The sequence below is a fragment of the Thamnophis sirtalis genome, unplaced genomic scaffold (genome assembly GCF_051295495.1).
Source record: "Thamnophis sirtalis isolate CommonGarterSnake01/CBP01778 unplaced genomic scaffold, rThaSir2_p1.2 scaffold_4, whole genome shotgun sequence".
In the NCBI taxonomy this organism is placed as follows: Eukaryota; Metazoa; Chordata; class Lepidosauria; order Squamata; family Natricidae; genus Thamnophis; species Thamnophis sirtalis.
In genome coordinates this window covers 107,761,838-107,896,878 of record NW_028261384.1, presented here as the reverse complement: position 1 = coordinate 107,896,878, position 135,041 = coordinate 107,761,838, and the positions used below count along the sequence as shown (strand labels likewise).

General features: G+C 36.1%; 16 protein-coding genes and 1 pseudogene across 16 annotated transcripts; 2 read left to right on the top strand and 15 right to left on the bottom strand.

Annotated features, from left to right (window-relative positions):
• Positions 1-4,350: 4,350 nt before the first annotated feature.
• Positions 4,351-7,842, top strand: LOC148046057 (olfactory receptor 2AP1-like). Its single transcript, XM_087714466.1, has 2 exons — positions 4,351-5,275; positions 7,778-7,842. The coding sequence occupies exons 1-2, from the start codon at positions 4,360-4,362 to the stop codon at positions 7,840-7,842; spliced, it is 981 nt and encodes a 326-aa protein (XP_087570592.1). The 5' UTR covers positions 4,351-4,359.
• A 4,583-nt stretch (positions 7,843-12,425) lies between these two features.
• On the top strand, positions 12,426-13,364 carry LOC106539569 (olfactory receptor 10A7-like). The gene has a single exon (XM_087714465.1). It carries the CDS (start codon positions 12,429-12,431, stop codon positions 13,362-13,364), a length of 936 nt encoding a protein of 311 aa, XP_087570591.1. The 5' UTR covers positions 12,426-12,428.
• Positions 13,365-26,843: 13,479 nt separating this feature from the next.
• LOC148046056 (uncharacterized) lies at positions 26,844-29,090 on the bottom strand. Its single transcript, XM_087714464.1, has 4 exons — positions 28,951-29,090; positions 28,672-28,812; positions 28,268-28,405; positions 26,844-27,057 (listed from the first exon to the last, which is right to left on the bottom strand). Exons 1-4 carry the CDS (start codon positions 29,088-29,090, stop codon positions 26,844-26,846), a joined length of 633 nt encoding a protein of 210 aa, XP_087570590.1.
• Positions 29,091-35,989: 6,899 nt separating this feature from the next.
• Positions 35,990-36,948, bottom strand: LOC148046055 (olfactory receptor 6B1-like; annotated as a pseudogene).
• Positions 36,949-39,875: 2,927 nt separating this feature from the next.
• Positions 39,876-40,832, bottom strand: LOC148046054 (olfactory receptor 1f45-like). Its single transcript, XM_087714463.1, has one exon. The coding sequence runs from the start codon at positions 40,830-40,832 to the stop codon at positions 39,876-39,878; it is 957 nt and encodes a 318-aa protein (XP_087570589.1).
• Positions 40,833-45,860: 5,028 nt separating this feature from the next.
• LOC106539570 (olfactory receptor 11A1-like) lies at positions 45,861-46,817 on the bottom strand. Its single transcript, XM_014054380.2, has one exon. The coding sequence runs from the start codon at positions 46,815-46,817 to the stop codon at positions 45,861-45,863; it is 957 nt and encodes a 318-aa protein (XP_013909855.2).
• Positions 46,818-51,401: 4,584 nt separating this feature from the next.
• LOC106539571 (olfactory receptor 1E16-like) lies at positions 51,402-52,337 on the bottom strand. The gene has a single exon (XM_014054381.2). The coding sequence runs from the start codon at positions 52,242-52,244 to the stop codon at positions 51,402-51,404; it is 843 nt and encodes a 280-aa protein (XP_013909856.2). The 5' UTR covers positions 52,245-52,337.
• Positions 52,338-62,677: 10,340 nt separating this feature from the next.
• Positions 62,678-63,637, bottom strand: LOC106539572 (olfactory receptor 1C1-like). Its single transcript, XM_014054382.2, has one exon. The coding sequence runs from the start codon at positions 63,635-63,637 to the stop codon at positions 62,678-62,680; it is 960 nt and encodes a 319-aa protein (XP_013909857.2).
• Positions 63,638-68,414: 4,777 nt separating this feature from the next.
• On the bottom strand, positions 68,415-69,995 carry LOC106539573 (olfactory receptor 2G3-like). The gene is made up of 2 exons (XM_014054383.2): positions 69,878-69,995; positions 68,415-69,391 (listed from the first exon to the last, which is right to left on the bottom strand). Exons 1-2 carry the CDS (start codon positions 69,993-69,995, stop codon positions 68,415-68,417), a joined length of 1,095 nt encoding a protein of 364 aa, XP_013909858.2.
• A 1,747-nt stretch (positions 69,996-71,742) lies between these two features.
• Positions 71,743-72,702, bottom strand: LOC106539574 (olfactory receptor 11L1-like). The gene has a single exon (XM_014054384.2). It carries the CDS (start codon positions 72,601-72,603, stop codon positions 71,743-71,745), a length of 861 nt encoding a protein of 286 aa, XP_013909859.2. The 5' UTR covers positions 72,604-72,702.
• An 8,878-nt stretch (positions 72,703-81,580) lies between these two features.
• Positions 81,581-82,549, bottom strand: LOC106539575 (olfactory receptor 5J3-like). The gene has a single exon (XM_014054385.2). It carries the CDS (start codon positions 82,547-82,549, stop codon positions 81,581-81,583), a length of 969 nt encoding a protein of 322 aa, XP_013909860.2.
• A 2,935-nt stretch (positions 82,550-85,484) lies between these two features.
• LOC106539576 (olfactory receptor 2AP1-like) lies at positions 85,485-86,507 on the bottom strand. The gene has a single exon (XM_014054386.2). The coding sequence runs from the start codon at positions 86,505-86,507 to the stop codon at positions 85,485-85,487; it is 1,023 nt and encodes a 340-aa protein (XP_013909861.2).
• A 5,158-nt stretch (positions 86,508-91,665) lies between these two features.
• LOC106539578 (olfactory receptor 10A3-like) lies at positions 91,666-92,643 on the bottom strand. Its single transcript, XM_014054387.2, has one exon. It carries the CDS (start codon positions 92,641-92,643, stop codon positions 91,666-91,668), a length of 978 nt encoding a protein of 325 aa, XP_013909862.2.
• A 6,255-nt stretch (positions 92,644-98,898) lies between these two features.
• Positions 98,899-99,858, bottom strand: LOC106539579 (olfactory receptor 11A1-like). The gene has a single exon (XM_087714462.1). It carries the CDS (start codon positions 99,856-99,858, stop codon positions 98,899-98,901), a length of 960 nt encoding a protein of 319 aa, XP_087570588.1.
• Positions 99,859-107,343: 7,485 nt separating this feature from the next.
• LOC148046053 (olfactory receptor 9I1-like) lies at positions 107,344-108,297 on the bottom strand. The gene has a single exon (XM_087714461.1). The coding sequence runs from the start codon at positions 108,295-108,297 to the stop codon at positions 107,344-107,346; it is 954 nt and encodes a 317-aa protein (XP_087570587.1).
• A 13,096-nt stretch (positions 108,298-121,393) lies between these two features.
• LOC106539580 (olfactory receptor 5G3-like) lies at positions 121,394-122,371 on the bottom strand. The gene has a single exon (XM_014054389.2). It carries the CDS (start codon positions 122,369-122,371, stop codon positions 121,394-121,396), a length of 978 nt encoding a protein of 325 aa, XP_013909864.2.
• A 9,310-nt stretch (positions 122,372-131,681) lies between these two features.
• LOC106539581 (olfactory receptor 10C1-like) lies at positions 131,682-132,626 on the bottom strand. Its single transcript, XM_087714460.1, has one exon. It carries the CDS (start codon positions 132,624-132,626, stop codon positions 131,682-131,684), a length of 945 nt encoding a protein of 314 aa, XP_087570586.1.
• Between the last annotated feature and the right edge of the window lie 2,415 nt (positions 132,627-135,041).

Genomic DNA, 135,041 nt, shown 5'->3' with positions numbered 1-135,041 from the left:
CTAAATGTCTAAGTTTCATGTATTTTGCTTACTTTTAAGATATTTTTTTCTACAACAAAGCAAGTTCTGCTGACAAGCCACAGTGTTTTTGATTTTGGTGTACTTGTTTATTCAGAGTAGACTGATTTATATATATGCACTGAAATGCATATGTATACTGCTTGTGTGGTGCTTAAGGTTTCACTCTAGAAACCTGGAGGCTGTGGTCCTGCCTAAGGGATGAGATAAGTGACTTTCGCTAGTCACTCTTTCTCACCCCAAACCATCAAATAGGGTCGTTGTTGCAGAGAAAATAGGAGGAAGCAACAGTATTAGGTATGTTCACCTCCTTGACTTATTTATGAGACAATTTTCTATGTTGAAATAAGTTCCATTCACACAAAGTAGATATCTAGTGCATTTGACTAGGGACTGTTGTTTGTCATTGCTCCTAATTTCACAAATACTATATTTTGTTTTTAGGCTTAATAATGACTGTACAAGAGTGGTTATAATTCTTTCTTTCTTTCAGAAGAGCAATTCTATGAAGTTTTCATGAGTGGCATATGGCGTTTCTCCAACTAAGACATTATGACATATTCAAGAGAACTCTATTTAGTATAATTTAATATAAGGTGAAAAAATGGTTTAGTCAAAGATTAGTCATACAAGCTAAGGCAGATATGTGAAGTTTCTACCTATCCAGTATTCATTTTGTCATTTTTTTAAAAAAAGTTCTACATCTTGATTAGCAATATAAATTTAACATAAGGAGATGGCTGAGACATCTATTGATACGTTCTTTTATTATTCTGTAGGGGAAAAAATGAACAAAACAATAACAATTGAGAAGTATCTGGAAACTTAGAATTCACTGTTGCTTGTCAAGTTTATAATTTTTTCTACAATTAAATTGAATATTGTTTTCTATATATTTGCTTGGGAAAGTTTTACTCAGTCTGCTTTATTGCTAGTATTCATTTTAGGAAAAAACAACAAGCTGAGATCATTATTAATAATATCTTTTAAAAAGTCAAGCAATTGACATCTGCAATCATAATATAATTAAAAAGATTATAGCTTTTCTGCTTTCTTCCTATTCACCTTCATTTCTCTCCTTGGCTGGCTCTAGCATGAAAAAGTCATATTTCGTCGTAATTATTTTACTTGTCAGCAATATAGGAAAGCAAACAAAAATGAATTGGGAAGCATATTATAGTGCAGCAATTATGACATGGGGGAAGGATTGGGTGACGTTGAGTAGAAGGCACTTATTGGCTATAGAGGGACATGACCTCCCATAGGAATGGCATGCCTCCCTCTGGCAAGAAAGAGATACCCCCCTCCATAGGTATTACATGGAACATTATATTTGGAAGATTTTGATGTGGGTGTGGGAAAAGATGAGGAAAAAGTACTATCTTAGAGTTCCGTGCTGGTTGGCTGGTTGGAGCCTTAACACATCCCAGTGTATTTAATTGGACAAGAAACATAATATATAAAGACATTATGATAGAAGATGGCAATATGAAAACAAAGATGGAATTAGAGCAGCAGGGCAGGAATCTGGAATGGTGGGAATATTTACAGATCAGAAATAGGTTTAAAAAGTGATAAGGAATGGTTTGGGATCTACCCAAACCTTCAGGAGTTGGATGAGATTTTGTTTGGCAGAGATAAGAAAATGTTGTCGAAGATCTATCAATTTTTGATCTGTCAAGGTGTTAAAGAAGAGATGGATAAAAGCCTTCTAATGGCATGGGAGATAAATTTTGGCTACGAGATTGAAATGGGTAAATGGTGGGATCTATGGAGTAAGACTATTAAACTCACGATATCTACAGCGTTTAAAGAAAATATATACAAGATGGTTAGCCAACGAGGTTAGCCAAAATGTTTCATGGATTATCCCCACTGTGCTGAAAATGTGAAAGAAGGGATGGCACATTCTACCATATTTGGTGGTCCTGTATTGAGGTCATGAAATACTGGAGAAGGATTCAAAACTGGCTAAGAGAGGTTACCCGGGGCGAAAACTGAGACTTTTTTGTACTAAGCATAAAACCAGAAAACATGAGTAAATCTATATGGCCTTTGAGCCTACATATAATTGTGGCTGCAAGAATAACCTATGGACAATTTTGGAAATCTACTACCATACCATCGGAAGATGCCATAATTAAAAAGATTTCTGACTGCAGAAATGGACAGAATGACGGGTTGGCTATGGGACAAAGGAGAAATGGAACATTATCTTAGCTGGAACCTATGGTATATGTGGGCGACAAAGAGAGCAGCAGGGGCTTAAAACTGGGAAAGTTTAATAGCAACTGTTAACAATGGGAACTAAAAGTGAATGTGGGTATTGTAATAGATCCCTGAATTTTGTAACAAGAAGATGCTGGTTAGAGACTAAACAATGAGGAAGAAAAAATATTGGGCTGTGAACGACTGTCACCGGGGGGGGGAGGGAGGGGAGGGTTTGTATGTTTAAAGCTGTATTTGTATGTCTTATTTAAAAAAATGTATAACCAATAAAGATTATTTTTTTAAAAAATGAATTGGTTAATATAGATTCAAATCATTTTCAATATATAAGGGTAAAGACATCATATATATTTTGGAGTAGATCTAAATCTTGCGGATTGTTTCTTGCTAAGGGATTGCATGATCAAAGAAGACTCCTCAATACTTTTACAGCATGGGGAAGATCAAGACAAAATTCCATGGACAAAAATTAAAGCTGTCTTGCTAGGACCATCATTGTTTATGGGGTAAGTATTTATGCATATATCATTCAGATTTTCATTTTATGTTTAGCACTCAGAAAGGAATATTGTATGTTTATTTTATTTCGATGAAATTTCCATTTTAGCAAAAAAATTATTATCATTAGTTTAGTATATTATGGGGACTAATTACAGCAAAATGAGCTAGAGATTACATAAATCTGTTGGATTCTTTTTGGATGAATAATAGCTATGAAAATGAGAATCAATGTTACTGAAAATCAGTTACAAGTTTAGGGGAAAAGGTACTAGGTTTTAGAAAAATTTTCATATCTTTATAAGGCTGGATCAAGAATTTGGTTAAAAAAAATATCAGAAATATTTTGTATATTGGATATTTAAAAATATCCAAAGTGAAAATAACTCTGTTGGGTGAATTTATCCATATTCTTGGTGAAGATTTTTTTTAAAAAATAATAATACAGCAGTTGTGAGAAATATAAGAAATCGTCCAAAGATCAGTGATGTCAGAGTCATTTTAAAATGAATTAAGATTTAAATTACTGAAATACCCTATTTCAGAAAATACATACTCATGGAATCAAAACGATAGTTTAGGTAATAATGTTATGAAATCTATATTATGTGGATATTAAATGTCATATCTAAATCAAACATTCTTATGCAAAACATAAGGCATTCGTTATGTGTACGTTACTAGTCAGAAGTCCACTGCTTCCCACTCAGACATATAATTTAATTGTTTGTCCTAATTCTTGTTAAGAAATGTCTGCTAATGCAATACATAAATCTTTTAAAAATGATAAATAACAGATTATGATTCTGTCATTTAAGAGGAAGAGGAGCTATAAATAGGGGAAAAAAACTTTAGCTGTGTTGGACTAGACAACCTTAAATTTGTATTCTTATTTTCACCTAAGAAATGTTACAGTTGAAGAAAAATATATTGATTATATTCAATTTCCTGAAATCTGAAAATTCAAGGTAACTAGAATTATAGCATTAATTTTCCATGACATTTCTTTTAAAAAAATCAGCATCACTGCCTGGATTTCTTCTTTCAAATATTAATCCTAAGAATTTCACATTAGCAACCTGTTCTTTTGTCTAAGAAGATACAAGACATGGTAGAGTTATTATTTTTAAGGGGTAAGCACATTTTAGTTCTCTCCATTCACCCGCACACAAAGAAACCTAAAATTTAATGTTAGTTTTGAAAATTGCCTAGTCTTGAAACTTGTATCCCAGACAATGAGAACACTGGTAGCAGTTAAGTGGTATGACATGATCTCTGATAAGGACATAAGTAGCTAGGTAGTTAATTTAAGTTTTCACTAAATTCTCTGCACTTTCAAAAGCTGTTGGAATAACTTTCACCTTGAGGTTCATTTACTCTAGCTTTTTTTTTTTTTTACCATGGCCAGAGTCAAATGTCAGTGTTGTTCTGTCTTCTGCTAACAGAACAATATTCTTCTTCATGGATCTTGCCAACACTTGAGGGAGATCACCTCTGAATCAGCATTTGCCTTAATCATCAGAGAGAAGAAAAGAAATGGAGAAAAATGGCTACTAACGATAGCTTCTTCAGATAGCTTTTCTGAATCACCTTGATGATATTTCATAAGAAAGAATGGAAATAAATTGGTCAAATGTTACAACATTCATTCTTTTGGGATTCAATCTTCCCCAAATGGGAATACTCCTCTTTACACTATTTTTCCTTATATACAGTTTATCTATTGTGGGAAACCTACTTATTGTTCTACTTGTTGTAGCTGACCAACATCTTCATACCCCCATGTACTTCTTCCTTGTGAATTTGTCTTGTTTGGAGGTTTGTTACATTTCAACTATTTTGCCCAGAATGCTGGCTAGTTTTGTAACTGGGGATAAATCTATATCTGTCAATGGATGTATGACACAATACTACTTCTTTGGTTTTTTAGCATCCACTGAATGTTATCTCCTGGCAATGATGTCTTATGATCGATATTTAGCAATCTGCAAACCTCTGCATTATGGATCTGTCATGAACAGTAAACTCTGCTTCCAGTTAGCCCTCATATCTTGGATGAGTGGTTTGTTGACCAACACTATTATAATAGGTTTTCTTCTACAGTTAACATTTTGTGGTCCCAGTGAAATTGATCATTTCTTTTGTGATGTGTCTCCAATAGAAAATCTTTCCTGTAGCAGTACGCACTTAGTGAAGCTTGTTACATTTATTACAGGATCCATGGGTATAGGGACACCATTTCTCCTAACAATGACCTCCTACATCTGTATACTTTATACTGTGTTGCAAATGAAATCTAAAACAGCACAACAAAAAGCCTTCTCTACCTGTTCTTCTCATCTCACTGTAGTTTCATTTTTCTTCCTTTCACTATTGCTTGTCTATGTTGTCCCTGAAACAGAAAAACTGAAAGAGCTACATAAGATATTTTCTCTGTTCTACACTGTCATGCCTCCAATGCTCAATCCCATCATCTACAGTTTGAGAAACAGAGAAGTGAAAGAAGCCTTCTTTAAAACTATTAGAAAATATAGCAGTAGTTTTTATAGTATTATACTTTTTTAATTAAAGTAGAATTAAAGATGGGGTGTATTAACAGCTTTGGTGCTACAGAGACTAAAATGGCCAAAGTATCCTCATTTCATGTATGTATTCTTTACCTTAATTTACCTTAGATATTATTTTATTATTTAAAATAAAGTTCAGCTTCTGGCATCACTTTGTTTCAAAACCGTTCCTGGCCCTTCATAATCCTAATATAAATGCAATGATTAGTTTCAAAAACCTACATTTTACCCATCCCTACAAAAGTGCCTTTATATGGTTCATTATGGGAGGGTTAAAAGTATTTGGCCACATATTATTGCAGTAATTGTTTATATTATTATTATTACTACTATTGTAATATTATTTATTATTTTCTGTATTATTTTCTATTGTATGTTCCTTTTATAATGTTTAAATTTGGCTTTTGATGGATATGACACAAAACACTTGTAAATAAAGAAAGAAAGTAATAGGAAACATTTTAATGTCTGGTAAATTGGTTGACTTTATCTGATCCTTGCCACCCAGGCAGCCATTTTATGAACTGCCATATTCTCCCATTGCAATAATTTCATGAGGCACTTAAAATATTCTCAGAGAATTACTAATATGCTTGCTAGTTCACGTCTCTGTATATTTCTACTGTTCTATTTTCACATCTAAAAAAGCATGCAGTGTTTTGGATAAAGAAGTCCATTTAGAGCCGAGGTGGCGCAGTGGTTAGAGTGCAGTACTGCAGCCACTTCAGCTGATTGTTAGCTGCAGTTCGGCGGTTCAAATCTCACCAGCTCAGGGTTGACTCAGCCTTCCATCCTTCCAAGGTGGGTAAAATGAGGACCCAGACTGTGGGGGCGATATGCTAATTCTGTAAACCGCTTAGAGAGGGCTGAAAGCCCTATGAAGCAGTATATAAGTCTAACTGCTATTGCTATTGCTATTTTAAATGTAACTTTATTGAGTAATGAATTTGAGATGTTAACCGATGTGAATTTAATGAATAAATAATTATAATTTTAGCTTTATATATTCATTAATTTACAGTCCACACTAAATCACTAAATCACAAAATTACACACGTGTGTGTGTAAATTAACGAGTCACCAGGTATACCAAATAGTTTCTTTAAGTTAAGCCTATAGATTTTTTAAAATGCAATTGCGGTTTACAGAGTCAGCATATTGCCCCAACAATCTGGGTCCTCATTTTACCCACCTCGGAAGGATGGAAGGCTGAGTCAACCTTGAGCCGGTGAGATTTGAACCACTGAACTGCAGCTAACAGTCAGCTGAAGTAGCTGCAGTACTGCACTCTAACCACTGCGCCATCTCGGCTCTAGTACACACACATACACAGACACACACACACACACACACAAACACACACACACATATTTTGGGGAAAAAAACCTTATACAATTAATGTCATTGGATTGAGATTGAGATTTATATGCCGCCCTTCTTCCAAGGACTCAGGGCGGCGTACAACAATTAAAAGAAACACATAATATAAAAGTTAAAAAAAATTAAATGGAATATCCCAAACCCAATTAAAATTGACAATACATTTTTTTTAAAAAAAAAATTCAAATTAAAATTAACAATGATCAATACTTTATTTTGTTTTGTTCAGGGCAGTCTGGCTTGCTGGAAAAGCCAACTTTTTAGGGCGCATCAGAAGGACCGAAGGTCAGGGTTTATACAAAGCTCTGGGGGCAGCTCATTCCAGAGGGAAGGTGCTCCCACAGAGAAGGCTCTCCCCCTGGGGGTCACTAGCTGACACTGTCTGGCCGACGGCATTCTGAGGAGGCCAACTCTGTGGGATCGCACTGGACGATGGGAGGCTACCAGTGGCAGTAGGTTGTCTCACAGGTACCCTGGGCCTAAGCCATGGAGCGCTTTAAAGGTCATAATTAGTACCTTGAATCACACCCAAAAGACAACTGACAACCAGTGCAGGCCACCTAAAAGGGGTGTAACATGGGAGCACCTAGGTGCCCCCATGATAACCCGCACAGATGCATTCTGGACCAGTTGAAGCTTCCTGGTGCTCTTAAAGGGCAGCCCATGTAAAGAGTGCTACAGTAGTCCAGGTGAGAAAGGACGAGGGCATGCATGACTGTGCACAGAGCATCCCGATCCAGGAAGGGGTGTAACTGATGTACCAGGCAAACCTGGTAAAAGGCCCCCTGGTCACAGCCTTCAGGTGTTCTTCTAAACTAAGCTGCATATCCAGGCGGATGCCCAGATTGCGAGCCCTTTCTGAGGGGGCTAAAATTTCTCCCCCTATCATCAAAGATGGAACAAAATGCAGAAATCGGGATGACGGAAACCACAGCCACTCTGTCTTGGAGAGATTGAGCTTGAGCCTGTTCCTCCCCATCCAGATCCGCACAGCCTCCAGGCATCGGGACATCACGTTGAGGGCATCGTTTGGGTGGTCTGGGGTAGAGATGAAAAGTTGGGTATCATCAGCATATTGATGATACTGTACCCCAAAACCACAGATGATCTCACCCAGTGGTTTCATATATATGTTGAACAGGAGGGGTGAGAGAACCAACCCCTGGGGTACCCCACAAGTGACGCGCCTCTGGGTCGTTCCTTGCCCTCCAGTCAATACAAACTGTGACTGATCTGACAGGTAGGAGGAGAACCACCGTAAAATGGTGCCCCCCACTCCAACCCCCCCCCCGAGTCATTGCAATAGGATACCAAGGCTTTTTAAGGAGGGGCCTCACAACTGCCTCCTTCAAGGCGGTGGGAAAGAAACCCTCTCTCAATGAAGCATTGGTAATCGCCTGGAGCCAGCCTCGTGTCACCTCCCAGGCAGCGGTGACTAACCAAGAGGGACACGGGTCCAGCACACAAGTGGCAGCACTGAGTCTCCTATAATCCTGTCCATGCTCTCAGGGGTCACAGGATCAAACTCATCCCAGATAGTCTCCACAAGATTCATCCCCGTCGACTCGCCTGAATCTACCCAGTTAGAGTCTAAGCCTGTCTGGATCTGAGGGATTCTATCCTGGAGATACTGAACAAATTCTTCAGCCCCGTGACCCGTCAAAACCGCGCTCGACTAAGCCACGCCCGATTAAACCACGTCGCTGACATCATCAACAGGGTGACAACAGCCAGTGCGGAGAAAGAAGGGCGCTTTAAATAGCGCTTTGAAAGCAAGCCGATTCAACTTAAGGTAAAGGTTAGGTTTAGGGTTAGGTTTAGGGTTAGGTTAAGGGTTAGGGTTAGGTTTAGGGCTAGGTTAAGGTTAGGTTTAGGGTTAGGTTAAGGGTTAGGATTAGGGTTAGGGTTAGGTTAAGGGTTAGGTTTAGGGTTAGGTTTAGGATTAGGTTTAGTGGGGTTAGGTTTAGGTTTAGGGGTTAATTTTAGGTTTAGCGTTTACAGCGTGCTTCTGTCTCCGCGCTGTTGTTGCCCTGTTGATGACGTCAGCTACGCAGTTTCGTCAAGCACGGTTTAGTCAAACACGGTTTTGTGGTGGAACCCTTCAGCCCTACCCTGCAAGGGGTATTTCCCAGCTCCTTGGTTAAGTAAGAAGCAGGTCACCCTAAACAGGGTGGCTGGGCAGTTATCTGGGGACACAATAAGAGTGGAAAAATGTTGCCATTTTGCCGCTTTTATTGCCACTAAGTAGGATTTAATATGAATTCTTACTAGTGTTCGATCAGATTTGGACCGGCTGGCCCTCCAACCACTCTCTATGCGTCTTTTCTGGCGTTTCATCTCCCGGAGCTCCTCAGTAAACCAGGATTGATTGACACCAGGTCAGAGGCCGCAAAGGCACAACATGATCCAAAGCCCCAGTGACCGCCCTATCCCAGGCTTCCACTAGGGCTTCGGTCGAGTTGTGAGCAAGGGATTCAGGAAAAGTCCCAAGCTCCATCAGGAACCTTTCAGGGTCCATCAGGCACCTGGGGCGGAACCATCTAGTCAGTTCCATCTCCCTGCGGTGAGGGGTAGCAGTATGGAAGTCAAGCCTGATGAGGAAATGATCCAACCATGACATGGTATTCTAAAAATCTTAGCATTTATTGAAAGCATTATTGAAAGCATTTATGGAATACATTTAAGCAGTTTCTTCTACAATATGACTAACCTTGGAGGAAAAGAATAAATTCAACTCTTCAACCCCACTGAAAGATCCAGAAGTATTTTCAAACATGCCAAACAACCTCCTGTGGGAATTTTCCCAACTAAATGCCTCAATTTACTCTACATAAATGGAGTCTGTCAGACCCATGAGGCAGTGCATTAGCTCTGATTGCCATGAGAGTACAATACATTCTTTAGAATGATGTATGAAATGGATTCAACTTTATGTCGAGCAAATGCATACTTGATCTTCATATGGGAGTTTGGAATATCGATAAACTGTCACCTTTGACAGAAATACATTATAAGAGGGAGAAGACTTTTCACTGTAGGGCATATAGAATTTTATAATTGAAGAGTATCCAAGGGGAGAGAGAAATTCATCTGTAAGGGAGATCAGAAAGTTTGGTTGTGCCTACCTAAATGTCTAAATTTCATATATTTTGCTTACATTTTACCAAGACCTTCTTTTCTACAACCGAAGCAAATAGGGTTTCTGCTGACACTCACCACTGTCTTTGATTTTGATGTACCAGTTTATTCAGAATAGACTGATTTATATTTATCATATGGTGTGAGATTTACCAGTGATATTCCCCCAGCAATTTACCTAGAATCTTGCCTAGACATGGAATGCTGGATAGCTTTCATCTGATGATGGCATGTTAGAAGTTTCAAATATTTCCTTGAGAAAGTTTTCATCAATCTGCTTTATTGCTAGTATTCATTTTTGAAAAAAAAAAACAAGCTGAAATCATTATTAATGATATCTTTTGTTAAAAGTCCAACAACTGATAATCTGCAGTCATAATATAATCTCAAATGTTTCAGCTTTTCTGCTTTCTTCCTATCCATCCCCATTTCTCTCCTAGTAATTATTTTCCTTGTTACCAAAAAAAGGAAAGCAAACACAGATGAAATAGATTCAAACAATTTTGAATATATAAGGGTAAAGACATCATATATATTTTGGAGTACATATAACCTTGCAGGTTGTTTCTTGCTAAGGGACTGCATGATAAAAGAAGACTCCTCAATACTTTTACAGCATGGGGAAGATTGAGAAAAGAAACAGGTATTCCATGAACAAAAATTAAAGCTGTCTTGCTTAGGACAATTGTTGTTTTTGAGGTAAGTATTTATGCATATATCATCAGATTTTCATTTTATGTTTGGTATACAAAAAGGAATTTTGTATATTTATTTTGATGAATTTTTATTTCATCAAAATTGTTGTTACTATTAAATTAGTATATTATGGGGTAACTAGTTACTGATAAATGAGATAGATATTACATAAATCTGTTGGATTCTTTTTGGATGAATCATAGCGCTGAAAGTGAGAGAATCAATTTTACTGAAAATCATTTGCAAATTTTAGGAAGAAGGTTTTGGAAAAAATTTCAAATCTCTATAACACTGGAACAAGAATTTGGTTGAAAATACTTTAGAAATAGGTGTTCAAATGAAAATAACACTGTTTATCCATATTCTTGGTGAGTTTTTTTTTAAAAAAACCAAAATATTGCAGTTGTATGAGATATAAGAAATAGTCCAAAGATCAGTAACGCCAGAGAGTCATTTTAAAATGAATTAAGATTTAAATTACCAAAATACCCTTTTTCATAAAATACATACTCATGGAATCAAAAAGATAGTTTAGATAATAATTTTATGTAATTTATATTATATGAGTATTAAATATCATATCTAAATCAAATATTCATTTGCAAAACAGAAAGCATTTATTATGTGTGTGTTACTAGTCAGAGGTCCATTGCTTTCCACTCAGACATATAATTTCATTGTTTGTCCTAATAGTTGTTAAGAAATGTCTGCTTTTTCAATTGTGAAGTAAGTATTGGGAAATATTACAAATGATTTATTGTGATTCAAACAACCATATTATTTTCATCCCATTCCATGAAAACATTCCATATGCTTTATCTCTAAAATTATATCTTAGAGATTTGCAATTAGCATTTCCTGAAAGCAGAGATATAGGTACAATTCAAATATAATCCTTATTCATGCCTGACTGCATCTCGGTATTATTCTGCTTGACTCATATCCTCTCTAATATTTCAAACAACAAGAAATCCCACTATAATTGCATTCATTTTGCTAATACATGGAACTTATATTAAACTTTGTATTAAAAAAGCAATGTTATTTTTAAATACAATTTTATTTTTAGATGTGCCCAAGTATAGTTTGAAAGTATGATAGAGTAGATAAGGGATGTGGTGGGTCAGTGACTAAAATGTTGAACTTATAGATCAGAAAGGTTGGCAGTTTGGCAGTTTGAATCCCTTGTGCTGTGTAACGGAGTACGCTTCCATTACTTGTCCCAGCTTCTGCCAACCTAGAAGTTTAAAAGGATGTAAAAATGCATAGAAAAATAGGGACCACCTTTGATGGGAAGGTAACAGTGTTCCATGTGCCTTTGGCATTTAGTCATGCAGGCCACATGACCATGAAGACATCTTTGGACAGCACTGGCTCTTCAGCTTTGAAATGGAGATGAGCACTACTCCCTAGAGTTGGGAACAACTAGTACATACATATGTGCAAAGGGAACCTTTATCTTTAGATAGAGTAGATACAACTACCCCAAATATGTGTACATTTCTGGATTTGAATTTTCTGAGGCTACATCTGACATTTAAAAAATGGTAGCTCCAAAGCTTTATTGCTGCTCATTTTGCCATGAATGTTGAATTCCACTAAAATTTATACTTTCCCACAGATGTACATTCCAAGAAAGCACTGAATATTATTGGATGATTGTTCGTTACCCTCAACATCACAAAATTAATATATAACATTTTCTATTTTGGTATGGTTAGTATGTTAAGAAATGCAACATTTTTTGTTGTCTAGGTATGTGAACCAGCAATTCTGTCAATGTATGTCAACTTTGCTTTAATCATCAAAGAGAGAGAGAAAGAGAGAGAGAAAGGGAAATGAAATTATTAAAGTTCTTCAGATGACTTTTCAGAATCACCTTATAGACATTGATTAGAAAAAATGGAAATAAATCAGTCAAATGTTACAACATTCATTCTATTGGGATTCAATCTTCCCCAAATGGGAATACCCCTCTTTACACTGTTTTTCATTATATACAGTTTGGCTGTTGTGGGAAACCTACTTATTGTTCTACTTGTTGTAGTTGACCAACATCTTCATACCCCCATGTATTTCTTCCTTGTGAATTTGTCTTGTTTAGAGACATGTTACATTTCAACCATCTTGCCCAGAATGCTGGCTAGTTTTGTAACTGGGGATAAATCTATATCTGTCAATGGCTGTATGACACAATACTACTTCTTTGGTTTTTTAGCATCCACTGAATGTTATCTTCTGGCAATGATGTCTTATGATCGATATTTAGCAATCTGCAAACCTCTGCATTATGGATCTGTCATGAACGGTAAACTCTGTTTCCAGTTAGCCCTCATATCTTGGATGAGTGGTTTGTTGACCAATACTATTGTAACTGCTTTTCTTGTAGGGTTAACTTTTTGTGGACCTAGTGAAATTGACCATTTCTTTTGTGATGTGTATCCAGTGGCAAATCTTTCCTGTAGCAATACACACTTAGTAAAGCTTGCTACATTTGTTACAGGATCCATGGGTATAGGAACTACATTTCTCCTAACAATGACCTCCTACATCTATATACTCTATACTGTGTTGCAAATGAAATCTAAAACAGCACAACAGAAGACCTTCTCTACCTGTTCTTCTCATCTCATGGTAGTTTCATTTTTCTTTGTTTCACTATTCCTTGTTTATGCTGTACCTGAAACAGAAAGACTGAAGGAGCTACACAAAATATTTTCTCTGTTTTACACTGTCCTGACTCCAATACTCAATCCCATCATCTACAGTTTGAGAAACAGAGAAGTGAAGGAAGCCCTCTTTAAAACTGTTAGAAAATACAACATAAGAGATTTATAGTATAACATCTCAATAATCATTGGTAAACTATATTGAAGATGGGATTTTCTAGCAGTTTTGTTGCTATAAAGAATTAATCTGCCTAAGAGATCCTCATTTAATGTATATCTCACCCTTTATCTTATTGTATTTTAAAATTTATTTTAGTATTTAAATAATAGTTTAGGTGCTGGCATCCACTTAATTTCAAAACAGTGTCTGGCCCTACCATACCAAGTTCATAACTAGTTTGTTCATTCCAGTACATCTTCATAAAATGTCTTATTAAGTTGCAATTAGGGAGGAAAAAAAATCATATGGGCACTTTTATTAGTGCTAGCATATTATTACACTTTATATTACTATGATTATTATTGTGATAGATTCATTAATGCATTATTTTATATTGTATACCATATTTGTATGTATTTTGATTTTTTTTTATGGAAAAGACATAAAACACTTGAAAATAAATAAAGAAAATGGCAGAGAACATTTTGGTTTTTGGTAAGTTTCTTAGTTGTACCTGATCCTGACCACTCTAGCAGGAAGTGGTGTTTTGGGTCAAGAAACCCATTTTAACTATAATGTAATAATTATCACAACATAAACCCTTTTAAGGAAATTGGCTAAGAAAAAGTGACCAGCCCAAGATCACCAACTGACTTTCATAGGTAAAGCAGGAACAGAACTCATGGTCTTCCACTTTTTTGCCTCAGATATAGTTGTATATCTAAAAGAATTTGGCTCTGTCTACTTAAAATTCCAAATGCCATACTTTGCTAAGTTGTAAGATTTTTTTCTAAGCTGAGTAGGACTGATATTGACAGTCCACACTGTTTCTGATTCTGATATACTCATTTTTTCTGAGGAGTATATCATGTGGATGATGAACGAATGGATGGAATGTGCAATTAAATTAACCAATGAAGTTTCCCAAATAATTTGTTTTGCCCAGAATATTAACTGACATAATCTTCTCCAGGTCTCAAATGAGATGAAGCATAGTTATAAGCTGGTGATTCCATGGCAGAGATCTTAAGAAACTTTCAAAGTGTAGTCAGTGGTGGGATTCAAATAATTTAACAACCAGATCACCAGGGTCAGGTTACCTGTTGTGAGAGGCATGGGCCATTTCTATTCTCCAACTCTGCCACATATGTGGGATGGGCCTCCCATGATGGCCAAGGTGGCTAGCTGCAGTTCGGCGGTTCAAATCTCACCGGCTCAAGGTTAACTCAGCCTTCCATCCTTCCGAGGTGGGTAAAATGAGGACCCAGACTGTGGGGGCAATATGCTGACTCTGTAAACAGCTTAGAGAGGGCTGAAAGCCCTATGAAGCGATAGTCTAACTGCTATTGCTATTCTGACCCTGGGTGAACCAGTTATTAAATTACCCACATATTCACCATCAAAGTGGATCCTGGGCACTGTGTTGTGCTACAATGGAGAAATGAGAAGTGGAGCAGTCAGCATGAGGGAAGGAAGAGGGAAAGTGGCCTCCACCTTCCCTCATGCTGGCTGCTCCATTTCCCAATTCTCCATTGCAGTGCAGCACCCAGGATCCACTTTGATAGCCGGGGGTGGTGGTGTAATTTAACAACTGGTTCGCTTGAACTGGTGCGAATCAGTTGAATCACACCACTTCTAAAGTATGCCTTGAAATAATTTATGGAAAAACAAAAGTTTTGGTCTTTTCCAAAAGACACCCTGATAATCTCTAAAGCAGACAGCTAATGACAGAGCAGGTGAAATTATTTAAATTGATAGTTATTGGCTTTTAATCTTCTACACGCTGAGGTAATCAAATAGTGTTAGCTTTGAAAGCTCAAAAAGTATCTAGCAAATTAATAAATTAGCTAGTGGGTGAAGAAACAACTTTGTCTCTGTAGCAATTAAATTATTCCAGACCAAAGCCCTTTGCATGATGCTGCAGGTATATCACATGTGCACTTCTTAATCATAAATAAATACAAATAAAATTCTTAAAATTAATAGCATATGTTCCTAACTTGATTTATGTAGTTTTTGCACTTATAAAATTACAAAATGGCCAAGAGGAATACATGAATGTCCTGTCTTTCATTGGGCATTCCACTTTCCAGTGGCCTGCAACTTCCTTGGTTTCCCAAAATTTAGTTAGATTTTGTATATAATACCACAATATAAGAGAGCTCTGTAATCTTATTCTCCTAATTTGTCCTTAAAGAAGAATCTAACCATTATGTCCCTATGATGGTAATCCCTATCTGAATAAATCAGAAGCTCAAAATGATATCTTAATCAAAATATGATAATACCAGTAATCAGGGACATGCAGTCACTAGAGGCAAGGGAGGCGTGGCCTCACCAGTCATGAGGAAAAGAAAAAGAATTTTAAAGATTTTTTTAAAAATAATTAAAAAATAATTAAAGTAGTTGCTGCCAGATTCACAGTGACTTGGAACAGTGCTTTGTGTTAGGAGGAGGCCAGAGAACTAGAGGCCTCCTGTGCATAAGCAATTTTTTGCCTTTTAAGAGATAACCAAGGGTTAACAAGCAAAAAATTCCTTATGCAAATGAGGCATGTATTCTCTCGCCTCCTGTAAAGGGCATTTTTAGAGGCTTTTTAGAGTTCTCTGGGAGCAACTAGCTCAGTCTGACAGAGCTCTGGCCTTTCATGAGGGGAGGGCAGGGCAGGGCAGGGAGAAGCAGAGTTGAAATCCTCTCTGAAAGATCTGGAAAAGGTCTGTGTGTGGGGAGGGGGGAGGAATTCAAAAAGTTTGATTGCATACAAAACCACGTTGCCTTTTCAAACACACACACACACATACACACAGCTGGATAAAATATATAAGCCCAGCTTCACTGATTACAAGTTTGAAAAGGCAACATGATTCACCTGCAATCAAAGGCTCTGATTGGAAGGCAGAAGGGGAATGGGGGGGGGGTATGGCAGAGGAGCTGCTTTCAAGCCTTTGGAAAATATATCCAATCCAACTTCTGTGTTTGTGTTTGTTTGAGAGTGAGTGAGTGAGAGAGGGATCCAAGTTCTCTGTGTGCATGTGTCTGTTTGAGAGAGGGGGGAGTGAGGGAGAGAGGGAGGAAGGGGGGGAGGGAGAAGAAAAAGAATGGGAAAACTTATTTTGCAAGGGGGAAAAATGCTGTCGCTTTAAATCGGAATTGAGCATGCCTGGCTGTGGAATTCTGGGAGTTGAAGTCCACAAGTCTAAAACGATTGCTGCCTCACCAGCCATAAAGCTCACTGCATGTCACTGCATCACCACCATTAGTATGAGGGTTTGATCCCTATTCATATACAGTATAGCTAGTTCTTGACTTATAACCATTTGTTTAATGACCATTCAAAGTTACAACAGCACAGGGAAAAGTGATTTATAATCAATACACTGACAACCTTGCATGATTCCCATGGTCGTGTGATCAAAATTTGGGTGCTTGGCAATAGGCATGTATTTTTAGTGGTTGGAGTTCGCCAGGTCATATGATCTCCATTTGCAACTTATTCTTCCAGCTTCTAACAAGCAAAGTCAATGGGGGAAGCAATATTCACTTGTTAACAACATTGTTATCAATTACGAACCATGGCAAAAAAAAATCATAAAATTGGGTTTGAATCACCTAACAACTGCCTTTCTGAACAGTAGAAATTCTAGTCTGAATTATGGTAATAAATTGAGGGCTACTTGTAATTTGCCATGTCAGGGTTGCGGGTATAATTTTCTCCTTGCTTAGGATATTCTTTTCTGTTTGGTTGTTTGGTATTAATCCTTGTTTATAAGGGTGTAGACTACTGGAGAGGATTCATTCTAGTCTTTTTGTTTCCTTCTTAGCCTATTTTACGGTCTCTTTTAGCAGTCAAAATCATCACAATCAGTGTTTCATGACACAGACTTAATGTTTTATTTAGCTGTGGATAGGTGCTAGGGGTGAACCTCACATGGCTCACAAGAACTGGGCATCTTTGAATATGAAGGGGGACAAGGGGTGCCCTCATGCCACCAATATAAGGATATCATAGTTCTAATAGCAAAGGTGAATGGCAAACCTTTACCCTAAATTCCCAGTGGTTCCTCATATATGTGGTGGTCCCATCTGCTTCTTGGCTGAGAGTCCTACCCAGAAATGGTTTTAGTGGTTTTGAATTTGATGGGGGATCTGAATTCAGCCTATTTCAGAAATTCAAAATCAATTAATCAGTGGAACGCCTTGTCTCCAGAAGTCATGGCTGCACCATCACTGGTGGTTTTTAAGAAGAGCTTGGACAGCCAGTTATGGTGTCAGGTCTTCTTCTTGAGCAGGGTGGGTTGGAGTAGAAGTCATCCAATGTCTCTTCCAGCTCTATTGTTCTGTTAATCACAGAAAACTTTATTGGATGCCTTAGGATATTTACAACATAAAAAACAAGGCATGTTTTGCAGAGAAAGCTTTTGAATGGAATTGGTCTTTTTTATTTAAAGTTCTGGAAATTATGCACTTTGACAACAATTTTATTCAAGGAATTAAGTCAATATGTACATCTCAGAAGGTTCAAATTATGATCAATGGTGATCTAACTAAACCATGTTATATCCAGAAGGGGGCAAGATTAGGTTGTGCTTTGTCCCTTTGGCTGTTTTATTTTGGCTCCTGAAGCATTGACCAGTCATGGCCCATGAAAGGAGAGAGGAGAACATATGGAAAGTTCCATTCGGTTAGTTGCCTAACAACAGAGTAAAGAATCAGACAGTGGCAGTTTGCTGCAACAACATTCTGAGGAGTGATGGCCTACAGAACAGACTTGGCTCCCTCTCTGCTCTTAGCAGGAAAGGAGGGTTAGCTCAAATGTGATCCCTGTGTATTAATTTCACATTTGAACCTTCGATCCTTGGACTGGCTGACAACCCTGACTCTGCTCTTAAGCTTTGGACTGACTGTTGTATGCTCATCTTTGGAAAACATGCTTTGTAGAATGAAATTCACCCCGAACATCCAGTTTCAGGAAGGATTGGTAGAAATTCTGAAAGAGTTAGCAGAAACCGAGGATCCGTCCCAATTCAACAATTCAGCTGGGCTTGCAGGTACTTATAACAGCAAAATGTCAGTCTGAAGTCACAAACCTGTTGTCATGGAGATACGTTCTGGCAAACCAAGCCCAAACATCATGTCCTCCTTTTTCAAAAGACCTAGAGGTTTCAATGTCATGGCAGATACAGTAGAACCTCTGGTCATGAACACTTCTGATCATGATCAAATCGGGTTCTGACCAAGAAATTCACAAAAGTTTTGAATCTGGTCACGAACACATACTTGGGTGGTGATCAACTATGCCCACTGCCAATTTCCTCTTCCAGGCCATTTTTTTGTAAGCACCGAGCAACAATGTCCTCATGTGGCCGTTGCATTAATTTTGCTTTAATTTTGGTTAGGTTTGGGTCATGACCTAATCAGGTTGCAACCAAAATTATGGAACGAATTATGGTCATGACCAGAGGTTCTTCTATACCATACACACCCTCCAATCCCCTCTAGTGCACAAATCAACCAATGGCTGTCCACTATGATGTGATACTGGAGCTTGGGCTGGAACACCATTGAAACATTATTTTATTATTTATTTTAACTGCAGCTAATCTTCCTGTAAGTGAAAGTTGCAGTTTTTTCCAATTTTCCAAATCTTTTTTTATTCATTGCATAGTCTTATTATAGTTGTCTTCTTTGATTGTTGGACATTTTCCTGTTAACCAAATTCCTAAATATTTCACTTTTTTTTTTTTTTTTTTTTTTTGCTATCTGCATGCCCATTATTTCTTCCGATTCTCTTCCTTGTTTTTTTAGTAAGATTTTTTGGGTATGATCTTTGTTTTGCTCTTGCTGATTTTAAGTCCTGCCACTTTGCCGAATTCCTCTATATTTTCCTATTAATTTGGACCCCATTTCTAATGGTTCTTCAAAAATGAATACTAAATCATCTGCAACGCCTGGACTTTATATTCTTCTTTTTCAATTTTTAATCCTTTTATTTCTTGTCCCTGTTTAATTTCCGTTAGTTGCCCTTCTAACGTTAAAATAAATAATAAGGGTGATAGGGGGCATCCTTGTCTTAAGCCTTTCAAAATATTATATTTCTCTGTAACATCTGCATTATTAGTACTTTTGCCATTTGAATTGAATATATTGATTCTACCATCTTCATAAATTTCCTTCCAAATTGCCTGTTTTTTAATTGTGTAGTAATGAATTGCCAATTCAAGTTGTCAAAGGTCATTTGGACATCCAAAAAAATCAGTGCAACTTGTTTCCTGGGCTCTGCTTCATAATATTCTAGTGTGTTTATAATTATTCTCATTATTTTTCAATTGTCGTTTCGGTAGAAATCCATTTTGATCTGCGTGAATAGTTTCATTTAGTATTTTTAAAAAATCATTCCACAATTACAGATGTAAACATTTTTTAGTCTGTATTCAATAATGAAATGGGTCTGTAATTTTTTTTATTTCTTGATGGTCCGAATCTTCTTTGGGTATAAGTGCTATGTATGCTTCCGTCCATGTTTTTGGTAATTTAGTCTCTGTAAGTGCTTCATTATACAAATCCAGGATTACTGTTTCTATTAGTTCCTGTAAGTTCTTATAGAATTCAACAGGTATTCCATCTGGGCTCGGTGTCTTGTTATTTTTTTGGGATCTTCACTGCCTGTGATAATTCCATCATTGTAATTTTTCCATTTAACATTTCTCTTTTGGTCTCCCCAATTTTTTAAAAAAATTCATGTTATTTAAGTATTGTTCAATGTTATTTTGTGGGTATGTTTTCATGGTTGTATAATATTAAAAGAAATTTTGTATTATATTTCTTTTTCTTCCCTCCAGTGTTGTATGTTCCCCTTTTCATCTTGTAATTAATGCATTATTCTCTTCTCTTTTTCTTTTTTTAGTTTGTGGGCTAACCACACTTGTTTGCGTTGTAAAAAAAAATTTAGCTATTTAAATTTTCTGAACCATTTCTTCTTCAAAACTTCAAATTAAGTTTATGTTTTCTCTAATCTCTCTTTCCCTTTATGATGGTTTTTTATAGATCTTTTTGCAGATCCGCTTCCAATTTTTAAAGTTCTTCCTCTAATAGTTCTTGTTTTTCTTTCTTTTTTTTTCCTTGCCAAATATGCTATTGTCAGTCCTCGAACATATTCCATTGGCTTGAGATTTCTTGATAGGCTATCATTGAGGACTCTTTAACTTTGATGGTTATCTTCCTGAATCATCCAGCTCTCACTGGCATAATTCCTAGTTCCCAAGGATCTCTTTAATTCAGTGAGCTGCTCTCTAGGTTAGGTGTATGTCATATACAATCTTGGTCATCCCTTTTTGTCTTTGGTCTACCATTGTCACTTAAGAACCATGACAAAAAAAAGTCATAAAATTGGGTTTGAATCACCTAACAACTGCCTTCCTTAACAGTAGAAATTCTAGTCTGAATTATGGCCATAAATTGAGGACTACTTGTAATTTGCCATGTCAGTATTGGAGGTATGATTTTCTCCTTGGTTAGGATATTCTTTTTGGTTTGGTTCTTTGGTGTTAATCCCTGCTTAAAAGGGTATAGACTACTGGAGAGGATTCATTCTAGTCTTTTTGTTTCCTTCTTAGCCTTTTTATTGTCTCTTTTGAATGATGTGTAAATGTGATTTATCTCTATGTGTCCATTGCTGGATGGCTCAATGTCTAGTGAAGAGAAGGACCAGGGGAGACATGATAGCAATGTTCCAATATTTGAGGGGCTGCCCCAGAGACAAGGGGGTCAAGCTGTTTTCCAAAGCACCTGAAGGCCAGATGACAAATAATGGATGGAAACTGAACAAGGAGAGATTCAACCTGGAAATAAGGAGACATTTTCTGACAGTGAGAGCAATCAACCAATGGAATAGCTTGCCTTAAGATGTTGTGGAAGCTTCATCACTGGAAGCTTTCAAGAAGGGACTCAACTGTCATCTGAGTAGAGTCTCCTGCTTGTGTGTGTGGGGGGGGGAGGAGTTGAACTAGAGGACCTACAAAGTCCCTTCCCACTGTGTTAATCTCTCTTTTTGGATTTGGCTTGGTCTAGGATGGTCAGTTTCCCAATTGAAACTATAGTTGAGTCTGTGTATGTGTTATAAGATTAAGGGGTTTTTGTGTGTATGTGTCTTTTGACTGCCAGTTGGTGTTTATGGATGCAGTCTGTCTCTCTATCCTACATAGCAGCCCTTATTCCACATGTTGTAGATGGCCTCTGGTTTAGTCTTCTTAAGCTACTTAGTTGATTTGTGTTTTATGGTGATGCACCGTAATCAACCTCAAGGAGCAACTGGAACAAACCCAAAAATGTTGACACTATCATGACTCCATCTCTAAGCCGAAAAAAGGAAAACAAACTTCCAAATCAAACTACTCAAGCTAAACTCCACAAACAAAGGCAAATGAGCCCAAATGAACAGCCAACACATCCAGCTGACCATTCTCTACTGGGAAGCACAATATGCCAGAAAGGCCTCAACTCTAACATACACAATGCTAATCGGTCAGAGTTTTTTGCTGTTTTAGAATCAGTCTTTAAAACCACAGAAATTCTTCCCCTGCAGATCCAAGCAAACAAACCCAGGGAACCATACCAGAGACCAAAAGAACTCAGAATCTGAACTCATTCACTTTAAGAGATTGATGTGGACACAGATCTTATATACAATATGCCTGATGGGTCAGTGCATAACAATAAAATATAAAAACCAACAAAACGATAGTAACTACAAACTGTACACCGTATGGTACCTGCAAAACCATTTCCCACCCTCTACCACCACACCTTCTGGACTGTAGTCTCAACCTACCCCATGTCTGGGGAAAGAACCAGCTGTTTGCGGTCTCCTTACTACCCAGTAAGGGGATGGAGATAGGTTGCTGGATCTCATAATCCTCTTTCACAGGGCAGGGCAGCTATGGGAAAGATGCGCTAACTAGGTTTCACTGGGTGACAACATCTAAGCGAGGGGGCCAAGAGGGACCCACCCTATCTGACATGGTCAGATGGGCATGTACCCTCAGAGAGAGGCACATATCCCGGATCTCTGTATTTGTGCCTTGAAAAGTGATGTCCAGGACTTTGTATTGTGCCTAAGAAAAAACCAGAAAGTTTCCACAACATGACTAGCTGTACAGCCCGTTGCATGACTCCAACTGTGAAAGGACCAATTTGTGACAGACTGTGTCCAAGAATGGCTGCAGGAGATAGCTCTGTGCAAAGGCAGTTACCAGCCGCTCCTGGAACAATAGTTGTGAGTCCAGAGAAAACCCAAACTGCCTAGCGGCTGTCTCTTGAGGAGCGCGTATCCCACTGAGAGCCAGGATTGAGGTGGGTGGACCCCGTTCCTCCCTATGGTGAAATTCAAAGCCTCCAAGTACTGGGCAAGCATATCAATAGCATGGTCTGAGTATCTAGAGTTTGTTGCTGCTCCTTTTTAATCCCAACAGTAGATGAAACCATTAGGTGAGATCATTTGGCAGGAGTGGGTGTAGTACAGTATTATGTGGCCCTTTGTGAGCTCTTTTCTTTCAGCTTAACCTAGAATGAAAGGAACTGAAGGCTTTCTTTCCTGGGGCTCAAATACTAGCTGTCTTTTCTGTGGAATTAGCAAGCCAGCCCAGAACTCTGGTTTCTAGAAAAATGTCTTGGGAGGAAGGCTGCTCCTGGCATGGAGACGATGCACTCCGTTTCACATGGGGAGAGCAGAGCTTGGGTTCTTCCTTCACAGACCAAGTGGCAAGGGGCTTGTGCTCCTCTCCAGCATCTTTCCTCAGACAGGGAGGTCACTGGGCAGAAAAACAGGCAAAGCTTCCTATCCTTGGCATATGCCATAGTGTGAGTTGATGGTTTGGTAGTGCTGCAGCCTGCTTTGGGATGCCCACGCAAGGTCAGACACATTCTGGTGGTCCACCCCAGATACCTTATGGATCCAGTTGATTTCTGGTGAGAGACTGTTTTACCAGAGATCCTCTTTTGATTGTAAATTTACTTTGTTATTGAAAGAAAATACATTTCATATGATAAATCAGATGTGTTTATGTGTCTGTCTCTCTGTGTGTTTTTCGCCAAGTATCAGGCAACAGCCCAGGGGCTGAAAAAATGGTTCCTTGAGTATCCAAACACAATGAACACACCAGTTAATGAGGAGATTTCAGGCTTTATTAAGTACCTGCAGAAGGCAAATTAAATAGAAGAACCAATCAAGTCTTAGAAGATGTTTCCCTCTTCATTCAAGAAGCTTCTTCAGCTCTGATTGGGTGGTGGGAAGGAGAGGATTGATATTCCTTGCAGACAGCTGGTCATTTGCATTCTTTTAGAGAGTTGTTGAGACCACTTGGATGTTTGCCTGATCCTCAGGATCACCTGAGTAGTGCAAATGGCTGTGCAGCGTTTTGGGAACTGCTGAAAGGATTCCCATAGTCTGCAATTTTTCTGGAAATCCATTCATGCTGCCACACTTTCAGGTCCAATGATCTCCCTCCAGCTGCTGGGAACCCCATAAGTTACTCCCCTATAGTAATGATGATACTCAAAGGCCCTGAGTGTATAGCCCAGACTGTGGACGAGACCATGGTCTGTAACTGTCTGATGGGCATGGAAGTCTCGAGAGGTTTCCTGATAATGCACCTCTTCCCTTCCCCATAAGATGAATTGTTATGCCGGCAATGCTGCAATCAAGAGACCTCCTGATTTTGGTTGATTCCTTTTCACTTCCAAAGCTTTGTTTCTCTGTGCTCTACCATTGTCTATCCATTCTTGGCATTTTGGCATAAATTGTGCTTGTTCTTTGGCCCTTATTTCCTTTCCTTCCTCCATATCAATCTCTCCTTATTTCCTTTTCCTTTTTCCCTCCTCTCTCTTTCTTTTATCCTCCCACCCAACTTAAGGCAGCATCTAGATAATCACAACTGTTGATGACAAAGGTTTGTTAATTATGAAGCTCATGTGGTAATACCATAGTCCATTAAGAAAACAGTATGTCACTCAGTCCAAAAAAGCCCATTAAGTTCTTAAAAACCAAAACAATAAATACTTGCTGAGAGGTTTCCAGTTTGTTCATTTTGTCAACTTGATCCCAGATCTCATGCTACTGCTTCTCATATTGCACAATTTCTTCAGGGCATTTTCTCACCAAGATGAAATGGATGGGGAGTTTCAGGCCCTCCCCCATGGAAGTCATTTAAGGCTTTCTCAAGCTACTCATTCACCTTTTGCTTGGATTCTTCAGGGCATTTTCTCTGGATTCCTAGAGCCATTCTTCCATAATTGTCTTTGGCTTCTTCTGGGGATTCTTGACTGAGTTTTTGCAGAGATGATTGTTGCTATACTTGCATATCTGTTTTGGTTGCAGTAGAACCAGGCTGTCTGGAACTTGCTAAAGATGTTTGAAGCCATCCATCCTTCAGTTTCTTTCAGAGCAAGCAAGTTCTACCCAAATCACTCTCTCCTTCGTCTTCCCCATTCTTGTTTTTTGATTCCTTAGATTATTTGAGATCCTGGATGCCCTTAATAGATGCTTCAAGCCATTCCTGAGGACCTAGATGGGATGCTTCACGGTCCTTCCTCTTTGAAGCTGTTTACAGATATTTCAAGCCATTTTTGGCATCTTGTTTGTATGTTTCGGGACTTTTTCCAAGTTTTTCAAGGATTCCTGAAACCATTTTTCAAGAAGTGGTATAGGTTCTTCAGAAAATGCCGAGCTTTCTAAGGATCCTTGAAGCCATTGAAATATATTTTCCAGGGTTTCTTCAGAACATTGCTTCATGATGTTCTCTATTGATTTTTCAAACCATCTCTTCCTTAGGCTTTCTGAAGACTCTGACTGGATTTTTGTCACCAAAAAACAAGTAGATAAAAAAGGGGAAACAAAAAGACAGCCTTCCAGAAATTGTTTTCCTTTCACTTTCTTTCTCTTCTTATCACTCTTGACTTTTCTTTTCTTTTTTTCATATCAACTCATTTTTTTTCAAGGTTCTTTCCAACCATATAATAATATAGTATCTTCTTTGGCCAGTAGATGGTGTCTCAACTGTAATTTTCGGTGCCAAGATGAGGGAGAGCTCTAAAAGCTGATTATCAATGTTCAACAAAAAGAAAAAAAACATTCTTTTTACAATTTCTTCCAACAATCAAACAATATTGCAGGCAAATCAAAGTCACTTTTAAAAGCAACAAAATTCCAGTTCAGTCTTTCTATATTGTAAAACTTCATATTCTTCCTTTAAAATGTGATTTCTCTTTTGGATCTATAATTTTTCTTAGTGTATTAACTTGCCACTTTCTGCACTTTGGAGCCTTTTAAAACTTTTTTTATTTAGGTGGGTCTCTAATAAAGAAATTGAAAATCATCTCACCCAGTTCCAATCCTCTCTTCACACACCACTTCAGCTCCAGCTTGATTCCAGTCATAATGGCTGTCTCTCTTCACTGGTCGGGAGGGCTCCTGGGATCAAGTAGGAGAGCTGCCTATCTCCCGGAATCAAGTAATCCCTCGCTTCTTTGCCACCTCTCCAGGGTGACCCTAAAGACCTCCTATCAGAGTAGAATCAGCTGGGATATGTGGAACACCCAAATGAAAGTCCACTATAATAAAAATTGTTGATGACAAGGGTTCATTGGTTATGAAGCTCACGTTGGAATACAGTAGTCCATTAGTAAAACAGTATATCACTCACTCCAAAAAAGCCCAAGAAGTTCTGCAAAACCAAAAGAATAAATACTTGCTGATACATTTCCAGTTTGTTCATTTAGTCATCTTGATCGCAGTAACATTAGTAGCAGCAGAAATTAGAGACAAGTATATACCAAGATGGAATGGATGGGGAGTTTCAGGCCCTCCCTCATGGAAGTCATTTAAGGCTATCTCAAGCTAATCATTCACCTACTGCTTGGATTCTTCAGGACATTTTCTCTGGATTCCTAGAGCAATTCCTCCAGATTGTTTTTAGCTTCTTCTGGGGATTCTTGATTGAGTTTTTGCAGAGATGTTTATAGCTATGCTTGCATATGTGTTTTGGATGTAGTAGAACCAGGCTGTCTGGAACTTGCTAAAGGTGTTTGAAGCCATCCATCCATACTTCAGTTTCTTTCCGAGCAAGCAAGTTCTACCCAAATCACTCTCTCCTTCGTCTTTCCCCTGCTTGTTTTTGATTTCTTAGATTATTTGAGATCCTGGATGCCCTTAATAGATGCTTCAAGCCATTCCTGAGGACCACATGGGATGCTTCACGGTCCTTCCTCTTTGAAGCTGTTTACAGATACTTCAAGCTATTTTTGGCATCTTGTTTGTATGTTGCAGGACCTTTTCCAAGTTTTTCAGGGATTGCTGAAGCCATTTTTCAAGAAGTGGTATAGGTTCTTCAGAAAATGCAAAGCTTTCTAAGGATCCTTGAAGCCATTGAAATATATTTTCCATGGTTCCTTCAGAACATTGCTTCTTGAGGTTCTCTATTGATTTTTCAAACCTTCTCATCTGGACTTCTGTAGATCCTGAATGCTTTTAATAGAGGCTTCAAGGCATTCCTGAGTATCTAGGAGTGGTGTTTTAGGTCCTTCTTCCACAAGATTCTTTATAGCTATTTCAAGCCATTTGTTGGCATCTTGTTTAGATACTTCAGGACCTTCCTCTTCCAGGTTTTTCAAGGATTGTGGAAGACATTTTTCAGGAACTGGTCTAGGTTCTCTAGAAAGGGACAGGCTATCTAAGGATCCTCAAAGTCATTTTAACATATTCTTCAGATCCTTCAGGACATTACCTCTTCAGGTTTTCTATTGATTCTTCAAGCCATCCCTTTTTTTTTCTGGCTTTCACGAGACTCTGACTTGAACTTTTGTAGGATATCTCCTTGTCCGTTTAGGGGGTTTCTCCTATCCGTGGGGGGATTTGCCTTATCACCCCAGCAACTACAGAGTATCCCCTTTAATCTGTTGACTCCTTCAGGATCAACAGTGCTCAAAAAAGAGCCCAAACAAAGGAGTTAGAGTTAGAAGTTAGGAGAGCTTCCTTCCCTCCACTCTAAGCACGGTGACATCACCAGAGGAAGTCCCCTTCTTCAGGTTTTCTATTGATTCAGCAAGCCATCCCTTTTTTTCCGGCTTCCACGAGACTCTGACTTGAACTTTTGTAGATGCTGAATGCCTATAATAGATGCTTTTAGCCATCCCTCCACATCTAACTTGCACGTTTCTGGCCCTTCTTCCTGGAGATGATTTATTGATGCTTCTAGCCAATCATTCACATCCTCCCTGGCTGCTTTAGCACATTCCTCCGGGAGGTTGGTGGCAGATGCTTTAAGCCATTCTGGCAGGGTGTGTTTTGACCATTCAGAGGAATCCTCTTTTAGGAGTTTGAGAGATTTCTGCAGCCACCTCAGAATATTTGACCTGGGTTCCTTAGATTTTTTTAATTTTGTCTATCGAAGCTTTAAGCCATTTGGGGTTCAATTGATATTCCGCCAACTGAGGCTTCATTTTCTCTTGAGCTTCTGTCTTGTCTTCCATCTGGTCTCTGTCTGTCAATAAGGTGCAGTGGCCTATCCTCAGTAGTTCCTCTCTGAAAAAAAATCAGAATGTTAGCTATGAATCTGGTCAACAACAAAGTATTCTTAGTTAAAATAACGGGAACTGCTTTGATGTTAGGAAACTCTCACTCTGAAAGTATATAAATATTGTTGGGCACCGGGGGATGGAGATTGAAAAGTCTCTTCTATATGTATCTTCCCATTCCATGAGACTAACTCCTAGATTTGTATATGTAAAAGAATAAGAGACATAGTTTGTTAATTTCTTTCTAAAGTAAGGAGAATGTCAGGTTTTTCCAAGCTTTCTAAGATAAGGAGACCCTAATATGAAATTCTGGAAGAAGTATTTTGTGGTGGCTAAAAATTTCTCACCTGCACAGTATTTCTTCATATGCTCTGAAGATCTCCTCTTTCTCATCGGTAAGTTCAATATTTTTGAACGTCAGAATCTCTGTTTTGTTTCGGAGCTCTTCACTTTCTACGGTCAGTTTTGACATCACTGCTATCTTTCTGTAAATTATGAGGACCAGATAGATATTAGCCCTCTTAATTTGTTACTTGAATTACTAATTATTATTGCATTCCATTATAACTATTGCTTTTCTCTTACTCAGTTATACATACATACATACATACATACATACATACATACATACATACATACATACATACATGAATGGAATATTTCTTTTATCCAGTATATATGGCCTAAGGGATCTAATAAATAAATCTGAATTTGAAAGAAAAAGTCAAATCGCTATCTAAATATTTCTCACCTATAAAGTTCTTCCTTGAGATCATTATTCTCATGTAGGAGCTCTGCTTTCTCTGCAGCTTCTTTCTGAGCCTTGCAGCGGAGTCTCTCGTTCTCTTGCCTCAGTTTCTCCAGCTGCCCAAGTTCTTCTGAACTAATTTTTCTGTAAAATATCAAGAGCAAAGTGTAATTAGCTCCCTTAGGTTTTTTTATTTGAATTATAAAACTTGTTTAAAATTAAAACTAATTGAAATAGCTGAGAAAGGAAGAGAAAGTCAGGGTGGCTATCTAAATTTTTAACCTGCTCATCTTTTCTTTATACTCTTTATACTCTTCATAGAGCTCCTCTTTTTCTTTGTCCAGTTGGTGGTTTTCCTTTATAAGCTTCTGAATTTGGACTTTGAGCTCCTCTTTTTCTGCCAGAAGTTTTGAGATTTCCATTGTCTTTCTGCAAATTATGAAGACCAGAGAGAAATTAGGCCCTTGGAGTTTTTTTTTTGTACTTGAATTATAAACCTTTTGATACAATTACAACACATTCCACCCTTTTTCCCCCAAGCTTTACTAGAATATAATTTTCCATCACTTGTTTCATAAAATGGCCAGTCCCATTGCCAATGGACAAATGATGAATGTTGTATTGAAAGTGTGAACTGAATAGGCTTATAAAAAGATGTGATGAACTATGCAAAGACTTACATATAACTCTGGTCCCTTGTTCTCTTCAGATCTCCTTCCAGTTTTTCTGTTTTTGTCTGAACAATCTAGAGAAGTAAAAATGCATCACAAGTCAGGAATATATTTCCATATCAGCCCACTCACTACCCCCTACCCCCACCCCATCACCCCCATTGGGCTTCTTCACCTCTTCTTATGACATGAATTGTCTCTCGGTACTGGACTCTCAACAGATTCCTCACATGCTAGGCTGCTTACCTGATGGGAACGCATCTTTAAACTGATGTTCTGGTCCATGTGCTTTTCTGGACTCCGGGAAACCTGGCAGTTCTGTGAAGAATGAAAAACAAAATGAATTTTAAGCGCTTGCTTGATAATTTCCTTCATTTCATGGTCATGAGAAGAATTACATGAATTTGTTTTCGATAAATTGTCTCATGTCAGTGTAAAGAAGATATTCGTTGAAATATCCTCTTTAGGAAAAAAACGTCTGGGGTGTAGACAAGCATATTTGTGCATATTAAAATCATGCATGTCAAGATGAGCACAAATGTGCAACTCCCAATTTATTGCTGTAGATGTTCAATACAGGCAATAAAGGTTATTCACACTGGGATAGAAAAAGAACAATTTAGTGTTAGTTCATTTCTTTAGGAAACGCAAAACACGGTGGTTCAAACAAAATCTGAATCATCTACATTTTATTTCACTGCCATTGGTGTTGTATGTGGCCAAAGAAACTAGCTAATGTAGCAAAGAAGGAGCCAACCAAGAATGAGCATGAACTCTGACAATTGCCATTCTTGAATAGAAGTTTCAAATAAAGTAGTTTGTATTGAATAGATGTGTGTGCGTATGGATTTCATCCATATAGTAGAAATATAAAGCGAACACATATACTCTATAAAATATGCTGCACATGCATTATTCACAATTACCAATTAAGAGCCGAGGTGGCGCAGTGGGTAGAGTGCAGTACTGCTAGTTCAGCAGTACTGCAGTTCAGCGGTTCAAATCTCACCGGCTCAGGGTTGACTCAGCCTTCCATCCTTCTGAGGTGGGTAAAATGAGGACCCAGATTGTGGGGGCAATATGCTGACTCTCTGTAAACTGCTTAGAGAGGCCTGAAAGGCCTATGAAGCGGTATATAAGTCTAACTGCTATTTGTTTTTATTTTTCTCATAAATATATTCTAAGGTGAGATACAAGGATACATTATATACCTCAGCACGTCTCCGTTCTTCGGTGGTAGATGACAGAAGAGGAAGTCTCGATCGTTCCTCCTGCAATGGCCAAAGACCCAAAGTTTTTAATGATTCTCAGGGAATGGCTGGATGAGTCCCTGCAGTTTTCTTAGCAAGGTTTTTCAGAAGTGATTTGGTGTTGCTTTCTTCCTAGGGCTAAGAGAAGCTGACTGGCTCAGGGTGACCCACTTGGCTTTGTTTCTAAAATGGGGCAAGAAATGTCGGTCTTTGAGTTTGCAGGTTGATGCCTTAACTGTGGCATAACAGAAACCACAATTAATATTCTTTCTGTCTGTCTCGAACTACCTAATCTGCTTGCCTGTCTTTTTTAAATTTTTATACATTCCATCCAGTGGTGGGATTCAAACAATTGAACAACCGGTTCTCTGTCCTAATGACCAGCTGGGTAGGCAGGGCTTGGTGGTCATGTGTCTAGGTGGGCGTGGCCAACTCAATGTCACTCATGTTGCTGGGGGCTTCGCCTTAGCTGTTACAATGTAATAAGGGTTAACCGGAGAGGCAGTTTCTGTAAGCAGAGCAATAACGATTAGGCTAGAAACAACAGCAGAATGTTTCCTTCCTGCCTTCCTTACGGGATTAGCCCTGTAAAGCGGAAAAAAACAAAATAAGATTTCTTCCAACAACTGGTTCTCCGAACTGCTTAGAAAGTTAACAACCGGTTCTCCCGAATAGGCGCGGGCAGGCTGAATCCCACCACTGATTCCATCACATTTATTGTGACAGCCTATGAACAAATATTTTCTCTTACCTCTTTTTGGAGACCCTTCACGTTTTCTCTTAATTTTCTCAACAGATCTTTTTCCATCATAAAATCAGTGATGGAAACTAGAAGATAAAGAAATAGGTGACAAGGCAGAATAGCTTTGACATTTTTATTTCAAAAATTGGAATGTAAACTTGAGAGACAATGTCTAGAATAGTCCATGATTGGTTAATTACATTTGCCCTCCAATTCCTCTACTCTGATCCTTTAGGACAAGCGTTGCCCTTCCCTCCCCAGGAGTTTCCCATTTCCTTTTTTTCTTTCAACTAAATATTTGGCATTTCTATTCCAATTGATAAGGTCCCATAACCTTAAGCTACTTTTCAATCTCCTATGACTTACAGGGGAAGTTTATGACCATTTTCATGAAAGCAGATGGATAGACAATTCAACATGTAAGAGACATTCCTGTTCCCCATGCGATTTCCACTCCTTCAATTGTTCCTAGAAGCTACAATCTACCTATCTAAACCCCACCGAATTCAATTTTCCTATTTATATGTGGCCCATCTGACCTAAAGGCAACACTAGGCAGCTAAATGAAATAAAACATTAACAGATTATAACAGGTAAGATCAAAACTAACATTGCTTTAAAAATGCAAATCCTACAATGTAGGGGATGCAGCAGTGATGGGATTCAAATAATATAACAACCGGTTCTCTGCCCTAATGACCAGCTGGGTAGGCGGGGCTCAGTGGTCATGTGACTCTTTGGGTGTGGCCAACTCAATATCACTCAGGTCGATGGGCACTTCACCTTAGCTGTTACAATGTAATTAGGGTTAACCAGAGAGGCAGTTTCTGTAAGGAGGGCAATAAAGATTAGGCTAGAAACAGCACCAGAATGTTTCCTTCCTGCCTTCCTTACAGGATTAGCCCTGTAAAGTAGAAAAAAACAAAAGGAGATTTCTTCCAACAACCGGTTCTCCGAACTGCTCATAAAGTCTCCCGGATAGGTGTGAACTGGCTGAATCCCACCACTGGGATGCAGCCATGGATCTGTGAACTATCTCAAATGATCTATATAACTGGCCATCAATATTCCCCATGAAGAGCCTTTCAATTCAAATAACGTTTTTCTCTTTCATGCCACAACAGACACAAACAATTCAAAACAATTTCTAGAGGTACATGTTTTGATTTAGTGTGTGGGAAAAGTTCTCACTTTGTTCCCAAATGCTAATCTGCAAAGGTATCCCAACAAGTTACTTCCTCACAGTACCTTTTTTGTGAGGTCGCATGACATCACAATTGCATCAACAAAATTTGCAATAGTGATGAGAGCTTCATATGCAAAACAAGCTCAACTATTGAAGTTTGCAGCTTTTTTTCTTCAAAGTTTGATCAGAACAGAGGTCGACAAATAGCAGAAGTCTTCTTGATACTCTATATTGATTCTATGATTTATCTGCCTTTAAAATGGGAATTGCCAACAGGATTTTATAGACATCCACCAAGGTGTCTGCCCCCCCTCCATTTCACTAAATACTAAAAGCAAACATGTCATCAAGGCTTGGTGCAAGGTGGGCAATGGCATCTCAGCTCTAGAAGTGTGACCTGTGACCCACTGGACCATAATTCCAGAAGTGTGTCCTTATCAGGATCCGCTGGTCCTCCACACATTAGCACCTCAGCACCTTAGCACTTTTGCACCTGCGCACCTCAGCTCCTCAGCACTTCAGCACCTCCACACCTCAGCTCCTCAGCACCTCCACACCTCAGCTCCTCAGCACTTCCGTACCTCAGAACCTCAGCACTTCAGCACTTCCACACTTCAGAACGTCAGCACCTCAGAAGTCAGCACTTTAGCACCTCAGCACTTCAGATCTGTAGCACTTCAGCAGCTCAGCACTTCCGAACCTTCACACTTCAGCTCCTCAGCACTTCAGTGCCTGACCACTTCAGCACCTCAGAACCTCAGCACTTCAGAACCTCTGCACTTCAGCACCTTAACTCCTCAATACCTCCGCACTTCAGCACTTCAGCACCTCCGCACTTCAGCTCCTCAGCACTTCAGTACCTCCACACCTCAGTTCCTCAGCACTTCAGTGCCTGAGCACTTCAGAACCTCAGAACCTCAGCACTTCGGCACTTCCGCACTTCCACACTTCAGCACCTGAGAACCTCCGCACTTCAGCACCTCCACACTTCAGCACTTTAACTCCTCAACACCTCCACACTTCAGCACTTCAGCACCTCCGCACTTCAGCTCCTCAGCACTTCAGCACTTCAGTACCTCCGCACCTCCACACCTCAGCTCCTCAGCACTTCAGTGCCTGAGCACTTCAGCACCTCAGAACCTCAGCAGTTCAGCATTTCCGCACTTCAGCACTTCAGCACTTCAGCACCTCAGAACCTCCGCATTTCAGAACCTCTGCACTTCAGCACCTTAGCTTCTCAACACTTCCACAGTTCAGCACCTCAGCTCCTCCGCTACTCACCACCTCAACTCCTCAATGCCTCAGCACAAGGATTGGGATCCTGGATATGTGTGTGTGTGTGTGTGTGTGTGTGTGTGTGTAGCAGTCAAAGTCATCACAATCAGTGTTTCATGACACGGCCTTAATATTTTATCTAGCTGTGGATAGGTGCTGGGGTGAGCCTTATATGGCTCACAAGAAATGGGCACCTTTGAATATGAAAGGGGACAAAGGGTGCCCTCATGCCACCAAAATAAGGATATCATTGTTCTAATACCAAAGGCAAACCTTTACTCTAAAATCCCCATGGTTCCTCCTATATGTGGTGGTCTCATCTGCTTTTTTTGCATTTTTATAAACTTGAAACAGCAGAAACAAGAAAAAAATCCTACATGAAGATTTTCCTGGGAAAATTGTATCTACCGTGGTATCCGAAGAATTCAATTTAATTCAATATTTTATCATCCCAGTTGTTGAAAAAAAATGAAAGAACATCACCAACTTGTCACATAGGAAACACTGTAGAAAATACATTTCCCCCATGTTTAAATTTGCAAGATGAGATCTAATGGAAGAGAATCTTTGTAGCTCAGGGTTGAAATGTAGAGTCCTTGGTGCTCTCTGAGCTTGGTTTATTGCTTGCAGACATTTCATTACCCAACATCATCATCACAGGGACATGCAGTCAGGGGAGGCATGGCCTCACCAGTGTCATGAGGAAAAGAAAAGAATAATTAAAAGGAAAAACACTGAGGTAGTTGCTGCCAGAGTCACAGTGGATGACTCTGCTTAGTGCTTAACTGCAGTGGGAGGTGAGAGAACTACGGGCCTCCTTTACTCTAGCTTTATGATCACTTGAGCAGAGTTAAGCAAGGATTAAAAGACGAAAAATTTCTTATGCAAAGGAGGCACATGTTCTCTCGCCTCCTGTGGAGGGCATTTTTAGAGGCTTTTTTTTCTTTTCATGAGGGCAGGCAAAAGCAGAGTTGAAATCCTCTCTGAAACAGGAGGAAAAGGTGCGTATGTGGGGAGGGGGAGGAATTCAAAAAGTTTGATTGCATACAAAACCACGTTGCCTTTTCAAACACACACACACACACACGCACACACACACAGAGAGAGCTGGATAAAAGTATATAAGCCCAGCTCCACTGATTACAAGTTTGAAAAGGCAACGTGATTCACCTGCAATCAAAGGCTCCGATTGGAAGGCAGCAGGGGAATGTGGGGGCGGGGTATGGTAGAGGAGCTGCTTTCAAGCCTTTGGAAAATATATCCAATCTAACTTCTGTGTTTGTGTTTGTTTGAGAGTGAGTGAGTGAGAGAGGGATCCAAATTCTCTGTGTGCATGTGTAAAAAGCAAAGAAAAAGAAATATTCTTAGGACTTTCAGGCTTAAGAACACATGGAGAGAATGATAAGGATATGCATGGATAATGTATTTATTTCAATTTCTATACTGCCCATCTCAGTCAATGTGTCAGTCCTGGATCTTGAGGGCTGAAACAGTTAGCGCTGTGGGAAACTGGGAAGGTGAATTGCATGAAGTTGTGGGGATATCTTGCCATAATAACATTCCTTTTTCTGAGAGCCAAGGACATTGGGCCAGCACTTGGAGTGTTGTGATTGGAAGGCATCTCCAGTTGGGACGGTATATTGATTGGACCAGGTGATGGATGTGTGGATACAGGGAAAGGGATTTGGACTTTCTTTGGTGGGGGAAAACCTGGAAGCTCTCAGATTAGGGTTTTCCCAGATAGGCCAATATGCCATCTCTAATAAAATGGAACTTTCATGAACATTTATTCTTGGAGTCTTCTTTCATTGGGGGTGTTACTTGGAACCCTGACACAATGATTCTGGGCATTTACAAGTGTGTGTGCATGTGTGTCTGCGTGTGTGCATGTGTGTGTGTGTGTGCATGTGTGTGTAACTATTAAAAGACTAAAAAACATTTTAAGACAATAAAAGTACCAAAATATTCCAGATAAGAGCAAGATGCTTGGCTGTTAGCAATACATATTATATATTCCTGAAACAGTATTGTCTTGTAAAACCTCTTACATTACTGAAAAATTCCACTGTTGATTTGGTCCAAGATAGTCTTCCCTGATCATCATGAGGAGAAAAAGGAGCTGTTCTTGCCTCTGGTAACTTTGTCTGGTTTAGCAACTATATTTGAAATGCTTAGTACTGAAGAAGAAGGAAAGTCTTCAAACAACTCCTTCCAAAAATGTGCTCAATTTGCCCTGAACATTCCTAAAGGCTTTGTGAATTTCTTTATTTCATAAAGTGTAGATGAGTGGATTGGCCAGAGGAGTCAGGATTGTATAAAAAATGGAGAAGATTTTATTAAGCTGCCTCAAAGTGGGAGTGTGTGGTAACATATAGACAATTATAATTGTTCCATAAAAGAGACATACAACCATGAGGTGAGAGGAAAAGGTTTTTTGCCTTCCTATGGTGGATTAGATGCTTATGATGCTGGCAATGATACACATGTAAGAACTAACAGTAAGAAAAAATGGAGCTAGTGTAAAAATGAAGGTCAAGAGGACAACAATTATTTTAAGCAGGCTGGAATCACTGCTTTTTAAGTCCACTTTTTCAAGTGGACTTAAATCACAAAAAATAATGGTCTATTACATTCGGTCCACAAAAGGAAAACTGAGCTATAAGAAACACAGCAATCCTGTTAGCCATCAAACCATTTAGTCATGCCCCAGCTATAAGCTGGAAACAAAGATTTCTATTCATAACAGAAGCATATAATAAAGATCTACATATTGCCAAGTAACGGTCATAAGACATTGCTGCAAGGAGAAATGTTTCTATAGCTACACAACAGCCAAAGAAATAATATTGGGACAGGCATCCACTTACAGTAATAGGTTTTTTTTCCAGTTAACAAATTGCTCAACATTTTTGGCAAAATGGTTGAGGAATAGAAAGTCTCAAGACAGGACAGCTTCCCCAGAAAAAAGTACACAGGAGTGTGAAGTTGTTGGTCATTTGCAACTAATAAAATGATGGTGAGATTCCCAATTATTGTCACAAGATAAACCACCAGGAAGAGTAAGAAAAGAAAAGGCCACAACTCAATGTTATTCCCTAGACCCAAGAGGATGAATCTGGTGATGCTTGTCTCATTTTCTTTTTCTCAATTCAACATTTTTCCAAGTCGATGAATCTGAATGCTTAAACGCATAAAATATAATTATGAATCCAAACTTTCTTATAAAATATAGCTTGAGGTCCACATAAAATTGAATATCTCAACTAGAATGAAGGGCTCGTGAGGACTCCACATTTCTCCATTCATGATGAAATTGTGACAATGATTTGTGTAATAAGATGGCATCTTTTCATCCAATTTTCCTCACCTCTGCGTGATGACAAGTTCAGACTGGGGAAAAATTGAGAATTACAAGAAATATTCTGACAGTCTCTTTAACATTTGGGTCATCAAAAACCACCTGAAATAAAATGTAAAGCAAAGTATTTTGGAGTGTTTCCGAGGTGGGGCGTGGGAGGAGTCACTGATAGGGTATTGTCATGGGCCAATTGTAGTTTTTGCACATTATGTCAGGCTGGGTGGGTAGCCACCAGTTTGCCTGTACTGGAGAGAACCACCTCTGATGTATCTCAAAATCTAGTTAGATTTGCTTCTGATCTTCCAAATTGCTTCAAAATGCTGAAAGAGGCAATCTTCTACTCCAGATTTTTACCTTAATTATTTCTCCTAAGGATTTTTGTCTTATTCAGAATATATTATTTTGGAATAGCAGTTGAATTCTTTTTCAAGAAGTGTATTTTGAGAGTCTTTAAGATGGCATCCATTCATATATTGTAATAACTGACATATTGTAATTGATATAAAGTGTACATTTCTATCTCTGTGTGATTTTGCTCTTAATTGTCAAATAGGCAATTTTGGAGAGAATAGAGGCCTCCAATTTTGTGATAGTCCTTTCTTCTGATTCAGATACCTCTCCCTGGGGATCTGATGGCTGAATCATTGAAAGAACAGACCTCAAGTTACTGCTTATTTGTGTCAGTTTTGTCTTTAAGAAGACTACCATGATCTGGTGGTGGATGGGGTGATTGATCTGGGTTACAGGACCTGTACAAACCTCAACACTAAGTCTGGGGAGTTGGAATAGAATGAATTTGTCATCTTACCTGTAGCCAGAATCACTCTTCTGGTGTGACTAGATATGATTGCTCATATGTTTAGATAGGGTATATTAATCTTTTTAAGATACTAGTTATGCCATTGTTTCTTTGGAACCCGCCCTGAACTCCTAAACCTGGTTACTAGCTTGATGATGAAGGCCCTTCTAGTTTTGTGTTCTTCAGTCTTCACATAGATAAATCTCAGAAATCCATGGTCTACATTACAACTATGGGCCAGGTTCAACATGCATAGGTGATCATTGGTTGGACCTGATTTTTACCTCCAAACAGATCTGGTTGTGACAAGTATGATCTTCTCTTTCATATTTCAGTCAGATGTGGTGAAATTGGTGCTTCTGTTTCTACTGTGGAGACTATGAATATATGGTCAGAGGGAACTCAGTCAGAAACCTAAAGACATTTGACCAAGACATCAGCAAACACCTTCTGCAATTCTGGTTCAGGGAAATTACAATTTCCTCCTTCACAAGAGCAAGTAAGCAAGTAAGGAAAAATTAGATGGCTAAATCTGAATGACATATTAGGGGATTGAGAGATTGAGAGATTCTTCATTTATTCTAATTGCCAATACCATAGAGTGCAAGTAACCACAATTCTTCTGCCTCCAAGAAAAACATCCAAGTAGGGAGAGTGCAGCTGCTAGCTAAATATGCTACATTTTCAGGTGTATTCAGAGAGAAGGAGACTAGTTTCTACAACATGGAGACTATGATTATGCTACTGATTTTAAACCTGGGACAAAAATCCCAGCCAAATGACAATATCATTTGTTGATCAAGGAGCTGTTGGGTTGAAGGAATACTTAGACAGGGGCTTAGGGAGGGGCAATTTTCACCCTCTTTCTCTCATACAAACTATCTAAATGGAGATGCTTCTTACCTCTGGAATGCATTCCTTCCCTCTGCAAGCAAACAAACTCAAAGAATATTAAGGACTCCAGAGTTGAACTGTGAGCTTCATATATTTCCTTTTATTGGATTTTTTTTCAATACATATAATTCTATACATAATTATGTATAGTTATATAATTAGCTATAGAGGGCAGAACACGAAATAATGGATGGAAATTAATAAAGGAGAGAGGCAACCTTGAATTTAGGAGAAATTTCCTAACAATGAGGATAATTTACCAGTGGATTAGCTTACCTTCAGACATCAGTTCATTACTGGAGATTTTTAAGAAGAGACTGGACAGTCTCTAAAATGGTATGGGATCTCCTGCTTGAGCAGGATGCTGGAGTAGAAGACCTCCAAGGTCCCTTCCATCTCTATTCTGATTGAAATATTTTGATTTCTAAATGGAACAAGTTAATATAAAAAACAATGTAGCAATAATAATATAACAATAAAGCAAAGTCATTCAATCAATAATCATAATCATATGTTTTATAGTAGGAAGACTTTTTTAAAGGTCACAAACTTTGAGACAATTATCAAACACAATTTCAGTGAATCATTTATGAAAAGTTTCTTGAAACCCAAGGTATGGAAACACATTTAAAAATATATATTATAAAAAGCATAAAAATGAAAAGCAACGTCTACTTTCTGTGACAAGGAAAATCCAAAATATCAGCAACTCTTCAAATCAAATAAATACTCAAACTGTTGGAAGAAAAAAATAAGTTTATGAAAATAGCTAGGGAAAAAAGTAGTTTAGGTTTGGACTTATAAATAAAAAAAGATATTAAGAGTCATGAAGGATGATAAGATGGACAGCATATTAAATAGATGATAGAAAAATAAAATAAATGAAATAATTAAATTAAATTTTCTCCCCACCATGGACCCATCCAAATCCTCAAACAATACTGCTGAACCAAATAGCAGTACATTTTTGACACTAGATTTGCTTACCTTAAAAATTTGATCACCTAATAAACTGAAAATACTTTAACAGTTTCAAATGACACATATGCGATATACAATTTTATCACAAAGCCGCCTTAGAGCTTTGTGAATTTGTTTGTTTCTTAAAGCATAGATGAAGGGGTTGATCAAAGGAGTCATGACCGTATAGGTAATAGAGAATATTTTACTGAGAGGTCTAAGGGAGGGAGTGTCTGGCAATACATAGGCAATGATCAATGTGCCATAATAGAGGCAAACTACTATGAGATGAGAGGAGCAGGTTGAAAAGGCTTTCTGCCTTCCAGTTGTGGTCTGGATTTTAATGATGGCACATATGATACAGACATAAGAAATTAGAGTCAACAGAAATGGAGCAATGGTGAAAACAACAGCCATGAGAAAACCAAATAATTTAAGGAGACTTGTGTCAGTACAGGATAATTTCATCAATGGATGGAAGTCACAAAGATAATGGTCTATGACATTAGGCCCACAGAAGGATAACTGAGACACAACAAATATCAGGATTATATTAAATATTAAACTATTTATCCATATCCCAGCCATGAGCTGGAAGACAAATTTCTTAGTCATGATAGAAGCATAGACCAAAGGTCTACAAATGGCTGAGTAGCGATCATAAGACATAGCAGCCAAAAGATAGGTTTCTAGAGCTGCACAAATGCACAATAAATGATATTGTCCTAGGCATTCTTTCACACTAATGGTTCTTTTTCCACTCAGCATGTTGGTCAGCATTTTTGGCAAGAAGATAGAGCTATAGCAAGTGTCCAAACAAGACAATTTTGCCAGAAAGAAGTACATTGGTGTGTGAAGGTGTTGATCAGTCACAATAAGCAGAAATATGAGGAGGTTTCCAATTATTATCATCAGATAAATCACCAAGAAGAACCAGAAGAGGAAAAGTTGCAGCTGAGGAAGATTCCCCAAACCCAGAAGGATAAATTCTCTGATGTTTGTCTGGTTTCTTTCTTCCATATCCAACATCTTTTTCCATTAATAAAATCTCACATAAATTCTAGAATATATAACAAGAACACAGGTTCAAATGCAAAATTATAAAGTACTAACCCCCCCCCCCTTTCCAAAATAAAGAGGAATGGGAAGAAGAAGGAGAGAAGAGAATACCTTGAATTCTTCTAGAGAAGAATTCACCATTATTCCATTCAGATAGTGGAAATATTAGCTGAGATGATGTGATACAGGAGCAATTTTAGTCTTGGTAAAATTATTTGATCAAGAACAACAAATGAGAAAAGTTGCTCCAAGAATTAATTAACTTGCTTCAGGTTTTCCACTAGAGATGTTTTCAATCTGATACAGAGAACATATGGAAATTTTATTTTATTCATAAGAATGAAATACTGGAGCATTGTTACAGTTCATCATATCTTGACACACAGTTTATCTTTTAATTTAATATACAAAGAATTGGCAAGTAAACCACTGACATAATTTTGGAGTCTCCAGAATCCAATAACTATTTTCTCACATCTTCAGATAAAAATTCAACAAGTGCTCACAGTATTGTCTTCTATTTTTTTTCCTCTAATCCATCTTTTTAACCAAATCTAAATCACATCCTCACAATTTCACAATTAATGTAAGCAGTAGTCAAATTTCTGGCAGTAGTGAAATTGTCTTTCTAGCATTGTGAAAATTTTCTTCTGACATTCAAAGAACAAAAGAGATTTAAGATTTGCCATAATGTTTTCTATTGGCAAATGTTTTTTTTTCAATGTCAGGGCACTGAACAGATGCCTAGGCAACTGGTTCCTTTGGATCAAGAGGCAATAAGCACCCCAGTAAATAAAGATATTTTAAGCTTTATTATTACCATAGCTAAAGCAAACAGATTTAAAAGCATAATATAAAAAGTAAACATACCAAGCAAGATGACACTAAAATCTCTTGGAACCTGTCAGGAGCCCCTTAATAAAAGATATCCCAAGGATGGCTACTTTCCACAGTATTCAGTGCTAGGTTTTATGCAAAAGATCCCAATTACAACAGCAATCTGGCGGCGTTAATCAAAATATGGCACCATGACTTCATGGCCCTACTATGGCCATGAGACTGCAAGACCCAACTTGACTGAGATGCATATGATTCTGGAAATGGAAAGTTTGAGACTTTCATCATAAGAAAAGCTTTGCAGCTATGTGAAGATTTCCTTCTTTATTCAGTAAAAAAAAGTAGAGTTGCTCAGAATGAACTCTAAACTTCTAGACTTTTCATAATAAGAAGGAAAAAAATCAAAATATGTCAATAAACTCAGAGTTAAAATCCATATTACCAATACCCCTTCCCAGCCAGCAAGTTCCTCAAACTGTCTACATAGATTATATAAATATGGCAGAATATCTAGTGATCATCCAGGAATCATGAATACTTTTATGATGCTAGAAAAATGAGGATCATTCTATGTAGAGACAAGTGAGTCTTTACAGTCATAATGAAAATACTTTGCATTGACTCATTGGCGCCCGCGCGCGCACATACATACACACACACACATAATTTATATATAAACAATATGTAAACTGCATCTGCATCTGATTACTTTTTATTATTGCAATGGGATGTTCTTTATATTTTTCTCCAACTTGCCCACAAATAAGAATAGGTACTTCCTGTTCCTAATTTAATGATTTTATAATAATTCCTTGGTTAAAGTTAGACATATCTAACCTAATCATTAACCTAATCATTCCAAAGTGATTGGCTGCGTTTTAATTCCTACTTTATTTAACCTCTGTTAAAGCTCCCTACTAGACAGATTCTTCTTTCCAAGCTTCTGTCTTTCCAAGATTGCCAAGGTCAATAATCCACTTATTTTATATGCTGATGATGTGGCTCTATTTTCACAAAAAAATGTGGAAACTTTAGGCAAACACTGTCTCTCAAGAAACTCCAATAGATTTAACTAGACCATTGAGGGAAAGGGAACTGAGCAGGTAAAATGCTTCAAGATGGCAGAGGGGAGGGGAAGTAGTGTTCTAGTCTACAGATGCTTGAAAGATGCATATTGATCATACTGCTAAGCATAAAGGAGCTTAGCAGTTATGATATTATGTTTTGCTTTTTAAAAAAGTATTAGGAATTGCATGCTGCAGTTCTGAAATTTTTTATGTTAAAAGTAAATTAAAGCACATTAAAAGCACATTAAAATACATCCCTATATAAGGCAATCCTGAATCAATCAATTATTCAATAGTGAATGTTGATAGTAAACCATATTTAAAGTTGTTTCAATTCGTATTTATTGAAAAAAATTGTCTTCATAATTATAAAAGCGATATATCTGCCCCAAAGTACACCACCAAATGTTTTGTCAAAATCAGCTCAGATGAAAAAGTCCAAACCTGTTGGATGCATGAGAAGTGAAATGACTTTGCCCGATACACAACATATACTTTGTTTTAAAATGTTGTGTTGGGTAAATCACAGGCTTAAACCTAAAAGTAAACTACATACCATGACTTATAAACTATATCAGCTGACTTTCCAGATGAACTAAAATGAAATCATGATATACCTTACCAAGATTTATAAAACCAATCTGATTTTAGTGGAAAAAACTTTAGAAAAAAATTATCCTTACAAAATCTAAGTGTAATGTATTTGTTGCAAGTTAATGATTACGAGATCCAAAAAGTGAATACTGTTTTTGTTTCAAATTACCACTCAATTATTTGTATTCTAAAGAGAATTTAGAGAATTTCCCACATGAGTTGAAAATATTTCAAATAAGTTTTCATAAAATAATAATTATACCTAAGAGATTCATTGCTGCTTTTCTGATGTAATTTCACTATGAACCACAAAGGAAATCTTATGGTTGGTTTTTTTTTTTTTTTTTTGAGATTACTTATTGCCAAAAACTACTAATCCTTTAGGGGTTTTTTTGGGGTGGGGAATTCTTTTCTTCCTTTGAGTCAGTGTTTGCTCCTGGCAACTTCTTGGACAAGTCCATGCAGTTTCCTTAGCAAAGTTTACCTGCTTCCTAGGAGAAAAAGTGATTGGTTCAGAGACACCAGCTGACTTTGTTCCTAAAAGCAGAACTAGAACTCACAGACTTCTGGTTTATAGCCAAGTGCCTAATTACTACAGCAAGATGGTTGTCTTAATTCTGAGAACGATTAACCATCTTACAATATTATTTGTGCAAAATTAATCTATAACACTATGATTAGCAAGTTGAAAATTTTTGTTTAATGCTGTAAAAAGGCAAAAACTGTCAACACTGAATCTGCTTCAAAGGTGTGTTCCCACCGGTTTGGACCGGTTCAGCCAAGTAGGTAGTAATTCAGCCGGCCATGCCCCTGAACCAGTTCTATCACCAGTACCATAGACACTGCCATCTTGTTTGTTGCTTCTGCGCATGGGCAGAAACATTTTTTTTACTACTGTGCATATGCACAAAGCGCATTCCTGAATGAACCAGCAGTAACAGAAGCCAGAACCCACCACTGATCTGCTTCAAAAGATATATGGATGGCCTACAAATATGTTTTGTGCTACCAGCTGGTCTTGACTGTTAGTTCTATAATTCTATACATTACATTTTATTTTTTCTGGAATTTTTAAACAATTGAAAACATTATTTTTCTCCTTGATTTTTTTATTTAAATTAAGTGAAAATCAGCTATCAGTAGCAGTGGGTTAGGATGAGTGGTAAGGAGACATAATACACTGCAATTTCTAAGATGTATTATTGCATTCTGCCTAAATTTTATACATTGTGAGGTTGATTGCTACAAATCCTTAAAAATTAATGATGTCTTTTTGTCTTCCAAAAAGACAAAAAAATCCAACAACCCTGAGGTCTGAAGAATCTCACAACCTTCCCTTTTCTTTCTTTTTCTACTTTCATTTGTATTGGTTCTTATTGTTGTTTAAAATTATATATAATTTTATATATACAAATTAATCACCAAGAAGGAAATAGTTAAGTAGGACATATTTTGTGGTACCTGTCTCATTTGCTTTCTCTGCATCCAGCAATTTTGTCAGAACTTTATTCAGTGTACCACTTAAAATATAATGAAGAAATCATTTATCTGTATTTGTCCACTGAATGTTACAATGATAAATCCCAATTTTATTTTTAAAAAGTAACTTATTCCACCCAGAATCCAATGCCTTATCAAAAATCAATTACTATATTTTAGCATCTTTTTAGCCAATGAATTAAATTGTTGAAATGATTGGTATAAAAGGGAAACACTTCAGTTTTATACAATCTCTTTAATTCATTTTTGTCTTGGGAACTTCAAAAAATTAAAACTTCAAACAATGTTCTATTGATTAATATTTTCTAAAATTTGAAAATAATTATAGCCAACAAAATCAGCAAGAAATTTAATTTTACATTGTTTTTAATCACAGTTGTTATTGTAGGAAATTTACAACATTGTTTCCATATAATTCATCTGATTCCTCCATATCCCTTCTAAACTACTGTAAATAAGGTCACATCTACATGACAGATAAATTTAGAATTAGAATCAAGTTACAATGATTAATCAGAAGTTAAAATACAATTACATTCCTGATTAAGTTGTTGCATTTTCTCAATTAATTCATTTTGTTAAAAAAAGACAGTGTACAAAGTTTAACATATTGATATTACTTTTCTTTATAAAATGTGCAAAATGTACAGTAAAAGTCATTTTCACCACTTAATCACAGTTTTACAACCTTGACAAGCAAAACAAACAAACAGACCCAGAGATGTATAGTTGTGGCTGCAAAGACAGTAACTATTCCTAGTTTATAAAATATGTTCAACATTTTCACCAAAGGTAAAGAATCTCTTTGGACTATCCCTTTATGAGTGCTCCATGGAAGCTATGGAAATCTTGATCAGTGTGGTTGTCTATGAAGGCCATCTTCTGGAAGAGTTGCAGGCTTCCCTATGTATCTGGTTGCCCATTGGAAAAAACAGACTGCTGGAGTAGATAGACTGGGCATCTGATCCATCTGGGCATTATTTGTGTTCTTATCTTCTGCCTAAAAGCCTTCAAAAAAAGTTCTCAACTTATCAACAGTTCTTCTTAAAGCCTGGTGAACTTCTTTATTTCTTAAAGTATAGATGAGGGGATTGGCCAGAGGAGTCAGGATAGTATAAAAAATTGAAAAGATTTTATTGAGGTGCCTCAGAGTTGGGGTGTCTGGCAATATATAGACAATGATTAAAGTGCTGTAAAAAAGACAAACCACCATGAGATGAGAGGAACAGGTTGAAAAAGCTTTTTGCCTTCCAATAATAGATTGGATTTTTAGGATACTGCCTATGATACAAATGTAAGAACTGAAGGTCAAGAAAAATGGAGCAATAGTAAAAATGAAACTCAAGAGAAGAACAATGAGTTCAAATAAGCTAGGATCACTGCAAGACAGTTTTTTCAGAGGATTTAAATCACAAAAATAATGATCTATCACATTAGGTCCACAGAACGAAAAATGAGCTATTAGAAAGACAATAATGCTATTAGCCATAAAACCATTTATCCATGCTACAACTATAAGTTGGAAGCAAACTTCCTTATTCATTAGAGAAGTATAGAATAAAGGTCTACATATTGCCAAATAACGGTCATAGGACATTGCTGCAAGAAGAAATGTTTCTACACCCACACAAGAGCCAAATAAATAATATTGGAATAGACAGTTTCTCAGAGTAATAGTTCTGTCTCCACCTAATAAATCAGATAACATTTTTGGTAAGATAGTTGAAGAATAGAAAATCTCTACACAGGACAAATTCCCAAGGAAGAAATACATTGGGATATGAAGGTGTTGGTTAGTTGCAACTAATATAATAATGATGATGTTTCCAATTGATGTCACAAGATAAATCAGCAGGAAAATCAAGAACAGAAAAGGCTGCAGTTCAGCAGGATTCCCTAATCCTAAGAATAGGAATTTTGTGATGCCTGTCTCATTTCTGTTGTCTATATACAACATTTCTTTTGATTAATATGTATTTTACCCAAGTTAGAATATAATCAGGACATCATTCAGTAGTGTGCTCCACTAGATAAATTATAATTATGAAACCCCTCTTTATTATAAAAAGCAATCTTAGTCTTCACAGAATTGAAGGTCTTCTCTCAAAAATGAACCAGGAATTCTTTTCTCTGTGTCTTGGCTAAAAAGTGAAATTGGCAAAAGAAGGAAACATCTTTTCATCTGGTTTTATTCAGTATATGTGTTTGGAAGATATACCCTGGGAAAATAATGAGAATTACAGGGAACATTAAACATATATCAATTGTAGTTTAGACCTGTGCCATTTTTTGTGACAATGGTGATGATAGGAAAGATATTACTCTGTTTCTCTGTGATTGTCCCGAATGTCTACATCTCTAATCTATAAAAATATGAAAAATTATATTAACATAATGATAAATTAAGTACAACTAACAATAGGGAAAATGATTTTATGACAAAGAAACATATACAGAACTCGGAATAAGATGCTATTTCACCTAATTTAAATAGTGATACTGTCATTTTTCATAATGAAAGTATAATTAGCAAAAATGTTTTTGCTAAACCAGTGGTTATGGTGACAATATTTCCTTCACCACCATCATACTAAAATCATCATATTAAAAAATCTGCAGAAAATTATAATAAATGAACCATTAGAAAAGCTAATTTTGGAATAAAATTATATTTTCACACAAAAGAAACAACCAATAGAAATCATATTTATGAGTGGAGGATGATCATCAATTTAAGAAAGAGGATAAAATTATTAATAGTTGCTGATTATAAACAGTTTTGCTTATTGAAAAAGATCACTGCTTGAAAATATAAAGCAATCCAACTTGAATCTTCATAAGACTTTTTAATCATGCTTCTTGAATAAAGATGAAAAGAATATACTTCCTTAGTAAAATTGTGGGGGGGGAATCATACAATTGAAAGAGAAACCGGTTAGGAATCTTCTTTAAAGGTGGAAGGACTAAGCAATAAATTAAAATTAAATGAAAACTAAATCTTAATATTATTAAAGGGTACTTAGCTTTATTCAACATATTGTGTTAAAGGGTTCCATTTGAGGAATATACTACTTGACAGAAACACCTTACCAGGACTGCTGAAATAGTGGACACTGAAAGTAGAATATTCAGTTACAGAAGATATCATCAATTCTACACTTTTTTCTGGAAGGCATAAATTAATAAACCTGAATTGATACAACGAATATTGACACAACCAGCAATTATTTGATATTAAGTGTGCTCACTTAACACTACAAAGATTCATTAAATCTTCAGAAATACCACCATGTCATCCCCACAATAACAAAGATGTTTTGTTTAGAATATTTTTTAATCCTTGCCTATTGTCATTAAAAACATAAATATAAGAAGACTATATCCTTGGCTAGCATTTGGGTCTGCCTTACTTGATATTTATGGGAATCTTACTTCAGCATCATCTTTGTCCTTTTTCAAACATAGTGACTGAGTCAGTTCTTCATATTTCACTGCAGTACTTATTTCAATGATTTTGCTGACATGCATTGATGCTTCTGCTAGTTAATAACCATTTGCAGATAAAATATGGTGAAGACAACTTTTCAATAGTAAAATTGTGTAAATACTATTAAAAGTTTGTAAAGCAATAGCAATAGCACTTAAACTTATCTACCTTTTTACAGTGCTTTGTAGACCTCTCTAAGTGGTTTACAGTATTAGCATATTGGAAGGAGGATGGAAGGCTGAGTGAATCTTGAGCCTAATCAGATTTAAACTGCCAAATTGCATGATTGATTCTATCACTGTAAGTAGAGTACTGATTTGGGTGTGATCTGCTAACCAGGAAGATATTTGTATTCGTATTCAGCTCTTGCAATATGTTTTTATAGCCAACCACATTGTTTAATTTATCAAAATTGTCATTCTTTCTTCCTTTTATTTTGCTTATTAAGTAAGTTAAATTAATTATTCAATGTATATATGCCTGAATGTATGTGCATAAATGTTCTAGTTGATAACCATAATTGTTGATAAGAGTCCTGTCCTCTTGTTATTAGCCCTTCTACAAAACATATTGCTTTGTATGAGAAATTGAATCTACTCTTGCACAAACTAGCAGCTCAGACTAAACTAAATATGGAAACTAATTGCAACAGATTTATGTTTCTTGTTAATACAACAAGTAGTCATTTCCTTTCTTAGGATGGTGTTTCTAAAGTGTAATTACTCTAGTGTAACATGAATATATTCTTGATTTATCATATATATATATGTTATATTTATGCTGATATATATATCAGATAAAGTAGTTATATGAATTGAATAAATGATAAATAAATAAATCCCCCAAACTGAACATTTATATCCATTCAAGGATAGCACCAAATATTTTTCTAGACATCAGTAAAGGAAACAACTTCTCTTTTGTTTAATGTAGTCTAGTCTGGCTTTATTTAATACATAATTGCTTTATTTCTTTTAAAATTATTTGCTAAATTAAAGCAGTGGCTGGGTTCCTATATAAGAGTAAACTATAAACTACTGTAATTCCCCAGATGAAGTGGAAATAAAGTGATATTATGATATAAATTTATAGTACTTACTAAGATTTATGAAGCCAACAAATGTTTTAGTGCAAAAGAACATTAGAAGAGTACTATCTTTCCAAAATCCATGCTACTGTCTAAAATTAATTAGTAGCAAATTGCTTAATTTATTGATGTACCAAAAAATCAATACTGTTTTTTTCCCACCCCCCACCCCCCACCCAATTACTACTCCAGGCGAGCTAGAGCATTTTCTGCTTTGAGATTAAGTTATTTCTAAAATAACATTTGATAAAATTTAAAATAATTAACCCTGGGAGATCTGATGCTGCTTTTCTGCTTATCTGATGCAATTTGATTATGAACCAAAAAGGAGTCTAGGGATTTCTCTTGAATTCAGAGCATTCTAATTGTAAAGAATGGTTAACTCCTTTGCAATATTATTTGAGCAATTCATCCTGAGAATCCAAAGGCTCACATTTATGTACTAGTAGTAAAACTAATGTACACCTTTTTTATTGCTAGCATTCTGAAAAATTTACTTTATTTCTAATTTCAAGAAAAGGCAGGACCTACAGACTTTGCATGTGCTTCAAAGGTCAGATGGGTTGCTTTAAGATATATTTTTAGTGATATCACCAGGTCCTGATTATTAGTTTGCATAAGTCCAAACTGGGGTTACATTTATCACAGGAATTCAAGGAAATACAAATGTGAAAATACATTGTGGTTTACAAAGAATTGTCATAAGGGGTAAGCACTTTGTACAAATAATACATTTGCAGTACATACTGAAAAATCTTCCACTAACTAAACAAATTAAACTTCCTTTATACATCTTGTCAAACTGGCAAACTCAAGCAACAGTTATTGTATTTATTTTTTTCACAATTTTTTCACAGGTTTTCGGATAATAAACCCAATTGGGATTTTGAGTGCATGCACTAAAATAAATCCCAAAATAAGCCCTTGCTGAAAATATTGCAACAGAGCAGCAGTCATGAGATGACCATGCTTGCCACCTCCTGCATCTCAAAAATAATAAAGGCCAAGTGCTTATTTTGGGGGTTGAAAGAAAATAAGATCCTGTGTTATTTTCAGGGAAACATGTAATATTTTAGGCATATATAACAATAGAATAAAATCAATCAAAATAAATAATCATTGTAAAACACATAATAGTTTTTTTCTTTTTGATTATTTTATTAAAATTATATTAGGTAAAACTAACAAATAAACCTACTATGTGTGTGTGTGTGTGTGTTTGTGTGTGTGTATGTATGTGTGTGTGTATATATATATCTATATATCTATATATCTATATCTATCTATCTATCTATATCTATCTATCTATCTATCTATCTCTCTCTCTCTCTCTCTCTCTCTATCTATCTATCTATCTATCTATCTATATATATATATATATATATATAGTTGTGTTTGTGCTGATAAATAATATATATATATATATATATATATATATATATATATATATATATATATATATATATATATATATATATATAATGTTTTTCTATAGTATTTTTCTGTGCTTTTTAAAGAAAAGACTTTAAAGTGAGGCAATTCTCATTTTCAATTTAAACACAACTTCAGTAATTAATTTATTTAATTTATAAGTTATATGAAAAGTCTAAAAGTATACAGCAAAGTGAATTCATTAAATATTGTAGATAAAAATAAACTATGCAGAGAAATATCCAAATTCTGCTGAATGGGGGAATAGCAACAACTTTCAAATCTGTTTTAAAAGAAATCATTGAAAGTAATGACCATATGATAAGAAAGAGTTAGGTCAAGGTCAGATAAAGCTGGAGAAGATGAAATGTAAGTTGCATTTGGACTTTGTCATGAAGCAAATTAAACTCTTTCAACCATGGTCCAAGCTCAAACTCTTAGGCAATTCTAATGAACAGAATAGCAGTTCATTACTGACAACTGATTGCTAAGTATTTGTTAAAATTTGATTGCCAAAGAATTGAAAAGCGTCAGTATCAAGTGACAAATGACAAAAAAACAATCACTTTCCCAAAATTTCGTCTTAATGCTTTATGAACTTCTTTGTTTCTCAAAGTGTAGATAAGAGGGTTAACTAGAGGAGTCATGACTGTGTAGAAAATGGAAATGATTTTATTGAGGTATCTTAGGGTAGGGGTGTCTGGCAATGCATAGGCAATGAATAATGTGCCATAAAAGAGACAAACTACCATGAGATGAGATGAACATGTTGAAAAGGCTTTATGCCTTCCTGTAGTGGATTTGATATTTATGATGGTGACGATGATGCAAATGTAAGAAGTGAGGGTCAACAGGAATGGGGGAATTGTGAAAACAATGGTCATGCAAAAAGTAAAGCGTTCGAAGAGACTTGTGTCACTACAAGAGAGTTTCATCAGTGGATATAAATCACAAAAGTAATGATCTATGACATTAGGCCCACAAAAGGTTAATTGAGCCACAACAGTTACAAGAATGACATTAAATATCAAACTGTTTATGCCTATTGCAACCATGAGACGGAAACAGAATCTGCTGTTCATAATAGAAGCATACTGTAAAGGTCTACAAATTGCCAAATAGCGATCATAAGACATTGCAGCTAAAAGGTATGTTTCTATTGATGCACAAATGCAGAAGAAATGATATTGGGCTAGGCATCCAGTCACACTAATGGTTCTCTCTCCAGTCAGCAAATTGGTCAACATTTTGGGCAAGAAATTAAAGCTGTAGCAAGTATCCAGGCAAGATAAATTTGACAGGAAGAAATACATTGGGGTGTGAAGATGTCTGTCGGCCACAACTAGCAGAAATATGAGGAGGTTCCCAAATATTGTCATCAGATAAATCACCAAGAAGAACCAGAAAAGAAAAGGTTGCACTTCGGGAAGATTTCCAAAACCAAGAAGGATAAATTCTCTGATACTTGATTGGTTTTCCTTTTCTATCCCCAGCATTTCCATTTAATGAAATATCACATAAGTTCTAGAATATATACAAGAAAGGGGAAAGTTCAAATGTGAAATTATAAAGCACCCATTCAAGTCTTCAATAATGTGAAAAGGAGACAAATACCCTGTAGGTGAGTGATGTTCACTATTATTCTCATCAGAGAACAGGGAGATTAGCTCTAATATGATGTGCCTGAAAGGAAGAAAGTTACCCCTTGTCCTCATATCTGCTATGTAGTGGAGATGAGGCATTCAAGTTATATTACAATATACGTTATGCACATTTCTCTTTTTTATCTATTTCCTGTTGTTTTCCACATGCTTCTTTATGATTTTTCTAAATGAAGTAAGTATCTGTGCCTTCAGTTTTTGGGGGAATGGTTTGCCATAGCTTTCTTTCTAGGGCTGAAAGAGGACAACTGAATCATGCTCACCCAGTTTGCTTTGTGCCTAAAGCAAAACTAGAACTCAAAATCTATTCACACTTACATGTTTTAGTCTGATACCTTATCCAATACACTGAGTCACTTAAATAAAACAGATAAATCTGCAGTATTAGATCACTTTCTTTGAAAACTATGTGAAATTCTCAAAACTTTTAGCTCCTTATGTACAAATTGACTATGCTTGAATATCAGGTTATCGCTCAATATCCCATACTGCATTCATTGTTTTAAATAAAGCTTTTTGAAAATGAAATTGCTCTTGGAATCAATCAGAAGATAAATAACTGGTGAGGACAGTACTTGAAGAAAGTTGAATCTTAATCTTAACACATTCTTGTACAAGAGTTGTTGTCAATTTGTCTGTAATATTGAGTACATTGTAATTATATTTGTTTGATTGTATAAGTTTGAAATACAGTGCAACACAGTCACAGTTCTTGTGAAATCAAGAATGAAATAATTTTGGTTTCCACATATTTTTATCTCAAAATATAAAATATAGAACATGTAATTTTGGAGTCACTAGCTTACAATATAGTCTTCTGGAACTTGAAATAAAAGTCAATTAAGTACACAAATATTGTCTTTATTTCTCTAGCCTACCCTTAAAACATCTATTCTACATCCTTGGCACTTGAAGTCTTTATGTAGAACAATTAAATACCTGTAAACAGAAAAAATAATAATCTGCATCCTCACAATTTCTCATAGTTTATGTAAATAGTGGTCTCGAGAAGCAAATATATTATTTCATGAAGAAGAAATGTATTCCTTAGACAGGACTAAATTAACCTCTACAAACTGTTTTACTCAAAAAAATCAAACATTCACACTAAAATATTTTTAAGTCACTGTGAGATAATGTAATACCTCTTTGCAAGCATCCAAATGTTTAACTTCCCCAAAGAATAATGCCAAATATTTCACCATAATTCACCTTGGAGAAAAAGAGTCCAAACTCACTTGATTAAACTAGCCCACTAGGTCAAGGCTAAACCACAGATTCCCTTTGTATAATGCAAGTGACTGGTTTCCATTTAAGATGTTCACAGTTGAGTAACTCACAGGAGCTATACGGATACCTAGGAGCAAACTATAAATTATGCTTTGTGATCTACATACACTAGGTTCTCAGATTAGTCTGAGTTAAAATGACATAATGATATTATTTACTACATTCTATGAAGCTTGTCTATATTTTAATATAAAAGAATATCAGAAAAAGAACATCTTTCCTCTGAAATCTAGGAGAATGTCTGAAGCAGACATTTATCTTCAGCAAGATATTGGTTTCTTTAAAACACATCCCATTGAGTCAATATATTTTTCCTCCTTATTACAGCTCAAAAATCTGCCCTGTAGGTAAGTTGAAATATTTTGTGCTATGAGATGGAAATATTTCTAAAATAGATGTGTTTTTTTAAATGCAATAATTAATCCCAAAAGATTCTTTCCTACTTTTCTGATGCAATTCATTTGTAAATCCCCAAAGACTGTTGTGTTGTTAACAACTTGCTAATTCTGAAGACTTATTAACTCATTTGTGTTACTACTTGGGCAATGTATACTGAGAATCCATAAGGCCACATTCTTGTTTTATAATGAACTTTTGTATCTTCCATTGTTAAAAGTTGAACAGTCCTTCTTATCCTTAACCCTAGAAAAAGCAACAATTGAAGAGACTAAATTTCCTTCAAGGATCAGGAGCAAAAATTATTTTTGCTACCTGCAGGTTTCCTATTACTCCAAGCATTATATTTTATTTTTCTCTTAGAATATTCAGCAATTTCCTTATTTCTGGTATTTATGGCTTTTATGATGTTTCCTCCACTCAATTTGGACTTTAATATCTTATGAATTCGATGAATGTACTTGGCTGAAGTTAATTCCTTGACTTTATTATGCATTAAGTCAGAGGCCTCTATAATCTCTAAGAACTTATAGCCTTCTTCTGGATTATTATTATTATTATTATTATTATTATTATTATTATTATTATTATTATTATTATTATTATTATTATTATTATTATTATTACACAATTGTATCACAGCGGCCAGTTGTTTCGCCGGATTTGGCATTGGTTACTAGTCGGGCCCCACCCAGGGGCCTAGGACGTTGTAACGTATTTTCGTAATATGCATGCAGATCCAAGCAGTGCGGCTTTTTGCATTTGACTGATGGTGATTTTGTCAATTTTTAACTGTTTTAAATGTAATTCCAGTGCTTTTGGAATAGCACCCAGTGTGCCAATTACCACTGGAATTACCACTGCTGGTTTGTGCCATAGTCGTTGAATTTCGATTTTTAAGTCCTGGTATCTTGCGATTTTTTCATGTTCCTTCTCGGCGACCCTGCTATCACCTGGTATTGCGATGTCTATGATTGTGACCTTATTTTTCTCAATCAGTGTGATGTCTGGTGTATTATGCGCCAGTATTTTGTCGGTTTGTATACGGAAATCCCACAAGATCTTGACCATCTGATTTTCGGTGACTTTTTCAGGCTGATGTTCCCACCAGTTTTTTGCTGTTTTGATATTATAATTTTTGCACAAATTCCAATGGATCATTTGTGCTACTGAATTGTGCCGCAATTTATAATCAGTCTGCTCGGTTTTTTTACAGCAGCTGAGTATGTGATCAACAGTTTCATCAGCTTCTTTGCAAAGTCTGCATTTGGCATCATCAGAGGATTTTTCAATTTTGGCCTTAATGGCATTTGTGCGGATAGCTTATTCTTGCGCAGCCAGGATTAGTGACTCTGTTTCTTTCTTTAATGTACCTGTTGTTAACCATAACCAAGTTTGTTCACTGTCCACTTTATCTTTTATTTTTTCTAGAAATTGGCCATGCAGTGCTTTGTTCTGCCAACTCTCCATTCTTGATTTTATCACATCTTTTCTGTATTCTTGTTTCGTCTGTTGGGCCTTCGGTAGATTTTTGTTCTTTACTTCGATTAATAGATGTTCTTGATTTTCTTTTAAATAATCAGCCAGTCCATGTTTTTCTTCTTCAACTGTTTGCTTCACTTGTAATAATCCTCTGCCACCTGATTTTCGGGGCAGATATAGTCTATCAGTATCACCACGTGGATGTAAACTGTAGTGCATTGTCATTAGTTTCCTGGTTTTTCGGTCCAAAAGGTCCAAATCAGCTTGTGTCCAGTTAACTATACCAGCTGTGTATCTTATAACTGGTATTGCCCAGGTATTTATGGCCTTGATTGTATTTCCACCATTCAATTTAGATTTTAAAATTTTCCTAACTCTGTTGGTGTACTCTCGCCTGACAATAGTTTTTACTTCTCCATGCTTGATGTTATCCAACTGCAGAATGCCTAAGTATTTGTAGGCTTCATTTTCTTTGCATTTAATTAATTGGCCATTGGGCATTTCAATTCCCTCACATGCAGTGATTTTGCCCCTTTTTATGGATACAGTGGCGCATTTTTCCATGCCAAACTGCATTGAAATATCGGTGCTGAATACTCGGACTGTGTTTGTCAATGATTGGATTTCTATTTCTGACATTCCATAGAGTTTCAAATCATCCATATATAGTAAATGCGAAATTTTTTCAGCTTCTCTGGCTGTTTGGTAGCCTAATTTCATTTTTAGTGGGATCATTGCGATGATGAAGAGAAGAGGTGAAAGTGAATCACCCTGGAAAATTCCTCGCTTGATATTAACCATTCCGTAGATCTCATTCCCTACTGCCAACTCAGTTCTCCATTGTTTCATTGCCTTTTCAGTAAAGGATGTAATATTTTTGCTAATGCCAGTTGTTTCTAAGCATTTTATGAACCAACTATGTGGCAATGAGTCAAATGCCTTTTTGTAATCAATATCAATATTCCATATTCAAGTTTGTTTTTCTGTTCTTACAATTTTCTAATATCATTTTATCAATTAGAAGCTGATCTTTTGTGCCCCTGCTCCTTCTTTTGTTGCCTTTTTGCTCTACTGGCAAGATGTTGTTTGTTTCCAAATAATCCATCATGTTATCTGCAATAATGCCTGTGAGTAATTTGAAGGTTGTTGGCAAGCATGTTATTGGTCTGTAGTTTTCAGGTGTTGTTCCTTTAGTTGGATCTTTCTGAATCAAGTATGTTTTTCCAGTTGTCAACCATTCATCAATTTGGCCCTTTTGTAAAATTTCATTCAGTTGCCTGGCCAATATTGCATGTAAACTGGTCAGATATTTGAGCCAGAAACCATGTAATTGGTCCTTTCCAGGTGATGTCCAATTCTTTACATTTTTAACTCGAATTTTTGACCATCTCAGTTGTTATTTCTAATACTTGCATTTGTTTGTTGCCAATGCTTTTCTCAAAGTCATGTATCCACTTTGCCTCCTTGTTGTAGTCCTTTGCATTTTCCCACAATTCTTTCCAGAATTCAACTGTGGCCTGTTTTTCGGGTTTTTCACTTTTGGTGTCACCATTCACATTAAGACTTTGATAAAAACGCCGTTGGTCTGATCAAAATTGCTGATTTTGTTTATATTGGATGATTCGTGCCTCATATCTTTCAATTTTTCTAGCTGTTGCTGTTATCTGCTGTTTTACAATCTCTACAGCTTCATTGATGTTTCTTGTATCCAATCTATATCTTCTATTTAGGCGATCTATGATTTTGTTGTTTTTAAGCCGTTGCTCATGCATGTTTTTTAAGTTACTAGCATCTGCCCTTAATTTTTTGATTTTTTTGTTCTAAACGGATTTTCCACTTTGGCTTTGATGCTTTTTCTGTTGTGTGACTAGGTATTTTAATTTTAATGCCTAGTTCATTAATGACTATTACAGCTGCGCTGTACATTAACTGGTTTGTTTCCAAGATGGATCCCGGTTCAATTGTTGAAAACACTGCATTAACCATTTTCATGATAGGGGCCAAAATTTTCTTAGGCACAGTTTTTAGTGATGGTAAATGTTGCCTTTCCTCATTAAGCAGAAAATGCTCCATGATCTTATCCTTCAATTCTTTTTGTTTTTGAGTTAGTTCATCAGTTGGTTCAGTGATAACTGGTTCTAGTGGTGATGATGTTATTTCCTCCCCGAGAGCTTCTTCTGGGAGTTCTACTATAATGTCTTTAGTTGTGTCTTGAATATCAGTTATTTCTGCTTGTGATATTGTTTTTTGGGTTTTGCAATTTGCCTGAATTTCCTCATGTTCAACTTCACTAAACACTTTATTCCGTATAATAAATCGCCTTTGATCTGCTAGTCGTTGTTCACTAACATTTGAATCTGGATATTGTTGTTTCCATAATTCATACATTCGCTTTAAATAGCCTCTTTTTTCTGGCACTGAGTTGTAGTAGCAGGCCATTATGGCACGGTTTTTATCTGCACTATATTTTTGTCGTTTTGTTGGCTGGTCCACTTGTAGCCCACTTGTCGACGGATGTCCAGGGACCCCAACATCCACCGCGGCCCTTGTTAACCCGTGCGACGACCGATGCGGTATAGAATTCTTATTTGTTTTTTTCACCATATTGTATGGCACAGTGGCACATTTTTCCATGCCAAACTGCATTGAAATATCGGTGCTGAATACTCGGACTATGTTTGTCAATGATTGGATTTCTATTTCTGACTTTCCATAGAGTTTCAATCATCATCATCATCATCATCATCATCATCATCATCATCATCATCATCATCATCTTGTTAATCTATGGTTTGATTCACAGCCCTTGGGTTCTGGTTGGTAGCTCAACAGCTCGAGTCCTACCCAGGACCTAGGAAGTGTTAAGGTAACATCAGAGGATATAAGCTGTTCCAAGTAGGGTGTTTTTTGTAGAATCAGAATGTTCAAGTCTGGTAAATTTAGAATTTCCAAATAGCAAGGTAGCCCTTTAGGTATTGATCCAAGGGCTCCAATTACAATCAGGACAACATATGATTTTTGCATGTACACTGAGAGTTTCTGCACTGGAGTCAAATTCTTTTTGTGTCTAATAACTTAGCTAAATAAAGTTCTGTTCTATTCTATTCTGTTCTATTCTATTTTATTCTATGACCCATTTTTTTCTTAGAAATCTTATTCCTATCCAAAAATGGACTATAAATTAAAATTTCAACAACTATTAACTTATAAAGTTACTACCTTAAAAGATTAGCTAGAGAATAATGTAAAATTCAAGTGAACCACAAAATCACATCCATGTCATCTAAAATTTTCTATATTTATCTACTAAAATGTATAGTGACATTTAATATCTAAAAATTTCTTATTGAACAATAAAATTAGATGTTCTGAATAACAGTATTTTGAAAATATCATACTTGAGCTATGGCAAAAAAGATCAATATACATTCAAAAAAATATCTCTATGCCTTATGGTAAATTGTGTCTTCAAGAAACTGTTAATTCTCACCAGTGGTGCGTTCCAGATTCCAGTGCAACCAGTATGGTGTAACGGGGCCTGGTGCCCATCATGTGAATGCCTGAAGCACACTCGCACATGGGCACTGTGTGCTCATGCATCCTTACCTCCTGCAATGCTCCGTGACCCCTCACGATGCTCCAGCTGCTCGGCAGAGCATCCTGCATGCACGGTATGCACCATGTATAGATATGCTTAAGAGCTCAAATACAGGTAAGGAGGGCAGGTGGGGAATCCCTCTGGACCACCATATCAGAATGGCACCTGGTGCTCCCAGATGGTACCAGTACATCCGTACCAGGGCGTACTTCCTGCAACAACCACTGATTCTCACACTTTGAATTGTCCTTCTATTGATGAAGAGGCAAGGACAGATGAAAGGGTTATGTTATTTCTTATGTTCATTATGTTCAATTCATTATGTAAAATTTAAATCACTTTTTTTTAAAAAAATGGAGACAATTATGCAATTGTCTGCAAGAGTTAGATAACTCTTATAGATAGAAGATTGATATAAATAGATAGATGATAAACAGATCATAGGTAGGTAGGTAGGTAGGTAGGTAGGTAGGTAGGTAGGTAGGTAGGTAGGTAGATGATAGGTAGATGATAGGTAGATGATAGATAGATAGATAGATAGATAGATAGATAGATAGATAGATAGATAGATAGATAGATAGATAGATAGATAGATAGATAGATAGATAGATAGATAGATAGAAAGATAGATAGATAGATAGATAGATAGATAGATAGATAGATAGATAGATAGATAGATAGATAGATAGATAGATAGATAGATAGATAGATATAAATAGAAGTTTTGCTTTATTTTCTTGATGTTTTAGTTTAGTTTATTTAATTTAGTGCAAAGTTCCCTAGAGTGAGAGATGTAGTTGCTGTTGTTTCCTGTGAACTGTTCAGATCTCTTAGAGGAGTGATTTTCAGATAGATGTCATCTAATTAATCACTGGCTTAAGCTGGCCCTTACTGCAGATTGTGTATTTCTGGACATGGGGTTAATGTTGGTATTATCTATTAATTATGACTCAACATATACTATTTATACTATCTGCACCATTTATTATTCTAGTCATTTTAGTCAAGGCTGCTGGTTTGTATGGTTTGTATGATTTATGGAATGGGTCGCCAAATTAAATTATTTGAATTATTGCAGGCAGAATCATTTATCTTGAAAGAGTCGAAACTGGTATGGAACAATCAGTTTTATCTATAGAATCATCTACATTGTCCCTCTTTAATAAGCACAAGGTTGGAAACTAGAAATTTGATAGTTGCACAAATATGTATTTGCGTGAAAATGACCCCATATTTTTATTTAAACTTTGAAGGCAGTATCCAAAATTAAGCACTTTTAGATACCCACCTTGTCCTGCTGAACCTCTTGGAACATCATACTTTTCTAAGATCATCATGATCCTTGATGATCATGCTATCAGCACTATGCATTTAAAACAAAAATCATGTTGCTCTAATTCAATTTACTGAATTTACATCTTTATCAAATTTCAAAATCAAACATTAAAATATAAACTAAAATGAAAGGAAAGTGAATAATAAAACAAATGCTATGAAATAAATTTTATTCAATTTACATCAAAATTTGATAATAAAAATGTATTGTTCAAAAAAAAATATCAGTATGTATTTATTAAATTTAAATGCTGACCATTCCATTATTGAATGACTCCTTTTTTAAAGGGAGAAAAATGATTAATTGAAAAATATTTCAGTGAAACAATCATCAAAACACACTAATTGTACAAGATTCTAAAGGGAAATGTGGCATTGCCCTTTCAAGTTTTAAACTCTACTATAAAGTAAGCTGCTTGTAATGAATAAAATCTCCAAATAGCAAAATGGCACTTCCAGAGGTAGCCAGACTGACAAATCAATTTATGGCACAGAGATACAAAGGAAGATAAAAATGTAAAGGAACATGTTATTAGACAAAGCTTGATTAAATAATGTTTTTCATATTGGATACATTTATAGTAATTGCAAATGTAAACATAGTACACTCAGGTTCTATGAACTTAAAACACAGGGGAAAATGGAACATACTTGACAGATTTACTACTAGTCTGAAGAACAAGATCAGATCTCAAAAAGGAAGGAAGGGCATCATGAAAAAAAATGAATTTGAAAATAAATCAACACCATTTATTAAGTTGTAAATGCAAACTTTTATTTAGTCTTGACACAGAACAATAAACATAAGCATAAGCATAAACATTTCAAAGAAATGGTTACTATATAATAGTGGGAAGAATGATCAACTAAATCTATAAAATTTACCCAGTTATAAGCTAAAAAAATTAGTATAAAATGTTTTATTGATAGTATACTACCATCATCTATCAATATTATCTAAGACAGATAAATCATACATCAATAGAGGTTGAAAATGACAGGAAATAAAATATTTTTTTATCTCATGTGGTATATAAATAAAAATAATGCAAAAGTTATACATAGCATAATACAAGATACTTTGGAATTTAAATTTGGAATGAAGTCATTACATTTTTATTAGAAATAATCTCTAAAATAATCAACAAGAAACATAATAACTAAATTAGATATATGCTTACAGTAGTGAGAATAAACACTGGAAGAAAAACCCAATTCCAACAATATCTTCATTTGGAATTCAAACGTGAAGAATATGTACAATAATTTACTAACTTTAGAAATGTGCCTGTTCTGTGTATCGCCGACACAATTACGTCTAATGATTATAATAAAATATATTGTACAAAATGTTTTTTTAATTGAAATAGGTTGATCTCTCTCCTCTTTTATATCTGCTAATTTGCAAAAAGTTATAAGCATTTAGCCCCCTAAAAACCAATGAGTAGATGATGGTATCTGCCATGATGCATGATCAGAGGTGGGTTGTGTTCGCATGCACAAAACAATTTACAGTGAACTTTGTGCTACTAAACAACCTGCCAGCAATGGCAGCAGTGGCCGGGGAACTGGTTCAGGGACATGCCAGCCTGAGTCGCTGTCAGTTCTGCGACCCAAGCCATAATATCACTACTGGTTTGGCCAAACCCGGAGCAACCCACCTCTGTGCATGATGTATTGTAGGGAAATTTAATGAAACATCTGGTGTGTATACCCTGTTATTGTTACTGTTGTTGCAAAACTAATTGTTATACTTTGCTAATACAGGCAAATTCATATTAAAATCCTGAAACACCAAATTGATTATTTTTGAATATCTGAGAAATTTATTGCCAAACTGAAAAGAGAAGTCAGTGTGTTCAAGCTCAATGTAACAGTTATAAAACTTCATCAGAGAACAGACAGTAAATATCACCCACCAGGAGCAGCAGCTTCTTTGCTGTCCTAGAAGAAAAAGAAATCTCAAATCTAGATTAACAGCTTTGATTGCAAAAACATGCTTGCATTTGTTTTAGCAGCTACCTTCATCAGCAAAGGCAAGGAAAGAATTCTATGGATATTTTCTTAAAGCACGTGAACATTTCATAAGAATTTGCCTTAAGGATTTATGAACTTCTTTATTTCTTAAAGTGTAGATGAGAGGATTGGCCAGAGGAGTTAGGATTGTGTAAAAAATGGAGAAGATTTTACTGAGATGTTTCATAGTGGGAGTATCTCGGAACATGTAGACAATGATTAATGTGCCGTAAAAAAGACAAACCACCATGAGATGAGAAGAGCAGGTTGAAAAAGCTTTTTGCCTTCCAATAGTAGATTGAATCGTTATGATGCTTCCAATGATGCAAATGTAAGAACTGAAGGTCAGTAAAAATGGGGGGATGGTAAAAATGAAGGACAAGAGAAGAACAATGAGTTTAAATAGTGTTGGGTCCCTGCAAGTCAGTTTTTCCAATGGAGTTAAGTCACAAATGTAATGATCTATTATATTAGATCCACAGAAAGAAAGTTGGGCTAGCAGAAACACAACAATGCTATTAACTATCAAACCATTTATCCATGCCCCAGCCATAAGCTGGAAACAAAACTTCCTGTTCATAATAGAAGCATAAAATAAAGGTCTGCATATTGCCAAGTAACGGTCATAAGACATTGCTGCCAGAAGAAACGTTTCTATAGCTATGCAACAGCCAAAGAAAAAATATTGGGTTAGGCAACAACTTACAGTTATTGTTCTGTCTCCAGTAAACAAAGTGGTCAGCATTTTTGGTAAGATAGTTGTGGAATAACAGGTTTCAAGGCAAGACAAATTCCCCAGGAAGAAGTACATGGGGCTGTGAAGGTGTTGGTCAGCTACAACTAACACAATGATGAGAAGATTCCCAGTTACTGTCACAAGATAAATCACCAAGAAAAGCATGAAAAGTAAAGGCTGTAATTCACCAGGATTTCCCAAACCTAAGAAGATAAATTCTGTGATGCCTGTCTCATTTTCTTTCTTTGCATCTAACATTTTTCTTTCAGTTCAGCAAATATATAAAAATAAGACCATAATCAGGAAACTGTGCAATCGGGTTCTCCACTGGATCAGTTATAATTAGAAATCCCAAATTTATTATTCAAAGTGGCCTTATTCGGTTTAGAATCAATGGTCTAATCCAAAATGAATCACCAGGACTGCTTTGTATCTCCTGTTTTATCTAATGAATGAAATTTTCACAATGTTTGTTATAGGAAGGAAACAAATTTCCAATAGGTTTTGTCCAACTATCAATCTTGCTAACAGAAGCTCCATCTTGTGAGGAGAAATAGATTACAAGAACTATACTATCAGTCTCTTTTAAAGACTAAAACACTTGGTGATCCTGCCAATAAATGCATATTGCTTTGTACAAGAGACTGATGTCATTATGAAACTTACTTGCTACAAGTAATTTTCAAACTCATAGATATCCAGCCATCACTAAACCTAACACTAATATTCTCTACAATAAACATATGTCTCTCAAGAGTCTTCCCCAGGCATTTCAATTAAATGATCCATTGAGATCACTTGCTGCTGATTATCTAGCTTTCTATAAAGCTTTAATCTATAATCAGCAGCAACCAGGGAACCAGTTTGGGGGCATGGCAGGCCTGGGTCACTGCCAGTTCCAGTGACCCAGGCCATCATACCACTACCAGTTCAGCCAAACTGGGCCAAACCCACCACTGAACCCACTACTGATTATTTCCTCCTGAATTGTTTCTTTTGTTTGGAATTTATACTTTGGAAGAATAATGTCCCCTCCCCAAGAAAATAAATCCTTAGAATCTGCAAGATGATACTAGATTATGCAAAGTAGCCTGTACTGTCAGCTATAGTTTTTTCCCCCTCTCTATATGTTCTATACTTTCTACCTCTTCCTACTGGGTTATCTTGAAGCTACTTCCAGATGATTGTAATTACCTTTTTAAAGAAAAAAAGAAAAAAAAATCTTCAAATATATTTATATTGAATTGACTCTCTTTTTCTAAAATCCTGGTCCAGATAAAAGTCTAGAGATTTGCAGTCATCCATATCATGGTTGTCCCAAATGTGGGATTTGGATGAGCAAGGATCACTACTCAGATGACCCTGAGGACACAGATAAACTTCCAAGTGCTTCAACAACCCTCTAAAAGGATGCAGATTACCAGCTGTCTGCAAGGAATATAAATCCTTCCATTCCCCACTATCCTGTCAGAGCTGAAGAAGCTTCTTGGATGAGAAGCAAAATGTCTTCAAAAAGAAAAAAAACCAAGAAGATTCAGTTGCTTCCTGAAAAAGCACCTTTGGGACCTGATCCTGATAAATTATTAAAATACAAGTAGTCTTCAATTCACAACCACAATTTACATACATCAGGTGCACGATTTTAAAGTAGGAAAGCAAACAAGGGGGGAAAAGATTATATAAATCATAGTTTGTTATAGATGGAAATGGAAACAAATACATTTGTGATTTGGATCACAAATATCATATTCTTTAGGAATTTTATCTCAAAAATTACCCTGTATACTGACAATACCTCACAATTACCCCATTCAAATAAGAGATGTTGAGACTTAGGATAAAATAGAGATATAATGTATACATATTCACTTTTTATAAGCAAATATGGGTATATTCAGCAGGGTTTTGAGCCAGGTTTCTTAGGTTACATATATTATTAACTCAATGATTGCTTGTTTAGTTTTGTATACCTTAATTCAGGACGTAATTTGGATTATAACTTCATTTTTACAAAATAAGCTTAGTTGTTTTAGGATTGTAACTGATGCCTCTTAACTAATAAGTGTTTTTAACATATTATTTTATATAGGGTGATTAAATAAAAGGGCGCATCTAATCATTTTTCCTTTCATAATTCACCTCAAAAGAGGGATTCAAGACCTCTTAACCTTTTATTTTGTTAACAAAGTAACCCAGAGTCCCAAAAATGCTTTTTCAAAAGGCAACTGACAACTCAAACCTTGAATAAATTTATTGCACAATATTTCATGACCTACCAGGTCCATTAAGTGAGTAATTTCTTTTAATTTCATACTTCATTTTTTTCTTTGAAGATGTTTCACTTCTCATCCAGGAAGCTTCTTCAACTCTCAGGTGAGCTGAAGAAGCTTTTTCTTGAATTAATCACTTTTTTGGTTTTCTGATGCAACTCAATTATCAACTCCAAAGGAGATCTTATAATACTTTAATGATGGGATTGCTGTGATGTTCAGAGCTTATTGGTTAGAGGACTGATTGTTCTGCTTGCAATGTTATTTTGTCAATTCTTTTTAAAATCATAAGGCATTCATTGTTGTGGATCTGCCTCCAGATCCCTCTCTAGATGCAAGTTCAGAGGAGTATGGTGAGTCTGAGTTGGCAGAGGAAAACATGGAACTGAGTTTTGGTTAGGATCAGGGCTCAGAGAATGCTAATGTCAGACCTGACTAACACTTGATGACGAGGCGGAAGCAAGTTGACCAAGAGGCTCCAGACTAGGAGCAAGAGCAGCCGCCGCCCATTAGCACTTCATGTAATCTTCATCCTCTCCTCTGTTAATGCATACTTGTGACATGCTGCCTGAAAGCAAACTTGGACATGTTTACAGCAATTGCAAGGTTGTAAAATAGTTTGAAAAAGTAGAAAATATAATTGTAATTAAAAGGGGAAGAAGAACATGGCAGCTGACATCTCATATCTTGAATAAATTTACTGCCCAATATTTCATGGGCTAACAGGTCTGTTAATTTAATAATTTCTTTTAATTTGATACTTACTTTTATTATTTAGAAATTGGAATCATTGTGCCCTGAATACTGAGAACTTGAAATACTTAACAGTGACTCAGTTAACTATGGACATGCCTATGTTTTGGAAGCTGTACTGCAACTTGCAATTTAAGTAATGGGTTAGATACAGAAAGCATGACGTAGAGCCCAGTTTTTTTTATGGTATCTGTCTGGCAAATTTTAGCTGATTTCCTTCAGCTGGTTTCCTTCAATTAAACAAGTAGTTTAATGATAAATGAGAATGGTGGGATATTGATGTAAGAAGATTATCTTAATGGAGAAATGCTGTCATCATTATCTAGGTAAAGGTATTTTTTCACTCCAAAATGTCCAAGTAACATTCAGAAGCAGATCAGATTGGCATCGCTATAATTCACTGAACTATAAAAAAAACAAGGTGGTAGAAAATATTCAAACATGCAAGATTCGGTTATTATAGACAATCTCCTATAAAATTGATTTCTTAATTTTGCCTACCTAGGGGAGCTAACAGATGTTTGGGGGTTTGCCTTTCCATTTGTCCTTTCCTCTCCTCCCCTCTCTTCTCCTTTTCTTTTTCCTTTCCTTTTTCCTTTCCTTTCCTTTTTCCTTCATTTTCCTTTTCATATTTTTTTGCCTGAATATGGTTCTGTTATACTATTTTGGTATACTGACAGCTGCCCAGACTCATTTGGAGTAATAACTAATAAATAAATAAATAAATTTCACTGACAATTATTTGTTCCTCCTAAACCATGTGTTAAAACAATCATGATGTTGAGTATTGGTCTGGATTCATCATCCAGTATTAATCAGACAGTCGTGTTTGATATAAATTTAGGGAATTACATAATTGAGTTAAAAACAATATATGTTCCATTAATTTTGCCTCAAATACTTTTAAGGCAGCTGGAATGTACTCTTTGTCCTTAGAGAAATAGAAAATCAAAATAGATTCCTATAAGCCATTATGCTACATGCATCAGATGTGAGTCTCTCAAAATGAATGAAAAGAAATTCCCAAATAATTAAATAATTAAAGCAATCTGTTTTATTTTGTTATCATTAATCATTTAAAATTTAATTTTAGGTTTCTTAACAAATGTCATGGATTTGGTTTCTGATAGTTTATTAGCAATTTTTTTTCATTGTTGCAATATAGACAAAAGGAATTAAGGACTGTCTTCATTTCTGCAGTAGGCAGTGAATCAGCACCTCATCAGCACAAAGGAACACTGGGATATGTCTATCAGCTAATTTAGTTTAATTAAAATGATACAAATAATATTGTCACACTTATTTTATCATTTAGTTCAATGCAAGACCATGCAAAAGTCCCACATTTACATAATATTATTGAATTGTGGACTGGAAGCATGTCAATTAAGGAGATGAATAAGCAGCCTGAAAATATCTCCAAAATGTTCATCTACAGGTTCTTTTAAATGAAGATATGTATTGAGTGAGCTTCCTTATAGTTTCAGATTCAAGCAATTTTAAACAGATACAACAATTAAAGAAGCAATAATAAATAGTAAACACAAATGTCCCAGAAAGAGATTTTTAAAAATAAAAAAGCAATAACATTTGGGGCAATTATTTATGATAATCTCAGCAAGTCATTTATTTTAGGTAATATAATGAATGTAGGCAGTCAAACCATGAAAACAGATTGAAAACAGCAAAAATTGATATTATACAATAATTAATAAACAATGGCAGAGAAATTTATGTATCTTGATCTCCAATAGAAATGATTTATTAAATTAAATTCATATTTTAAAAAATATATTCTAAAAAGAAATATGAAATAATAGAATGAGCTCAAAAACAACTGGAGAAGAATAAGGGTTAGTCAGAGCTAGGCCTGCTTTGAAGCAAAACTATTAAATTTGTTCTCATTGTGACTCCAGTTCAAATCCTCAACCAATATTATGATCAGAATAACAGCCTGTTATTGATACCATATTATCATGGTAACATTCCGTATGTGATTATTTAGTTAACTGTTAATAGCTATCAGTTTCAGATAACATACCCAAAATTATTATTTTAATACCAAGCCGTCTTAAGGCTTTGTGAACATTTTTGTTTCTTAAGGTATAAATTAGAGGGTTGAGCAAAGGAGTCATGACTGTATAGAAAACAGATAATATTTTATTGAGATGTCTGAGGGAGAGGGTATCTGGAAATACATAGACAATGATTAATGTGCCATAATAAAGAGAAACTACAATGAGATGAGAGGAGCAGGTTGAAAAAGCCTTTTGCCTTCCAATGATAGATTTGATTTTGATGATGGTAACAATGATGTAAATGTAAGAAATGAGGGTCAACAGAAATGGAGGAATTGTAAATAGGATGGTCATGCAAAAAACAAAGAGCTCAAAAAGCGTTTTATCAGTACATAACAATTTCTCCAATGGACGAAAGTCACAAAAGTAATGATCTATGAAATTAGAACCACAGAAGGATAGCTGATCCATAAAAGCTGCCATAATAAGATTAAATATCAAACTACTTATCCATCCCAAAGCCATAAGCTGGAAACATAATTTCCTATTCATAATAGAAGCATAGAGCAAAGGCCTACAAATTGCTAAATAGCGATCATAAGACATGGCAGCCAAAAGATACGTTTCTGTACTTCCACAAAAGCTAAAGAGATGATATTGGGTTAGGCATCCACTTACAGTAATAGTTCCTTCACCTGTTAGCAAGTTGGCCAATATTTTGGGCAGCAAGATAGAACTATAACAAGTGTCCAAGAAAGACAAATTTGCAAGGAAGAAGTACATTGGGGTATGAAGTTGCTGATCAACCACAAGAAGAAGAAAGATAAGGAGATTTCCAGTTATTGTCATCACGTAAATCACCAAGATGAGCCAGAAAAAGAGAAGTCGCAGCTCTGGGAGATTCCCAAAACCCAGAAGGATGAATTCTTTAATGCTCGTCAGGTTTCCTCTTTCTGTATCCAGATTTTCTTCTTTTAATTAAATGTCAATTCTGGAATATATTCCAGGAATAAAGCAGACTATGAAGTCATTCAATGTTCTAAAGGAAAATAATATCATGAAAGCAGACCTCAACATTCAGAATAGATAATGCTGTCTGAAATGGGAAAGTTCAGAAAGTGATTTGCTCAAGATTTCCCAAGAATTTAGTAATGTTTTACTCCAAATTACTTTTGGAGAATCTGCACTCTGGAAAAGCTGGAGCTTTTCTTGATACAAAATAGAAGTATTTCTAAAATAGATTTTTAAAAAACTATAATAATTAATCCTGGGAGATTTATTGTTGACTTTTGATGCATTGTTCTATGTTATAAACCCTACAGGAGTCACCATGTTAATTCTTCCTTTTTGGGATTGATTATTCTCTAGACATTACTAATGTTGACAACTAATTAATTGTTTGCAATATTTTTTAGCCATCCATCCTAAAAGTCCAGAGATTTACAGAATGGTACTACCTGTAGTTACCACATCAGTGGGCTTGTTATTAGTCATCAGTCCCAGGAAAAAGGCAAGAACAGATAATCTTGCATTCTCCTTAGAGAGCAAATAGGCTGTCCTTAGAGACCATATCATTCCATGCTACTATTATGATTGCTAAGTAATGTTACTTTATTTTTTTCGTCAAATTTTCTTACATTTCTCTCAAATATTCCTTAAATTTTGACTTTGAATGTAAATAAGAATATGTATCAGCATATCATAACAGTTATATGGGCAGAAGCAAAATTTAGGGGAATTTTTTATATATATATCATCAGTGATTGCTGATCAAAGGATGCTTCTGGATCTTTCAACATATATGGAGGAAGAGCTCATGGTAGTGAGAGAAAATGCTATTGATATGACCTGATACTGGGTGAATGTCATTAGTTTTAAACCTATTTATTTTTTACCTGCACTTATATTTCTGTGGCCTATTTTATACCTTTTTACTTGCTCAGTGTTGAATGTTATTATTTGAAGGTGCTTTTGATACAAATAAAAAAGGAAAAGATTGCTGACAGAAATTTTTCAAATCTTTCCAAGCAGAGGTGAGTTGTTCCAAGTTCAGTCTGGTTTGGTTAAATCAGTAGTGGCGGCACGCTCTGCCCACTTGCCCGCACACTTCTGCAAATGCACAGAAGCATTGTGCGCAAGACAGAGAGTGCATGAGCAAACTGTAGTGAAACAGATACAAACTCACCACTGTTTCCAAGGCGAATGATCTCTGATACTTATAGATTATTAAAGATTGATAATAGTTGGCATAATAGTAAATTTAACTTTCTAGGCTTTATTAAGAATAATTTTAGTGAATCATTTATTTTTAGGATTACATGAAAAATCCAGGGTAATTCAAATATATTAAACTAGCCCACATAAATATTATATTCAACATAAGATATTAGAGAAAAATGTATACATTCTAATACAAATACAGTGCAGATTGTCTTCAACTTATAACTGTATGATGAGCCCAAAATTAGAATCATAAATCATGGCAGTTGTTAAATGGTTCACCAGATAGCCATGCCTAATGTTATACCCCTTTTTTTTGTAGTGGTTGTTCAATAAACGCTGCAATTATTAAGTGAATGCCATGATTGTTAAACAAACACTGTGATTGTTAAATGAATCAATTTTCTTCAATTGCCATTTTTTTCCCCTGAAAACCAGAAGTAAACATTGGAAACTGGAAAAAATGCTAAAAATTTGATAATGTGTCTGTGGGATGCTCAAATGAATGTAAATATGAGCTGGTTGCCAATTGCACAAAATGCAATCACATGAACGAGAGTCTGGTCCATTGAAACCAGGTAGTAATTCTGGGGTAGTAATTCTCTGTTTGAATAATTTCAAAGAGTTGCTAAGCAACCAATCATTGAGGACTACCTATATAAATAGCTTTTCAAGCAAGTGCTATGCTAAAAGAAAAAAAACTATTAAAACCCAACTCAAAAAGATAGTATAAGCTCTGAAGTATAAATAAAAACTCCTAAACTTTGTAATGGATTATGAACTCACTCTGAAACCTCAGTAAATGCAGCCATGGTGGTGCAGTGGTTAGAATGCAGTACTACAGGACTAACTCACTGCTCACTCCAGGAGTTCAAGTCTCACTGGCTCAAGCTTGACTTAGCCTTCCATCCTTCTATGTTGGTAAAATGAAGACCCAGATTGTTGGGGGCAACATGCTGATTCTGTAAACCACTTAGAAAGAGCTGTAAAGCACTGTGAAGTGGTATATAAGTGCTATTGCTAAACAAATTAGATAATATCAATACCAGAGTTCTACTACACTTATATTTAAATATGACTATCTAATGAACTGAAAATAAATTTACAGCTTTGGGTGATTCATGCCAAAATTTAACACTTTATTTAAAAATCGCCCTAGCGCTTTGTGAATGTCTTTGTTTCTTAAAGAATAGATAAGTGGATTGAGCAGAGGAGTTACAACAGTATAGAAAACGGAAATGATTTTGTTGAGGTGTTTTAGGGAGGAGGTATCTGGCAATGTATAGACAATGACTGATGTGCCATAGAAAAGGCATACTACCAAGAGGTGAGAGGAGCAGGTTGAGAAGGCTTTTTGCCTTCCAATGGTGGAATTTATTTTGATGATACTGACAATGATGCAAATGTAAGAGGTGAGGGTCAAAAGAAATGGAGGAATTGTGAAAATGATGGTCATGCAAAAAGTAAAGAGTTCAAATAAAGTTGTGTCACTACAAGACATTTTTGTCAGTGGATGTAAATCACAAAAGTAATGGTCTATGACATTTGGTCCACAGAAAGATAACTGAGCCACGAGAGCCACCAGAACAGCATTAAATGTCATACTACTTATCCAAGTCCCAGCAATAAGCTGGAAACAAAAATTCTTATTCATAATAGAAGGGTAGAACAGAGGTCTACAAATTGCTGAATAGCGATCATATGACATTACAGCCAAAAGATATGCTTCTGTAGCTCCACTAAGACAAAAGAAATGATATTGAGCTAGACATCCATTCACAGTAATAGTTTTCTCAGCACTCAGAAAGTTTGACAACATTTTAGGCAGCAAGGTAGAGCTATAACAGGTATCCAGAAATGATAAATTTGCCAGGAAGAAGTACATTGGAGTATGAAGGAGCTGATCAGCCATAACAAGCAGGAAGATGAGGATATTTCCAATTATTGTCATCAGATAAATCATCAAGAAGAAGCAGAAAAGGAGAGGCTGCAGTTCTTGGAGATTCCCAAAACCCAGAAGGATAAATTCTGTGATGCTTGTCTGGTTTTCTTTTTTTGTATCCAAAATGTTTTCCATGCATCAAATGTCATTCAGATCTATTATCTACAATATATAACAAGAAGTAGATGATGACAGAGTTAAGAAATATTATTTTCTTATTAGTTTCATAAAATTTTAATAGTGTCTTAAAAAGATTGATAGCTTTTATGTACCCATATTTTATGCAGGATTTTAATTACAGTTGAAATATTGCTGGTGCAAAATCCTTTTTCCCTCATATCTATTTTGGAAAAATAGAAGACACAGAATATGCAAATAATGCAGAACAATTTGTAGGATCAAGCATTTCCATTTATTTTTCTACTCCCAAATATGACTCCTATCAATTCTCCGTAGATTTCTAAACTGTGCTCAAGATGAAATAAGTCATTCTATAATACTAGGATCCTTTTCCTTGAAAGTCATATTCCTATATCTAAAGAAGTGGCAAAGAAACAATATTGGACTAGATACTGAATCCCAATAATAGTACTGTCTCCATTCAAAATAATAGCTAATATTTTGGTAGGATTCTTGAGGAACAGCTGGTCTCTAAGCAGAACAAATTATCCGTGAAAATATTTGATGGTGTGAAAATGCCAGTCAGTCACAACTAGCACAATGATGAGAAGATTCCCAATTATTGTCACAAGACAAATCACTATGAAGAGGAAGAAATTCAGAGGCTGCAGTTCAGCAGAATTCCCCAAAAACTAAGAGGATGAATTCTGCAATGACAGCATCATTTCTTTTCTCTGCACCCAACATTGTTTCAGCTCACCAAATTTCATGCAAAAGGAGAATATAAAGAAAAATAATCTAAATTTTTAGCTAGATACTTAAGTAAATTCTACTTCAAAAAATAGCTTGCAATTTAAATCAGAATGTCATCCTAAGTGAACCATGACATCATTCCACCTACCTTTCTGGCTATTAGGTAATAAATGAAATCATAAAACTGACTGACCTCAGAAGGCATCCTTTCTTCATCTTTTTCCCCCTGTGAGTCTCTAAAGGCCTGCAAAAATGAGCATTACAGGAAATATATTAACAGTGAGTTAGTTGTGATGATACAACATCCACAAATCCTTCCAAAATAAAATAGAACTTCACATACAGTGGATATTGACAAAGTAGTTTAGTTACAATTAGCTAACAAAAGATTTTTTAAAAATGTTACTACATTTTTAATAAAATATTACAATGGTTGATTAAATGAACTAAATATCTTGAGCCCAGAGTGCTATCCATGCTGCTTTTCTTTCTTTCTTTTTTCTTTCTTTCTTTCTTTCTTTCTTTCTTTCTTTCTTTCTTTCTTTCTTCCTTCCTTCCTTCCTTCTGTTCTCCCTCCCTCCCTTCCTCCCTTCCTCTCTCTGTCTAGGACACAGTCTTTGAATTGAGTTTCTTAGTGAATCTAGTGCAACATGAAGACTAGCCTCACCAGAGGTCTTATGCAAATAGCATTTGTCCATATGTTCAAATTCACATTAAACATCAGTTTTCAAGATCTTCTTCCAAAAATATATAGGGATCCGGGATGACTACAATTGGTTTTTGTCATATGTATTCATCCTGGTTTTGGATATTGGGGGTAATATAGATTAACATGGATTGAATTCATGCATGACAATAAACCAAAACAATACCAATCATATTATTTTTTAATGAATCATATAAGCCCATTTGATGTTTTCACATTCTAATTTCAAAAATAGTCCTGAAGAGGATGGAACTTACCTACCTCAAGTGAATATCAACATCATAGCAGTCGTAATCCTTACTATTGCTATATCTCTAAATTATTGCAGAAAACTTGGCATTCAGTATACACTGGAACTCTCCACAAGCACTTAAATAGTGTTGATAGATATTAATCTTCTGGTTTACATAAGAAGTTATAAATGCAACAGTCTCCTAAACCCAAATGTGATTCTTGTGTTAATTAATTATCCATGGGATTTCTGTTTTGGAGAAATTTCCTAACAATTAAAACAATTAATCAATGGAACAACTTGCCTCCAGACGTTGTAGATGCTCCATCACTGGAAGTTTTTAAGAGATTGGACAATCATGTGTCTGAAATGGTATAGGTTTCTTATCTGAGCAGGGAGCTGGACTAGAAGACAACCAAAGTCCCTTCCAACTCAATTATTCTGTTATCTTCCATTCCTTCCCTGAAAACAAGGTGAATGGACCACATAGGCAATTAATTAAGTATAAATCTAGCTGCACCAAAACAAAAGAGTTTTAGATATTCTATGATTTATCTCTATAAATGTGTAAATGTGCACTGATTGAGCCACCATGTCATAAGTTAGGCTCTCTGCTGTGAATATTAATTACCAATATGATAAATTACCTTTAAACATTCAGACAATTACTGTTAAAGTCTTTATCATTCTTTTGAGAAATATGAAATAAACAACCTTACACCAGGCAGACAATAAGCATCAATTATAATTGTCAGTAAGAAGACAACACTATTATCAGAACAATTTTATTATGTTTATTAAAGTATATCATTGGTATTTCTTTTTGCATTTTAAACTTCCACTAAATTCCATCAGCTTAATAGCAATAGCACTTAGACTGATATACCACTTTATAGTGCTTTGCAACCTTCTCTAAGCAGTTTACTGAGTCAGCATATTGCCCCCAACAATCTGGGCCCAATTTTACCCAATTTGGAAGGATGGAAGGCTGAGTTAATCTTGAGCCTGGTGAAATTCGAACAGCAGAATAGTCTACAGTATTGCACTCTAACTACTGTGCCACCATGGCTCAAAATAAATGTATTCTTATTAATACTTATTAATGTATAACGTACTGAGCGTCTGAGGCAAGAAGCAGACTCTGTGTTAATGCAACTGGTTTATTTTCAACTAAGCAACAAGAACAAGACTACGATTTGCGCTTTGACAGCTCTTTTATACTTCCAGCTGTCAGCGTGTTAACCAATGACAACACTCCAATTTCCTGCCTGAATGCAAAACACACTTAGTCCAATCATCTTGCAACATGCTTGATTGACAGGGTAGGGTGGGACACATAGGAACATAACACTCCTTCCGCCCAGTTAGTGCATACATAGTCTTTCAAGTAGGCGGGTCTACGATGGCTCCTTCCAGAATGCCTTGATCTGCTGCAACCAGAGATGGTTGTCACTCAGGCCTCTCCCCGGTGGAAGGCATGGACGCATCGAGGCTTTCGGAAGAACCTGCCCTCTCCAAGCATCTGAAACTTTCAGGTGAGCTATCCAGTGATAACAGTGGTTGTAGATGGAAGAATAGTTAGGTCCGGGGTGCATTCAGGTTGGTAGGTCGCAGGAATAGCAGGACAGCTAACAGAAGGATTTGATGGACTCCTTAGCTTGATGGGAGGATACAGGTTCATTTCGTGTTACTGCAGCTGGTCTACATGGCGCCGCCACTGATGTACATCTTCCAACCAGACCCTGTAGGAACACGGTCTGGTTACCTGTATAATCTGGCCTGGAACCCATTTAGGATCCTCAATACAATTCCTGGCAAATACCTCTTCCCCCAGTTTAAAAGTTTGTGTACCACTAAGTTGTGGTAGTGTGTCAGATTGGTAGGTGGGATGCAAACAGTCAAGTATTGTACACAGACGCCGGTCCATGAGAAGTTTGGCTGGACTTTTTCCTGAAATAGGCAAAGCATGGTATGTTGCAAAAACAAGTATGTGTTCAATTTCTGTTCCCATGGTCCTACTCCCATGCAGCTTAATGCCTCTTTGGCAGAGTGTACAGCTCGTTCAGCCCGGCCATTGCTAGATAGATTATAGGGGGCCACTAGTGCATACCTAATACCTAAACTAGCTAGAAAGGATTATTGGAAAGTAGCAGAGGTCAGTTGTGGGCCATTATCAGACACTAAAGTGTCCAGTATGCCATGAGTCATGAATAAATGTTGCAACGCTCAGATTGTGGATTCTGCTGTGGTGAATTGCATAGAACAGAGTTCAACCCACTGAGAAAAGGTATCAACTACTACTAGAAAAGAGTGGCTCTAGACTGGGCCCACAAAATCTAAGTAGATCTGGGACCAAGGTCCTATTGGCATGTCCCAGTCCTTTGGAGGAGCTGATGGAGCTTGCCTAGAGGTTTAGCAAGGAAGGCAAGCCATAACCCAGGTCATTATGTCAGTATTCAATTTAGGCCACCACACATACCCCTGAGCTAAAGCCTTCATCCTGGTGATGTTGGGGTGACTTAAGTGTAAATGTTGTATTATGGAAGTGCATTCAGTTAGGGACCACTACTCTAGTACCCCATAATAAACAATATTTAAGTTCAGATAGTTCTATCCGTCTTCTAAAGTAAGGCAGGAACTCTTTGAATAGTTGGCCAGTGGGCCACCCTCAATGAACCCATTCTAATACTTTGGATAGAGTGGGGTCTTTTTTTTTTAATGTGCTGCAATGTCGGTTGAGAACAGAGGCAACTCCAAGTCATCAATTAGTAATATAGTGCTTGCAGGAGCTGGGTCTTGGGTCCGAATAGGAAGTGGACAATGGCTTAACGCGTCCACATGACCCAATTGCTTCCCAGGTCTGTATTCCATTCAGTATGAGTATACCGTGACGAATTCAACCCACTGTAACATTCGTGGCGATAGTATAGCAGGTTAGGTTTATCACTGGATAAAATACCTAAGAAGAGTTTATGGTCTGTTTGTAGGAGGAATGGATGGCGGTATAAATAGTGGTGAAATCTTTTGATTCCTGCCACGGCTGCCAAAGTCTCCTTGTCCAATTGGCTATAATTTCTTTCTGCTTTGGACAAGGAGTGGGGAAAAAAAGCAATAGGAGCCTTGCTGCATTTGGGCATCTGTGGCTCAATACTGCTCCTATACCATAAGGAGAAGCATCAGAGGCTAAGATGAGTGGCAGGGATTCATTGTATTGCATTAGAACGGCAGAAGAGGTCAAAAGAGATTTGACAGCTGTGAATCCATGCACTTCACGGCTGTCCCACCTCCATGATGTAAAGCTGTCAAGCAGTCTATGCAAAGGCTCCACAATGGAAGCCTTATGAGGTAGAAAAATAGTGTAGAAATTGAGCAAACCCAGGAAGGCTTGTAGTTCAGTTTTATTAGTGGGAGCTGGAGCATTCTTTATAACTTCTAATTTGGCCTGGGATGGATGAATGCCATGAGCATCAATGTAGAAACCCAGGAATTCTATGGAGGTTACTCCGAAATGACATTTTGATTTTTTTAAACTTTAACCCTTTCTCCTTAAAACGCTGAAGAACAGCTCTTAACTTTTGAAGCAGTTCTTTCTTACTATTAGCAGCTATAAGTATGTCATCAAAGTAAGGTAAGACCCCAGGAATCTCATGCAGTGTTCTTTCCATAATACTTTGAAAAATGCCGGTGCTACACAGACTCCAAACTGGAGTCTGTGGCACCAGAACGCTCCACGATGGGTGACGATCGTTTGAGCATCTGCCGTTGTATCGTCCACCTTCAATTGCTGATAAGCTTGAGCTAGGTCAAGCTGAGCAAAAAATTTTCCTCAGCCCAGTGAGTGCAGGAGATGCTGAACCACAGGAACTGGATAAGGGTGTGCTTGCAAGGCTTTGTTTATCATTGCCTTATAGTTGGCACAGATTCTAATGGATCCATCTGACTGGATTAGTATTACTATTGGGGTTTCCCACCTAGAATAATCTACGGGCTCTAACACCCCTTGTTTTAACAATTTATCAAGCTCTGCATCTACCTTAGCTTGCAAGGCAAAAGGAACTCTTCTCACTTTAAGACTGATTGGCGTGATGCTGGGATCTAAATTAAAAGAAATAGGAGACCCATTATATGTACCTAAGGAATCATTAAATACCTCACAAAATTCTTTGGTGAGTTCATCGAATTCTCCTGTATCCAGCGTAGTGTGAACTCTCATTATCTCTAACCCCAAAGCTTAGAACCAATCTAGCCCTAATAAAGTCGCTAAGGGGTTTGCTACCACGACCATAGGCAAATTTCCTTTAAATTGGCCATGCTCTACAAAGAATTTACCACTTCCTTTAAGAGGAATTGGGTTATTTTGATAAACTTTTAAAATGCAATGGCATTTCTCCAGGGGCCTTTCCGGAAACAATGGTACCAGCCGCTTGAAGGTGTCCCATGCGATAATGGATTTCGCAGAGCTGGTGTTGGTCTCCATCTCGCAAGCGGCCCCCTCAATTCAGACAGTGATGTACTTCTTCCTTTGGCTGCCTGTAGTGGCGGGTGCTGTGTTGATGGCTTCATCTTCCTCCACATCTGGGACAATGACATAACAGTCATCAGTGATTCTAGATGCCCAGCGATTAACAGGCCTGCAACTGGCACAATTAAAAGCCTTAACAACAGTATCTGAGGTAGGTAGGATAGCCCTACACACATAGGCAAGGTGCCCCATTTTACCGCAATATCGACAAACCGCTGTCTTGAAATGGCAGGAGAAGCGTAAGTGGTTTCCTCCACAACGGAGGCAGCCGGCCTGAGGTAAATCAGCGGGGATTCTCTTTCTCCTTGTGGCACTTACATTCAACGGGCTCACCTCTTCAGGTAGCCATAAATCTTCATTTCCCTCCACCTCTTGTTGATTCACCATAGAAGGGGAAACTGGTGTGTTATGGAAAGATTGATACATTTTAATCTCTGCAGCCAATCGATCGGATTGTTCAGCTGCTCTTGCTTCATCCATGGCTATGGATAGATTTAAGTCAGAACGAGCTAGTAAATAGCATTGTAAATGGGGGTCTTTCACGCTGCAAATTAACTGCTCTAATAGTGCATCATACAGATCAGGGAATTCACAGTGGATGGCGGTGTTTCTTAAAGCTGCCACATATTGGCTCACCATTTCAGTCTCTCCTTGAATACACTGGCGGAAAGCATACCGCCTTGCGAAACGGGAAGGTTTTGGAGCATAGTGCCCTTTTAATTTCACTAGTAAAGTGTCCCAAGGTATTATAAAAACTTGAGCTCGGGCGGCTAAAGCTTGGGCTGTAGCAAACATCTCCAGCCCACAAGAATTAAGAAAATATCCCCTTCTTTCATCCAAAATGTCTTTAAAGTTATTTGTGAATAGGAAGCATTCGAATCCTTCAATAAACGATTCCCAAGATTCTCTCTCGGGCATGAAGGCAGCAAACAGGGTTGTAGCTGCCATAATACTGATATGATCAAGTATTTAGAATCTTTCTAGAATTGACGCTCTTATTTGAGAGGGACCTTTTCCTCAGAATCCCACCCTCATTGCCAAGTATAATGTATCTGAGGTAAGAAGCAGACTCTGGATTAATGCAACCAGTTTATTTTCAACTAAGCAACAAGAACAGAACTATGATTTGGGCTCTGACAGCTCCTTTATACTCCCAGCTGCATTAACCAATGACAACACTCCAATTTCCCATCTGAATGCAAAACACACTTAGTCCAATCATCTTGCAACATGCTTGATTGACAGGCTAGGACAGGACACGTAGGGACGTAACACTATGAATGAATATATATTCAAGTTGTTTGGCTTGTAGACATGGGCGGCAAGCCACTCTCATCCAGTCACATAGGCGGCAAGCCACTCCCACAAAGGAGGCCACACCCACAGAGTAGGTTCGAACAATTTTTGAAACCCACCACTGCACTAAACCCATACAAAGAGTGTTGGAAGATTCTTTGGACATACAAATGCTAAGGGCTGGCTGAACTAGAGAGAAGCCAGGCTGAAGTAGAACATAACCTCTTGGCAGCCAATAACTCTAATAATCTTGATGGGTATTGATAGTAATGAACACTATAAGGAATGTTCAGTCTAAAACAATACATAAAGTCCACCTGACTACATAGCTACATAAAAATATAATTGTATAATGTATGAGCACATCAATGACCTGCCATAGATCCGGGATCCAGTATGACTGAAAGATAAGTGCAGGACATGAATTTTCAGGATAAAGAACAGCCCAAGTAAAATTAACAGGTTTTTTTTTTTTTGAATAGTAATAATATTTTATGACAACATCAATATGATTCAGCTGGTTACTTTGGATAAAGAAATACAAAAATCAGGAAATCAGATTGTAAGAGCTTCTTTATTCTCTAGTTGGCTGCTATTTTATTTTCTCCTCTTCACTTCTATTTCTCTCATTCCTTTTTTCCAGAGTTCCAGATTTTGGTGAACTATTTTACTAGATACAAATTTAGGTAATCTCCCTAAACTAATATTTGCATTAGGCAGAAAGTCAGTGTCTATTTGTGGGGGGGGGAGAGAGGGGGGAGGGAGAGAGAGAGGGAGAGAGAGAGAGAGAGAGAGAGAGAGAGAGAGAGAGAGAGAGAGAGAGAGAGAGAGAGAGAGAGAGAGATTAGTTTTGTTGGAATTGAGAACAACAATAAAGGGATAACTGTATCATATCATATCATAGTTTATACAATAAACTATGCAATTGTTATACATTAACTGTCATTTTCTGGAATGATTCTTCCAACAAGAAACAAAGATCACAACAGAATCAGAAGTAATTTTTATGTATTTTCTTCAAGAAAGAATTTAGATACAGAAAAAGAATTAGTTAAAAATAAAAACCTCTATGATGATTAAAACTATCAGAACCTGATAAATCAAATAGCTAATTTTCTGCTCTCTGTACTTCATACTTATGACAGACTTACAGTATTAAGCTTAAAATAGTTATATTATAAAGCCCTTGAAACCTTGCAAAACACATGGGAAAAAAATCAAGCTCTCCTTCTATATAGATTAATTCATACACTCCAATAATGTTGTGTCACCAGCCAGAGCCCTACTACCTATAGAAAAAGTCAAAATTGTATGGCAACCCCCCAAAAAATATGTCTCTCATTTAGCAACTCTTTTATAGGTGTTGTGTCTATAAACAAAAGAAATAACTTCTTCCAAAAATTCTCAATTTCTTTCGAACCAATCCTAAAGCTTTGTGGACATCTTTGTTTCTTAAAGTATAAATGATGGGATTAACCAATGGAGTCAAAATTGTATAAAATATGGAGAAAAATTTATTAAGATATCTCAGAGTGGGGGTATCTGGCAACATGTAGACAATGATAATAGTGCCATAAAAAAGACTAACCACCATGAGATGAGAGGAACAGTTTGAGAAAGCCTTTTGTCTTCCAGTGCTGGATTTTATTTTTATGATGGCAATGATGATGCATATGTAAGATGTGAATGTCAGAATAAATGGAACGACAGCATCAATGATGGAAAAGAAAGAGAGAATGAGTTCAAGGAAGCTTGTATCAGTACAGGATAGTTTTTCTAGTGGATTCAAGTCACAAAAGTAATGGTCAATGATATTTGGGCCACAAAAAGATAACTGACTAAGGAGAAGCAAAATGATACCATTAGCTACTAACCCATTTAGCCATGACCCAGCCATGAGATAAACACACAGCTTCTTACTCATAATCAAACCATAAAGGAAAGGTCTACATATAGCCAAATAGCGGTCATAAGACATTGCTGCAAGAAGATATGTTTCTACTGTTACAAAAGAGCCAAAGAAATAATATTGGGTTAAACATTGACTCACAGTAATAGTTGCCTTTCCTGTTAACAAACTAGTCAACATTTTTGGCAATATACTTGAAATATAGCATGTCTCCAAACAGGACAAATTTCCAAGAAAAAAGTACATAGGGGTGTGAAGACATGGGGCAGCCACAATTAACACAATAATGAGAACGTTCCCAGTTATTGTCACAAGATAAATCAACAAGAAAAGTAAAAAAAGCATAAATTGCAGCTGAGCAGAATTTCCAAAACCCAACAGGATGAATTCTACAATGTCCGAGTGGTTGCCTTTCTCTGAAGCCAGCATTTTTTTTTAGTTGACTGCATCACATTCAAAAGTACAGTGCAATCAGAAAATCATGCAACTGAGATTTCCACTAGATCCCTTAATCCACACATCCAAAAAGTAGCCCGTAGTGTAGGTGAAATCAAAGATATCATCTATAATGAATCGTTATGGAATTCTTAGCGATCAGTGGTATCATTTCAATAATTAACCTCAGAAGGTTCTTCTTCCGTTCACCTATACTTTTCTCTGAAAATCAAAAGATCTGAAAAATTGAGAATTACAAGAAACAAACCAACAATGAATGTAAATGATAATCCAATCAACTATTCCCCCCAAGCAAAAATTACAGCAAGGTTAGAGGCTCAGTCTTTGTCTCCAACAATGATTACGTTTTTAAAAAGATACTAACAATTTTCTGAACACCATTGTATTATGTGTCTAGGATCCTTCCACATTCATATTTTCAGTCTCTAATGCATAAATTGTACATCAACAGAAACAGCTTTATTATAAGAATAAACATAAATGATTTTATCAAAGAACTAAGCAAAGGAAAGATAATTCTGAATTCTATTTTCTGTATGCTGAGACTGATTTTCTTCATGTTTTGTTGCAGACTCCATTTTATTACAATCATGAATTCATTTAAAGCATCTGTTGATTAATCAGGTTGGCAAATGAAATAATGCAAATTCAACATATTTTGAGTTGGTCAAATTTTGTCTGATTGACATTGTTGTAAAGGAACAATGGTTTGGCTTGCTAGGGTGATTTGTGATCAAGTCTTAAATAAATTTGGTTGACAACATAAATTTTATCTTATTTTTATATATTTTTTCCTTTTGCTGCTGAGTAATTGAATTATATGTTGAATAGATATTTGTACATATGTGAAGAAATAGATAACTATATCCTGCTTTGCTTAATATTGGACTTTCTGCAAAAAGTATATCATATTACTTTGTATAAAATATTCTATTGTTATGTTTAATTAGCTACTTATCTTCCATCAATTTATTTCACTTTACTCAAGAGCAGTGAAATATTCTTTTATTAAAATAGTAGCATTGATATGTTAAAATATCATTATTGGTCACCACAGTCATTTGTAATTCTATAGCATCTTTGGGCAAAGTTCATTTGCAAAGATGGACAAGTCTAAATAGTAGACTAGATCATATTGAAAAAAATTAAAGACAGGCAGGATAGCTATGCTGCCTAAATGCTAACTGAACACATTTCTTAATCATCATTTCAACATTTTTATTGAGAATCAGAATTTAGACAATATTAATATGAAAATAGTTTGAAATTGAGTTAAATTTGGATTTCTGACATTTTGCTATATTTGTTTCTCCTAATTGTGACCTTTAAAGAACTAAATTTAGAATAAATACTTTTGTTCTGAATCACAGTACAAACAGAAAGAAACATCAAGTTTATAAACCACTTTAAACAAAAATGATCAAATTATACATACATACATATATGTACATATTACATATACATGTATGAATCAATTATTTAAAAATATCTCTTGAAGTGTCTGAGACTAGAACCTACCTGCCTTGAGTGAGTATAAGTTTCACAGATATCCTAACTCTCACTAGTGCTATATCTTTAAATTGCAGCATAGAAAAATGGCACTTGGTAACCACTATTAAAAATAATATCCTTTGAACTTCAAATGAGTTCACTGGGGGATTTGAAATTAATCTTCTAGTTTCCTGGAAAATTATAAAATACAACCAGTCACCTAAATCCAAAAGGGATTTTTTACATTAATTATTTTCCCTTAAGATTTCTGTCTACACAGCTTATTACTTTGAAAAACTAATTTAAATCTTTTTCAGGTAACACTTCTTGAGAATCTACAGATGTGTTGCCAGACAGATAATAACAATTGAATTATAACATATGCCAAAGAAACATCAAATTTTGTCAACCTAAAGTAGTCCAGATAAGCAGCACACATAGAATTATGATCTGTACTTTATTGTAAGTTTATTTTTAAAAACCTTGCAAATCTGTAATTACATTTCTCCACTATCATCTTTATAGCCCAAGAAACTAGGGAGAGTCTCTTGTAAGATATTTGTCATGCCCACATTATCTGACCATTGCCCTCACTGCAGCTCTTTCCCGCTCTCCCAAGGTCCTTCCCACAAGGCAGGTTTCCAATATATTTACTCTCCCCTCTTTGGTTCTATGTTACAGCATCTTAAAATACCACCAAATAATTATAATGATAATTCTATAGCCAGACATTTCAATTTCCAACAGTTTCCAAGAAGCTATTGGGATGTATTATTTGACCTCAATATTGCCAAATAAGCACTCACACAAGATCAGTCTACTAATTTGGGGTCATAATGCTTCTTCCCACTATATGGCTGAATTAAATTCACATTCAATGGGAAAGCAATATTCAAATCTCAGTTCTTAAATCTTAATGAAGATAATTGTTTTCAGTTTTAGATAGGCAATACCCACTATGAAATCACACTGTACAATTCCTGGTTAGAAGAGAAATTGACAGAGCCTCTCATTTTTTCGGGTAGACAGTGTCCAGGCTCAGTGGTCAGACTGGGTTCAGTTTAACTCCTAGCCTTGTTTCAGAAATTAACAGGATAGAGTGATAGAACAGGAGACAAGTTTCCATCAGTAAAGGATGACCCAACGACCCAATAAATAAAGTCCAAGCCCTCAATGCAAATTTCTTTATCTAATAAATATGTACAAAAGTATTTTCCTGAAAAATCTAAATAATGAAACATACTGAAATAAAAATATGTGATATAATAAATCATAGTATGGTATCATATATTACAATTATAGAGATATAAATAATATCTCAAGAATAAGAGACTGCAAATAATTTTTTACATCCTGCTGACAAAAGGTATAAAATATAAACAACTTTTAATTAGTGTCCACTTACTTACATCAGATTTTACAACTTACAATGAAATTTTTGCAAACTAATGAAGTGAAGAGATGTTGAAAATTTCATATGATTCATGTGATGCATTAATATTTTATTAAAAAGCCTTTTTACAGCTTTGTGAACTTCTTTGTTTCTCAAAGTATAGATAAGTGGATTGAACAAGGATGTCATAACTGTATAGAAAATGGAAAAGATTTTATTCAAGGGTCTGAGGGAGGGAGTGTCTGGCAACACATAAACAATGATTAATGTGCTATAAAAGAGGGAAACCACCAAGAGATGAGAAGAACAGGTTGAAAATGCTTTTTGCCTTCCAGTGGTGGATTTGATTTTGATGATGGTGCCAATGATGCAAATGTAGGAGGCAATGGTCAACAGAAATGGAACAATTATGAAAATAACAGCTTCACAAAAAGCAATTAATTCAATGAGACTTGTGTCAGTACATGATAGTTTCTGCAATGGACGAAAGTCACAAAAGTAATCATCTATGACATTAGGCCCACAGAAGGATAACTGAGTGGTAAAACCCACCAGAATCACATCAAATATCAAACTATTTATCCATGCCCCAGCCATAAGCTGGAAACAGAGCTTCTTATTCATAATGGAAACATAGTGTAAAGGTCTACAAATTGCCAAATAGCGGTCATAAGACATTGCAGCCAAAATGTATGTTTCTGTAGTTCCACAAAGACATACAAAATGATATTGCACTAGGCATCTGTGGACAGCAATGGTTTTTTCACCAGTCAGTAAGCTGACCAGCATTTTAGGCAGCAAGATACAGCTATAGCAAGTGTCCAGGAAAGACAAATTTGCCAGGAAAAAGTACATTGGTGTGTGAAGTTGGTGGTCAACCAGAACAAGCAGAAAGATGAAGATGTTTCCAGTTATTGTGATCAGATAAATCACTAAGAAGAATATGAAAAGGAAAGGCTGCAGCTGAGGGGAATTGCCAAAACCCAGAAGGATAAACTCTGTGATGGTCGTCTTGTTTCCATTTTCAATAAGCAGAATTTCTTCCATGTATCAAATGTCAATTAAACCTAGAACATATGTCAAGAAGCAGGCATGTTGAAAGGCAGAGTTATGCTAAATTTTTTAATGATTTCTTAAATTTTGTTAAATGTATTTTGTGAATGTGATTAGCTGTTATTCATTATTATTTCACTCAAATAATAGTGTGACACTACAAGTAGCAAAATCATATTTTTATCTCATGCCTATGCTGGAGAGCAAAATAATTGAATCAAACATTTTCATATCTCTTTCCTTTCCCAAGTATACCTCTCTGAAAGTCTACAATGTGATCAATTTGAAATATATAATTCTATAATATTTGGAACCCTTTTTTTAAAGCTACATGGTGTTTTTTTTAGTATTTCTTGTCATACCTGTGTCCACAATGATTCTGGTTATAGATATACAGTAATTGTTTCCACACAACCATTTCTATTTTTGTAGCAATTTGATCTTGGAATTAAAAAAGAGAGAGATAGCATTATTGACCAAGAAAAGTACCAAAGGAAAGGTGACTGAACTTAATGAAATACCTAATACATTGCAAAATTTATATGAAACACTAAACACACTAATTATATTTACTTTTAATAAAGGGAAGACTGTGAAACATAATTTCAGCTTATAATGTAGTATTAATCAAATAATCTTGTATTTAGCAAAAATAATGTTTAATGCTAATATAATATAAATATAAAACATAATTTTTCACATATTTAAATAAAGGTGGACACTGAACCAAAGGCATAAAAAATAAGATATTACTCACAGAACTCTTATTAATTTTTCAACTGCGGTGCTGGAAAAATCTGCATTGTATTACCACACTATCTCATAATTCCCTTATCTATAATAAAACTTCAGACAGGAATGAAAATGATAAACTGATCTGTTGCTATATAAAGAACAAATATTTTTCTTCAGCCATTCCTAATGCTACAGATGTTATCAATCTAGAAGTTGAAACTGAATAGTAAATCATATATAAGGTTGCCTTGGCACAAGGTAGTATCTTTTTAAGCATCCAAAAGGTTATCTTTTCCAAAGAAAAATACCATATATTTTCACAAAGAGAAAAAGAGTCCCATTCATTTGGATTCACCTTCCCTGGGATGGCTTTACACATTGCATGAATGCATATTATGTTTTAACAGAATCTGGGCTTACATATGTGGTAAAAAGTTTATAAACCACAGAGGCTAACTTCAGGGATCAAGCTGAGATAAAATTAAAACATATTATGATTTAGTGCAATCTGCTAAACCATTCAAGCTGTAATGAAAAAGGCTGCCATAAAAATTCTTCTCCAATGTATAATTGCTTTGAAACTTGGAAGTGGAATTTTCCTCCACTATATTAATTACTGATTGCCCAAAGATTTAGTATTGATTTTTGTCCAAAGATTCAGCATTGATTTTTTCTCCAAATGTCTTGTGAAGGAGCTGGAGCTTTTTCTGATATAATATAGAAGTGCTTCTATCAATATATCATTAATTAATCCTGGGAGATTTGACATTGATTTTCTGATTTACTGATGCAACTCTGTTATACAGCCAAAAGGAGATTTCTCCCTGGGATTTCTGTGTTATTTAGAGCTTCCTACTTCTGAGCATTTAAAAAATTTCAGGCAGGCAATCCTGAGAGTACAAAGGATCACATTCAGTCAGAAAAATAAAATCCATGCTCTCATCAGCATGTTGAAAATTTTGCTTGTTCATTAGTTATCCTCTATCAAGGAAAAGGCAACAACCATACATTTTGCATTTATTTTCCTCAGTTAGATGATACACTGTCCTTGGAGACCATATTGTTTGTGCTATGACAGTCAGATAGTTCAATTTTAGAAATTATTGCTTATTTTTTTCTCCAAATTTTGTTATATTGCACTATGAGCTTCTTGTATGTTTCGGTAGATTGTATTTTTTTAATTTAATTTTTTTTTCTACTTGGAATCTTAATTGAAACTTGGAATTATTGACCTGATGTGGTGTATAATGACTGGAGTTGTAGCAGAAACTCTCTTTTTGAAAAAAATATCAAGCACAATTTCACTTATTTTCCATTAGCATTATTAAAGTTACTAAAACACATTTAAACCAGGAGATACATATATTATGCAATGAAAAACTGTATTCAGAAAAAAATATCTTGGAAACAAATGAAGATGAAAACTAACAACAATTTTTCAAATTAAGTCTCCATTCAGAAAGAAATTTCAAATAGAATTTGCTAAAGGCATGGTGAATTAAACTAGAATGAAGGCCAAAGAACCAGGAAGTAGACTGGTTCTTTGGAAACTTTCAGAACAAGGAGGGAGATTGATCAGAAAGCTCTCAACAACAGCAGAGTCATTTATAGGACACTGTGTTTGCTGGTTTCACTTCTAATATTTTTTAAGAAATTGTTTATCTAACATCTGTCAGGTTCTGAAGAGTTAATGAAAACAGCCAAACACAGAGACAGTTTGAAAATGCAGTTTATCTTCCTAGGCACCTCAACAAAGCATTAAGGCAATGAATAAATTGTCAGAGCTGACATCTGGTGCTCCTTACCAACTTTTATAGTTACTTGGTAATTAGGCTAATCCCCACCCCCGCATGCACACACACCCATCACCTTGTGACCCAGAGTGAAAACCACCCGGAAATCAAACATGGATTGTTTTCAGTCAGTTATCTGTTCTGGAATGTTCTCAGTGGAAACCTCCTGGCAATCAGTCATAAGAGCTTTGTAGAGTTCTCAACTGGACTGCTTGTGGAGCAGGGAGATCTCTATCTGGTAAGCACAAGTCTTGGCAGCTGGCCCAGTTCCCCCCCCCCGCACTAGAATGGCAACTCCAGGCCTCTGTGCTCACCAGAGCTGACATGTGCCCCTCTACCATGGAGACAGCATCTGGGGAGGTACTGGGAAGGTAAAAATTACAGTCAGTTAGGAGCTGAAGGACCCGTTCTCCCCCAGTTTTGTGGGATGTCTGAAGTGGAATCTCACTACCAGGTGGGGTGCCCTACATCTTAAAGTTTGAAGAGTTTTTCAAAAATGACAAGTTTGAAAAATCACAATGAATTCATCTTCATTCTTCATTTCTGAACAAAAAAATATAAACTATAAGTGTTCAGACAAATTGGGAATATTGAAAATTTTACTGTAAGTTGCACTACCTAGTAAACTAACTATATAAAATAAACAGCTTTTCATGGCAACCAAATTATTTTGTCTGTTATGGGTCATAACAAAGTAAATTTGATACTAGAGTGGACTAAAGATGCAAGCAAAAAGAGGAAGAAAAAATAACTACTTTGGAAATTTACAAAATGAACAAAACACTCAAACAGTTGTTCCAAAGGTGCTTTTTAAAAGGCAACTGGACTTTTTTTTTTTTGTATTTTCCTTGAAGTCATTTGGCTTCTCATCCAAGAAGCTTCTTCAGTTCGTGTCTGAAGAAATGTCTTCAAAGAAAAAAAAAAGAACGTTCATTTGCCTTCTTAAAAGAACCTCTGGGACAATCATGATATGGATGACCGAAAATCTCCATAGACACTGTAACTATTGCAATATTAAAGGAGATCTTTGAAGAATTAAATGAAAAATTAACAGCCATAATATAGCAATAATATTAGACTTAATAAAATTCTGTATCAGTGGTGGGATTCACTTATCTTCGCTACGAGTTCACAAATGTCAGTGCACTGACATTTCTCACATGCTCAGATGGTTGTGCATTACATCAGGATATGTGGGCAGAACCTCGAGCAGCTGCCACTACCAGTTCGCCCGAACAGGTAAGTTTGGGCTTACAGTTTGCCCCAAACAATCCACATTCTCATTTTACTGATCTCTGAAACATGGAAAGCTAAGTCAACCACAAGCTCATCAGAACTGTGTCTGAAGGCAATCTGTAATATTGCATTCTAAGAGCCATGGTGGTGCAATGGTTATGCAGTATTGCAGGCTAATTCTGTCAAATGCCAGCAGTTTGATTCTCACTGGCTCAAGGTTGACTGAGCCTTCAATCCTTACAAGGATGGTAAAATGAGGACCCAGATTGTTGTGGGCAATATGCTGATTCTGTAAAACAGCTTAGAGAGGGCTGTAAAAGCACTGTCGGTTTATAAATCATGCTATTGCTAACCAGCGTGCCACAATAGCTCCTGTTTATAAGAATTGATAACGTTTAAAGAATGTTAATGAAGCAATGACATAAAATTTATTTGACAAAAATAGTGGAATCAAATATTGGAATTTTAAAAATGTGGATTACAAAATAGAAGATATTGTTTAATGCGGAAACAGGATTTGCAGATCAAAAGAGTAACTAGGAACTGATTCTTTATTGGATATACAAATGAAGGTGGGTGAAGTTTTAAAAATAAAAGGAAAAATACAAATGATGAACCAAGAGAAAGATCTGGATAATGTCTTTTCACTGGATTACAAAAGAGGTTTGTTAAAGCCTTAAAGAGAGATCAATTCCCATAAGAATATCTTAATGAATAAGATTTTTCAGAGGTAACAACAATATAAAGCAGGGTTTTTTTGATCAAGATTAAAATAAGACACTTGTTAATGAAATTCTTGCAATCATTTATAGATTATCATTTTTGCTGGCAATAGAATTGAAAACTTCATATCATATGAAGTTGCTTATACATAAATATATTATAAGAAGAGATTTCTGTTTGTAACTATATGATGGTGAAGAACTGTCATACTTATTTATATTTGTAATAAAGATCGGAAGTAACTTCTTTATTATTTCTTTCTTCTTTATTCCACTTTTTCCTTTTCTTTGTACTTTTCTAATTTATTCTTTCTTTTTCCTTTTATTGTCTTTTTAGTTAACTTTCTCTCTTTGTGTTCAGTCTGCATTAGTTTTCTTTACTGTAATAAAAATCACATAGATACATATATGCACACATATACATATGCATACACGTTGTCTGTTTGTCTGTCTATCTATCTATCATCTATCTACATAAACATATATACATATAAATATACATGGAAATGCATGGGAAGACAACAGGAATTAAGGCAGAAATACCTCAGCAATATGGAAAGAAGAGCATTCTGACATGAAACAATCTTGTCCCTCCATAATCTACTCTGAATTCTCAAGTAATACTGTTAAATATAATACATTTTCATTTCCCCAGTAAAACTTTGGCTACCTAAAGAATTTTTTAAAAAGACCAAGAATTATAATTTTATCAAAAAGTCGTATTAGGGCTTTGTGAACTTCCTTGTTTCTCAAAGAATAGATAAGGGGGTTGAACAAAGGTGTCATCATTGTATAGAAAACAGAAAATATTTTGTTGAATTGTCTGAGAGAAGGGATATCTGGCAATGTATAGACAATGATCAATGTGCCATAAAAGAGGGAAACCACCATAAGATGAGAGGAACATGTTGAAAAGGCCTTTTGCCTTCCAGTGGTGGACTGAATTCTGATGATGGTACCTATGATGCAAGTGTAAGAAATGATACTCAAGAGGAATGGAATAACTACAAAAATAATGGATATGCAAAAAGAGAAGTATTCAGTTAGAACAGTATCTGTACAGGACAGTTTCACCAGTGGACGGAAATCACAGAAGTAATGGTCTATAACATTAGGCCCACAAAAAGAAAATTGAGTCACAAGAGCTACAAAAACTACATTAGCTACTAGACTGCTTACGAATGCTCCTACCATAAGTTGGAAACAAAATTTTGTATTCATAATAGAGCCATAGTGCAAGGGTCTACAAATTGCCAGATAGCGATCATAAGACATTGCAGTCAAAATATAAGTTTCTATGGTTCCACAAAGACAAAAAAAATGATATTGGGCTAGGCACCCAATAACAGTAATAGTTTTTTTATCAGTCAGCAAAATGGCCAGCATTTTAGGTAGCAAATTACAACTATAGCAAGTGTCCAGGCAAGACAAATTAGCCAGGAATAAATACATCGGGGTGTGGAGGTGTTGATCAGTCACAATTAAAATAAAGATGAGAAGGTTTCCAGTTATTGTCATTAAATAAATCACCAAGAAAAAACAGAAAAGGAGAGGCTGAAGCTCAGAGAGATTCCCAAAACCTAGAAGAATAAATTCTTTGATGCTTGTCTGATTTCCTTTTTCTGAATCCAAAATTTCTTCCATTTGTCAAATATTAATCTAGAATACAAACCAAGAGTTAAACAGCTTCAAAGGCAAATAAATGAAATGCTCCTTTCTTATCAATTTCTTGAACATGTAAAATTATCCTCAGAATACTGATACCTGTTATCAACATGGGGCTGCCCTTGAAAAGCATCTGAAAGCTCCAATTGGTTCAAAATGCAGTGGCTCCATGGTTTTGTACAGACCCAGGTGTGCACATATGTTACCTCTTCCCCTGGAGCTGTATTGTCTGCCAATTTGCTTCTGGGTATAATTCAACATGCTGGTTGTCATCTTTAAAGCCCTACATGGCTTGGAACCAAGGAGACTGAAGGACCACCTCTTGCCAGTTACATCCAAGCAACCCATCAGGGAATATTGTGGGTTCCTTCTCCTAAGGAGATACATCTGGCAGGACCAGAAGACAGGCCTTCTCTGTGGTGGCCTTTCCATTTGAAACATTATCTGTGCAGAGATCAGACTGCCCCCGATTTTGACTTTCTTTTGTAAGGCCATGCAGACCTGGTTTTGCAGGTCGGGGAACCAGAGTGGGTTAGAGTTTGTTTGATTAATTGCTGTCACCAGGTGGGTGGGTGAGTTTACTGTTCTTATATTGGGATTTTTATTTTTTGTAAGCTGCCTAGGGTCAGTGAAATTGAGTGGGCAGTCATATAAATTATCTAAATAAGCAAATAAAAATAAGTTCACTAAAATCCCCAGCCTAGAAAGCACAGACTTTGAGTTCAATTCTGCCTTAGTCATGAAAGCCATCTGGGTGACCTTGGGCCATTCACTCTCTCTCAGCCCAAAGCACCTCACAGGGTTGTTGTTATGAGGAAAATTGGAGGAAGTTGTGTTGAACACGTTTGCTTCCTTGAGTTATTTGTAAAAATAATAAAGGTGTGATACAAATAAATAAATAAATAGCAGGATAGCTCAAATTATCTGTGTAAAAGTAGTAGCATTCTTTTCTTCATGTTTACTTTGGGAAGCAATATACTTCAGGGCATCAAACATTTATATTTCCTTTCCACTTGCCAACCATACCTTCTATTTAACTTCTGCAGATTTGTAAATTGTAGTCAGGGTGATACAAGCAATTCTAAAATGTTGGATCACTTTTCTAAAAATCAATGTGAAACTTTCAATAACCTTAAATTAGCAGATAATATTAGAAATGTACATTCTGGGTATATTGTACATCTAGTTACACACTCCACAACACATTCTAATTTTTAGAATAAATTGGTCTTGGTACCTCACCCCGCCCCACCCCAAAAATAACATTTATTTACCATAGGAGGTATCTGCAGAAAGATCATATGGGCGAAAGATAACATGACAAAGACACTGCAAAAGTTATGTGGAATGTTTTAACACATTGGAATTATATACATTTTAAAAAAATAAGAAGAGAATTACATAATTATTCCTTATAACAAATTTGGAAAGCTGTCACTAATCACTTTTAAATTACCAAAGGCTGATACACAATTTTCTAAACATTTCAATAGTAAGTTTGTAAGTATTCACAGAAGAACTATGCTTTATTAAATTGTCCATTAAAGAAATTGTTAAAGAAATCACAGTACCATGATTTACAGACCAGAAAAACTATCTTCTCAGATGGAGTTGAAATAAAATATTATTGGTTAGTACAAAGTGTAGTCATCTAAACTTTGAATGGAAAAAAAGAGAAATTCAACTTTTCTCAACATATAGTTGTGACTGAAATATTTTTTCAGCAATATTTAATGAGAGATTATCCAAGAATTCAGTATTAATATTTCCCCTGCAGGAAGATCTGTTATCTGGGCAAGCTAGAGTTATTTCTACTGTTAAGTGCTTTTACTGTAAGTATATATAATTAATTAATCCTGGGAGATTTGTGGCTGATTTGCTGATATTTTTTTCAGGCAACTCAATTAGACACCCAAAAGAATATCCCCATGTGCATTCTTCTTCCTTGGGATTGTGATGCTATTTAGAGTGTAATCATTCTGAGGACTGATTGACTCATTTAAAATATTTTTCATAAAATGCATCCTGCTAGGTCACATTCATGCACAAATGGTAAAACACATTACACTTTCTATCATCAGCATGCTGAAAAATTGGCTTGTGTAGGGGAAGAAGTGGCAGAAATTGAGGGGCAGAGTTGAAAGGGCGATTAGCCTAGAATTCCAATATAGCCACAAGCAAACTATGTACAACCCTACCCTCTTGGCTTCCATTGATCATTATCTAACTCCGAGTATGTGATAAACATTACTGGAGAATATCCCAGTGTATAAGCATGAATAGAAATAAATCAGTTTCATTCAACTTTCACATTTGGAGCTGATCTATTGCACTTGACAATTTGTAGATTAGAAACTTTGATGCATAGACAGTTTGAAAAAACACAGAGATCTTTCACTTAATTCCCTCACTTTGTGGATGAGCTACTCTTATAAAACAGGTTATGAATAATAGGAAGTAAAATTTGAGAAAATATTCATTTTCTCTTTTTCTTTCTTTTTGCTTCTATTATCTTTTCTGTTGGCATTTTCTATGAGTCATACACTTTTTACTCCTTCCTAGATTCTTCACTGAAATTTGAAGTATTAATCCTTTCCATTGAAATTTAATGATTAGAGAGTGAATTTTAACAATATATTCCAAGATATTTAAAAGTTATTCTGAAAAAAAGAGCAAGATCTCAGATGGCTATAGGCTCCAGCTGTTGCTATTAAATGACAAGTCAGTCTCTGAAAAGGCTCATCTCATCCAGGTTGCCATATATTACTGAGACCTGTCTGGGCAAAGAAAAGAGAATGTCCTTTTCTAGAAATGTGTACAGAAGATTTTCAGTTTTGGCACCAATCACAAGGAAAGGGGTGCTAGTATTGTCTATAGCATGATGGTAAACCTTTGGCACTTGTTCCAGAGGTGACATGCAGAGATTTCTCTCTGGGCACGCAAGTTGTCATCCCAGTTCAGCTCCGCTGCACATGCATACATGTTTCCAATCAACCAGCTGGTTTTCAAGTCTCTGCTACCACTTGCAAAGGGGTGGGGCACATATGTGGGGATGTGCGTGCATGTGTGGGGGCATGGGCATGTGCGCATGCATGGGGGTGGGAGGCATTGCATTTTGGCAGTGCATTCATGCTTTGGGCACAGTACCAAAAAGGTTAGCCATCACTGGTCTCTATGAGTCTCTGAAGAATGTCAGGGACTCTGTCTTGCAGATCATCAGGTATCTCACCAAGCTTGAGTCAGCCTTTTATCCTTCTGAGGCCAGTAAAATGAGTATACAGATTGTGGGGGCCAATATGCCGACTCTGTAAACTACTTAGAGAGGGCTGTAAAGCACTATGAAGCAGTATATAAGTCTAAGTGCTATTGCTATTGCTACAGATAAGATGAAGAATCAGTTGGGAGTTCTGTTATTATATCAGTCTTCATCCTGTTTGGCAGCCTCCCTGCCCAAGGTTATCATCAAGTTGATGGTAAAGATTCCCAGACTTGGATTTTTGGGGACTTCAATTTACCATCATTACAGTAGACTCAATGCATGAATTCATGGCTATCTTTACAACATGGAGATGACACAACTTTTCATGGGACCTACACATGAAAGGTCATACACACACGGTCAGGGTAATGGCTATGTGAGCTGGAGTTGGGATATGTTGCCATCTATCCCTTGTCACTATCTAGTTCTCATTGATTTTTCTGCAGTTCCAAGGTAGCTTGGATTTTTCTTGGGGTTTATTACACAGTTTGATTGAGGCTTCTGTTGCTTCCTGGTATGATGCAGCAGCAGAACTACTGGATCAGCCTCACAACTGGGAAACAAGGCATCTTATGCAGAATTCAATTTAGCATCCCCTGTAAAGGTTTATTAATATTGTTGCAATCAATTATGCATTCACTTACCCCCATGCCCAACACTGGTATCCATGTTTAAGTTTCAGGAGAATCATGATTTATTTTTATTTGCATCTGTTTTCCCTCACCTCCAACAAATTTAGTATTATTGTATGAGACACAATTTTCATATCAGGTTGTGACAGCTGTGGGTTCTGATGATGCCTACATGCCCTAAATGATTCTAAAAACTATTTCAGAAACCCCAGCCTGTATTGCATTGGATTGGCAACATATGATTGAAAAACCCATTTATCATCGTTCCCATCCACCAATGTCTGTTTTTTTCTTTCTTCCAGAGAACATGAATGCCATAATTGTGAAAACATTTCGGATTTGTTTTTATATTTTCTATTTTTCAAAGTATTTTGTTGATCCATAGATCTGTGTATGTAATGGTAAGTGAGAAAGATCTTGGAAGAATAAGCAAAGATATGCTGCCAATGGACCAGTCACATAGGAGACAGCATAGAAAATAGCCTTGAGTAGTCATGTGTGAGTAGGCAGCTGTATAAATTTTCTAAATAAATAAATACAATAGCTGGATGGTGGGGGTGGGGAAGAGATTCAAAAGAAACCCTCCCTAGTTCCTTGGCCTGTATAGAAGTGTGAGAATTGTATTTCCAGACATTCAAGATACTGTCAATGTAGTTTTACAATAAAGTAGAATTAGCTCATTTGATTGTAATTCCTATCTCATTTATCTAGGAATATAGTAAAAGACACTAGTAACTGTTTCATACATAGAAGTATCCATGCTTTAATTCTTAAGATCCTTAAGCTAACCAGATTTAGAAATAAGAGCCATTTGAATTTCAGAAAGAAACTTGTTAATTGGAGTAATATTTAATGTCTGAAATATATAGCAAACCAATTAATGCAGGTTGTTCTCAACTTCTTTATTTTCATACATTTAATCCTGCAGAATTGAGTAATCTCATTTCCAACCATCCTGTCTGTTCATCCTGGTTTCTATTCCATCACATGTACATTGTAAGGATATTGAAAAATAAGAATCAATGAAAGAGAAATTATCATGAACTTACTTTTTTCTTGGCCTTTCATGCCAAATGCATATAGGGAAAAATACTTGAATTTGAACAACTACAGTATATTTTGTTCTTTCTTTCTTTCTGATGTTTTTATTTATTTTCCAAGGTTAAAATACAAAATGAGGAAAAGAAATAAAAAATTGCAATACAAAAACAAAAAAAAAGAAAGAAAAAAGTGTATAAAGCAAAATATCAAGCATACACACAAAATGTCTCTCCAGTTGTACACTGATAAATATATTTCAGCAGCAACAATTGTTTCACTCCCCCTTGCAAGATAGTCCTAATCACAAAGCTAAATCTTAAAACCCTTTGTTAACAATATATTGTATTTAACCCACAGAAATTCCACAAGTGGTTTCTATTGTCACCTAAACCCACTATTCATAGTCTCTGATCTGATCAAGATCAAATGCCATCAACTGATTCTTGACAACAAAAATAGATCCCGGTATACCATTTTACTTTTCTTTAAAATTACAAACGGAATCTTTTCAAATAACTGCTTCTCACTCTTCAAAAGAGAAAAAACTTCATTGATAGTATCATCTCCATAATACTTGTTGTTCAGCAAATCTTCCCACAAATTAGGATCCAATGTGTCTTGACAGTTATCCTTTAATTGCATGTGATGTTTCCATTCCACAAACCTGATCAGCTTTTCAAAGAAGATCAAGTTCATTATTGCCCCTCTAACAAATCTCCAGTTTTCAAACAAATTTTCTCTTCAGAATCTGTTAAAAGTAGATTAACTTCCAGTCCATCCAATTGTATAGCTGATTTAGCCACTCTTGCCTGTGTCTAGATGTCTTCTTTAGGTTGATTTACAATTGTTATTCATTCATCAAACCTTTTATCCATTTTTTATTTAAAACTTGTAGGTTAGCAAACATTTTTCTCAAAAGTTTTCAAAAAACTTAACATTAAAATTATCTGAGTTTGCTTTGAATTTTATCTCAAAAACAGCATACCTATATTTTAGATTAAAAATCCAATTTTTTTACAGCCAATTAACCAATATGAAAATCAGTTAAGGATCTACTTTAAAGAAAATTGTCAGGCAAATTTATGGTAAGAAAGTGAGAGATAGGGAGGGAGGGGGAAGGGGGGGAGGGGTTATTGTCATTTCTACCTTAGCATGAAGTTAATAACACCGAATAGCATGTAACCATCATGATCCCAATCAGGAACTTCAGCCATTACAACTAAATAGAACAGGGACCAATTATTGACCTTACTGATTCTAATTTAAATTCAAAATATAACTAGTCAATAAAATAAAAAACAATTATAGTTTCAATTTACTTTTATTTATAATTTTACCATAAAGTAATCTGAGAGCTTTGTGGACTTCTTTGTTTCTTAAAGTATAAATTAGGGGATTTGCCAAAGGAGTCATCACAGTATAGAAAATAGAGAAGACTTTATTGAGATATCTCAGGGTGGGATAATCTGGCAACACATAGACAATGATTAATGTGCCATAAAAGAAGCAAACTACCATGAGATGAGAAGAACAAGTTGAAAAGGCTTTTTGCCTTCCAATGGTAGATTTTATTTTGATGATGGTGCCAATGATACAAATATAGGAGAGGAAGGTCAACAGAAAAGGAACAATTACAAAACTAATGCTTACGAAGAGAAGGACAAGATCAAGGGGATTTGTATCAGAACAAGATAATTTCTCCAATGGGTGGAAATCACAAAAGTAATGGTCTATAACGTTAGGGCCACAGAAGGATAACTGAGCCACAAAAGCTACTAGAATAACATTAACTATCACACTACTAATCCATGTCCCAGCCATTAGTAGGAAACAGAATTTCCCATTCATAATAGAAGGATAGAGCAAAGGTCTACAAATTGCCAAATAGCGATCATAAGACATGGCAGCCAAAAGATAAGTTTCTACACCTGCACAGAAACAGAAGAAATGATATTGGGCTAGACATCCACTCACACTAATTGTTTTCTTAACTCTTAGCAAGTTCACCAACATTTTAGGGAGCACAGTAGAGCTATAGCAAGTGTCCAGAAAAGACAAATTTGCCAGGAAGAAGTACATTGGGGTGTGAAGGTGCTGATCAATCACAACTAGCAGAAAGATGAGAAGATTTCCTGTTATAGTAATCAAATAAAGCACTAAGAAGAAAGAGAAAAGTAGAGGCTCCACTTTAGGGAAAGTTCCAAAACCTAAAAGGATGAATTCTGTAATTCCTGTTTGATTTCCTTTTTCTGTATCTACCATCATAAAGTGACAGCTCAGATCTAGAATATATAAGAAAAAGAAAACAAATTCAGATGTAAATTTCTAAAGCACTTTATTTCTCTTTCACACTATAACGAAAATATCTAGATAATTTGGGTAACTGTCCAATCATATCAGGAAGACTAGATTAAATTAAAATAATATGGGAAAATCTGATCCTCCCATTATTGTCTTACCTGTTTTGTAGAAGATATTATATGCTTATGAAACCTTTGCACCATAACTCATGACTCAGTCATTGTCCTTTCTTATGACTCTCCTAACTATAATTTTGTTCAATCCTCTATTATTTTCTAAAACTAGTTTATGATTCCAAGGCAAAATTAGAAAATCAACAACACTGAGAACCTGTTATTAATATTACAATATTATATCTATTGGTTATACAGTAATAGGTGTATTTACTTCAACTATAATGTTGATTTCAAAGTCAACCAAAAGATAACATTTTAAGTAATAAACTGTCTAAGAAATGAGGATCCTAGACCTAACGTGCTTTGGATCTTCCGTGTCACCAATTTAACTGAAACACTTGAACATCATGTTCCCATTATTCTTGCGTAAAAACATTTTGCCCTATTAATAATAAACTCTTATAATCTAAACATTATCTCTGGGTTCAGTAAATTTCTTAGAGCTTTCTTCATTATACAATTAAGCATTCATTAGGGAAACAAGAAGGGAGAAAGCTGGACCTATTCTTTCCTTTATTTATCAAATTTATTTATATTCAATAAATGACATAATATTAGATAATCTCTTGAAATGTTTTATTTATGGATATATAAACCCAACTGTATGTATAAAGCCCCTGTGGAAGATTTGTTCCTTTCTCAAATGTAATAAGACCATCAAAATATATAATTCAGAAATCCAACAATCATATTAATTACAAGTTGAAATGTGAGATCCTTAGGCCACTATCTTTTAAACTTTGTGAATTGTTGAATTTAATATTTGTTAGACCATGTAAAACATAACTTATCATGACAGCCATTTACTAACTTATTCTCATTGAATTGGCATCATTTGAAACAATGTTTAATCTTGGTAAAATGTTAGTATTTCCTGTGGAAATTCTTCCTTACCAAGAAAAAATTAAGATGTACTAAACAAATTAACGAGATCCAGTTTGTTGCAGTAGCTTAAGGCTAATTGTTTATTTTGGATTTGTCTGCATGGAATTTTGGTTTCTGAAATAAGCTTACTTGTTCCCCTAGCATTCCATAATGACCACTTACCCTAGTTTAATCTCTTACACTTGTAACTGATAGAACAGGATAGCAATAGGTAGGCTGTAAATTATGCTAAACAGGCACAAAAGAACATATTTGGCAAATCTTTGTAGCTTCTCACCACAAGTCTAAAGCATCTTTGGAACAGTGGCTAAAGTAGTGGGCTAGAAACAAGGAACCTGCAAGTTTTAGTTCTCCTTTAAGGACAAAGCTAGCTGGGTGACATTGGCCAGTCACTTCTTCATCCCTAGGAATAAGATAACAAGAAACCATTTCCATTTTTTTTGCCAAGAAAACTGCAGGAACCAAAATAAGAATAGGTATTGGTATATAGATTCAATAAAATGTTGACAAGTACTCAATTTTATATTGTCTTATATGTAGCTGATAATTACAATAAGCAATCATCCTTTTGATGAGACACTTTTCTTGTATTAAGGATAAATGTTTTACTTCATTCACTCTTTAATCAATTTGCTCTGCAAATTGTAATATTATATTATTCAAGAGGGCCAAGGGTGCAAAATACATAATATTCCAGGACCGTATGAGAAAAATCTTCCTTTGCAAGTTTTAAGAAGGTTACGTTTCTCAAAGAACAAAAGCACTTGGCCACAGGCTTTCAAAAATGAGCTAAAGAGAAGAACCTGGCTTTTGTCTTAACTTTTTTTTTAATTAATAGCATCTGGGCTGGATTTACTCATGATTCAAATACATGTTTTATTTTAAAATGATTGTTGAATAAATCATAATGCTTGGACTGTCTCATAAATCATGATTTATACTAAGCACAAAAATAGCCCCTCCCAGTTTGTGTTAAATCAAAGTGAAAATGTGTTATAGTTTAATACAAATCCATCAGTTTGAAATTTGAATTTACCTGCACAAAATACTTGTTATATGTATTCCGGGATTGAATTTCACTATTTCTCCAAATGAATGCAAAAGAAATTGCATCTGGGCAAATTTTAAACACTGCCTTCTATGAGACAGTTTCATATATAGATTTTTGTAAACAATTTAACTAATTAATCTTGAGAAATATGCTATTGATTTTCTAGTAGTTTCTTGCAACAGGATTATGAATCCCAAAGGAGATACCTTATTAATATTTGCTCCTTAGATAACTAATCAAAATATTTAAAATCTTTTTCAAGTATACATCACACAAATCCTTAGGGCCAATTTCATATAGGGATAATAATAAGAATCTATTTTTGTCCTCATTTAAAATCTTGGTACAAATAATTCTGAATTTAGGGTGAAGATGAAAGCTGCTTATTCTGGGGTGTCTTGGGCATCTATGATAGGCAAAAGATTGTACATCATCTTGCCTCCCTTCCTAGATGGTACTAAAGAAAAGAAAGAAAACTTTTTTATGGTTAGGCAAGGGAACAGCTAGAGGTGATTAGAAATATGTCTGGGTTTATGTGAGCAGAATGCCAAATAGGATAAATGACAACACTGTCTCCTGTGACATGAGACGCTGATAAAAGCCACTGATCTGGAAGTGGTTTGGTGGCCAGGATACCTATGGCTGAAATGGCCAGTAACAATAGATCTTGATTAGCCTACAATTAAATAAGTCTGTTGTGTGGAGTTGGTAAGGCAATTGCAAGCCACACTAGTGCAAATCAAACATGTCCCAAATTAGCCGAATGAGAATACATATTTAACAATCCTGCAGCCTACATATTGCTCTAATTTCCATATTGAAACCAACTGTGCTCCATTGTGTCTCCCACAATATCCCTCTTTTATTACTTCTTTCCAACTTTTCTCCCTTCCTCTGAGATTCCACATTCATCTAAATCTTTCAATGTAAGAGAAGGGGGAATTGAAATCTAAATCATAAAATCCTTTCAATATTTCATTTTTAACTTGCTTATTTGGATGCTCTAGCTAAGTTTCTTCAACACTCATGAAAGAATGTGCTCTTTCTCTCAGCAGCTCACACAATCACACCCCAGTTGCCATAATTCCCTGTCCAATTTCATTCTCACCACATGCCCCCAGAAGAAAGTTTCTCATTGTACCATTGCTTGTAACTAATAGTAATCTCTCCATCTTACAACAAGGGTCTTACATGCTTTTATTTTAACCAAACATATCCCTCTTCAATTCTTTTCTACTTTCAGCTTTAGTCTTTCTTTTATCCTCAAGTTCTTATTAAATTGAAGTTGTTAATTTTAGCAACAAATGAAATCCTTGGCTTGTGCCATGATGATTTAGACTCCTAGTAATCCAATGACTTTGTTTTTTTTCTTTTATGGATACTCCTGGTACTGCAGTTCTGGGTATATGATTCTCTCACACATGCTTTTTTATTACCCAATGTGAAACAGTGATTGCTTCAATGGAGTAAGAAGAGGTTACTGTAGAAATGAACAATGTATGTAAAATAGCAAGAATCCAAGAAGTAAGATGACAATATGATTGAACAGTGAGAGCCAATTGAAATTTCACCATGATATTCTGTGAAAAGAAGTAGGCCTTAAAAATGTAGTTTAAACTTGTGACTGGTGTGCCCGCAGCTGAATGCCTAACAATGGAAGGGGAAGGGGGGGGGGACATGTGCTGATGGACCTTCACAATACAGAATTTGAGAGGAATTTTGCAGTCAAGAACACCATTGATTGGTGTTCATAATTGATGATAAACTTGGACAAACACAATTTATCCAACAAAAGTTTAGTTTCTGAAAGTTCTGACATGCTAAAGAGAATCAACAATCCTTGATTGATTAATAGGAAAAAATGTTGAAGAGAAGTTAGTAGGAATATATACTAATTTTTCATATTAAGAAAATTTGAAACTAATCGGCGCCTAATATAAATAGGGAATTTTAGAACATAGATTTTTAAAAATGTTGAAGATTGATCAGTTTGATGGCATGAAAATCCAGTATAAAAAGAAATTATATAAACTTTCATTCCTAAAAAATGAGGTACAGAGAAAATTTTAACAAAGAACCAGCAGTGTATCTAATAAATTGTGATATCAAAATGACATTAGTATTGTGACTTTATCTTCCAAATAACCATCATTATATACTTGCATTCCAATATCTGATGCAAATACTAAATCACAGCCCTGAGTGACATCAACATGCATTTTTTATCATCATCCTACTTCCATCACGATGAAGAGCCATGCAAGGAGCCCCATGATATTGTGATTTACATACTACTTACATATAATAATGGAAGAAATGGAATATATGACAATTAAGCTTGGTAATGTTTTGTTTTCAAAAGCTAAAGAGATTGTTTATCTACAATTTCATATCAAACCGAATGACAGGATCAAGTGGGATCCTCATAAATTCAATTATTCTAACAAAGAGCATGCAAGAAAAGTCTTCCTTTAAACAGAAAGAAATCATAAAGTTCTTTTACATAAAGTTTAAATTATTTATACTTACTTTCTGAAACAAGGGATAATAATCGTTCTTGCTAAAAATGAAAAATTCTAAAATTATGCATTCCAAATGATATTAATATTAAGTAAAAAATCAACAATAATTAAATCAACCTCAGGTTGATGTAAAATATTAAAAACTAATGAGGATCCTATAGGAAATATGGATCATGATATGTTATATGAAGTCAGTAATTATTTTTTCTGGTATTGTGTTCAGCAAGAATTATTTCTTCTCTTTGCCTTTCATCTGGAAGGAGATTCACTTGGATGGTTTTTTTTAATGAGTAACAGTTATAGTAAATTGCTCTATGAGCCTTATGAATGTTTCTGAACTTTTGAGATAAAGAGGTTATGAATTATGTTTTAAAATAAAGGGATGGTGGAAAACCATGTTCTAGCTGGATATGATATTTTTAAAAAACCTAAATACACAACTATCAATCCAAACCATTTTATACTTATATAAAACATTCAGAGAACAACATTGTATGAAAAAAATATTTAGTAAAACACAGCTGGATAGGATAGGATTCTTTGTTGGCCAAGTGTGATTGGACACACAAGGAATTCATCTCTGGTGTATATGCTCCATATACACCATGAAAAGATACATTTGTCACAAATCATAAAGTACAACACTTAAAGATAGTCATAGGATACCAATAAGCAATCAAATAATACTAAGAAACAATCAATATAAATCATAAGGATACAAGCAACAATATTACAGTCATACAGTTATAAATGGGAAGAGATGGATGATAGAAACGATGAGATTATTAATATTAATGCTGACTTAGTAAACATGACAGTGTTGAGGGAATTATTTGTTTAACAGAGTGATGTCATTCAGAAAAAACCAGTTCCTGTGTCTAGTTGTTCTGGTGTGCAGTGCTCTATAGGGTCATTTTGAGGGTAGGAGTTGAAACAATTTGTGTCCAGGATGTGAGGGGTCTGTAAATATTTTCACAGCCCTCTTTTTGACTTCTGCAGTATACAGGTCCTCAATGGAAGGCAGGTTGGTAGTAACTGTTTTTTCTGCAGTTCTAATTATTCTCTGAAGTCTGTGTCTGTCTTGTTGGGTTACAGAACCAAACCAGACAGTTATAAAGGTGCAGATGGCAGACTCAATAATTCCTCTTTAGAACTTCATCAGCAGCTCCTTGGGCAGTTTGAGCTTCATGAGTTGGTGCAGAAAGAACATTCTTTGTTGTGCTTTTCTGATGACTTTTTGATGTTAAGTATCCATTTTAGGTCTTGAGATATGATAGAACCCAGAAATTTGAAGGTCTGTACTGTTGATATTGTGTTGTTTAGTATTGTGAGAGATGGTAGTAAGGAAGGGTTTCTCCTAAAGTCTACTACCATTTCTACAGTTTTGAGTGTGTTCAGTTCTAGATTGCTCTGGTCCCACCATGAGGCTAGTTCAATATCCTGTCTGTATGTGGATTCATTGTTGTCTCAAATAGGACCAATCACTTTTGTATCATCTGCAAACTTCAGTAGTAGGTATAAAAAGGCTGACTACCCCTGGTCTAAATCAAGATGAAGTAATATTTCTAGCATTCTTACCTAGAAGATTAGGGTTGTGTTTCATCACTGTATGTTTTGAAAACAAAAAGGCACTTGTTGGATGTAGTTGCTTGGGACTGACTTGAAGGTGGAATCTGACTGGTCCCAAGACCCATATTGTATAAAGTATGCTTCCCAAACTTGACAAATTCTACTTGTGTGGAGAATTCTGTGAGTTAAAGTCTACAAAGCTTAAAGTTGCCAAGTTTAAGAAACACTGAGGGAAAAGCCAGTTCTTCAAAGCCTTCTAGCTAAAAGATAGAGACTTAAAGAAGGAAAAGGTAAATTTCCTAGTTAACATTAGATGGCAATATTTAGGGGAAGCAACTACGAGCATGCCCTCTAACCTTTTTATACTACCACCCACTTTTGTATCTCTGTTAGTAGTAAAATTTTCTAACCGCCCACCGGTTCCACAGTAATAGTAATAGTGATTTATAAAGTTGGTAAGTAACTTTACTTTATAAAATTTATAAAACAGAGTTACAGCAAACCCCTACCGCCCACCATGAAAGCTGGAATGCCCACTAATGGGTGGTAGGGACCAGGTTGACTACCACTGATTTAGACAATAAACTCTTCCAAGATTATCAAAGGCATTTATTCCTCATTTGGCCTATAAATGTTAATGCAAATAGTCTCAGATGTATAGGTTTTTTTGGAGAATTCATTATGGTTTATACACTTTTATTTCCAATATTTATAGGAAAAAGTAAATCAACAACCAGAACAAATAGAATTAAACAAGCTAATCAAAGCTGTGTTATAAGATAAAATAGCAGAATAGGTCCATTAATAATAGAAAATTGTTTTTAAAAGATAATTGTTTCATAACATGGTTCTATGATGATTATTTAAAGGATTGTAATGTAAATTACATTTTAAAAAATTTAAAAGCCTACAATGAGAAAAAAAACATAACATGATAAATGGAAATTAAACATGAACTATTGGAAGTATAGTAACAAAACTATTCAGATTATACACATACACATACATTAGCAAAAGTTAAAATCCATATAAAAAGATTAGAGACAGCAGAAAAAATTGTAGAAACTGATAGGCTGTGAAATTTCACAAGCTTTAGGGTGAATAGAAAGAAATTTACATGATATGGATGGCTATAAAAATGGCAAAATTAATAAAGACTCTCTTGGGTAACTCTTACAGGATTTCTATATATATCAGGTCTACCCAAGATGTTCTCTATTTAAAGAAAAATATATATTATTATTTACAACTTCCAAAAATATATCAATTTATAGTGAATACGACTAAAGGCTTTGTGAACTTCTTTATTCCTTAATGTGTAGATGATAGGATTAGCCAAAGGAGTCAGAATTGTATAAAAGATGGAGAAGATTTTATTGAGATGTCTCAGGGTGGGTGTGTCTGGCAACATGTAGACAATTATAATGGTGCCATAAAAAAGGCAAACCATGGTGAGGTGAGATGAACAGCTTGAAAAAGTTTTTTGCCTCCCAATGCTGGATTTGATTTTTATGATGGTGGTGATAATGGAAAAATAAGAAGTGAGTGTGAGAACAAAGGGAGTGGCAGTACAAATAAAGCCCAAAAATAAAGTAGCAAGTTCAATACGACTTGTTTCAGTACATGAGAGCTTTGCTAGAGGAGTCAGGTCACAAAAGTAATGGTCAATGATATTGGGGCCACAGAAAAATAGCTCACCAATCAGAAACATCATGATGCCATTAGCGAGCAACCCATTGATCCATGCCCCAACAGTAAGCTGGAAACATAATTTCCTACTCATAATAGAAGCATAGAGCAAAGGTTTACGTATAGCCAAATAACGGTCATAAGACATTGCTGCAAGGAGATATGTTTCAGTAGCTGCACAAGAAGCAAAGAAATAAAATTGGGCTAGGCATCCACCCATAGTAATAATTCTATCCCCAGTTAAAAAACTGCTCAACATTTTTGGCAAGATAGTTGAGGAGTAGCAGGTTTCCAGGCAGGACAAATTCCCCAGGAAGAAGTACATGGGGGTGTGAAGATGTCGGTCAGCTACAACCAGCACAATAATAAGGAGGTTCCCACTTATTGTCACAAGATAAATTATCAGGAAAAGCAAGAAAAGAATAGGCTGTGACCCAGAGGGGTTCCCTAACCCCAAGAGGATAAATTCTGTGATTCCAGTCAAGTTTGTTTTCTCTGCATTCAACATTCCTTCATTCTAGGAAATATCCTGTGAAACCTGGAACACAATGAGAAAATCATGCATCTGAATACTATATTGTATAAGTCATTTCCTCCCAGTCCCAACATGCTTTGAAAAAGTAACCTAAATTCTAATTTGGGTGAAATATCTTATCCTATAGGATTCTATACTTGCTTACCAGGTTTGTTGCTAATGAATATTATAAAAGCAAAGATGGACATAAAAAATAGCTTCTCCCTCAGTGTTCACTCACCTTTTTCTGAAAGGGCTGGAAAAATCAAGATTTAAGGAGGAAATAGAAGAAATGGGCTCAAAGGCATTTTGTGTTGCATGGTTACAAAACATAATATTTTTAAAACTCCAGTGCTGTTTGTTTCTAATACTGATCAATTCCCATTTCTCAGTTCTAAATTATAAAATATAAAACTGTATATAAAGATGTGAATGTTTTTGATCTGATTGAAATAATGACACCAGCAGTTGATTTAAATGAAAAGTTTCATCTGAGTTCAAAAGAATAAGAAAGTATCATGAGGAAATAATGGGGAAGATTTACTTAAAAACTATGTCACTAACTTAAACATTGCAATGATTCATTTAACAACTGTGAGCAAGGATAGTGGGAAAATGGGGCAAAACTCATTTAACACTAGCTTGCTTAGTAATGGAATTGTAGGGCTCTTTTGTGGTCATTAATTGAAGACTACCTATAATAAAAATGGGATACTAGTATCCAACTTTTGATATTCTAAACTTTTAGAAAGCTAAAAAAAACAACTAACAGAAATAATTAGATATAATCCAGTGAAGTTTATTTGGTTATAATCTTATAGTCTAACTTTATTCAACTTTTTAAAAATCCAGAAGTAATTAAGAGAAGTTTGTTTTAGATAATGGATCTATGGGAAATAATAACTGAAGTCTTGAAAGAAAATATTTTAACAGGACTATCTGATGTTTTACATATGGTTCGTTGGCTGAGAAATTATTACTATTTTTCCTCTCACTTTCTTCCTCTGGGTTTCCCTCTCTTTTATAATATCTTGATTTTGAGTAAGATTTTATCTTTTATTTATTAATCTATTATTTTAACATTTGTAAATAAACTGTTATTAGTTTCATTGTGCAATAACATTCTGTATTTTAGAAAGGCAACCTGTGCAACCTCTTTAAAAATATTATTCTATATTTGATTATTTTGCTTTTGGCAGATTAATAAATAAGCTGGGGTTTTAAAAGATATTTTACATTCTTAGTCCTGTCTTCCGTCAGTTAAACGTATCTGAATGTGTGTACTCTATTTAAAAGTTAGCATTCTATATTACTGCTACTGAAAATATTAGCAATTAAATAACTCAGTTTTATTTTGTCAACATTACTACTATGTTCCACTTACCCCTTCCTTAATTAGCATGATCTGTTCAGACATTGTTTTTCACAATTAACTATTTTGTATGAATGCAATATTGTTATTAAAGGCATAGAAATATAAAATATAATGACAAAAAGCAAGCTGAAAAAATGATAATATTCAACCATAGCCTCAGTTTTTATTGGGAGTTTTTTGCACCACAATATTTGCATTTAAAATATTATGGAATGATTAACTTTTTGTGCTGAATCATGTTGCCCATCCATAAGCACTATACTGATTGAATTTTGATACCACAGTAACCTATATTGTGTCATAAACCTATCCTATATTGTAATGAATGAATTATCAAATTCACCTCATGTAGAACTTACTTATTCTCTGATTCTTAGATGTTCAAGCAGTGACTATACCTGTTTCTTCATGTTCTTCCCTAAAAAAACCACAACACTTGCATACATTCTCCACAATAAATACTTTCTATAAGCTGTTAAAATAAGAACTGCTGAATGATGTAATCCATCTCTTAACCCCAAAGGAAATGCCAGCACTACATAATTCCCCATATGAATTTCTAACTTATTTAGATCTTATTAGACTTATACTCTGGTTTATTGATCTGATTTGTTTTTTCAAGAAGTGAATTTTAAGAGTTTTGGGGTACAAACGTCCCCAGCTGATAACAAGTGATTTGTAAAGATTGCTGATAGAATTGCAACCTATATATTTAGCTTTGACAGTCTGCTTTTGTGTTTCCTTGGAATTTCTCCAGACAAAAGAATAGGATCTCCACTAAAAGCACTTTAGAACTCTTCTTCAGCAAGAGTTCTAAAATGCTGTTAGTGGGGATCCTATTTGAAGAATCATCCATTCTGGACAGCATCCTTGCAAACTTGGTTCTTGCTCATGAAACTTTGCTTACACCTTACAGCAGAATGAAAGTTCTTCTTCCTGCTCTACAACAACCTTGAAATTTTCTGATGCCAAAGAAGGCATCAAGATCCTAATAGCACCACACTATACAGGTAGTTCTCGATATACGAATATAACAGAGCCTGATCATTATGGTCACATGCCATGGCAATCATTAGGTGAAATAATCACTTAATTACCCTTATATCCTTGCTCTCCCCAATGAAAGGTAAAACAAACATGTGGATTGTTAAGTGGTTCATTGGTGGGAGAAGCCATTGGAGGCCTATTCCAGAATGCTCTAGCCATCCTGATCTGGCCCTACATTCTGCATCAACATACTTTTCTTGTTACATCAATTAAACAGATATTTACATATCTGTAGTTAAAGCATCCAATCTATGTGAGCATAGCCATATAAAAGAGCATTATATTGTGAATAAAAGAAAAAGAAAAATTTGCAAAGGAAAAACATCAGAATGGGTATGGATACATTCTTAATGTTTCCCAAGGTTGGGCTTGAATATTTGCTTTGTTCATCCTGAGAACAGCTGAAAATGAAACTTATTTACGATGCATCAAATATTCTCCTGTTAGTCCTTGTTTCTAAAAGGGAGGCTTTTCCTGAGGGTTAAGATTTAAGAACAAATTGTTAGCAATACATCTGAAAAATCAAATTTAAAATACAAGAAAACCCATGTTAGATAGCCAATGAAACAGTACTATAAAATACATATTGCAAATATTACAAAGTCCATTCTGTTTGCCTTCAGTCCCAAGGCCTTCCTCACCCCAGAGATGCCCCATGCTCTATTTCCCTAATTTGGCTGTCAATGGGATGTTACATAGAAGAGTGGGACAATCTATTCTCCAATAGCATCAGAGACAGTGCAAGGAGTGGGTTGAAATTCATTAAAGAGCGAACCAACCTAGAATTAAAGAGAAATATTTTGACAGTGAGAACAATTCATCAATAAGCAGCTTGCCTTCTGGAATTCTGGATGCTCCGTCACTGGAGGTCTTCAAGAAAAGTTGGATATCCATTTGTCTGGGATACAACAGGGTCTCACGCCTTAGGCTGAGTGTGAACTAGAAGACTTCCAAAGACCCTTCCAGTCCTATGATTCTATGATTCTAAGACATTATTATTATTATAAAATCAACTCTACACATTGCCTTCCAAGTCTGAAAACTATGTCAAAAACTTGCCAAATACAGAAAACATTAACACAGGCAAAAGAATGGAGATTGGTCTTTTCCCTTCCCCATAAGTGCACCAGTGTGCCTACTATCCCTGTCTTACTGTCTCCATTTATCTGTATTTACTTCCTATGTTTATGTTCATACATAAACTTGTTATCTTGTACATGTTTGACAAACCTACAAATAAACAAACAAATAAATAAAATATATAATTGGGTAGGCAATGGAGCTATAATTTCAGTGATAATGAAGAGCCATCAAGGTTAATGGCTATTGACAGACCAATGCTCCATGAAGTCGTCCAAGCATCTTTCAAAATAGTGGCCCTCATCTCATTTTATGGCAAACCCTACCCTTTATTTTATTTAAAAAAATTAATTCAGGCACAGATCTCCCCAAATTAGTATTAATCAGGCCCCTAAATTCAAATATTGTGATGGGAGAGAGAACCTTTGCTCCATTCCAATTCTCCATAACCCATTTGAAAATTGCATATTTGATTGATAAAGATATGGAAAATTCTGAATATGGGAGGATAACTACCGTATGATTTGATGAATGCAATGGTAAGATTTGTCCTGACTGTTTCCTTTAGTTGGCCCTGTCCACATTTTGGAGGTAGATTCAAAGAACTTTAATCAAGAGTCAAAGGGACCAATTGGGTAGGACAAAGTTGTATTGAACAATGTTGATCAACCTTACCATCTTTAATATGTATTGACTTCAGCTCCCGGAATTTCCCAGCCAGCATGTTCCTCAGCCAGAACCTCCTATCCAGAAGTTAAGTTGCTTTTCTAGTTGAGACATATTGCTAAGAAGAGGAATGTTTCCATTCTTGTGCCTGTCACAACCATTCATAACTCTCATAAATAAATAACTATAGTTTCAAATCTGGCACTTGTTGTGGATAAAGAAATTCTAGAGCTATGTAAGGTTGCAAAATTGGAAGCATCTCACTTAACATTGCTGCCTTTCTTAGTAATGTAAATTATGGTCTCAATTGTGCTCATAAGTCAAGGACCTTTTGTATATACAAGATACAATACTAATCAAAAGAGCATGGATAGGGAGGAAGAAGGGCATATCTGAGCTACTAAACCTCAAACACAAAAACACAATTCTTGAATGAACACAGATACCAGAGGATGTCGATATCAGATATGCAGCAACAAAGTCAAAACTTAGCATGTGGTGTGAAGACAGTGGTTTGGTATTTTTCCTAACATTTGAGAACATTTTATATATAATTCAAATAATCCTATGATATATCCGATAAGCTTAGAGGGCTCTAATATACCTCTCAATTCAACATCTTATCTCTCTCTGTTCTCCATCTCTGTTCCTCATTAAAAGGATAGAAAGTCAGTTGAACATCCATTCCATTTTTTCCTTTCTCTTTCTTCTCTCTCTCTCTCTCCCTCCCTCCCACCCACCCTCCCTCCCTGTCCCTCTTCCTGTCTCTCTCCCTTTCTTCCACTCTCCCCCCCTTCCTCAAGCCATTTAGCACTTTAAGGACATTCTGTATGTTCAGTTGTCACTGAAAGATTAGAGGCTTTCCCTAAATCTTTCACCACCCATTTTTTCTTTCTTTGATTTAACAGACTTTGTCTGAGACATCTGAAACCTTTCAGGGTCCCTTGCTTCATTTTATAATCCTTGGTATTCAAAGCTACAGTTGCTCTGAAACATATGGGGTGCCTACCTATGATCTATCCAAAGCTACATACTAGATTATGATTTAATACAAAATGTCATAAATCCTTTCCTGTGCTGTCATTTCACTGTGCTATATAGCATCACTCAACAGGGGCTATCTCTGAGTGTGTGCCCAGATTTTCAAGTGAAGGTTTCAGATTGGGAGCTTCATCCTGGTTGAGGAGCTAGGATCCTCCTGTAAGGTAAGAATGACACTAGAGGTTTACTGGTTGTCTCCTAGGCATTTAAGTTTAACAACAGCAAAGATCTAAGTGTATCCTTATTTGCACAGATTGTTTTCTGCTATACTATTGGTCCTTTGCCGCCTTGGTGGGGAGATAGGAGGACAGCAGGAATCTCGCTTCTAAATAAAGCATTGTGATGTCACTGCCCACCCTGTATTCTGCTTCTATAGGCCATAGAAGCATTCGTGAAAATGAAGGTGACAGAGACTGGCATTCTGCTTTGAAGTTCACTAGAATTATATTACATTTTTGCTCTCAGTATTTATTTTTGGTGTTCAGATCAGGTGGCAAAGATCTTAATGGGTATATGTAAAGCTCTGGTTGCCAATCTTTCTCTTAAAGGAAGGTAAATTGTAGGATGAATGTAGAATGCTATGAAGACACCTGATGGAATCTTATGGGGTGAAAACTAGGACTATCAATAGTTGAGTTTCTTTTTCATATGAAGCCTCTCATTACGGTTGCAAATATTATTAATACAGTTGTGATCTCACACAACATCACAAACAAGGTACTGCCTTAACCGTGAAAAAGCAATTTTTGACTACCTTTACAGTTTGGCATTTGGGAACTAAGTAAGAAAATGTTAGGATTTCTGGAATCATATCAAGTGGAAAACAAATATTCTAGTATCTCCCACAATATCTTTACTCTGCTGATTACTACTTGATGGGTGGTTTCTTTCTAACATTTCTCCCTTTCCTCGAGATTCCACTTTTCTCTAAATCTATCAAGACTGATAATATAACAAGATAGGAGAAAGAACAGAAATTTAAATAATAAAATTATTTCAATACTAATTTTTAACTAGTTTCATGGGCTGCTCTAAGTTTCTTCAATTATTCCATTAAAAACACTCTCTCAGCTTCTCATACAATGACTCCCCCATTCCCCCCCCCCAGGTATCATTCTCACTACTCTCCTCCAGAAAAGAAGTTTTTTTTAAAAAATCATTCTGTCATTGCTTCAGTGGTGGGTTGCAAATATTTTTACTACCAGTTTGGGCGCATGCACAATGCTTTTGTGCATGCGCAGAAGCAGGCAGATGGGTGGGTGGGACCTCCCACTGCCGCTACTACTGGTTTGGCTGAACTAGGAGCAATCCACCACTGCATTGCTTATAATTAATAGTAATTGTCAGGCATGCCTCCTTCAATATCCAAGAAAGAAAAACCTCAACTCCATTTGAATAGAGATAAAGTACTTTTACTAGATATGAAGTGAAAGCAGCAAAAGGAAAAGCAAGATCTGAGCCAGAAAGGCGGGAACATATACATATCAAACATTTACCCAGCACCCTCCCCCCAATTCCCCAATCCAGTGTCCAATCTGCAACTCCCTAAGGTGTCATGTGGGGTGCATCTTCAAACAGCCTCATCAAGTTGGTATACGAGATGATTGGCCTTGATCAAGTCCAAACATAAGCCGCCAGCATACGCAGAAAATGGTGAGAACAAGACTCTTCCAGTACAATATAATTATCTTCCCCAATACCATGCCCTCCTCCCCATTCCTATGGTGGCCGATAGGAAGAATAGCAGAGGCTGACAGTAATCTTTCCATCTCTCACTTGGAGAGGCTTACGCTATTTGTTTTCTATCAAACAGATCCCGGTTTACTTCTTTATTGCTTTTGGTTCTTAATAGTTATTACTAAAGTTCTTGATAGTTTGTTAATTTTGGTATCAAATACAGTTTTCCATTTACTTTAATGGTGGCTTACTCAATTAGTAATCCAATGATTTTGTCCTTTGTCTTTTGGATATTCCCAGTGCTCCAGCTATAGGTATGCTTGCTATCTCTCAAATGCTTGCTGATAATTACACATTGTGAGTCATTGATTGCTTTTACAGGGTAAGCAGAAGCTATTGCAGAACATGAAGAATATATATAAGGTAGTAAGAATCAAGGAGTAAGACAATGGGTATAAGAGAACAAGAAGAGCCAACTGAAATTTAACTACAATGTTCATTAGGAGAACTGAGTTTGTCAATCAGAAAAGTTGATGGTTCAAATCTCTAACACTGCACAATGGAGTGACCTCCCATTACTTGCCCCAGAGTCTGCCAACCTAGCAGTTTGAAAGGATGTAAAATGCAAATAGAAAAAATAGGAACCATCTTTGGTGGAAAGGTAACAGTGTTCCATGTGCCTTTGGCATTTAGCCATGCCAGCCACATGACCATGGAGAAATCTTCAGACAGCACTGGCTCTTTGGCTTTGAAAAGGAGATGAACACCACCCCTTAGAGTTAGGAATGACTAGCACATATGTCTGAGGGGAACCTTTAGCTTTATCTTAAGAAATAGGCCTTAAAGATATATTTCTAATTTGTGATAAGGTGTGTGTTCCTAACTTAACTAAGAATGGTCAGTGAGGAGGAGAGTATGTGTTAATGAACTTAAACAGAATTTAAGCTGGATGCACAAGATTCTGCAGTCAAGAAGAGCATTGTTTGGTGTGTATAATTGGAGATAAATTATGATAAACACAATTCATGCAGGAAATATTAGTTTCTGAAAATTCTGACATGCTGAAAAGAGAATCAACTACTCTTGATCAATCAAGAGGAAGAATTTAGCTGATTAAAAGGAGTTAGCAGGGTATTGATAGAAAAGTGGCCATAATATCTTGTAATTTTTCATATTAAGAAAAATTGAAACTTTCAGCAATAGAATGTGGAATTTTAGAGCACATTTTAAGTGGTTTAGAGTTATATTAAAATGTTCTATACCTATATTATTGGAATAGAACGGTTGTGAATTAAGCTTCACAATTATCCAATATATATATAATAAAAATATCATTTCATAAGTACAATGTTTTCTTATAGAATATATCCATATATTTACCATCCACACTCTGGTATCTCTGGAAACTCTCCCGGACAATTGTAAAAACCACTATTTTATTCTATTGGTCATTCCTTTTGATCTTTGTAGAAAGGAATATCTTGAACTATAAAATGTTACTTGCCCTAAACATAAGACTACATTAATTTCTGGATGGTTATGCACCAATTCCACTATTCTATAAGGATAAAATTTAAATAAACTTAGTTTAATTTGCTTGGAAAGAAATCTTCTATTCCATTCTGAAATCTTAATCAAGAAGATTTTTTTAAAAAAATAAATAGATAGACACTCTAACTCATACTGTACAATTTTCACCAAAGGAAGAAAGATCAGTCTGAAATTGAAAATTTCCCACTGTAAGGCAGGTGACATGAAGTCACAAAGGTCAGTTTCCTTTGTTCCGATAGTAACCTCATGATAACATCACAATGGCCATATCTTTTTCTGACAGCCACCATCAGGCAAAGGGGTCAGACTCTCCTCTTCAGATGAGAAACATCAACCTTGGATTATACTTAATTGTCACCAAAGTAAATAAGAGGAGAGATATGTAATCTCTCACACATACTTCCTTTATAATCAGGCAAATGTAGTAGGCCTTACCTTCATATTTTTTTCCAATGGAAGGTGGTATATATACAAGCTTATCTCTGTCCAGTACAGAAGTGTGCATTTGAGAGTGGGAGATGGAAACAAATTCTTTGTGAATCTAAGGGTCTACTAGAAGATTTTAGATCCATGTTTTAAAAGAGATATTATGTCTTTAATCCAGTTATTATGCAATGAGTTTTCCTGATTGCAGATTGAATTTGGTATTTTTAGTGTCAATATTTTTTACTTGCTGGGTTTTTTTTCCAAAATACTTTTTTTTATTTTCCATTTTCATAACATATAATCACATGTATACTATTACATAGCCAATATCATATTGTATTAAGTAGTAATTACATCAGTTCCTCTTGCCATCAACACCCAGAAAGATAAAAACCCATTATTAGCTCTTCTGCTCTGCCACTGTACAAATTTAAATAACTCAGTCTTTCCTATCAATGCATTATTTTTCCAATAAAGCTTAACTTTATTTCTCTTTATCTAAGCACCAGCTTCAGAACTCAAAATGTCCATAATGTTACACTTATGAACAAAAATTCTGTACTAAATATATTACTCAGGAAAAAAAATGTTCACAAACATAGATTTGATCATAAATTGTTTGGAAAAATGTGCAAAGATCTGCAGTAAAGCATCCAAAAACATTTCCTTGGGTAAAATTCAAATTGAGTTCCATGATTTTTTTTTTTTTTTTAGTTCACAGTTAATTTAACTGACAGAATTAATCAGTGGAAAAAATTCCTCCAGAAATCATTGGGGCTCCAAAACTGGAGGTTTTTAAGAAAACATTGGACAACATTTGTCTGAAATGCTACAGGGTTTCCTGCATGAGAAGAGGGTTGAATTACAAGACCTTCCAACTCTATTATTCTGTTATTCTCTTCTTTATTCTTTGGGTGAAAAAAAACTAACCTGCTTTTTGAAATAAAGTCTTTTACAAGACTGCAGTGCCACCTAGTGTTTACTTCATTCAGCTTGTTCATATTCCTGCCTTTCCCTTTGTATAGCTACAGAATTTCAAAAGCATATACTATATTGCCAAAAGTATTCGCTCACCTGCCTTTACTTGCATATGAACTTAAGTGATATCCCATTCCTAATCCATAGGGTTCAATATGCCGGTCCACCCTTTGCAGCTTCAACTCTTCTGGGAAGGCTGTCCTCAAGGTTTAGGAGTGTGTTTATGGGAATTTTTGACCATTCTTCCAGAAGCACATGTGTTACGTCACACACTGATGTTGGATGAGCAGGCTTGGCTCTGCTTTGTTCACTGGTGCAAAATGTCTTGGTATGCTGAAGCATTCAGAGTTCCTTTCACTGGAACTAAGGGGCCAAGCCCAGTTCCTGAAAAACAACCCCACACCATAATCCCCCCTCCATCAAACTTTACACTTGGCACAATACAGTCAGACAAGTACCGTTCTCCTGGCACCCACCAAACCAAGACTCCTCCATCAGATTGCCAGATGGAGAAGCGTGATTCGTCACTCCAGAGAACGCGTCTCCACTGCTCTAGAGTCTAGAGGTGGCATGCTTTACACCAGTGGTCCCCAACCTTTTTATCGCCGCGGACCAGTCAGCCTTTGATAATTTTACCGTGGCCCGCTGAGCGCGCGCAGGGGTGGGGGGGCGTTGTTCGCGACGACACATTGATTGTTTATATATCAGATTGTTTTGATTAAACAACTTTTATTTTATTGTATTTAAACATGCCTTACAAAATAAAATACAATTACATAAATATAAAGTGCTTTAATATGCCCCCCCCACCCGGACAGACTTATGTTCCTCAAAGACCATCCTGAACCCTCAACCCGGACCAACCTTTCTGCCCGCCCTCCCCCTCCCCACCACATTCGGCGGGCAAAGAACAGAGCGCGCGCGCGCGAATGCCGTGGAGAGAGAGAAAATAAATATATATATAAATATATAACTGTTTGGGAGTAAAAGCGGGGAGGCGCACCCGGCCGGGGGGGGGAGGAGGAGGAAGGAGGGTGGGAAGGAAGCTGGCAAGCGAAGAACAGAAAGTAATTAGCAAGGATTAAAACGACCTGCCGGAAAAAGGAGAGGGGAAAAAAAAACACCAGATCTGACGGCTAGTGCAGCCTCCACCGGAGGGGCTGCAGAAACACACACCACCAGTCATGTCCTTCCTTTCCAACCAGTCTCTCTCCGCGCGCGCATACACACACACACACACCACACACACACACACCCGCCGGCAGATATGCACGCACACACACTTTTTTTTTTTGCAATTGGCAGAACTACGGTTTTCTTTCTTTAAAAAAAAAAATTAAATGGAGGTGGGGGGTGTGTGGAGAGAAAGGGAGAGAAGCGGACACATAAAACCGAGCCGCACTCGCGAACCACAGCATGCATCTGGGTGACAAAATTGCAGGGAGAAAGCAGGAAAAGCCAAGGAGAGAGCAAAAAAAGAAAAGAGCCAGACCAAGCGCGGCAGGGCGGGAAGGAAGGCGATGATGATTGGGGGAGGTTTGAAAAAGCAGATCCAAGCGCAAAAGTTACTGAGTCATTTCAGCGGCGGCCGGAACAGTTTTCTTGACTCCCTCCCTCTCTCCCTCTCTCTCTCCTCTCTCACTCTCTCACTCTCTCTTTCCCTGGATCGGTGCGGGAGGGGGGGAGAGAGAAGGGAGGAGACGGCGAGGGAGGAAGGGAGAGAGAGCCGAGGGTGGGACCAAAGGGGGGGGAGAGAAATGCATTTAAGAGGAGCGAATTTAAAAGAGCGATCATGGCCCCCGGCCGCTGCGCGGCCCGGTGCCAGGTACTCCACGGCCCGGCACCGGTCCGCGGACCGGGGGTTGGGGACCACTGCTTTACACCACTGCATCCAATGCTTTGCATTGCACTTGGTGATATATGGCTTGGTTGCAGCTGTTTGGCCATGGAAACCCATTCCATGAAGCTAGCAATAGCAATAGCAGTTAGACTTATATACCGCTTCATAGGGCTTTCAGCCCTCTCTAAGCAGTTTACAGAGTCAGCATATTGCCCCCAACAACAATCTGGGTTCTCATTTTACCCACCTCGGAAGGATGGAAGGCTGAGTCAACCCTGAGCCGGTGAGATTTGAACAGCTGAACTGCAGTCAGCTGAAGTGGCCTGCAGTGCTGCATTTAACCACTGTGCCACCTCGGCTCTCTGCACAGTGTTCTTGAGTGAATCTGAAGGCCACATGATGTTTGGAGGTCTGTAGCAATTGACTCTGCAGAATTTTGGCGACCTCTTCGCACTATGCGCCTCAGCATCCGCTGACCTTGCTCCGTCCATTTACATGGCTTACCACTTTGTGGCTGAGTTGCTGTCATTCCCAAACACTTCCATGTTCTTATAATACAGCTGACACTGGACTGTGGAATATTTAGGAGCGAGGAAATTTCATGACTGAAATTGCTGCACAGGTGGCATTCTATCACAGTTCCACACTGGAATTCACTGAGCTCCTGAGAGCGACCCATTTCACAAATGTTTGTGAAAACTGTCTGCATGCTTAGGTGCTAGATTTTTGCACCTGTGGCCATGGAAGTGATTGGAACACCTGATTCTGATTATTTGGATGGCTGAGCGAATACTTTTAGCAATATAGTGTATGTCAGTCAGCAATATGTTTCTTTTTTGAGCAATGGGATGTGGAATTTTAGAGTACAACTTTAAGTGGTTTAGAGTTAAACGTTCTATTCCTATATCATTGGAATAGAGCAGTTGTGAATTAAGCTTCACAATTATCTCCAAGCCAAATATATATGAACTTTATACCTGATTTTTATCTTCATATATATGAGAGATACAGGGGGGCAAACACAAGAAAAATGATAATGAATAAACATGTTCTAATTGTATAGATTTTTTTTTTCAAAATCCCACTGAACAACTTTTATACAGATACAACATCCAGAGAATATAATTTTATGAAAACACTTTAAAAAACACAGTAATAAAAAAGAAACATAAGATTCAATACAACTTTATACTTCCTAGTATCCATAATAAAAATATGCTGAAAGGAATCATACAGTGAAAAGAAAGAATTATATGGAAGAGGTGGAAGTCAGTGTACATCAATCCTGGTATTTATAGGTATTCACACCAAGATCATATTCAGAATCTTCCCCTTTAAATAATTGAATATTTAAATATCTTATATTTAATATCTTTTATTGAGATACAACAGTAACACTAGCTAATGAATTAAGCACCAAGTGATAGTTTGGGATAGGTTTGGCCCAGAGTGATCACTTTGCTGTAAAGCCTTCTTAGGGCTTTGTGAACATCTTTGTTTCTTAAAGAGTAAATTAGAGGATTCACCAAAGGTGTCATCACTGTATAAAAAATGGAGAAGATTTTATTGAGAGGTCTCAGAGTGGGGGAGTCTGGCAACACATAGACAATGATTAATGTGCCATAATAGAGGCAAACTACCATGAGATGAGAAGAGCAGGTTGAAAAGGCTTTTTGCCTTCCAGTGTTGGATTTCATTTTTATGATGGTGCCAATAATGCAGATGTAAGAGATAAGCGTCAATAGAAAAGGGGCAATTGTAAAAATAACAGTCATGAAAAAGGCAATGGGTTCAAGAATATTTAAATTGCTGCAGGACAATTTCTCCAGTGGAAGGAAATCACAAAAATAATGGTCTATGACATTGGAGCCACAAAAGGGCAATGGATCCATGAGAACCACAAGAATGCTATTGAATATCAAACTATTTATCCATATTCCAGCTATAATCTGGGAACAAAATTTTGTATTCATAATAGAATTGTAGAGCAAAGGTCTACAAATTGCCACAAAGCGGTCATAAGACATTGCAGATAAAAGATAGGTCTCTATGGCTGCACAAATCCCAAATAAATGACATTGGGCTAAGCATCCACGTAGAGTTATAGTTCTATCACCAGACAACAAATTGGTCAACAATTTGGGCAAGATGGTAGAGCTATAACAAGCATCCAGCCAAGACAAATTTGCCAAGAAAAAATACATTGGGGTGTGAAGATGCTGATTTGCCACAACTAGCAGAAAGATGAGAAGGTTTCCAGTTATTGTCATCAGATAAATCACCAAAAAGAACCCAAAAAGAAGAATCTGAAGCTCCGGAAAAGTCTCCAAACCCAGAAGAATGAATTCTTGAATAGCTGTCTGATTTTCTTTTTCTGTATCTAGCATTTCCTTAATTCATGAAATGTGTCATCAGATCTAGAATATATTTTTAAAAAGACATGTTTAAATCCAAAATGCTGAAAACTTTCTTCTTCTTTCTCTGTCTCTGTATGTATCTGTGTAATAAAGACTAATTTCAGGAATTGTGGATAACAAGTATTCCATTCACATACTATATCTAGGAGAATAATTTTAATTGGGAGGAATATATGACTAAAAGATAAGTCTTATTAGTCAGTTTTTCACAATTTTGTTTTCTCCATTTCTATTTTCTATATTTGAAACCATGATTTTTAATGATTATGATAAGCAAAATCCAAATTTTGGAGGAAATTCAAAAATCCTCAAAAGCTGATCAGAGGCTAATGCTGGAGCATGAGCAAGCTGGCTGATTGGCTAGCCAAAGGACCTTTATTTTCTGTTTCCACTACTTTCTTCACATCAAGAAAGATAGTAAAAAAAATTGTTGACCTTTATAAATAAGGCCTTTCTATCTGCTCCTTGCTTCCTCTACATTGAGAGAATGTGAAAGCCAAGAGTTTTCAATATTGTATGGAATAGTCCAACTTTGGAAATATAAGCTCTTTGCTGATTATTCCTGCATAAAGGAAAATAGTTTCCCTTTAGTCCTTCAGTAATAACCTTGTTTTGCAAATGTTTTTCTTTTACCAATTATATAATATTCCAGGGTTCACTGTGACTCAGAAAAATAGAGATATACTTTCTCAAGTATCTAAAAGGTTATCTTTCATTTTTTTAAAAAAAACTTATCTTTTAGTTTTCTAGAATGTATAAAGCAGGAAATACTTACTCTGTATCCAAAATTCTTTGGAGGGACGATGATGATAAAAAAATAGAGAGTTGAAAAAATAACAATGGCTGGACCCACACTAAAATCATGATTCTCAGCTATAATCATTATGCTCTTAAAGCAATAAAGCCATATTATAGTTTAGCACAATTTGGGAACCCTTCCAATGTATTTATGCAAAATTAAATCATGAAAGAAGACATTCCCCTCCCAAAGTATACAATAATACTGAAGTTGGAGGGAAACATACCTGTAACAAGTAACTGGCATAGTAACAGATAATCCAGAATAGAATGCTTCAATTTCTTCAAATTATTGGTAAAAGTCCATGCTGGGCAAATTCAAACATCTCCTGCTATGAGACAGAAATGTTTCTTAAATGCTTTTAATTAACATTTAAAGTAATTTATCCTGGGAGATTTGCTCATAATTTGCTGTTTTTTGAATCAAATTAATAGTGAATCCCAAAGGAGATCTAACATTAACAACTTTCTCTTTTTGTTGTGTTTAGAAATTTGTAATTTGTTTATCCATTTCAATATTTCTCAAAAAAATCATCTTTAGTTCTGATGAAAATTCATACACAGGTTTATTTTTAAAAAAAAGTCATATATTTTCTTTAATGATTGGAGGCTGGATATGGACTGCTTGTTCCAGAGCAGCCAGAAGTAGATGAAAACCATCGAGATGAGCACCTAGAACACACTCACCTTTTTTAAAAAAATTGTCATGAGGATTGTCTGGTTCTAGCAGCATCTTGATTTTTCAAGTTCTTTTGCAGATCCCACTGGTTGTGGAATAGAACTATAGACCTTCTATTTATGTAAATGAGCAGCCCTACTTATTAGACAAAAAAAATCATTCTACCAAGCTATGGCTTTTTAAGAGGGCATACTTGTAAAGAAGTCATCTATTCCATTCTGAAATCTCAATCAATAAAATTAAATAAATGAGGGGAGAGGAAGCTGACGTCGCAACAACACGACATGCGATTTTGGAGCTCCGAGATCGCAGTTGATACTTTTGCCACTGGATGGTCCTTTTGGACCTAAACCATCTTGAAGAGATTGTGGTAGGGAAGAGTATGTCCTGCTGATCTCAGGGACACTGCAAAGTCCCTAATTGATCCAGGAGAATCTCTTTTTGCCGGCGACAAAAGCGCAGCCATTGAAGCTGCTGAAGTTGGGACAGCTCCGGAATGGGAAGAAAATGGAAAGAAAAAGTGTATCCATCTGGTGAGGAAATCCTTTTGCTATAAAAGAGTCAACTCCCCAAAAATGACAGCTAAATGAAATTTGAAAACAGAAGAGAATAAGCAGCAAAATTTAGCCATATTAGACAGTTTGTTATCCATTTTTTCTCTTTACAGATGGAACTTCTGCAAATGTTTCCTATTCCTTAAATTGAACAGATTAGTTTTTTCTACTTTCTATATTTTTTCTTCTACCTATGGATTAAAATCTTTCTTTATTTTTATAATGCTGGATTGGATGGTCTTTTTTTTATTATTTTATTTTTTTTGCTCCACTTAGAATTTTTGTTTTCTTTAAACCCAGAATATAAAGAAGATATAAAAGGAATACAAAAAGGGCTGTAATAACAGAGGGAAAGGAAGTAACACTGCCACTTGGAAGCTGGAGGCTTGAGTCTTGGAAATATTGTCTTTTCTTTTTTCTCTTTGATCATTTGCCTTTGTATTTCAAGGTTCTTCAGCTTGTTTATAAAGAGTGATAGTGAGAAGAGTATGGGTTGTTTATACAGGTGCTCTTCGGGAATATCATTGGCAGCTGGAGTGGAATGAAAACAAAGCCTTGTCTTGAAAGATTATAAATGAACTTGCTTTAAACCTAATTAAAAGTTTTGAAAGCCAGCGTGGCAGTGTTTACAATTTAGAAGAATGGTGCAACATGAAAAAGAAACCTGAACATTGCAAAAGACTATGTTTGAAATTCAAAAATTATTAGAAGTAACAGAGAAAATTGAGAAGAGATTGGAGATCATAGATTGTAGAACAGTAAAATTTGATGGAAAAAATGAGGATGTTCATCAAATGAAGAAAGTGGAGGTCAGAGCTCTAAAAACTGAAGGGAAAAATAAACAAAGAGATAAGAAAATTGTTAATACCGACAGTGAACTGAGCGTGGTTGGAAATGGAAAGAAGGGAATATGAAAGGGGAGAAAGATGGATTGGAGCCTTACCACAGATTTCAAGGCACAGAAGAAGAAAAGAGAGAAGAATTTATGGAACTAACAAGAGAAATCTTGTTAGAAGTACTCGTAATAACCAAACATAAGCTGATTGAAGAAGCAGATGGAGGGTTTCAAGTTTATATTAGATATACAACAAGCAACAAGTTGCGAAGAGAAGTCCATACAAAATTTACTAAGGAATTATCAGAATACTAATGACACAAATGGCAAGAGACATAAGACTGCACTATTACTGGAAAGACACAGGTTGATATATGAAAACTTATAAAAATTAAACCAAACAGTTAAATTTAGCGCATTATGTAAAAAATGAAGTGATAATGGATATATTAAATAAATGATTGATAATGATAATAATGTATAGATATATATTGGTTTGATAAGAGAAAATTTGATATAAATTCCAAATGGTAATTATGAAAGGAGGTTTAGAAACTCTGTTATTAAATATAACCAATTTTTATTTAGAACATGTTATAGAGATGTAATGTTATTGGATGATATTGGGAAGAGCTAATGTCATTATGTGATTTTGTTTTAAATCAGGAATATTTTAGATAAAAGGACGTAAAAACAATTACATTGTTGAAGGTTGAGTAGCATTGAAAGTAATATATATAAATATATTTGATGTAAAATATATGATTTGACATGAATTGTAGGGGATGACTGTGGAAGGGATACACAGGAAGCTTTTGTAACCAATTGACACACTTTCTGCAATTTGTAATGGAAAATGGTTTTGGTTTTTTTTGTGTTTTGTCTGTTTGTGTTTATTCAAAAATAAACAAAAATTATTTAAAAAGATTAAATAAGTTCTTCTTTCCTTGGAAAGAAGTCTTCTGTTCCATTCTAAAATTTTAATAAAGATTTTTTTAAAAAAAATAGACACTAATTCATGCTGTACAATTTTCACCAAACACAAGAAAGATCAGTCTGGAATTGAAAATTACCCCCTGTAAGGCAGGTGACATGACGTCACAAAGGTCAGTTTCCTTTGTTTAGATAGTAACTTCATGATAACATCACAATGGCCATCATATCTTTAACTGACAGGCACCATCAGGCAAAGGGGTCAGACTCTCCTCTTCAGATGAGAAACATCAACCTTGTATTATACTTAATTGTCACTGAAGTAAATAAGAGGAGAAATATGGAATCTCTCACATGTACTTCCTTTATAATCAGGCAAATGTAGTACGCCTTACCTTCATATTTTTTTCCAATGGAAGGTGGTATATATACAAGCTCATCTACGTCCAGTACAGAATAGTGCATTTGAGAGTGGGAGATGGAAACAAATTCTTTGTGAATCTAAGGGACTACTAGAATATTTTAGATCCATGTTTTAAGAGATATATTTTTAATCCAGTTATTATGCAATGAGTTTTCCTGATTACAGATTGAATTTGGTATTTTTAACGTCAATATTTTTTACCTAAGTGGTTTTGATGGCCTATTTTGATGCCTTGGCTACTGTAGAGGCATCTCAGATATTCTCTTATTTGATGGATTATGGATTAGTTGTCCATAACACAAAGCAAATCTATTTACCTATCTTCATTGAAAGCTCACAAATTATTTAAAAGTGGATATTTCAGACATTCTCTAAAGAATTAGAATCTCTGACCAATGGCTTCATGTTATTATGGTATCAATGAATTTGACTTTAAAGCATGTTTGTTTATTTATCACATTTATATGCTGTCCATCTCATTCTCTTTTGCAAGCACCTCACGGTCTTCTGCTGAACTTCAGCACTGCAGACTGATTCCTTGTGTGCCTAATCAGACTTGGTCAAATAAAGTATCCTATTTTATTACTAGTGGAGACAGAGACTTTAACAATGCTTCTTCCAATTAAGCCTGTTTCAGTAACAGCAGGCTGACTGAAAAACCTTATCCTCCTCTGTCTTTTACCATTTGCCCTCAAAAATTCTCCAATGTGCAAAGAGATAATTCAATCCCCAGCACTCCTTCTTATTGTCTTAGACACTCTGCAACTGATTTCAGGGCAATAACTTTCTCAGCACATGAAAGATTTTCTGCCCTGATAACCTTTAGCAATTTCTATATTCTCACAGTTTCATCAGCTGAAATATAATTTTGATGGAGAAAAGTATCATAAAGTCGTCCTCCTGCTAGTCCAAATGAGTAATCTATGGCCAGGAGCAGTAGGACTGGTGAGAAACAGATACAAGCAAGCATGTGAAGATCCTTCTATCATTGCATCACTTGCTCTACTGGTCAAATAGGCTCATAGATGCAAATCTATTATATCTAGCCTTCTCAAATTGTGTCTTCTCAGTGTTTCAGGGCTACACCTCTAACTATTTCCAATGGCCAAGCAGGATGGAATTCTGAAAGCTGTAGGCTCCAAACATTTGGAGACATCTGTTTAGGAAAGCATTTAGAGTCACCATAATTGTAGGGTAATTTGGCTGGGTGATGACCAAAACAAAATGTAAATATTTCTTTCCCACAATTATTTAGGAGCACTGAAGACAAAAGATTCACACTAAATATGAGTGTCTCTGTAAATTAAAACAAGGTTTCTAGAATAAAGTTCCAAACAATTTATTCTTACGCAATATCATAAAGATATTAGAGTGCATAATTACCCTTATACAATATTGTTAATGAATACTAGTATCTTCCATTGGACTGCATATATTTTATTATGAAGAAAAATAAATTGTAACATACTGTAAATTGTAACATATTGAAATACAATCAAACTAAATGTAAAGTACAGAATGCTATATTTCAAGGTAAAAACATTCACCAACATTATTGACAAACAAAATACAATTTAAACAACATGAGGATTTTATTAGGGAGATGTTTTATGTATTTACTTTATTTATAGAGGTTGTCTATTCCCACCTTTATTATATTTATAAATAACTCCAAGAAGCGAACATATCTAATACTCCTCCTCGTTTTCCCCACAACAATACCCTGTCAAGTGAGTTGGGCTGAGATGGTGTGACTGGCCCATAGTCATCCTGATGGCCTTTATGTTTAAAGCAAGACTTGAACTCAAGCTTCCCTTATTCTAGTCTCATGTTTGAACAACTAGACCATGTTGGCTCTCTTATAAAGAATCTCTGTTGAACAAAATAACTGATTCCATTTTGAAGCAACATGAAGTGAGAGAATGACAGAAAAAGAATTTTTCTCTCTTCTTTCAAACTGTTTCTTGAAAAGGTCAAACAATTTGGGAGGGACTATAACTCAGCATTGATAAATCCAATAGTAATTCTGCCTCTCTCTCTCCAAAAATACCACCTTTTGATACAGCCATGATCTTAGCAATAGCAATAGCACTTAGATTATATACCACTTCATAGAGCATTACAGTCCTCTCTAAGTGATTTATACAGTCAGCATATTCCCCCCAACAATCTGATTTTACTCACTTTGAGTAAAAAGTGAGGTTGGAAGGCTGAGTCAACCTTGAGCCTGGTGAGATTCAAAGTGGCAAATTGCAGGCAGTCGGCAGACAGCAGAAGTAGCCTGCAGTACTGCATTCTAACCACTGTGCCACACGGCTAATATTATTTCAAATATAACCAAATGGGTTATATTTGAAATAAGTGGAAGTGTTTCTTACTTTTCTTTTAAACATGTTGCATTTATTAAAGTACTAAGGTTGAAAAATGCCCAAGATATTGCATACATTTAACAAAATCAATTGAACTCTATTGGAGCTTTCTTTCTGAGAGTACAATGAACACCAATAGCATTCACTTCTGTGTATCAATCACCTTCCTTTCAGTTTCTTAGGCAGAGAAGCAAAATACATGACAGAATTATTATTTAATGTTCCTAATCTCATGCATGCCATTTTAGAGAAATATACAAATGTAATGGTATCCTCAAAGAACTCTGAATTTGAGATTTATTAGTGAATAAGTCAATAATCTTTTTAAACTGTTCAAATTGTTTGAGTTGTGTGATCTTTCAATTGTATTCAATATAGTGACAGTTTTTTATTCCTTTAAATATTTTTTATTTAAAAAGTACATATATAATAAAAAATATATTAAAGGAAAGATATAGTAAATCTTAGAGGAAAAGAAAAAAGGAAGGAAGAGGAGAGATTAAAAACAAAGGAGACAAAAAGAAAATAAAAGAACAGAAAACATGAAAAAATAAAGACCTCAAATTGGTAAATTTTCTCTTGGAAATACATTTAAAAAATAGTTTAGTAAAACACAATTATATATTGTTGCAGTCAAAAAAACGATATCAAAGAAAATGACATGTCAAAGAAAAATTAAGAACTGCCAAAAGATCATACATTTCTGCCTTGGTTGCGTCCGCCGAGTCACGCCCAGCCGCCCTGTTTAGGATAACCCGCTCCCTCCTTAACAGGAGGGATGCGGGAGACCCCTTGCAGGGTAGGGCTGAGGACTATGCTCAATTCTTGGCGGACAAAATAGCTCGGTTTCGGTCGGACTTGGACTCCACCGCAGTAGATCCAGCCGAGACACAGGAGGACCGCTTGGCAAATCATCTCTGGGTTGAGTTCCAGGATGTTGCCTCTGGGGATGTGGACAAGGCCATTCGAGCTGTAAGTGCCTCCACCTGTATTCTGGACCCGTGTCCCTCCTGGCTGGTTGCCAACAGCAGGGAGGTGACACATGGCTGGATCCAGGCGGTCGTGACTGCCTCCCTTCGGGAGGGGCACTTCCCCGCCGTACTTAAAACGGCGGTGGTGAGACCCCTCCTGAAGAAACCATCCTTGGATCCAGCCATTTTAAACAACTTTCGTCCTGTCTCCAACCTCCCCTTTATCGGGAAGGTTGTTGAGAAGGTGGTGGCCTTCCAGCTTCAACGGGCCTTGGAGGAAGCTAGTTATCTTGACCCCTTCCAGTCCGGCTTCAGACCTGGTTACAGCACAGAAACCGCTTTGGTCGCATTGACCGATGATCTCTGGAGGGCCAGAGATGGAGGCTATGCATCCATCCTGGTTCTCCTTGACCTCTCAGCGGCTTTCGATACCATCGACCATGGTATCCTTCTGCGACGACTGCGGGAGGTGGGAGTGGGAGGCACTGTTTTACGGTGGTTCTCCTCCTACCTCTCGGACAGGTCGCAGTCGGTGTTGGTCGGGGGGCAGAGATCGTCCCTGAGGCCCCTAACATGTGGGGTGCCACAGGGTTCGGTCTTATCCCCCCTACTATTTAACATTTACATGAAACCGCTGGGCGAGATCATTCGGAGGCACGGGATAAAATACCACCAATATGCGGACGATACGCAACTGTATCTGTCCGCCCCGTGCCAACTCAATGAAGCGGTGGACGTGATGAACCAGGGTCTAGAGGCCGTTAGGAACTGGATGAGCGCTAACAAACTGGTACTCAACCCGGACAAGACCGAGTGGCTGTTGTGCTTCCCTCCCAATAATTTGGCGAATGTACCAACACTTAGGCTGGGGGGTCAAATTTTACACCCCTCAGATAGGGTCCGCAACTTAGGAGTCCTCCTGGACCCACAGCTGACTTTTGACCACCAGCTGTCAGCTGTGACCAGGGGGGCATTTGCCCAGGTTCGCCTGGTCCGCCAGTTGCGGCCCTACCTAGACCGGGAGGCTCTCACAACAGTCACTCGAGCCCTTGTGATCTCTAGGCTGGAATACTGCAATGGGCTCTACATGGGGTTGCCCTTGAAGTGCATCCGGCGACTACAGTTAGTCCAGAATGCAGCCGCGCGAGTGATAGTGGGCGCACCGCGGTTCGCCCACGTTACACCTGTCCTCCGCGAGCTGCACTGGCTACCTGTTGGTCTCCGGGTGCGCTTCAGGGTACTGATGACCACCTTTAAAGCACTCCATGGTAGTGGATCTGGGTACTTGAGAGACCGCCTCCTGCCGATTACCTCCCTTCGACCAATTCGATCGCACAGACTGGGCCTCCTCCGTATCCCATCTGCCAGTCAATGCCGACTGGCGACTACACGGAGGAGAGCCTTTTCTGTTGCAGCTCCGACCCTGTGGAACGATCTCCCCGCTGAGATCCGTACCCTCACCACCGTCCAGACCTTCCGCGCAGCCCTCAAGATCTGGCTCTCCCAGCAGGCCTGGGGATAGGTTCCTAATTCACCCGCCCGAGTGTTTGATTGTTGAACGAAAGTTGCGTTTTACTTTTTTTTTCTTTGTTCACATTTTGTTTTGTTTTTGATGTTGCACTTCCCTCCCTTGTGATTGTGAGCCGCCCTGAGTCCCCTCAGGGAAAAGGGCGGCCTATAAATTTTAATAAATTCAAATTCAAATTCAAATTCAAATTCAAAAAGATAACTTTTCAACTGCTTTTCTAAGAGCCTCTTTTACCTCCCTGTTTCTTAGGCTATATATCAGGGGATTGAACAAAGGGGTCATGATAGTGTAAAACAGAGACAAGACTTTGTTGATATTTTGCAAAACATCTGTTTTGGGCAACACATAGACAATGATCATTGTGCCATAAAAAATAGACACCACCATGAGGTGTGAGGAACAAGTTGAGAAAGCTTTTTTCCTCCCACTGACAGACGACATTTTCATTATAGTGGAAATAATGAAAATATAAGAAGCCAAAGTTAAGAAGAAAGGAAACAAGATACACAAAGCGGATAAAGAAATAGTTACAAGTTCAATCAAGTGAGTATCACTGCACGCTATCTTTAATATTGGATGCATTTCACAAAAGAAATGATTGATTTCACTAGGGCCACAGAACTTTAACTGATCCATTAAATATAAAATTATGCTCATAATTATTAAACTATGAATCCATGATCCAGCTGTAAGCTGGAGGCAAACTCTATTGTTCATTAGAATGGTGTAATGCAGTGGTTTACAGATCGCTACATACCTATCATAGGACATTGCCACTAGGAGACAACACTCAGTAGCTGCCAAAAGACCAAAAAGACAATGTTGCAATATGCAGCCAATTACAGATATTGTTCTCCGCCCATCATACAAGATGCTAGCCAGCATCCCTGGAAGGATGTTAGAACTGTAACAGATTTCCAGGCAAGAGAGGTTACTAAGGAACAAATACATGGGGGTGTGAAGTTGAGGATCAATAACAACGAGCAAAATGATGAGGATATTCCCAACCATGGTAACAAGGTAGATAAGTAAGAAGAGGCAGAAGACAGGAACTTGCAGATCTCCGAGTCCTACAAATCCTATTAAATGGAATTCTGTGATTTCTGTTTGGTTCTCTTGCTTTGTCACTACCATGCCTGCAAATATGATACAAAATTTATTTGAGCTGCTCAGAACTTACTTTTCACTTCTTCACTTTTAGCATAACCAAGGAAAACAGTTGTAAAACAGTTCATAAACTTAAGATACATAGAAAGCATGAAAATATTTTTATGTTAATGATTTCATACTTATAAGCCACAAAAATCCAGCTTTGGGGGGTCTGAGGAAAAAGTCATTGGGATCACATCAATTAACATGAAAGACCTGATAAATATCAGATGTTGTGTTTAGAAAACAGAACTTTGTTGGCTTTTGTTTATTTCTGATCAATGTCACTGAAGACAAATCCAGCATAAACATAGTGTTTATATCACTATTCAATTAACCAATATTCATTCTGGAGATAAACAAAAATCTTGTTTAATAAATGAATAATTTATTCATTTCCTCTGCTAACTAACTAAAATTAGAAAGTGAGATTAAGTAACTTTTTTACTCTTCTTTTTTAGCTGAAGTTTCACTGGCCATGCCTACTTTGCTTAGACCAAGGGTATTTGTGCAGTCTGTTCATCCAATCATATTCTGCAAATATACATACTGTAGTAGGATTATCAAATATGATAACTATATTTTTGTTTTTCTGCTGATAGCTTGATGGTGTAGGAGGTTGTTCAAAGTATGGTACTTCAACCTATTTGATATTTAATCTCAAATTAAAAGTTTTTTCCTATTGTTAATTGAGTTAAAAATTAAGTTGCACTTCTCATATATGTGCATGATTTATGATTTTAGTTTTCTGTATCTTCTGCACATAATCCAGCAAAGAAATCATTTGGCATCATCTTTAAGATATGCAGTAGTCAGTAGCTGTACAACTGGAAAGAACTATAAGCAGGCATCCCTATTTTTTATATGTTACATAGTTATATGTTACATAGCTAAATATGTACATAGTAAGCCCTGTTACATAAACACTGCTTCTAAGAAGAATTATTTTTTTCAATTCATGGGTGGGGGGGAGAAATGGGGAAAATTGCATTTGCCCTAGACTTTCCGAGAGCACCTTCAGAACTAACACAAGTGTATATGAGAAGCCACAGTGTATATGATAATTATGACTTCAAAAGTACTGCCAATCAAAAAGTTGGTCTAGAATTTTCTAGGAGTGTAGCTCTTAATTAATAATAGTTTTAAGAATCAACTTGTGTCATAGCAGGTCCTCCTATGAAGCATTGATATGTATTCATTTAATCCCTACATCAATCTTCTGTACTTCACTGCCAGTTTTCTTTTCACAAAACAAAAGAGTCAGGGCTGCTTCACTGATCTTGAAAAATAATAAAAAAAATTGATCTTTTTTTAAAAAATAAAGCTAATTTCAATAAGATTTCATCACACACAATTAATGTGTCCTTAGGATGAAATGTATCATCTTGTGAGAAGTATGACTTGCTAAATCATCAACAGGAATGACAATCCTGATACACACTGTGGAATTAATTTTATACGTACCTAATATTCAGGGAGCAGCTTTTGAGCTTCACTCATCATCATCATCACTAATTCTTGATAGAATCTTACCTTGATTATTAGATTTGGTTCAGGGCAGATGTAAATAAAAGGAATAATTGACATGAAGCCTAAATGAATGTGGTCTGTAAAAAACATAGTTCCATTTTTGCATTCATTTTATTTTAAAGGGCATGCAGTCCCTACTGTGCAAATTAACTGAGTATCCTGAAGAGGAAAAAATCTCTATGTGATAATGCCCAGGAGAATATGAAAAGTGTTAGAAAAACACAGCTTCTTTACACACATTATCACCATCTTTAAATCGCAACAAAAATGCTTCTCAAGAAAGCATCAAAATAATGCCTAAGTAGCTGAGATTGAAAAATAAAATAAATGTACTAAGCTTGCACTAAGCTTCACATGCATATTATCCTAGATATCTGAAATAAAAAACATAATTTAAAAACATAATGACATCATTACTACATTAGGAGCAAAGTATGGCTGCTGAAAAGTGTTAGAGAAAAATGTGTATTTCCCAAACCACAGGACAATAGATGCTTCCCCTTTAGATTTGGGGCATATTATCCTTAAACTAGGATCCAGATTCATTACCTTAACTTATTTTGGTGCAAAGTGTATCTCTATCTATCCAATGTCACCTTCCCAGAATCTCAGAAAACATCAGCTACCCTTCCTCCTTTACGTAATCCCATCAGATTTAAAGAGAAATTGCTGTGTTAAAACAAAGCACTCTTAATCCTGTAAGGAGAGACGAAAGAGTATTTTTGGTCTATTCTATTATTTTTCACACAGGTGCAGGGTCTGCTTTGAGGGTGGGGCTTGGGGGGATTTCAATTAACAAAATGATGATCCATTGATTGTTTTAGAAATTGACTAACCAGTTTGTTCCTGGACCAAGTAAAGATACTGAGG

Excerpts from the sequence above, each read along its gene's own strand:
- LOC106539570 (XM_014054380.2), bottom strand. The coding sequence starts at position 46,817 with ATGTTGTATATAGACAACAGAAATGAGACAGGCATCACAAAATTCCTA.
- LOC106539574 (XM_014054384.2), bottom strand. The coding sequence starts at position 72,603 with ATGATTTATCTGATGACAATAATTGGAAATATCCTCATCTTCCTGCTT.
- LOC106539575 (XM_014054385.2), bottom strand. The coding sequence starts at position 82,549 with ATGCTGGCTTCAGAGAAAGGCAACCACTCGGACATTGTAGAATTCATC.
- LOC106539572 (XM_014054382.2), bottom strand. The coding sequence starts at position 63,637 with ATGTTAGATGCAAAGAAAGAAAATGAGACAGGCATCACAGAATTTATC.
- LOC106539581 (XM_087714460.1), bottom strand. The coding sequence starts at position 132,626 with ATGGTAGTGACAAAGCAAGAGAACCAAACAGAAATCACAGAATTCCAT.
- LOC106539569 (XM_087714465.1), top strand. The coding sequence starts at position 12,429 with ATGGAAATAAATCAGTCAAATGTTACAACATTCATTCTATTGGGATTC.
- LOC106539576 (XM_014054386.2), bottom strand. The coding sequence starts at position 86,507 with ATGGAAGAAATTCTGCTTATTGAAAATGGAAACAAGACGACCATCACA.
- LOC106539580 (XM_014054389.2), bottom strand. The coding sequence starts at position 122,371 with ATGCTAGATACAGAAAAAGAAAATCAGACAGCTATTCAAGAATTCATT.
- LOC106539578 (XM_014054387.2), bottom strand. The coding sequence starts at position 92,643 with ATGGAAGAAATTTTGGATTCAGAAAAAGGAAATCAGACAAGCATCAAA.
- LOC148046057 (XM_087714466.1), top strand. The coding sequence starts at position 4,360 with ATGGAAATAAATTGGTCAAATGTTACAACATTCATTCTTTTGGGATTC. Across the intron at positions 5,276-7,777 it reads CTTTAAAACTATTAGAAAAT|TGTACCCCAAAACCACAGAT; the intron begins ATAGCAGTAGTT and ends TATTGATGATAC.
- LOC106539579 (XM_087714462.1), bottom strand. The coding sequence starts at position 99,858 with ATGGTAGATACAGAAAAAGGAAATCAAACAGGAATTACAGAATTCATC.
- LOC106539571 (XM_014054381.2), bottom strand. The coding sequence starts at position 52,244 with ATGACAATATTTGGGAACCTCCTCATATTTCTGCTAGTTGTGGCCGAC.
- LOC106539573 (XM_014054383.2), bottom strand. The coding sequence starts at position 69,995 with ATGATATGGTCTCTAAGGACAGCCTATTTGCTCTCTAAGGAGAATGCA. Across the intron at positions 69,392-69,877 it reads CACTGATGTGGTAACTACAG|AAGAAAATCTGGATACAGAA; the intron begins GTAGTACCATTC and ends TTTAATTAAAAG.
- LOC148046053 (XM_087714461.1), bottom strand. The coding sequence starts at position 108,297 with ATGTTGAATGCAGAGAAAACAAACTTGACTGGAATCACAGAATTTATC.
- LOC148046054 (XM_087714463.1), bottom strand. The coding sequence starts at position 40,832 with ATGTTGGATATGGAAGAAAGAAACCAGACAAACATCAGAGAATTTATC.
- LOC148046056 (XM_087714464.1), bottom strand. The coding sequence starts at position 29,090 with ATGGAAATCTCAAAACTTCTGGCAGAAAAAGAGGAGCTCAAAGTCCAA. Across the intron at positions 28,406-28,671 it reads CTCAAGGAAGAACTTTATAG|AAAGATAGCAGTGATGTCAA; the intron begins GTGAGAAATATT and ends CATAATTTACAG. Across the intron at positions 27,058-28,267 it reads TATGAAGAAATACTGTGCAG|AGAACCTAGACCAGTTCCTG; the intron begins GTGAGAAATTTT and ends GTCCCTTTCTAG.